This window comes from Streptopelia decaocto, assembly GCF_964273445.1.
Source record: "Streptopelia decaocto genome assembly, chromosome: 16".
NCBI classification, from domain to species: Eukaryota; Metazoa; Chordata; class Aves; order Columbiformes; family Columbidae; genus Streptopelia; species Streptopelia decaocto.
This window is the reverse complement of record NC_138671.1, coordinates 831,143-957,284: the sequence shown is the minus strand read 5'-3', so window position 1 is coordinate 957,284 and position 126,142 is coordinate 831,143. Positions and strand designations below refer to the sequence as shown.

General features: G+C 55.4%; 3 protein-coding genes across 5 annotated transcripts; 1 reads left to right on the top strand and 2 right to left on the bottom strand.

The window, feature by feature from the left end:
• Window positions 1–7,251: 7,251 nt before the first annotated feature.
• Window positions 7,252–11,617, bottom strand: CHMP6 (charged multivesicular body protein 6). Its single transcript, XM_082067219.1, has 8 exons — window positions 11,496–11,617; window positions 10,960–11,069; window positions 10,381–10,468; window positions 10,118–10,204; window positions 9,944–10,009; window positions 9,620–9,700; window positions 8,901–8,955; window positions 7,252–7,555 (listed from the first exon to the last, which is right to left on the bottom strand). The coding sequence occupies exons 1-8, from the start codon at window positions 11,556–11,558 to the stop codon at window positions 7,503–7,505; spliced, it is 603 nt and encodes a 200-aa protein (XP_081923345.1). The 5' UTR covers window positions 11,559–11,617; the 3' UTR covers window positions 7,252–7,502.
• Window positions 11,618–12,165: 548 nt separating this feature from the next.
• On the bottom strand, window positions 12,166–103,971 carry RPTOR (regulatory associated protein of MTOR complex 1). Of its 3 annotated transcripts, XM_082066828.1 has the most exons (35): window positions 103,305–103,971; window positions 95,982–96,084; window positions 93,393–93,475; window positions 85,718–85,876; window positions 82,046–82,192; window positions 80,820–80,995; window positions 76,288–76,347; window positions 71,749–71,849; window positions 70,761–70,905; window positions 64,461–64,536; window positions 64,262–64,363; window positions 60,602–60,685; window positions 59,185–59,295; window positions 56,104–56,178; window positions 55,542–55,607; window positions 54,783–54,974; window positions 53,855–53,995; window positions 51,882–51,999; window positions 50,669–50,809; window positions 50,090–50,248; window positions 44,489–44,607; window positions 40,897–41,000; window positions 39,785–39,965; window positions 38,335–38,445; window positions 32,308–32,413; window positions 32,119–32,233; window positions 31,530–31,654; window positions 30,046–30,150; window positions 26,379–26,426; window positions 20,430–20,536; window positions 19,122–19,249; window positions 18,962–19,048; window positions 16,491–16,607; window positions 15,858–15,987; window positions 12,166–14,450 (listed from the first exon to the last, which is right to left on the bottom strand). In XM_082066828.1, exons 1-35 carry the CDS (start codon window positions 103,464–103,466, stop codon window positions 14,382–14,384), a joined length of 4,053 nt encoding a protein of 1,350 aa, XP_081922954.1. In that variant the 5' UTR covers window positions 103,467–103,971; the 3' UTR covers window positions 12,166–14,381. The 3 variants fall into 3 exon arrangements, with proteins under 3 accessions (XP_081922954.1, XP_081922955.1, XP_081922956.1); XM_082066829.1 differs by lacking the exon at window positions 26,379–26,426; XM_082066830.1 differs by lacking the exons at window positions 80,820–80,995; window positions 82,046–82,192; window positions 85,718–85,876; ... (1 more) ...; window positions 95,982–96,084; window positions 103,305–103,971 and adding an exon at window positions 80,672–80,764.
• A 12,323-nt stretch (window positions 103,972–116,294) lies between these two features.
• On the top strand, window positions 116,295–119,972 carry NPTX1 (neuronal pentraxin 1). Its single transcript, XM_082066987.1, has 5 exons — window positions 116,295–116,756; window positions 116,985–117,192; window positions 117,590–117,834; window positions 117,925–118,104; window positions 118,239–119,972. Exons 1-5 carry the CDS (start codon window positions 116,307–116,309, stop codon window positions 118,458–118,460), a joined length of 1,305 nt encoding a protein of 434 aa, XP_081923113.1. The 5' UTR covers window positions 116,295–116,306; the 3' UTR covers window positions 118,461–119,972.
• Window positions 119,973–126,142: the final 6,170 nt, after the last annotated feature.

The following is a 126,142-nucleotide window of genomic DNA, read 5'->3' as shown; positions in this document are numbered from 1 at the left end:
CGGCATCCCCAGCCCTGGGCGCAGCCGTGCCCGGGCAGGGAGGCTGCAGGGAGGTGGCTGCAGGGCGGCATTGCTGCCCAGGGAGGGGCACGCGATGCTGCGCCGCATTGACAGGAGCTGCTGCATCGCAGCGCGTCGGGAAAGCCTCCTGTGACACAGGAGAGAGATCAAAAATAAAGGTGGGACATCGTCCCTCGTGCCTCTGAAGGTGACGTGTCACCAGCCGATACGGAGAGGAGGAAACAGGAACAGTGGCCCTGCTCCCACCACCCCCAGCACTTTGGCCACAGGTGGCTGAGCAGCCACCGGGAATGGGGCTGGGTGGCCACTGCTGGATCCGCGGCACCTGGCGAGCAGGCGGGAGGTGTCTGGGCACGGTGAGGAGCAGGGTGGCTCCACGGGCAGCTGGACCTGGACGAAGCAGCCGCCTCCATCTGCAGCTCACCTGCTGTCCAGCCCGGTCCCCCGCGGGGATGGGGACGGGGACAGAGCTGCCCCTTCCCGCACGGCCGCGGCTCGGGCTGGCGGCACCAGCGCCCCGCGCTGCCTTTCCCTCCTTTTCGATATGCACCGAGAGGACCGAGCCAACCGCCCTTCGGTGACCCTGCAAGCAGCCCGGCTCGGGGCAGGCACAGACCTGCAAGTGACAACTTGTTAATGACCTTACCAGGAAATTTCCGTCATTTTGGTGTCGGGCAGATGGCTTCCCCATCAGAGCCGTACCGCACCGCGGTGCAGCCGGCTGTGAGCCCTCTCCGTGCTGCCCCAGGAGTCATTTATTTCTAACACTATTTAAATGTGGGTTTTTTCAGACATCTGGGTGGTCACTGCGGAACCAGCCCAATGGGTTTGAGCAAAACCGACCCGGTCACAAGCGCAGGACGAGCTTTTCCACGTCCACCTTGCTCGGCTCGGACTCCTGCCTCCCTGGCTCGCTGCCGAGCCGGTGGGGCCCCGCAATGCCAGACTGTCCCCCACTTCATTGTGAGCACCTCATTAGCCTCCGCAGGAGCCGGGACAGCAAACCTAACACCTGGAGCTGTGTCCCGGAGCCACCCGCCCAAATACGGCTCCACTTTTCCCTCTGCAGCGCAGCCGTTGCTCACCGGGATGCCGGCAAGAGCGGCCGCGGTGCCTCGCAAGTACCTGTTGTCCTTCATACTGGTGAGCACTGGTCCCTGCACTGCCAGGGGCTCCATGGCCCTCGAGTGTGCAACGTCGAGTGTGCAACGTCAAGTGTGCAGCCTCAAGCGTGCCCCTCGCAGCGCGCTGCTCCCTGTGCCACCTCGAGGCACACGGGGGTTGACACCTTCTGTTTCATAGGGTCAGGACTTAAAAGTTGTCACAAAACTGGAGATTCCCTGTCTGCACCAGCAGCTCTCAGGCGGTTAAATCCCCTCGAGCACAAACAGCAAATCAAGTAAAGCCATTTATTGTGGATTAGCAAAGGATGAACAATTCAGGCTCTTATTTCACTGGGCAGGAGCTGGAGCCCTGAAATCCAGCGCAGAGTGTGCACGGCGGTGACTGCGATTTCCAGCTTTGTCAAGCGGGACTGACTGTGGTTCACAAAGCGGGTCAGGATTATTTCACAACGGGGGAAACTGAGGCACGGTGGAGAGGAGGAACTGGCTCCTGTTATCCCAAGCGGTTTGTCTCTAGTCCTGGTGGAAGCAGCAGCTGAACAAGACGCCCGCAGTGGCAGTTGCTGTTTCCAGGTGTTTGTACACCGGATTTGCTTTGCTGGCTGGTGTCTGGGCTGCTCCTCTGCCCGGGTCAAAGCCGGAGCCTTGCTGCGTGGCTGACGTAAAGCTGGCAGAGCGGCGGCGTGCCCAGAGCACAGCCCTGGTGTCTCCCGGCTGGGGGACAGGGACCTGCCAGCGTGTCCCCTGCAGACCCTGCGCCTTCCCGGCTCTGGTGGCTGCGGGGACCCGGCACCGCAGAGCTCCGGCTCTGCCGGGCGGGCACAGGGGGAGCCGGGATGACAGAGGAACCAGGAGTGGGTGGGAGAGCAATGCGGAGCAATGACGGGGCCTGGAGGATGGAGAGGGATGGGGGAGGCAGCGGGTGCCCCTCACCCCCCGTTGGCCCCAGCTCCTGCTTTCACGAGTGAGTAACACTGAGCTCCTGCTCGCCCCGGAGGTCTCTGGGGATACTGCTGAATAACAGGAATAGTTTATGTGATTTGCATAATTGGCATGATGGGATTTTTGCATCACGTTGCTGAACTCAGGGAAGCGAACGGGGCAGCACCGCCAGGCAATGCCGTGCAGGGGGCACCGGGCGCTTTGGGTGCTGCCTCCGCACCCCCAGCCCCCCAGCCCCCTCGAGCACGTTCACCTGCTCCAGCTGTGACGGCTCGGTCGGGCTGTCACCGCTCCAACCAGCCCCTGGGCTGCAGCACAAACGCTGGTTCTGGGGGTTGAAGCCCATGACACTGAATTCCGAATTCCCCCCCACTCCCCCCGTCCCGAGGCCGCGCAGCCCCCCGGCACCTCCAGCCCCTCCGCACGGGGGTTCGCGGGAGCGTCGGCGGCTCCTCCTCGTGCAGAGGCGCCGGCTCCGCTCGTTTTCTCCTCTTGCTAATTATCCGTGCACCGTGGGGCTGGGACCCGCTCCAGCCCTGGGCGCAGCGCGGCTGCCAGGCGGGTGACAGCCAAGGGCTGGGACCGGCCGTCCCTGCAGCCCCGTGGGGACACCCAGCACGTGTCCCCGGCTTCTCCTGCGGCTGGAGGAGCCACGTTCCGCTACGGGGAAATGGCAAAGTGGGCGACCCGGGGGCAGCCGCCGTTTCTTAGCGCTCCTCGCACCCTCCGGCAGCGGCTCTGCCCCCCAGAAGGTGACGTTCTGGTGGCAGAGCAGTCACTGCTGAAGCATTTCAGCCACCGCCAAGCACCGCCGTCCACCGCCAGCTCCCGGCGGGCACCCGGAGCCACCAAAGGTCACATTCCGCGGCCCGGCCGCGCAGCTCTCTAACAAGTCGGCTTTGTTCCCACCACTGCTCTAATTAGGAAATTGTGCTGATTTTTTTCCCCCCACAGTTGAACTATCAAAACTCGGGCTTGTTCTCTGCCAAAGCCTCGTCCATCTCTCTGCTGGTGACTCAGCGTGACACCGGGACACTCAGGACGCGCGCAGGGAACAGGAAGGAGCCGGTGGCTGGTCCCGGTGGTGCCGGGGGTGCAGTCGGGGGGTGCTGTTGCGAGGCTTCGAGTGCAAAACAAACCAGCCCCGGTGCCACCCCCGGCATGGGCAGCGCCTGCCCCTCGGGGGGCCGGGCACGGCGAGCTGGGGGCAGAGCGACCAAGAGGAGGAGCGGGAGGATGGTGGGACTCGCCGCAACCCTCTCTGGAGCAGCACCTGGCCCTGGGTGGCGTTTGCCGAGGAGGGTGGGGGACAGAGGAGCCACCAAGAGGCGCTGCCGGGGGCACAGAGCGGGGCTGGGGGGCAGCTCTGCCCCAGGGCTGCAGACCCCGTGTCCCCGTGTCCCCCGTGTGATGCTCCAGCCGTGACTGAGCTCGGCAGCGCCAAAAAGCAACTGGCCCCAGCTCGCTCGAGCGGCAGCGGGACCAGCGCCAAACACACCAGTTTGCTGGAGCTGGCGGTGTTTGGCTCACGGTTGGACTCGATGATCTTAAAGGTCTTTTCCAACCTCAGCAATCCCATCATCCTACAGAAGGCCGGCGAGTCAGCTGCCTCCGGGCTTTTCCTTTCTTTTCCATGGGCGTTTTGGGAAACATTTGAGGCCGCGGGGGGCGCAGCCCCATCGGGGGCGCAGCCGCGTCCCCCGCAGGCAGCGCTGCCATCCAGCTGTGTTGGCATAGAAACTGCCGCGGCTCTGCCACGGTCGCTGCGTTACACAATTCGATTAAACCCCGAGCGAAAGGGCCGCTGCCGGTTAACACGGAGGGGGGAGAAGCTCCCAGGATTCGGGGCCTTTGCCCCAGACCAACTTCCAGCAGCTCCCAGCGCATTGCGGGGGTGGGCGAAGGAGAAACAAAGCCCCAGCGAGCGAAGGGCGCTGATGCTCGGCTGCTCCGCTGCCTCCCGGACAACATTGAATAAGAGTCTATTTAAAGGCGACGCCGCTTGCGTAACGCAGCAGCAATTCCCGCTCCCGGTGCTGGTCCCGGGGCTGCTGGCAGGAGGAGGGTCCGTGAGGGGCCAGGGACGGTCTCTGCGGGGGCGGGCGGCGCCGTGTCCCTGCAGAGCTGCTCCGTCCCCGCCGGGCAGCAATCCGGCATTGCCACACCAGTCACGTTAAATGCCACGGCGGCTGGATCCGGCTGCGAAAATACCAGCGGGAGGAGTGACAAATCACCTGCTCCTGTGAACGTGAAGGGACTGAGATTCGCTGCATGTCACACGTGCCGTGTCTGCGACGGGCGCTTTGCCGTGGTGTCTGTGCGGTGGCCGGAGCCCCCCCGGTGCGGAGCGGGGGCCGTGCCAGGGCCGGGGGCACCCAGAGGCTCCGGCACTGCGTGGGGGTGGCAGAGGAACAGCGTGAGGTTGCTCATATTCTCCAGGGTTTAATTAGCAACAAGAAATGTTGCCTCAACGACTTTCTTCAAGGGAGGACGCTCCTCTCTTTAACTAAACATCTGGCCAAGTAAAACACAGCTGGGAGTGCTCTGCTCCGCGCACGCTGCGGGGTGCCAGCTCCCACCCGCCGGGCGGCTACGAGGGAGTGTTAATTAAACACGGTTGGACACGGCGCAGCTGCTGTCCCGGGGACACGGGAACCCCGGGCCGGGGCGGCTGAGAGACCCACAGGCGCCCCCCGGCTCCACCGGCACAGGAGGCCCAAAGCCAAAGCAACGGGGATGGCTCAGCCACCCCTGCTTTTCCTGCACCAAGACCCGTCTGAGCCGGGCGATGCTCACACAGGGGCTCTGTCGGCTCTTGGGCAGCCCAGCACGATGGGAGCAGAGACTCTCTTAACTACCCCAGCCCCCTGCACGGGCCGCCGCGCTGCGCCAGGCTCCGCTTTGGGGGTCACAGGCAAACCTTCCCCGGCCATCCGGGCAAACAGGATTGGTTTTCACTGCACACACAGCCTGCTCTGAAGTTTCCTGCCCACAGGTCTCCCAGGAGCGGGGGGTGAGAGGGGGAGGGAGGAGGAAAGCAGCTCCTGTTCATCCATCCGAAACACCTACTGTGAGAACACGGGGCTGGAAGAGGAATTGGTGGAACCCTTGGAAGTGGTTCATTGTTCCAGCGCGCAGCGAGGTCAGCACCGCGCCGGGCTCTTCCTCTCGAGGAGACGCAGCACAATCTGTTTGGTGCAGGAGAGGAAGCTGCTGGCAATCTGCTCCCAACTTTCCTGTTGGTGCAGTAAACGGCCTCTTTGCTGCGTGAACAAACGCAGGGAGCCGCGTTAACCCCTGCGGCACCACCCCCCCGCGCCCGCCGCCGCCCCCGGGAAGCACCGAGAACCAGGGCGCTGGGCCCCCGCCGGCCCGGGGGTTCGCTTGGGTCCCTCCCGCTGTCTGGTCACAAGAAGGGAACCCGAGCGCAGGGACCGGGCGCTGCCTCCTCGCCCCTCGAGCGGGGTTTGCACAAAGCGCTCCCAGGAAAGGTCCCGGCGAGGCCTCCCCGGAGAGCCCGGCGCTCACTGCTGCGAGTCCCACGTTGGAGAACACGAGAGCGGATCGGCGGGGCCCGGAGCCCACGGAGCAGCGCGGCGCACGGCGCGGGCGGCGGAGCGGCCGAGGCTCTCTCTGGCGGAACGCGGGCGCGTTGCAGGACAGCGGGACGGGAGCCCAGCGGAGCGGAACCTCGTCTGCGGAACCAGCGTCCCGGGCTGCGCAACGGGGTCAGCGGGGACCCGGGGCTGGGAACGCCCGGCGAGGGTTCGGCTGCTCCAGACGCTGCCAAAGTCACCAGGGCATTCAGCGTCGGCACAAGGGCACCGTACACCCACGCCACCCCCTCCAGAGAAAGTTACTTGTCTGCTAAAGCTGCACTGGTTAGTAAACACGGGTACAACTCTTGTGGGACCTGAAACATTAACGGGAGAGCGCAGTGGAACCAGCGCAGCCGCAGAGCAGCCCCGGGCTCGGCCCCAGCCCCGCGGGACGACCAGGACACCCGGCCCGGCTTTGGAGCAGCGCAAAGGGACACGGCACGGACAGCCCGACTGAAACCCAGAGCTGCTGCTGACCCACCGTCACCGGACAGCAGCAGAGGCTCTGGGGTTACTGCTGCTGCCCAGCACCAGATCACACAACCCCACGGGCCTAAAGCCACCAAAGGTCTCCGAGGACCCCCCGGGTCCTCCTGCTGTCGCAGAAACAGGGCTCACGGGTTGCAGCTTCAAGAACGTAATAAATCAAGATCTGCAGTGTCCTGAAGAGCATCTGCAAGCTGGCAAGTGAGCTTGTTTCCAAGAACAGCAAAATCTGCCCACCACCTGTCCGGCCAGGCAGCTTTCCAAAGCACTCAGCACCCGCGCCGGCCCGTGCGGCGCAGGAACCGCCTCCCCGCCCGCTACAGGGCGAGCAGAGGCTTGTGAGCCTGGATTTGAGAGGCTTCACACCTCTCATCTGGTGCAGAACCAGGCCCAGCCTGACCTTCCCTGTCTGCAGCCCCCGAGGAGACACCCGGCGGGAAGCAGAACCCACCGCAGCCCACCCGAGCGCTGGGGACGGCGCGGAGCCGGCACGGGACGGCTCAGAACGCACGCAGGAGACTCCCGCCGTAATTCCAGAGGCCCATCGGATCTCTGTCGCCCCAGGTCTCCCTCAGCGTTACCAGGGGCGAGCGGGCAGAGCAGGATCTGAACGGGAATCGCTCCCGCTCGCCCCGCTCTGCACCGCGCACGGGGGTCGGGCTCCTCCCGTCCGCAGACGCGGAGCCCAGCGTCGCCCGGAGCTGCGCTCAGACGCAACGAACAGCGCGAGCTGGATCTACACGCGCTGACAGAACCGTTTCCATCCCGCCACAGCTCGGGCCACCCGCGCTCCGCTCTTCGCACCCTTGGACACGGCCTGTCCGACTGACGCAGGGACAAGAGACACCGGCAGCTCTTCCACAACCACAACGAGCAGAGGACAAGCAAAGGGAGCAAGCACAGGCAGCGGGTGACCTGCAGGGCTCCTGGGGCAGCGGCACATTCTTGCCCAGCCCAAAGCCCGGGACAGTCGTTTCACCCGCGTGACGGCTCCGAGGACGAGACACCTGGGGATTCAGTCAGAGCAAAGGCAGATTCACCACCGAAATCAAACCGAAAGAAAGCATTTGCTTTGGAAGTCTGAGAGCTGTTGTTTAATCCCGAGACAGCGCTGCTGAGTGAGTTTAGAATTTAAGTTACAAAAAAGAAAGCACTAGAAAATAATCTTGATACAAGAGCAATAATCAGCTGAGGTTCCCCGCACCGCGCAGGTGCCGGCTCCGATCGCCCAGCGCAGCTGCGGCGCTGCCACGGCGCCGCTGCTCCCGGCACACGCCGGGACGGCAAACGGTCCTGCTGAGAGCCGCGGGGGAGGCCCCAGCAGCGGGAGTTAAGATGCTGCCACCAGTTCTGCCTTTGGCCTGTTCTTGACGGGGGACGCTTCTGTGGAAGAAAAAGAAACGTGTTACAGAAACAGAGAACACAGATCATCCCCAGGCATCTCCTGTGGAAGAACTGGGACTCATCATCCACTTCTCTGCAGAGGAACAAATGCTTGCACCACACCTGGAAAGCTACTAAACCAATGAAAGTTCCATTATAAATAATTCCACATAGCCATGTCTCCCTTTTTCACAGCACTTGAAGAATTACCCCGGTTTCAGACGCACCTGACGCAGCTTTAGCTGCCGCCAGCCCAGGGGCAGCGGCCTGGGCAGAGCAGCTTCTCCCGCAGCCCTTGGCCCCAGACGCGGCTCCAGAGGAGGCTCCGCCGCCGCGGGGCAGCTCCGCAGCTCTCGGGCCACCCTGCTGGAGGCACAGGCCTGACATCCGATCCCAGCTTACGAGTGAACAAGTGCTAAACTGAAACCCGGCCCCACAGCCCAGATTCCTGCTGGGCAGATTCCGCGCAGAGGGAACTGCTCTTACAGCTCCTGCTTTGCTCAAGCAGCCCGGTCCAGCCTCAGCGTTCGCCCCCCGGCACACAGGCCCTGCCCGGTGTGTGCTCCGGCACCGCCCGGTGCAGCTCCACCCCGCGCTCCATCTCCGAGGGCAGGTTCCACTGCGGCTCTCCAGCACAGACAGCGGGGGGTCGCTGTCCCAGCCCATGCCCAGCTGCGCAAACCCCGCAGCTCAGGCTGGGGGTCGCCCGGGAGCAAACCCGCACGTGGCACCGGTTGTGCGCAGCTCCCTCTCTGACAGCCCTGGGACGTGGAAGCCAGCGATCCTCCTCCAGCTGGCTCAGAGCTACTGTTGTTACTTGACGCCAGGTCACAAGAGCCACAAGTTGTCACAAGCCTCAGCTAAACCCGGTTTTGTGCAGCACGAACACTGACATCCGCGGTCCCAACGACTTGTGCTCCTGCGCGGCGGCAGGTTGGGATGACACGGAGGGACTGTTCGAGTGCCAGCAGCAAGTCCCGTCTGGGTGAAGCGCAGAGCCAAGGACCGAGCTCCTCGTGGAGCGTCACCGCGGGCCCTGCGCGGGGGTCCCAGGGCAGCTGGGGTCTCCCAGTGCGTCCAGAGTGTGACATGAGCAGCAGACGCGCCACAAGGGGACTCCTCACCAGCAACCACCAGATGCTCTGAGCAGAGACCGGAGCCGCGGCTCACAGTGCAGTGAAGGGTCAGGTTTGCCAGAGCTACGTGGGGAAAGGTCCCACAGCCCAGACCAGCGGGGCTGTAAACCAGAACGTTTCTGGTCCTTGACATTTGCTGGGACGACACAACAGGGTATTGTGGAACTGAGAAGCATGAGAAGCCAAAGCTGCACACAGAGCAAACGTACCTGGGGTCTTCTCCGGGAAAGGCTCTGAAGGAACTTCTGGAAGCTCCATCTGTTCCTGCAAGAACATTGAGGACGACACATGACACACAGCCCACGCGCCAGCCGGGGTCACAGAGCCCTGCACCGGCGCTTTGTGCACAGACTGGGAACCGAGAAGCAATTCACGAGGGTTACGGGCTTCAGCACTGCCCAGCAGAGAGCGCGGGCCTGCGCGAGGACTCGGTGAGACGCACAGGACCCTGCATTAGCTACGAGCCTCCTCACACCAGCGCTGGCGGCAGATCCTCCACCTCAGTCCGCTCTGGCTGCTCATTTCCCACAGCAGAGCCCCCAGGGCTCAGAACAGCACAGGGACCACAGAGATGGGGGGGACAGCGACCGACAGCGACTTGTGTCACCTGAGCACGGCCCAGGACCTTCCGGATCTTCATCCAGTGACGTGGAACAGACGCCCAGTAAGGACAGAGAGCAGCTGAGTGCAGCAGACAGCAAATAAAGCACAACCCCTAGCAGCATCCCATTCCAAATGACCCTGGTGCGGAGCAATTAGCTTCATCTTTGGTGACACAATAATTGGGCACCAATAGGTGTAACTGAGCTCTCTGGTAGAATATGAGAAGCTCTTGAGAGCGAACGAAAAGGTTCTTTCTCCCCTATTACAAGCAGCTTCCTCGAATTGTGGATAAAAAGTAATTACAAGAAAATCACACTAGTCCTACCTGAGTAATAGTGTTTAATTCTTCTAGAATGGCATCCTCATCCTCCTCAGTGAGGCTGCCGGCCAGTAACTCATCTATTTGCTGGAAAGAGAGGAAGGACATTTTCCAGTGAATAACAGTGCAGCAGAAGCAGCTCCGGGGCTCGTGCGCGGCGCACGCGCAAGGGACAGCACCGCAGGCCCGTGAAGGCAGCAAAGCCACCTTTTCTGTGGGAAACTGGGATTTAACTCCCAGTCGGCCTCTGAGATGAGTCTGGGAACCGCGCACACACCAGCGCGTACGACGGGCTGCGTCTCTCACAACCGCTCGCACACACGTACGTACCCTCTGGTACTCCACGGCATCCTGGGTCTCACCTATTATTCTTTCTACTTCTTCTATTGACATAACCTGAAGAAAAGAGCCAAAAATCCCCCCATGAGCGAGGCCTGTGGAGACGCTGCTGCCAACAGCCGGGGCTCTGCGCCGCCCGGGCTCCGCTGCCCCGGCCACACGCACCTGGTGCATTTTGTTCAGACATTCGTTGCCTATTTTCAGCCCCTCGATGACTTTCATCTCAATCTGGGTGAATTCAATGTCCTGGACCTGAAACAGAAAGGAAAACGGGAAACACCATGGGCTGCAATATTCCCATCGTGTGCCGGATACGGACTGTCCAGAAGCCCCGAGAAGCTGCGCGGGGACATCGGGAGGCTCCGGTCACCAGCGGGAACCCCCGGACCAGACTCGCCCCGAGCGCGCAGCAGCCGCTTCTCACTCACCATCCGCTCCAGGTTGCTGATTTGGTTTTCCGTTTTATCCAGAAGTTGCTCTTGGTAACGCTTCTTCTTCAGCAGGAGCATGGCTTTTCTGCGGAAAACAGGAGGAGCGAAACTCAGCACAGGGAAAGCAAAAAAAGCCTGAAATAAATCACATCAAAGCCGTATTTGTTTGGTGCTTTTTCGAAAAGATAAAAAAACCCACGTGCGAACTAAGTGACATCTCTGAACTGCTGCTGTGGAGAATAAGGATGAACGAATGAGTCACACGTTCACCATCTCGTACCTGAAAACGCAGGTATATCCGTGTGGGTTGGGAGTCTGCTGGGCCAGCGGTGCCACACAAAGCCCACCCACGACAGGCTGATGACACCCACACAAAACGGGGCCCCGGCACCCGTGGTGCCACCGACACAACGTGGGGCAGAAACCACCGCTTTTCAAGGCCCTGATTTACCACCGGCCCTGAACGGCTCTCTGGGCTTCAGGCATAAAACTTGAAGCGAGAATCCGTGACCACGTCCCAGCCCACGGACCCGGCCCGCGGCGCCCCCTGCCCGGCCCGGGACCCCCCCCGCTCACTCTCTCTTCCCGTCCCGCAGCAGCTCCCGGGCCAGCGCTCGCTCCCGCTCCAGGTTCAGGCTGATCCGCTTCTGGTACTGCCGGAGCTTGTCCCGCTGCTGCTTCAGTTGCTGGTGGAGAGACGGGACGGACAGAGAGACGGACGGACGGACGGAGAGACGGGACGGACGGACGGAGAGACGGGACGGACGGACGGAGAGACGGGACGGACGGACGGAGAGACGGGACGGACAGACGGAGAGGCGGACGGACGGACGGAGAGGCGGACGGACGGACAGAGAGGCGGACGGACGGACGGACAGCTGTCAGCAGCCGGGCCCGGGCAGCGCGGACCGTTCCCGTTCCCACCCCGCGCTCTCCCCCCGTGTCACCGGCGGCACCGACACCGGGGCCGCTGCAGACACACGGTCGCCTCGGCCTCTCCCCTCCCCGGCGCCGGGGCGGGCGGGCACAGCGGCCCCGGGGAAACGCGCCGGCGCTGCCCGAGCTGGGCCCGCCCCCCCCGCGGCCCCGTCCCGGCTCCCCGCCGCGCTCACCAGCACCGCCCTGTCCTGCTCCGTGACGCGGCTCCGCCGCTTCCGCCCGAACAGGTTCCCCATGGCCCCGCCGCCACCGCTCCTGCCCCGGGCGGCGCGGCCGCCACGCCCCGGCCACGCCCCCCGCGACGGCGGCCGCGCAGGGCCCGGCCCCGCAGAACGCGAAGGCGAGCGCGGTGCAGCGGCGAGCGGGAACCACTGGGGGGCGCTGTGGGACCGGACGGAGAACGAGGGATATAGGGGATGGGGACTATAGGGGATGGGGGGATATAGGGGACGGGGGGATATAGGGGACGGGGGGTTATAGGGGACGGGGGAATATAAGGGACGAGGGGATATAGGGGATGGGGGGCCATAGGGGATGGGGGCCATAGGGGTGAGGATGGGGCGCTGTAGGGGCTGGGGTGCTCCAGGGCCGTGGGTGGTGAGGAATGGAGAGCGCAGCCCCCACCGGCCCCTGCAGGGACCCGTCCCCGTGGCCCCCAGGTCTCTGCTCAGCCCCGGTGCCCACAGCCTGTGCCAGCGTCCCCTGCCCAGGGGTCCCGGTGACACTGGCCGCTGCTCCATGGGGAAATGCCCCAAACCACAGGGCTCGTACCCCTGAGATGTGCCCTGGTGCCCCCTCCCCACGTCTGCCCCAGGAAACGAGCCTCGCACCGGGAAGTGTTTCTGCATTTATTTTTTATTAACCATTTATTTGTTTGTAATTGTTTTACTCTCACATTACAATCCTGTGGATTTTTTAATATATTTTTTTTAATTTTATTTTTGTAAAATAAATAGAGATAAGTGAACTTTTAGGTAGGATGCTCTCCAGATCCTTGGTTAAACTCCATGATTGAATCTCTGCACCAGACCTGTGGAAATACAGCCCGCACACGCTCACAGGAAAGCTCAACAGGTCGAGTCAGTTAAAAACCCCTCGTGGCAGCAGCTGCCCCACACGCCCGCCACCGCGCCAGCTACTCCCTGTTCTTTAAACGAATACACTGATAGAAGTTAAAAATCTATTGTCTGTGTTGTGTTTTTTTAAGCTGTGTATGTTAATCGGTTACATACAGATCCCAAACTCGGCTCCGCGCGGCCGGGCGGAGGGGACACGAACCGCCGGCACCGGCACCCGCGCGGCCCGGGGGCAGCCGGGAAGAGGCACAGCTCTGTTACACCATCATTCGACTTTTGGCAGCTCAAAAGTGGATTTGTAGGTAGTTTTTCTTAAGTTTAAAGCCTTTGATTCATCGTCCAGTGAAGTGGCCCTTGGCCTCCCGGCGGCAGGGGACGGGGACGGCGCTCAGGGTGAGGACACGGCGCCCGGCGCTGGCAGCTGCTCCGCCACCGCGGTCCCAGGTCGCTCATCGGCACTGCTGTGCGGACGGGCGGGGGGCACTTGGCACTGGGTGTCCTTGCAGCCTGGGACGGCCACCGGGCCAAACCGCGACGGCCACCGCGCCAAACCGCGATGGCCACCGGGCCACCTCCACACGCCCAGCGTGGCCCAGCTGCCTCAACACATCAGGAAACAGGACAAGGCGGTGTCCAAGGCGCAGTGCCGGGCCGGCCGCGCTCCGCAGGGTTTGCCGGGCGCCTGCAGACCCCCCGGCAGCCGCTGGGAGGAAAACCGGCGACCCCCGGACTCAGCAGCTCAGGCTTTGGCGCCGCAGTGATTTTTGCAGAGTGCAAGTTCTGTTCTTAGCAGTTAAACCGCAGCCACCACTTGAAGGAAATGTGTCCTGTGGCTTTGCCTGCCCCGTCCCCACACTCACCCCCAGAGCCACCACAGATTTCCAGGGACAGAAACATTAATTATTCGGGGTGGAAGGCGGAGCAGGCTCTCCCCGAGGGCTGGGACAACGCTGCTCTGCTCCAAGCAGCAGGACCTGCCACCTTCCCCGTGCAGTGATTCTCTTGTGCTCAGACCACGTGTGGTTCCATGCCCAGTTGTGCAGGGACGGACGGACGAGCCACGGCCACACAGCGCAGCGAGTGTGCAAATCCTGCCGACCGTCACCTTGCTGAGCGTCAGCCCACGGCGGCGCCACGGCCCGTGCCGACCGCGAGCTCCTGCGCTGCCCGCGTGTCTGTGAGCTCCCCACGGGCAGAGGGACGGTGACCACAGCAGCAACAGTGACCGAGACACCCCCGAGCTCCTCACCGCGCGTGTGCTCGGGGGGACAGTGGTTACGTGGGTGACTTGCTCCAGGCGCTGGGATGTCAGAGATGTCCCTTCTCCCTCTTCTTCCTCCACGTGCAGCCTCGCGGTCGGGTGGCATCCTGCCCTGCTCCCATCGCCTCCTCAAGCCCTTTCCTCGGGATTCCTGCCTCTCCTGCCCCGGTTCCGCTGGAGAGGACGCTGCGGGGGTCCAGGCTCACGCGGAGGAGACGCCAGGAGCACGGGCGCCGTGTGGCGGGACAGCGCGCGGGCGTCGCCGCGGGCACAGGGCGGCAGCCGGAGGGTCCCGTGTCCGGCTGAGCGCTCGGAGCTGCAGGCGAGTCCTGACTCTGGTCCCACAGCCACCGACGCTCCAGCAAAACAAAGGAACAAAGACTAAACCAGAACACCCTTTCCAAGGGGATCGCCTCATCCAGGTCTTCCATGCTGAGGAGCCGTGTTTCTAACAGAGAAGCCAACCACTGGAAACAAAAATAAAACATTCCTTTTCTGTAGCTTTTAGAGGATATAGCTGGAATTAAAAAAAAAAAAAAAGAAAAAAGGAGATTGTCTCTCTTCCCCTTGTCAACATCATCAGTAGCTGAGTCAGAAAAAAATGTTCAAGTTATGGTTTGCAGCAGCAGCCAACGCTAAACATTCAAGTCGATAATTTCACTATGTACAGGTGGGTGAGACGCGGCCCTGCCGCTGGGCTCGCTCCGGCGCCGCTCCGGCCGCTATCTGACCCGCTTCTCCACCGAGTACACCGAGATGTAGTAGTCGTTGCTGCCCACGGCCAGGTGAGGCTGCGGAAAGAGCACACGGGGACAATCGCACACGTCAGGCGGAGGGAAACGTCCGCGTCCCCAGCACAACGCCCAGATGCTCCCGAGCTCTTACGTGCCCCTGCCAGCGCGGCTCTGACGGCAGCTCTGCCAGCGCCCACGGCGTCCCGGCGAGTTATGTGCCCATTCCAGCCACACGGATAAATTATGGCGACCGTTACTTGCCAACCGCTAACATAATTTTTCTAAATGGCTGCAAATCTGGTAGTTAGGAGCAGCTGCCTGGGCTGAAAACGAGCGTTTCCTGTGCTGAGAGGCCCAGGAGCGATCCCCGCACAGAGACCCGCGCTGGCCAGGCCTGGTTTGCTTGGCTAAAGAGCAAAACCTTTCCAAAGATCAGCCGCTTCGTCCTCCACCCCCGATCTGCAGGGCGGCCAAATCGGGTGTTTGCACAGTGGCGTCTGGAGGCCGCGGGGACGCCGAGCGCCCCGGTGCCGCTGCCCCCGGGGACACGCACCCCCCCTCCCGCTGCCCCCGGGGACACGCACCCCCCGTCCCGCTGCCCCCGGGGACGCGCAGCCCCCTCCCGCTGCCCCCGGGGACACGCACCCCCCCTCCCGCTGCACCCGGCGCCCGGCCCTTCCCATCACGTATCGAACATGTGTTCTGATCTGCAGGCTTCTAAAATAACTCCCTGTCCAAACGCCTTCTTCAACCTCCTCCTGGTTTTCCTATCCACTCACGTTGTTTTCTTAGGCTTTCAATCTCCTTTATTTATTCTCATCTCTGGGTGAGCACAAGTCCATAATGCAGATGGGCACCTATGTCCTAATTAAGTAGCAACCGGATTCTCTCTCTAACGACCACTGCAGAGTCACCTCAGCTGTGACATACTCTGAAATTTCCTTTTCACTCTGATTCATCCTGGGCTTTATCAGCTTATGCCTCTAACCTTCGCAGTTCTCCATTTTCTGACGCGCAGTTTCTCTGCCGCGTTAGGTCTTACGTAAGGCGGTGAAGAAGCCGCCCCGGAGCGGGAGGTGAGCCCGCCGCCCCAGGAGAGGAATAAACAAGCACCAAGTCTGGCGGGCAGGAGGTGAGAGGCTGCTCCAGCTCCAGCCGAACTCCCCCAGAGCGGCGGAGCCGGGCCGCGCTGCCGCCGGAGCGCTGCGCGCACACGGCGCTTCAGCCTGAGCCGGCAGCACAAAGGGCTGAGCCGCCGGCCACCCGCACGCTGTCACCCAGCGGCTCTGGTGGCGCTGCCAGCCTGGGCGTCTGGGGCAGCCACGAGGACACGACCGAGAGGCACCTCGAGCATCCTCAGGAGCTGGGACTGGGGCTGCACCTCCCTCTGCACCTTTCCCACTTCCAACACGCACATTAACTGAGAAACACAAACTGCAAAATCCCAAAAGAGAGAATACAGACCCAGTGAGGATGGAAAGCCAGGCAGCTGATGGCTCCAACTCTCTGTCCCATGAAACCATCGTAGTATTTGATATTGTTGATCAGCTCCCCGTTCCCATTGTAGATGGCGGTGAACTGATTCATCGAGCCACTGGAGGGGAATAAAGAGAACATGGTGTCACTGGGAATGCTGCGGAGACAACAGTATTGCTGCCTGTAGCCCCCGCTCAGCCGTGTCGATGGAGCTGCCCATCAGAGCACTGGAATGACCGAGTTCAGCGGGGCGCAGACCAGCGGGGCTGGGACCACCCTCCCCGTCGCGCTGCAGGATGAGACAGGAACCAGCCGGGGCACACACACCGAGAGCACAGCCCTGTAACCCCCGGGATACGGGGCTCAGAGCCCCAAACACACGCTAACGTGGAAGAGGGATGTGACGCAGGAGCGTGTGACCGTACAGCACCACTCCCGGTCACTGGTGTTGCACTAATGCGTGCAAGGGAGAAAACACCCGAGCTGCAAACGCAGGAAAGAAGCTGCACTGTGTGTGGTGAGGTTTAAACAAAACCAGCAGAACCCCAGGAACGGTGTCTGCACAGACAAACCATCCGCTCTGTCCACTCCAGGGACGCGGGAGATGGAACCAGAACTCACCAAGCGAAGAGGTTGGCTTGTGGGTGAATGTCAAGGGCCGTCAGCCCTTTGACTATCTGCAGGACCTTCATGGACTCGGGCATCCGGGGGTCGAAGAACCGCACGTCTCCGTTGACACTGCCAACACACGAGTTCCAGAGCGTCAGCGGCGCCAGAGCAGGGCCCGCAGCCCACGGGACGGAGCCGCGCGCTCTGAGCTGAGCGCTTCCGCACAGCGGGGACAGGAGACGCGCCCTCGCCGCCTCCATCAGTGCGGCCGAGTCCCCACCGATGTCCCTTGCACCTGGTACAGCCACACAACGCCACGTGCTGCGCAAACCGCTCTGCGCCGCCGCAGGACCGAGCCGCTATTGCTTTATCGCTCACAGCTCATCGCTAAGTGCCTTTGCTGTCGTGTCATCCTCAATACACCCGGCTGCACGTCACACCCAAATTCCTTCTCCTTTTCACAGTAGGAAATTGTATTAGAAAACTCAAACCAGATGGGATCTGCTGGTCCCATCCGTTCTGCCCCGTGTCTGGACACGGATGCACAAGCCCTCACTGCACAAAGCGCTCGCTGGAGCAGGCGAACGAGCCCGCTAACGCGCAGGCCACCGTCAGCCCATTAACGACTGATCTGCAAAGAGACGGGGAAGCAACAGTGGCAACGGCGAGACGCTGCGATTAGAGATCGAGCGCCCTCCCAACACCAGTGACTGGACAGCAGCATCCTGCCCGTCAGAAGGTGGGGAGGGGGCAGCGCTGCCCACGGCCCCGGGTTCTGCTGCACGTCTGCTCTTCTGAACCCCTGGGAAGGGACGGGGCGACTGGTGCACAGACAGACAAACAGAAAAGTCTCTTGTGGAAAGTAAATCCAACGACAACTAACCCGACCTTACTCCACTGGCAGCAGGAGCAAGGCGTGGGTACCACCCTTCGGAAGCGGTATTTGTTTCCCAAGTCACCGATGGCCGTACAACTGCGAGTCGCCCACAGAGTGAAGAACAACAACAGCATTAAGAAGCACGTTGCCTTTGCTTTCTTTACCTCTGGAATTCCTAACACTGATCAAAACGCTGCTATACAGGATCACTCATATCATTATAAGAAGTTGCAACTCCAGCTGTCACATAATTAAATTCAAGACAAATTAAATTTGATGTTGATTTAGATCCTAAAAACTACATGGAAACATTCTTTGAGGGAGATCAAATATACAGTAAATTCACTTAAAGCTTTGAACCTTAATAAGACTCAAAATTGGTTCTGAATGTACTGGAAGATGAGGCAAGAGCCTTAAAACAGAAGTGACGTTCTGTGATGAGGGACCACATGGGAAACACACCCCAGGTGAACAACAACGGCAACACCAAGCCAGCGACAGCCAAGCTGCCAAACCAGACATTCGGAAGGTCCAGGGAACCCTGGGCCCGCTCAGCGTCACCAGCCCTGCTACAACCCTGGTCCAGAGACAAGTCCTGCTGAGCTCCAGAGGGCTCCTGCACAGCAGCACAATCCTCGGGGCTTCTCAGCAATAGTTACACCGAGGCCTCGCTACGCCCTGGCATCTGTTGCTCTGGGATCTCGCTGTCAGCTGAAGGAGAGAGCGCTGGGAGAAACGGAGCAAGGCGGCTCGTCCCAACGAACCGAGTCCCTTTGGGATGAGAGCAGACCTGTCTTTTCAAGTTCAACACTTCTCACAGAAAGCCCCAGGAGCCGGGCAGAGGGGCGCAGGCCTGACCCGACGCTGCCGACGGGGATTACCGGAGAGAGATTAAAAACTCTCATACGTGAGCTCGGCAAATCTGGCAGCTGCCTCGCATAATCCCCTTTCTGAAAATCTTCATACATTTTTGCTGGCCGACCCCCCACCTCGGGAATGTTCTGAATCTCAGAAAATTATGCTTTGTTTTTGTTTTGTAATCAAGAAAAAGAGCCTCTTTGTGCGCAAACAGCGGCTTTGTGACAACAAATTATATTCTGCTGTTCTTTAATGGCCAAATAAGTATATGCTGCTCTCCCTCCACCGTATTTACCAGGCAGCAGAAATGGATTTATGTGCAGAAAATTGCCAGACAGCAAAGTAATCCTGCACAGCAATATGCCCAACAGATGCAACAGCAACCTTTCCTCTCGCGTTCCCTCTCCAATGACCCTGCGGAGACGCCGGCAATAAAGAACAACCACAAGATTTACTGTCTCTAGCTCGGCTCCTGGTTCACTCGGTTCCTCCCTCACACGCCTCGTGATGGTGATTTCAGCAAATCCGCCTCCCTGGCGACTCTCAGGCCTCACTAACAGGCTTCCCGGCAAAGCTCCACCGCCTGCTCTGCCTCCTCTCCACCAAGCTTGGCGCAGCGGTTAATTACAGAAGCAAACAGCGAGCTAAAGAGCTTCACTCTCTTAGCATTTGAACACCAGAGGCAGAATTTAGAGAGAAAAACAAACTGTTTAAGAGACACCAGCTCAAAGGGGAAAATATCTGTTACCTGACACTCATGATGTTGCCCTCGGGGTGTTTCTGCAGGTAGGCCTTCACCACCCAGGCCGTGTGCTCCCGGTACGTCATCACCCGGCTGAGGAACAACAGAGGGACGGTTGGAAGGGCAGGAGGGGGGAAGGGGAGACGGCAGCGGGCCGGGGAGTTACCATTCGCTCAGAGCCATCCTCCGGTCGAACACGCGGATGGAGCCGTCGCCCAGCCCCGCCACAATCAGCGAGCGGTGGGAGTCGCAGGACAGGCTGGTGACGCAGCTGTCAGCGCCGGTGGGGATGTCCTGGGGACAAAGCACACAGCAACCCAGCTGGGACCAGGGGACAAAGCACACAGCAACCCGCCGGGACCAGGGGACAAAGCACACAGCAACCCAGCCGGGACCAGGGGACAAAGCACACGGCAACCCAGCTGGGACCAGGGGACAAAGCACACGGCAACCCACCCGGGACCAGGGGACAAAGCACACAGCAAACCAGCTGGGACCGGGGGACAAAGCACACGGCAACCCGCCGGGACCAGCACGTGTCTCCAGGTCACCGCAGCCACGGTCCGAAACCGGACGCACCCCGTGTCCTCCTGCTCTTCCTCTGCCCACCTCTCCAAACTCACACGAGGTTTCCGCCGGTCACTAGGACACGGCGGCGGGGGAGGTTTAGCATCAGGCTCTCTGGACGTGACCAGAAACACGGGGTGGGGACCTGGGGACACTGTGTCTGAGCCACTAGTCCCACAGTTCAACCCAAAGAGCCCGGCCCAGAGGAGCAGTTCCAGCAAAACCAGCTTTTGCAAACCATTCAGCTTTACAAACCCAATGGGAGGCAAAGTCTGTTTTGGGAAGGAGGAGTTAAAACTATTCTCTACTAAGAACATCTAATTAGTTAAAAGAAAAGGCCAGGGTGCTGGGTTCTGCTGCTCCCGAGCCACCGAGTGAGGAAGGTTCCATCACTTGAATTTCAACACAACCAAATTTTGCAATTAAGGAATAAACAACATGCTTTTAGATACTTTCAGTGCAATCATTAATCATCACCATTTAAAAGATTTTCACCTCCTAGATTTTGCTGTTCCCTGATTTACATAGAAAAAATAATATGTGAAAGTAATTAAGATTAAGATAGGCTTAATTATCCTGCATTGCAGGGTCAAAGTGTCGCAATTAACATTCATTCAGGGGTAATTAATTTCTAGAAGCTTTGAAAACCAGTCTTGCTCTTTCCTCCAGCACGGTGACTCCTCTCACAGACCAGCTGCCTCTCCTTGTAATTCCTGAGAAGCGTTTATTTGATTACAATTGACATGGAGACCTGCAGCATGGAGGGGGCTGGACTCTGCTCTAAAGGAACAGGCAACAGGACGAGAGGAAACGGCCCCAGGTTGTGCCAGGGGAGGCTGAGCTGGGCACTGGAACACGGGACGTGGTCAGGGAGGAGAAGGTGAAGGGACAAACACGCAGATGTTACCTGGACTTTCATTTCCCGATCTGTGTCCCAGATGCGGATTATCCTCACGTCTCCCGATGTCATCAGGAGCCCGGTTTCTTGTTCCCAGTCAACCACCATTCCTGCTCCTGAGATAAAACACAGGCAGGACGTGCGAATTAATCTCCGCATCGGCACAGGCAGAACTGCACTAATTAGAACACCGGCTTTCATGACCCCATGTTACAGAAATTATCGTCACTAGAGGAAATTTAAAATGACACACACACACATTCATACGTTCTACAAATGGGATCAAATCAGCTGGTCCTGGATTCGAGTCCAAACTCTGTCTTTGAGCCCTGGGCTGGCTTATGTGCTCCGCAAAGCCGGGGTCGGACGCTGCTCCGCACGGCACCGCAGCCCCAGGGACTCTGCTGAGCTACCGGGGGCTGCTGGGGAGGCTTAATAAATCATCCACCCCTTTATGAGAACAGCGGGCTGAGTGATGATTGACGTAGACGACACTGGGACATCTCACACAGCAAGACCCTCTGGGTTACTGCGGCTCCTCATCCTAACAGCGTGTGGCTAAAGGAGAGGGTTCTAAACATGGACTAACAAAGTCAGTGCTGCAAGACACTGAATTCAACAGCCTGGCAGGAGCACAGACAAGGAGAGGAACGTTCTGCAGTACACCAGCTCAAGTACAGTTACGAGAGCTTTTGCTCCTCACCTTTGAGGGCACAGACATTGCGAGGTGAAGCTTAGAAAAACATCCCATCTGTGCTGGAAGAGAATTAGAAGGGATGTTCTATCCCCAAACACTCGACACGGGCACCTGCTTAGAGACAGGCTGGCGAGGGCCTGCACTCCTGAATGGGGCCGGTACAGCGACTTCCAGAGGCAAGTGTCAGGATGTCACCAAGCTGAGTGTCCCGAGCACCGAGCACACCGGCACCAGCACAAACCGGCCACTGGGACTCGGGAAACAGCTGGCGGTGAAACCCCCGATTCAGCAGGGAAAGCGCTGAGGAACAATTCTTGTGCATTTAATTAGCAGGGACCTCCCAGTACCCGTGTGCCGCCCCCGCAGCGCTGCAGCGCCGTGCCTAGAGCAGAGAGCTCCGCACAGACTCTCTTGTGCTTTTCATGCTGCAAAGGCTGAGCAAGCCCAAATCTACGGGTTTTCCAGGGAGACTATTATTCGCATATCAAAACACAAGCCAGCGCTACCCCAGGGAAGCAGCCGAGCTGCTCGTGCCGGTTCCCCTGCCCGGCCGGGCTGTCCATGGGCAGCTCCATCGTCCTGCCAGCGCGGCCCAGGACGGCTCTGCAGCACCCGGGGCTGCGGGCTCTGCTCCCGGCCACGCTCCGGCATTTCTGCTCCGCAACTTGCTCTTGCAGCAGGTACAAATGTGCTTTTGTCTCAATTTACTGCAAGGAATTTAAACCTACCCTGACATGTGCTTTGTCACCAAAGGGCCAAAAGCACCTTTTACCAGACCAAACACCTTTACAAGGCAGAGAGGAAACAACAGAGGCATCCTATAAACACCCACTTTTCTTCAAAGATGACGAATTGATCTTGTTTTGCACAGATCCTGGTACAATTTTTTGCTCATCTCTTCCTAAGCACCTCATCCAAGCCGTTTCCTGGTCCTGCTGCATACCGCTGAGGAGATTACTGGCGTTTATTGACAGTCCATCATCTTACTGGAGGAAATTCAGCCTCTCGGCTACGTGGAGAGCTCGTATCTTTATCTTGCGAGTCAAACTGATTGTTCTTCCCAAGCGCCCGGCAGCTCGAAGGGCTGTGACAGCCCCGAGGAGAACGCGCAGGCAGTGATCCCGAGGATAAACGTCACCCAAGTGTTTCCATTTGTCACCTTGCTCACGGCCTGTGTGACAAGATGAACCCGGCAGGCTGAGATGGATGTCACCGTTACCGTCAATGAAGGAGTTAAGCTGGCAAGGTGCTCTCAGGCAGTTTGAAAGCTCCCAATTTTGAAGACAATTGTTTTCCTCAGGCTGATGGCAGCACGAGTCCCCAGGCTGTTGCGGTCCCAGGGGGTTTCCGTGGAGGGGCAGAGCTGAGCGCAGTGACGCGGGGTTTGGGTTGTCTCGGTGTGTCCATCGGGAATTCAAGCCCTGAGGATACCCAGCGATGCCACCTCAAGGGCCAGGGCAAGTTCCGCTGCGGGCAGAGGCTCCCGAGGGTCTCCCTGGTGAGACATGGTGCAGGGGTCTCCAGGAGAGAGGCCGAGGTTCGGCCGCAGCAGCAGCCAGAGCGGGGCTGGGGAGGGAGGTGACGGTGCTCGGGGCTCCAAACAGCCACTGCAGCTCCTGCATTTCCTATACAGCTTGAAGAGCCCGTGGAAGCGATAACCTCTGCTCTCTGGAAGAGGCAAGAGCAGCATTTTGATCATCTCGTAACAAGGGATCTTCCTTTTCTTTCGCCAGGCTTCCTGCTCTCCCAACAAAGCATGCAATAGCACGTTTGCTGCCCCTGAGCGCAGCACGGGGCGCGGAGCGGGCGGCCACGCAGCGGCAGGAGCGGCACGGCGATGGACACGCCGCAGCCGGGGTGAGCTCCTGGCACCTTGCGCTGGAGACGGGTCCCACTGCCACCCCGGCAAAGGGGTGAAGGAACAGGGGACCCCGGGGTGCGCCTGGAAACGCTAAACCACAACTCAAAAGTGTCTGAAAGGAGAAAAGCCTTTGCACATAAATTTAAGTTGTTTCCAAGCGTGCAGCAGGGACGGCTCCCCTGCCGGTGAGATGTTCGCTCAGAGAGGACACTCGCAGTACGAGATCAGACATAAATAGCTGAACTATTTCTACATGTGAGCAAATGTTTTCATGGTGGAAACGATACAGTATTGGCTCATGTTCCTGTCAAATTCCTAGTGCTTTGGGATGAGAAGCAAGCATGGGAGCTCATCCTAACTACCATTTCCTTTTTAATTAACAGAGGCCCTTCTGCAGGATGTTCCGACTGAGACTGCAGCTCACCTGCGGGGCTCTGGCTCGTGGGGTTGGCAACCGCCACGCTGCTCGGGCTCATTCTGCCAGGACGGCACCGCGGCCACAGCCCGGGCTGCGCCACCGGCCCATCCCCATCCCCATCCCCATCTCCAGCCCCATCTCCATCTCCATCTCCATCTCCATCCCCATCCCCATCTCCAGCCCCATCTCCAGCCCCATCTCCATCTCCAGCCCCCTCTCCATCTCCAGCCCCCTCTCCATCTCCAGCCCCCTCTCCATCTCCAGCCCCCTCTCCATCTCCATCTCCATCCCCATCCCCATCCCCATCTCCATCTCCATCCCCAGCCCCATCTCCATCCCCATCCCCATCCCCATCCCCATCCCCAGCCCCATCCCCATCTCCATCTCCAGCTCCATCTCCAGTTCCATCCCCAGCCCCATCTCCATCCCCAGCCCCATCCCCAGCCCCTCCTCACAGACACCTGAACAGGGGACACGGTGACACCAACACACTGGCTGGTGCCGGCCAGCGGTGACACCCAGCAACACGCGTCTTTAACGCATCATTAGTTAGGATTGCAGTTTTCCCATAAAGAATTCTATGGAAGAGCAACACATCTTCCACCGCTCAGAAGAAGAAACTTCTCAAGGTTTGTGTCCAGCGTTTTGTCTGGTTTTGGGTCTGTCAGCACAAGCACTTGCGGTTCTGTGCGAGGTGAGATCACACGTGAGGGAACACGCGCCAACGCCGCTCTTGAAGCTGTAACTTTCTATGGCTTGTTCCCTCCGGATTCTCCCTGAGCAACAGATATTTGTCTTGATGGGATAGCTCCTTGTATAAATTCCAATAAATAACCCCAGTGCTGAAAGCAGCTGCATTTGGAGTGTCTGCACTTATTTTTATCGTGATTGGAACATGGCCAACCTGTACTCGGCATTTCAATGAAGTCAGGAATACCTACAAAGAACACAATATAAAAGCGCCTTGGATTCCGACTGATGATTTTTTAATCGCGGGCTCCCCTGGCTGAGCGATGAAGCACATCCCTGCTTTAATTTCCAGGAGGCAGAGGGAGGGTTGTGTAACCTCACTCATCACTCATTTCCACAACGTTCCTTCAGAAAGTGCCGCTCTCACGCCGAGGACTGCGCACAGCAAGGCGGGAGGGTGGACGTGCCGCCGCGAATGCAATTAACAGAACACAAACCCCTGGAGCTGCAACTCTTCAATGGTTTCATTGCCATAAAAAAATCTGACCAGAAATAAGGTGCTTCTCCCAAACTTCTTATTCCTAAGGGACAAAACACCAGTCCCGGGGAGATGCGGGGAGAGCCGCTCCGCTCTCCTCTCCCGCGTGTTCTCCAGCACAAGCTCTGTTGGGGTTTGCTGGGTTCCTGAGCTCTGTCTGGGGTCTGCTGGGTTCCTGGGCTCCATTTGGCGGTTCCTGGGCTCCGTTTGGGGGTTGCTGGGTTCCTGGGCTCCGTTTGGGGGTTGCTGGGTTCCTGGGCTCCGTTTGGGGGTTGCTGGGTTCCTGGGCTCCGTTTGGGGGTTGCTGGGTTCCTGGGCTCCGTTTGCAGGTCGGAGCCTCCCTGCCCAGGCTCCTCGCGGCTCAGGGCTCTGCAGCTCCCATGGAACGGCCCTTCTGGAAGCTGCTCTTATTCCCAAGGTGGTTCTGAGGTTTCTGTCCATGGTCTCCCCAGGGGCTGTTGGTGAGGACGGGCCCTGCTCCTGGGAAAAGCTCCTCGCGGAAGCCGAGGCGATGAGAACAGATCTTCCGCGGTTCAGTGACAAAACGAGCACATTTTATCTAAATATTGCTGATGTATTTTTCTGTCAAGCAAACAGCCAATCTCACACATTTTTAAAGCTTTTCACAGTGGGAGAGAAGGAATCCTTTTGCTGCGATTTTTGCCAGAAAACACTGGCGAGGGCTTTTTATTGATTCCCAGTTACTCGTGTGCTCGGGACAGCGTGCGATTGCGCGGCACCAGCAGTACTGATTATTGACTATTGATCCAGCACGGGATGGTTGGTGTTCCCTTGAACTGACCGTGTGTCTGAGCAGGGAATTCCCCCCAGCCAAGTCTTGCTCACTTCAGCCTTCCTGTTGGCCAGGGGATTCTGGAGTGAAACGCGGAGCCAGGCAGCAGCTCAGCAGCTTCGCTCATTTCTGTCCCAGCGCTCTGCCTCTGAACACTAATGAGAGATTTGCAAAGACCTCAAGCTACAGAGCTCTGAATCACACGCCACTGCAATCACCAGCTTCTTAATCATTACAGACACACTCAGCTCTTATCAGTCAGCAAATATTCATAACTGATGAGCGACCCCGGATGAGAACGTCACCGGCAGCGCCGCGGCCGCGCGCAGAGCAGCCGTGCCCCGGCACAGTGGCCATGCCTGGCACAGCAGCCGTGCCCCGGCGCAGCGGCCACCTGCTCCCGGGCAGGCTCCGCGCAGTCCCGGCTGCGGGGACGGAGGCCGGGGAGCTCATCCACCTTCCTGCCACGTGAAAGAACAAAATGTGTAACGTTTCTTAGGCACAGCCTTGCCCAAAGTCCACGATTCTAGGCCTCCCGGGAAAGATTCGTCAGCTTCTCCTTTCCACATGCTGTTGACAGCAAAAGCGTATCACAAATAAACCCCAGCCAAATCCACATCAGCCTAGCGGGGGTTCACGTTCAGAACCTGCCAGTCAAACCCTCTTTTCTAGGGATGCTTTGGAATTTTCCTGGAAAGGAGAGACGGGTGCATCCCCAGAGCTGCTCTCCCTGCGGAGCCTCCGGGCTCAACACACAGTCGCCCCTTTCCCAGCGAGCGCAGACACACGGCGCGAGGAACGGGGCAGGGAGGAGCAGCAAAGCTTCCGGGAACCACGAGGACCCAGCAGTCACTCAAACAATGCCGAAAACCAGCCAACCAACCAGCCGACCAACCCGGAGGCCGACGCGGAGCTCCTTCCCCCCCGGCTGATCGTAGGTAAGAGGAAAGAGAGCACTCACCTCCCTGCTTACTTCTGTCAAGATAGATTGAAACCCTTCGGGCCAGACCTGTGAGAAGACAGGGATTAAGGGCTTGATGCTTAAGCGTAAGTTGGTCAGGCAGAGCAAAAATAAACATTAAAAAAGGATTAGAAATAGCAACTCAAATTAAAGGCACGAACACAAAAGAGAAGCAGGAGCCCCGGGAGCAGCACACGGCTCCACCCAGAGCGCAGGCGCCGGCTGAACTGCGGCGTTCCCGGGAAGCCATCGGCGGTGGCACTCGTGTGTGACAGGAGTGTTCTGGCTGACAGCAGCACAGATTTGACATTTCTTCTCGAACAAGGAGACCATCCTCTGCATGATCTGCTCCCTGTTCTGAAGTGACAGACAGGAATCCAAATGACGGATGGCAGCTGTACAAACCCAGCCAAGCGCAGACCGCGAGGCCTCTGCCCGCAGGTCTGGGCTCCGCGCAGCGAGTGCCGCGGTCCGGGGCTGCTCCGCCCCACGCCGACAGCACCCACAGCGCAAACTGTCCACGGGTGCTCATTTGAACACGGGAAGTCAGCCTCCGACAGACGCGTTCCCAGCTGCTGCGAAGCCCCGGGCAGAAAGAGAGGACGGCAGCACACAGGGTAGCGAGAGGCTCCTTGGGCGACCCTGGAAAATCCTGTCCAAGGAGCTGCAGGTGTTGAGGAGGGAGCTGGCTGAGCCCCGCGGCGCTTTGGGAGCGATGCGCTGCTTCTCCTGGGCTGGTTACACTTCTGTGTTTTCCCCAATTCCAGAACTGTGCTGCTTCCCAGGGCAGAGCCGCTCTGACCAGGGGTTGTGGCTTGTTTGGCACAAAGAAACAACACAAAGCATGGCAGATCCGTTCAGAAGCACGAGTGTGGCCACTGGGTACCAGAGCCAGCCCGAGATCCACGCGGCCCGGCCACGCACACCCAGCGCTCCAACCCGGCTGCGGTGCGGACACGGGCGCCGGTCCCTGTGGACCCTGGCGGCTCACACCGTGCCCCCCACAGCCCCTGGGCCATTAACCGCCGGCGTTTTGCCTTTTCCCATCCCGCTCCATCTCCCATGCTGGGGACTCCCAGTTCCTGCCTTACACTAGAGCCCCTGGTACCAATGGTTCTTTAAACACCCCAATTTTGACTGAAAGACACATCGTGAGTGCAGATCTAAACAAGATCAAAATCAACAGATCTTACACTGGAAAAAAGAGGGGGCCCATATGGTAGTTTGCCAGTGTTTGAATTAAGATTCACACACCCTGAGCCTCAAGTGAGCACGATGAAGGGGCCGAAGCTGCTCCTGCGCGGGCGCAGCCCCGCACGGGTGTTCACTGACCCGCTCTGGCAGCTCGTTTCTCCCCTCGGGCTGCACAACACACACGAGTCCGTCCCGCAGCGTGAGCTGGAGTCCTGTCCTCGCTCTGCTCTGCTCTGCTCGCCCTCCAGGCAGCCCCGAGCGGCTCCTTGTTGACCTCCCGTTACTCTGACAGCCCGGGGATGCTCTTCAAGCTTCCAAAGGACGTAGTCAGGTACCGCACACTCCTCTCTCCTTTGATAAGCAGGAAAACTGCCTAGAAAAGTCAGTATTCTGGTTGCTGTCCAGGAGACTACTAAATTCAGAGTTTAGTGTGACATGGCGGAAACGGGTGGGAGAGGAGAGGAGGAAATCAATAGCAGGATCCAGCAAACTCCAGCGAAACTCCTGAGCTCTGCAGCTTCACGATGCATCTTCAGTTTAACGAGCCAGTGCTGGCCCACAACTCCAGTCCTGGCAGCAAGAGAGACCGTTCTCGAGCGCCTCATCTCCAGGGGGACCTGATCCACATAGCTCTTTTGAAGTGACTACATTTATTTCTCTCTCCACAAAGGAATGTGTCCTTCTCTTTTTCTGAAGCTAATCCTATTGCTCCAAGGGTGGAAGGCAAAGAAAACAGGACTCAGACTTCCTAAGGGCATAAGGGAAAGGGCAAAAAACCATAATATTAAAGAGAACAGACTGAAAAGTTTCAGCACTCGTGTTTTGGCAAGTGTAACCATTCAGCTGTTTCAGCTCTTGCCTCAGCTCTTGGCCTGTTCTGCAATGTCAAACGCCGACGCCAGCGATCTCCGCTGCACAGGGGCCTGTGCAGAGCCAGGCACGGCCAGCAGACGCGGTGCCGGGGAAGGTGCCCGTGGAACGCGCGGCAGGACGACGGAAGGAGCCCGGGCGCTGCCAGCGTCCTCCAGGCCACGCTGGCGACGCAGCCACGGCCGCTGGCCACTTGTCCGTCACCAGCACCAAGGAAGCCGGATCCCAAATCCAGGGACAGTGAACACCAACCAGCACCCTCCAGGAAAGCTGGTGTTGACGAGAAAGAAATGCAGACCAAGCGAATAAGGCTGCGAAGGGCACCTTGAGAGGACGCCTGGGCACCTTCCACCTCAGGAGCCCCAGGCCTTTCACCACGGCGCGTGTTCCCGCTGCTCTCCTCCTGCTTTTACTGGCAGCTCTGCAAAGGGCTGGTCTTGACCACGGCAATTTTCACAGTATGCTGCAAACTTCCAGCAGCTTATAATCAGTTTTGTGGCCATGGCGCAGCGAGGCACCGAGCCTGAAGCCACCTCAAACACGGGTCCTTTTCCTAAAACACCAGAGATGAACCAGGAGGCGTTGAGGGAAACATAACAGATGTGAGCTCAACAAGGCAGCACTGGTGAAATCCAATGAATAGCTAAAAGAGCTGTGTCAGGCTCCTGTGATGAACCGCCCGGCTCCGAAATGAGAACTGTCAGATCTTAAGGTCACGGTGAATGATGACGGTCGTCTCATCTGACCTGCGCCGCGAGCGCCGGGAGCCTCGCCCAGCAGCTCCCGCAATGCCACCAGTGCTGATTGAACCGCCGCACCACAGACGATCCTGCAGCCTTGATTAAAAATACTCAAGTGACAGAGAACCTCCATTACACCATGAGGACATTACCGGGCCTTGGAAGGATGAAATGTTCACCTCCTCTAATGTCCTTAACCAGGCTCCAGGGTCACTCAGGCCGCTCTCCGGTTCCGCGCTGTGTGGCTGGATGCCAGCGCTCCTTTCCACAGCTCTCTCTATCCAGCTTTTCTAATACCCCAGGCAGGTCAGTCTCTAACTGTGCTCTCCTTCTGCACGCGGCAGATTTAGATCGCGTATTCTCTTGCCACCTCCTGACCCACAATAAACAGCGAAGAATAATTGCCCATATTGGAGCTGAGTCTACAGAGGTCCCAGGAGCACCGTGCAGAGCCCGAGCAGCCCCTCCGAAGGGAAGAGGCAACGCAGAGCCCTGGCCCGGCGAAGGGAAGGAGGGTCAGCAGGGCCGGGCAGCGCCCGGGGCCACCCGTGTTCCGCAGCTCTCTCCCGGAACATGGGCGAGAGGAGCGATGGGTGGGGAGCCTGCAATGACAAGGACTCTGTGCCCTCCGTCCCCAGCAAGAGCCGGCTCTGGGCGCTCTGCAGCGTGCGAGGCTGCTCTTGGGCTTTTGTTGCTTTGTTTGGTGAGAACTGGAAAAGGAATTCCTCACCAAGGCCATTCCAGAAGGAACTGTGGAACAAGGGTTTTACTGATGGCCGAGGTTGAGAAACCCATTTTACTCTCCCCATCACGAGTTATTTTCACAAGCGCCCACCCTGCAGCGCGGCGCAGCGGGGACCCACCTCGCGTGGTCGGCAGCATGTCCGACAGCCCCTGCCACGCCGTCACCATCTCCGGGTTCTTCTCCAGGTCTGCAAAGTTCTTCCACACTCGGATGGCACCATCGTCTTGGGGAGCACAGAAAGAGAGAACACAACGCAACGTCACTGCTGCTGGACTTGTGCACAACCGAGGGGAAGAGAAGCAGAACTGCACTCATACAAACTCCAAAACTGAGAGTGTCACCTGAACTTAAGCTTTTTTATTAGAGTTGTTTTTCCTCTCTAATCTTACCTCCATAAAAACTAAAGCATTGTTCTACTGGGAACTGTTTGCAAGAGCTTTTCTCCTTCCCTTGAATAACACCTGACATTAGATGTCGCTCCACTTCTTCTACCCATTCATTTTCCCTGGGATTCGTCTCTGTCCTCCTTGCTGTTGGTGCCAAGAGCCACAAAAGTACCCTACTAAATACAAAATACAACCCCGCAGAAGCAGCTGAATCAAAGCCCAGCCTATCAGCAGCAAATCTTTCAAGAACATCCTGTATTTTTTCAATTTGTTCCCCATCTGTGGAACTTTTGTGCTAAGAATCAATACACTGAAAGGAAAATGTCCTGAAGGCCCTCTCAGCTCCTCTCCCACCTCTCTTAATTATACCCAACCTGTACATTTCAGCACCAAGTTTGAAAAGCTGTTGAAAACACTTGGACTGACAGGTTTAGAATGGTTCCTTGGGAGAGAAGCAGATCTTGCTCACAGCTTTACAAACCGATGAATGGGAAAGAGCTCTTCATGCTACATGATGCAACAGGGCGTTCTAGAGAACTGCTGCCCTGGGCGAGACACGCGGGCTGCAGAGAAACTCAGCTGTGCGAGGAGCTGGGGGCTCAGGTGAGCCCTGCCCGCTCCAGACTTCCCGGAGAAGTGACAGAACCTGCTCTCTTCTCCTTTGTTTGCAGCACAATTGCCCTTTCAGCTCTGGACAGGTATTGTACGGAGGAGGTTACCACGAACTTGCAACGACAGATAAAAATTCAGAACGATGTAACAGAGCTGTGATTGGAAATAGTTTCATGAGTGTTTGATTTGTCAGTCATTTGAAAACCTTTGCAGCACTTACTTAAGCAGTTAAGCTATTTTGGCACTGCCAGAAACAAGTCTCAGCTTTGACGTGGCGATGTTTTGAGAAAAAACTTCTTCTCGGTGAGGGTGACAGAGCACTGGAACAGGCTGCCCAGGGGGGTTGTGGAGTCTCCTTCTCTGGAGACATTCAAAACCCGCCTGGACATGTTCCTGTGCGACCTCACCTGGGCGTTCCTGCTCCAGCAGGGGGATTGGACTGGCTGATCTTTTGAGGTCCCTTCCAATCCCAAACATACTGTGATACTGTGATGTCCCCAGGCTGGGCGCAGGGCAGGGACAGCGCGGGCGGCGCCGGAGCCCAGCGCCGCTGCATGGGCTGCAATCCTGTCAGAGCCCTCGCGGGGGAACATCCGCTCCGTACCTGTGGCGGTGAGCAGCAGGGAGCAGTCCTGCCCGTTCAGGTACTCCATCGCCGTGATCCTGGTGTACCGAGGGTTCCCATTGTGGAAATAGTCCAGCTTTTCCCCTTTCTCCCAGTCCCAAAAACTGCGGGAGGAAAAAATACCATGTTAGTCCCTGGTTCTCTGCGCAAGCTATGAAAGAGACCTACACATCACAGCGAAAGGAAAAATTATATACACTGGATACCAATTCAATTTGTTTTTCTCCTTTGGTACTCGGCATCATTTTATTAATAATGTACGTCAACCTTGTGCAGAAGAAATAGGATAAAAGCCCAACCGTAAGTCGCTGTTAGAAATGTCAGGATGCACTTGCAGCCCTTGGATCCAGCACCTCCCGCAGGAAAGGCCGCGGTGCAGCGCTCAGGGCTGCGGCCCCGGGCTCGGGGGCTCTGCCCCACCCCTGACACGGGGCAGGACGGAGGGCGGCGGAGGGAGCGGGAAAGGAGCGATGTACTGCAGCGCTGCCCTGCGACGCTGCTCGTGCTCCGAGGGTCACTCTGAACCTCCCCGCACGTGCTGCGCGTCGGGGACCACGCAGACCCTCACCAGATGCTGTCCTTGTCGGCCACGGCTATGCAGGGCGTGAACGGGTGGAACTTCACCACGGAGGGGACGCCCGGGTTCCTGTTGAGGAAGATCTGATCATCCAGCCGGGAAATACCTGCGGGTGTTGGACAGGTGAGCGTCCTGCCCGGGCGCGGGGCCGCGCGGCTGCGGGGCGCGGGGGCCGCTCACCCTTCTGGATGATCTTCTGCGCCTGCTTCCTGACGCGGGCGTTGCGCAGGAACCGCCACTCTCTCTCCTTGCGGATCTGGCTCTCCAGGTCGTGCTCTTCTGGGATCTGTCAGGTATCAACATATGCACAACATGAAACAACAGTAACCGTCAAAAATCCAGAATTACCCTTGCGACACACACACAGACACACACACATCAGGATGAGCTATAAATTCTTTAGTAAATGGAGGAGCTCATGGGACCTTATGTTATTAAATACTTGAGCATCTTTCTGACCTAAATCTTCCCCATCATCTGTAATCTCTGCCTCTTTCCTTTTGCTGCCCCGTATTTTGTTTTAGTCACCGGCATTTCTCTGAAGGGATGGACACGGGGTTTCTGCAGAGCTGTGCACGTCCAGCTCCCCCGTCGCTGTTCTCACGGGCCGGGTGAGGAACCCCCCTGCTGCAGCCCCTCACCGCAGCTCCTGGCCCCCAGCGACACGGGTCCGACTCTGTGCAATACAGATTACTCTGCTTAGCACTTTTCAGCTGAAAAGCTTCACGTAGTAATCCCAAGATTAAAGAGAGAACACAGACACAAAGCTCAGAACACACTGAAATCTTTCTTTTGTTGCTAATAGATGACCGCAGGCCAAAAAAGGCATTACTTGATTTTCAGGTCCCTGAGATGCTCGAGTTACCAACACCACATTTCCCAGTAACAGCGGCCGTTTCAGTTTCCTGTCCCAGAACTGGCTGCCAGAAAACGATGCTCCCGTGTCACGGTGGTTTGGTTACCAACCTCACCCGAAACCGGAGGGAGGCCCTGGAGCAGACACGGCCGCTCCGATCTGCTTTATTGTATTTATTCCCAGCCCACAGCCGCAGGTTCCGGCATCGGACCCCGGCTGGGCACCCGGCGGGTCGGGGTCGCTCCAGCTCCTGCCGACGGAGTCACCAGCGTGCGGGGCAGAGGAACGAACTCACAGCTCTCACCCCAAACCACTCCAAGACTTACATATCACGTGTCTTCTATTTAACGCTTAACAAATTATCTGAGACTAGTAACGCCGCTCTAGAAACGCCCCTGGGATCAATGGAGGGGCTGCGCTCCAGGACACTCGCTGGCTGCTCCAGCGAGGAAACGATGGCTCTTCCAAAATGAAAGATACAAGACAAAGTCCTTTTGCTCCCTCCCCATTCCCTACAAACACTTTTCCCCTGAGGAAGAAAGTACTTGATTCACATACTGTCTCCAAAACGCACCGTACCTGGGAAAACAACGATTACTGAGCTGAATTTCTGGTCCTTTAAAATAAATAATAAAAATAAGAAAGCCAACCCTCCACCTTTCCTCCGGGCAAAAAAAGCAGCACTACGATTTCAATTTCCCAAGAATACAACATCTATTAGAAAGGCAATGACAAATGACCAGTAACGTAAAGCAATAAACAAACCTAAGATAAAATACATCAAAGGAGGTTTGAGAGCGGAGAGACGACACCTACACCTTAAGGATAATGCACCTTCTCTGGGAATAAATTAAAGACAGACCTAAAGGGCCAAGGGCAGAGAAGGGACTGGACGGGCACCCGGTGCGAGGGGCTGCAGCACGGAATGCTCTGACCAGAGGGAGACCGGGGCTGCTGTGTCCTGCGTGTCCTGCGTGTCCTGCGTGTCCTGCATGTCCTGTGAGTGCTGTGTGTCCTGTGTGCCACCCGCAACAGGAGGGCAGGCGGCAACAGGGGCAGAGCAAGAAACCAAGAGTGAGGGATGGGCAGTGCCGGCTCCAGAAACCAAGAGTGAGGGATGGGCAGTGCCGGCTCCAGAAACCAGGACAGAACTATGGGCAGCACCAGCTCCAGCTTCCCGTGTGCTCTGGGGCAGCCTCTGCTTCCACAGTCATGCGTTCATCACCTTCATCTTCCTCCTTGCCCTCTGCCGATGTGAACAAAAGGCAGCCCCGGGTGCTGGCCGGAGGACGGCCGTGCTGAAGGGTGACATCCGTGTATCGTCTCCTGATGCAAATCCAGCTCCCTGCAGCAGAACACTAAGGGCATATGTTGAAGTCTTGGCTCTGGTACAGTTGACTCAAGCAACCGCGCTCCCGGTGCCAAGGGCTCTGCAGACGGGGATGTCATCGCCGTGGAATCCAGGAGGGAAGCTCCTGCGAAGATGCTTCCGCCAGGATCTGCGTGTGTCCGATCGCTTCCCGGGGCCAGCTGGGATCACAGCTGAAAACGCCCAAAATATCCTCGCTGAGCACCAGGTACCTTCTCGAGGGCCCCACTGCGGGTCCAGGCGCTGGGCTCACCATCCCCGGGTTATCGTTAGGCTGACTGAAGCTGGTTGGGATTTGGTGAACAGGGAGGTTAAAAAGAGAAAGTAATGGGGCCTGAGCCCGTAGAGAAAGAAACCTGCACGATTCTGCAATACTGTGGGAGGGCCACGGAGCTTTGAGAGAAGAAAAACGGCAAGAATAATGCAGAACAACCCCTGTGGGTCCTTCCAAAGTGTTAGCAGAGAGTAAACATCGATTCCCTTAATGAAATAAACTCCGTTGAGCTCAACTTACCCTTAAAAAGTGTTGCAAATAACTGTAACCTAGCAGAGATGCTCTGCACTAGTTAGGTATGACACAGGCAATCAGTGTACTTTGTCTAAACAGGCCGGGTTTTGACAAGAAAGCAGAGCGCTGCAGTCGCAGAGCCCAGTGTCCCCTGGTGACGGCCAGCGCAGCCATCGCGGGGCGTCGCGGCCCCACCGGCACTGCCGGCTGCGCCGAGCGGCGCTGAACCAAAGGCAGCGGCTCACCAGGAAGGGCTTTCCGCTGTAACTCTCACCGTCCAGGCCGCTGCGCAGCCCCGGCGCGTCCCGCCAGCCCCGGCAGCGCCCGCGCTGCTCCCGGGCAGAGCCTGCGCTGCTCCCCGGCACAGCCCGCGCTGCTCCCGGGCAGAGCCCGCGCTGCTCCCGGGCAGCGGGGACGGGTTCCAGCACCCAGCGCAGCTCCCGCTGCAGCCGTTGGCCACCAGAGCTCGCAGGAAGAGGAAAGGACGTTTGGGAGCTCAGAGCTGGGGCAGGTATCTGTTTTTCCTGGCAGAGTGAGAATTCACAACGCGGTGGTTTTTTCCTCTGTTCATTTGATTAGATAATCAATAAATCACATTTGGTATGATGGCTTGAAACTGAGCCAGTGATTTACGCTGGAAATTAATCCCTCAATCTTCCCAGTGAAAGCATTCTCAGAGCATGGTCTGTGAAGCAAAGCTAAATTCATAAATTAAATATGACTAAGATGCACTCACAGTCATTTTATGTTTATTCATTACAGGAACAGTTGTCTTGTCTTTCCCTGTTTATGATGGTGGGCAGCATCTCCAAATGAAGTATTGGAATTAAACATCAATGTCATCTTTTCCCCCTGTTCTCAGCAGACTCTACTCCGTGCCGGCTCCGCGAGGCTGCAGCTCCCCAGGCAGGGCCGCCTGCTCCTCGCTGTGCGGAGCAGCGGCTCCAGGATCCTGCAGCGGCTCAGCCAGCACGCGGGTCCTGCACGGCCAGTCCTGCCCGGTTACACAACAGCGACCGAGCGACGGCAGAGCCCGGCCGGCACACGCACCTCCGCGCTCACCACCCACACGCAGATTCCTGCCGGCGCAGCACGGCGTGCACGGTTTTCTGCAGAAACCCTCTACGTGGCCTTTTCAAGCTGCTGTACAGACATAATGGGGAAATCAATTCTCTTCCTCGTTTTAGTACAAAACACAGTTTTGCTTTGCTCAATTTTTACCTGAAACGCTGCTGTTGAGGACAGTCTGTGCTCAGGAAACTTGAGCCCAGCCAGTGAGTATTTCCAAACAAGAACACTCAGGACACTACGAAAAGCACCACGGGTGTCACAGGTGGTCACACGCCGCCAGCAGCTGTGCCTGGGGGCGCTGCGGACGGGTCCTGCACACGCGGTGTCTGTGGGGCTGCACACACGGTGTCTGTGGGGCTGCAGATGGTTCCTGCACACGCGGGGTCCGTGGGGCTGCACACGCGGGGTCCGTGGGGGCTGCACACGCGGTGTCCGTGGGGGCTGCACACGCGGTGTCCGTGGGGCTGCACACGCGGTGTCCGTGGGGCTGCACACGCGGGGTCTGTGGGGCTGCACACGCGGTGTCCGTGGGGCTGCACACGCGGGGTCTGTGGGGCTGCACACGCGGTGTCCGTGGGGCTGCACACGCGGGGTCTGTGGGGCTGCACACGCGGTGTCCGTGGGGCTGCACACGCGGGGTCTGTGGGGCTGCACACGCGGTGTCCGTGGGGCTGCAGCAGCTCCATCCTCACCATGAGATGCCCCCACCCTGGGGCTCACGGCGGTGCAGGGGAGCCCCAGTTTCCATGACTCCCCCTCCCTGGTCTCTATGGATTAGTACGGGAATGCTCCACATTTTTTCTTTCCTCCCCTTCAGTCATTTTCTCTGGTTTATGCACATGAAGTACCGAACACCCCCTCCAGATCTCCCCATCCACCCCCGGAACTGCCTTCGCCCGGCTGTCTACTGTGATTTATTTTATTAATAAAGACACCCCTCTTCCCCGGAGCAGCTTTCCTTAGAAAGCAGACAAATGTTTTTAATAAGAACTAAGAGAGGGAACAGCACCCTGCTCCTCCTGTTGTACTCGCTTCTGCACTTGAATCAAGACACCAAAACTCATCTTGGTGCGAGAAAAGCCTGGTTTAAAGCTTGAGCAAGCAACCAAGCCCCACAGGCCCAATGCCCATCCTAATGAGTTATTCTGCTAATGACACGGAGGAAAGTGAATGTCACCGCAGCTGAGGAGGTGTCAGCAATGGCTTCACCTCTGGATTCTCTGTGGGAACCAAAGCTGCACAGAACGGGCCATGGAACAGTTTCTGTGATGTCCTTAAACGTGGGGACAACTACCTCACCTCACCACCCAACAGTTCAACGGGCGTTAGGACCGGAAGGAGAGGTGACGGACGGTTCAGCGGCAACTTTTGGACGAGACAGCAGATAAAACGCACAATTTCTTCACTGGTCGGGCAATGGCATTAATACAGACTGCGTTATTATTCACAGAAATCGCAACACTGCCAAGAAATGAAGCTGAAAGTTCTGTTACGGTTTGGCTGCCTGACTCCCAAGGTGCCTTTTCGTGTTTGCTTATAATAAGGTGAGATTTACTGCTTGTTTTTATTTCATACTCAAAACTGAAACCTGATCTTTGGCTAAAAGATTCTGGGAACTGAAGAGTTTCTGCTTCCAGCCACTGCGAATCTGCCCATCTCCGGAGAGCTCTGCCTTGGTTTTTCCTAGAACAAGGCTCTAGTCTGGCTCTCGCTTCACATCAAGCCAACGGAGTTACCAGAACACACTCACTGCTAAAGCCATCCCAGTGGAGATCCACCATTACCACCCTCCTTCTTCGCCATAATAGAACTCCTGCTTCCTAAACTTTAAAAACCAACGACGATGCCTTCAAAGGTTCCCCAGGCGCCCGTGCGGGCGTTCAGTCACTGCCGCCTGTTCCCGTTCCAGTTAAAGGTGCCTACACGGGGTGCCCGAACACGCAGCGCGGCCCACGCTGGAGCACAGAGCCAAGCGGGCTCCATCCTCGCTCCCAGCCTGGTGCCATTTACAGACAAGCACAACATTTACAACGAAACAACCCTGCAATGCAACCTGCAAACGTGCAAAACTGGCGGGTCCAGATCAACTCCAGACCTCTCCTCATTTTCACAGTGTTTCTCGATCACGCCCCATGGGTGCAGGGCTGTTGCTCTGGGCTCTTTCCCTAGTGACACTCCACTGTCACCAACTCTCCTGCTCTGCCTGTTTTTCCTCCTCCTGACTTCACAAGCGCAGCGGTTGTGCAGCTCCCCAGAGCAGCATGATGGAAACAACTCCATTCGTTTCCCTTCCCCGACTGAAGGAAAAAGAGCAGGGCAAGGCAGGGGCTGCGCTCGGGCACCGGCGCGTGTCAGGAGCTGCAGCACCCGACTGGAGAGCACGCAGAGACACCCACGTGTTACCTTCATGACCGGCTGAGCAAAATACTTGGCGCTCCATTCACAGAACCCCGTCTGCACTGTGGCCGAAATGAAACTCTTGTGTCCAACGGCATCGTCGGCGTCGTCCGCGGTCTGTCCAGAAAGAGAAGAGGATGTTAACTCACGTCCCCTCCCATTCACACGGACAAGGTGCAAACACAGAAATACCAGATTGCCTTCAGCACATCCCCGGGCACAGAAAAGCTCAATCACAGTGCCCGGGATGTGAAACCTTTACATCCAGCTTTAAGATCACTGTCCTTGCATCGACTCATTTGAAATGCGCAGATTGCCCCACGGGCACAGCGCAGACACCACCGCGCGGTGCCTGAGTCAGGGCTGAAGCGTCAGTCCCGGGATGAGTCTCCTCATGGTCTCCCGGGCTCCTGGCAGGAGAAACGGCGGAGCAGCGCAGATGACTGAGCACAAGGCGTGGCCGGACGCAGCTCCGCACCAGGGGCAGCGTGGATGGGGCATCTGTGACGAGGCTCAGGACGTCCAGAAAGAAAACGGGCAGACTGCTCCATTCAACCAGTTTGCTCTGCTTTTTCAGAAACGTGACCCAGGCCGGTGCTGCCGTCCCCACGAGAAGTGCGGGTGTTCCCGCTACGGCTTCAACACTTTGGCTGTTGTGGTTTGGTTATTTTCTTTGTAACCCGCTGTGACTCATCTGCAGTGACATGCAGGAGCCCCCGTGCGTGTCAGCCCTGCCCCGCTGCTCCCCCGGCCCCACACTGGCCCCTCACGCTTCTGCAAATGGAAAACGCCCGGTATCTGGTGACTGGCTTCAGAATGCTAAAATGTACGCAAATCTTTTGTTGGCTTCACGCTGGAAAGAGGAGTCACTGCTGCTCCTCCAGGGTCCTCCAGCCCTTAACTGATGAACGTGCTGCCAGCAGCGAGACCCACAACGAGCTCCGGTCTCCCCGGGAACAGCCCGGGCTCGCGTCCCCGTGTGCGCAGCGCAGAGGGGACGGCGGGAGCGGGTACGGGCTGCCGGAACGGTGAATATTCTGGCGCAGAGGCACCTACCAGCCTCTCGAGCAAAATGCCGGTTTGTAGGTTAAAAGAAGAGGAATCTGCCCCTTTTCCCCCTCGGTCCCTGCTCTGCTGAGGGTGGAGAAAAAGCACCTGAGGGTCACGGATCTGACTCCGCGTTATCACTCAGGCAGACAAATGTTTATGAAAGGATGAACAACCAACTCTGATTAAACACTTCTTAGTAGCAGAAGTGAAAAATGCCCCATCCAAAGCTATAAAACAACATTTATCCTGAAGAAAAAAATTAATCAATTTTTAATTTTACCAGCTAGAGGAAGCCAATGTGGAGTTAACAGCAGCCAGAAGCAAACCAGAGAGAACGCAGAAATAAACCGCACAGAACAGAATGTGTAGCAAACCCCAGTCAGATCCGAAGGGCAAGTCTCGTTACCTGTTCTGGCCCTTTGTCAAACATCTTCCTGGTCCTGGGGAACTGGTGGGAGTGGGGGGTGTACTGGACGGCCGCGCCGCCCGCGTTGGCCGCCCGCGCCGCCACGTCCCGGCCCACCGCCTGCTTGCTCACGTCGTTCGTCAGGCTGGAGCTGCTCGTACTGGTGGTTGGAGGGGACCCTCTGGAGATCGGAAAAGAGGGGAAGGATTTAGGTGTCGCTGGAGATGAGGCTCTCGCACGTGAATTTCTTATAACATTTACATTTCACTGCTGTGCTTCCTCTGCTAAAACAAACGAATACAATCGCCCATCCCTCCAAAAGATGCACAAAGCCCCAAGAGAGTGACCCCTGACTGCGCCAACTCCAGATCCAGGATAAGAAAACTCACATTTTGAGAACCCGCATGTCCAAGAGACCCACGGCCACAGGTGACGGTGTCCGACCTGCGGCACACGGACCAGCCACGGCGTTTCAACGGGGACGGCAAGTCCCGCCAGCCCACACAAAAGCATTTTCATTTACATCTATACTGAGGTTTATCTAATTGCACAGTTACATTATACTATCGGAAAACATTAAAACAGCATCACTGTGCAGTTCCGGGCCCTCCGCTCCAGCTCTGACCCTTTACTGGTGCACACTGATGACGGGACCGCTGGATCCGTGTGGTGTTTGCTCTTGGAGAGCAGGTTTTGGGAAATGATCCAATTTTCAACTCCTAGCTTCGCCCACACCGTTATCTCAACTTCCCTGCAGTTCAGGCATCGCTCGTGGGTCACCAGGTAACCCTGGCTTCTGGCTTCTAGCAGCTGAACCGCAGACCAGACTTGACCCGGCAATCTGCACAGCACACAGAGCATCCGTACAGCAGCAACACGGAGCTCTGCCTTTCAACTCATCTTTAGATAATTAGTGTGGCTTGTGACTCTTTGTCCTCAGAAGAATCACAGGAACAATCTCCAGACCTTTCCCCAGAGCTTTTGCTTCCGAACGCCCCACCAGAGCTACACCGCGGAGCTACCGAGACGGCGGCGCGTTCAGCCGCCGGTGCAGGCGCCGGGGAGCGGGAGCCCCAGCGCCAGGCAGAGGGGCCGGCAGCGCCGGAGCTCACCCGACTTGGTGGATGTGCATGCCCTTGTTGGTGGGGCTGGCGGGGGCCGACTGGGTCAGCGAGGACGTGTCGAGGATGCGCTGGGGACGAGCGTTCACCGTGGCCTGGAGAGAAAACACAGCGGAGTCCTGAACAGCGAAGAGCGCGACGCACCAGCCGCCGCTGGTTATTATCTAATACAAACCCACACCTGGGGTTAAATGAGCTTAAGCGCTCTGTTAGTGTGTGTGGGTGTTTAAAAATGTGTATGAAAAAAAGCCCCTGTGTAGCTCCCAACACAAAAGATGATTTTGCTACTTTTTCAGTCAGCAAACACTCACCGGAAAGTGCCCTTTGGGTACTCAGAGGCTCTGGCTGCCCGGAGCCTTTGCCCTGTGTGTTCTGAGCGCAGTGAGCACGGTGCCGTGGGGCAGAGCTCTGCTGGGCTCCGTGGGGCAGGGCTCTGCTGGGCCCCGTGGGGCAGGGCTCTGCTGGGCTCCGTGGGGCAGGGCTCTGCTGGGCCCCGTGGGGCAGGGCTCTGCTGGGCCCCGTGGGGCAGGGTTCTGCTGGACCCCGTGGGGCAGGGTTCTGCTGGGCCCCGTGGGGCAGGGCTCTGCTGGGCTCCGTGGGGCAGGGCTCTGCTGGGCCCCGTGGGGCAGGGTTCTGCTGGGGCCCCGTGGGGCAGGGTTTGCTGCTCTGCCCCTCAAGTCGCCTCTTTTCAGGAGGGGAGACGGTAACTCATAATTTTGCAAATTGACTCCAGGTTAAAAAGCCAAGAGCACAGTGTCGGAATTACTTGCTCGTGCAGGGAAAAGCCTGTACTGAGGAGTGATGTGGGGAACAACTCCTGGGATAATCCGGCCTCAACCTGCCATTAAAAACGGCTGGACGAAGCAACCTGGCAGGAAGCAAACCTTCCTTAATGAAAAGCGCTTTCAAAAAGTCTTAAAAGGCCAACATTGCTTACCGGCAAAAAGCATGTTTTGGACTTTTAATGAGATGAGGCTGGGAATGAGAGCTGCACCATTCCGATCTGCACCATAAATACAAATTACAACCCAGCTGCAATCTGCGCCAGACCAGCAACGTCTCACCAGCCCACGGAATAAAACAAACCGGCGTATTTCCCATGCAGGAAGCCTGCACGTCTGTGCAACCTACTCACCGGCTGCTCGCAAAGACATCACCCTATTTACAGACCAGATCTATATTCATGGCTCCGGTAAGAAACCTGAACAGGCCCGGTCTCATTTGAATGCACGCAGCGCCTTGCAAGTAACTATTTCCCAAATGCAGACTCGTACACGGAACGTTGGCACCGCCACGGCAGCCCAGGCCTGGCCCGGGTCTGACCACGGGGGTTCAAGCACTCGGCTCCGAGCGCCAGGGCAGCCGAGCAGCGCGACTGACAGCCCCGCTGCAACCGTGGGCAGGAGCACGCGGAGCCAGGGACGGGACGCCGGGCTCCCGAAGGCCACGGTGGCCGCCACCACCGCACAACGAGCCCGGGGTTCATCTGGCCAGGCCTCTCAGCCCAGGAGCCCAACAGGAACAGGCACCGTCGTACAAACCGCAGCAGCTTGTTCGCTTGTGTCAATACAAGAGACCCTCCCATGTCCAAGTTCCAAAATGAAGCCTCATGTTCCCTGAATTTTGTATTCATTAGAACAAAAGGATCAAACTCCAGAATACCAAAGCGCTTTACTTCACCTGAAGCTGTATTTTTGTTTAAGCAAGAAAATGAACTTTGGTTTTTCTTCAATGGTAAAATTCAAATAACAAAACGGAAGCTGCGCTGTTTGCGGGTACTTGGGAGGCCAAAGGGCCCCTGGGCAGCACCCGGGCTGCTCCTCTCACACCCGGCAAAGCGTCACCAGCACCAGGAAAGGCCTCAGACACCATTAGCAGAGATGTGATTGTTACCGATTTGCATTGCTCATCAGACAACTCCTACAATGCGCCTGAGCCCCCGGCAGCAGAGACTTGAGCCCGGGCTGTAAACCCCGGCAGCACGGCCCCCGGTGGGAGCTCCGTCCCTAATGAAACGAACAACGGGCAGATCGTAACCCAGCATGTGAAGCCTTCCCTCCATTTTGGGGGCTGTTCACAGCAGGGGGTTTGTTTAACACAAACAGCCCGTTTAGAAGCCACCTAAGCCAGGTGCCACTGGCCAAAGCGAAGCCCACGGCCCTGAACCCGCTGTATGCGCAGCTGCCCAAGCTACCGGACAAACTGCACTTTTAAATACCTTCCTTATGGATCCTGTGGTCAAGGCAAAGAAGAACCAATAAGCTTTGTTCACTGAAGCATCCCCAGATAAAAATCTTTTAAAATGAGAATGTTTTTTTGTGATTTTGCGAGCCCGTCTGCAGAGCCATTGCCGCGGCAAGGCCGGGCAGAGCGGGACGCCCAGCCCTGCGCTTTGGACTCCGCTCAGCACCGCGACATCGGGGTCCAAACTCAGAATCAACACAGAATTTACACCAAACGAGTCACAACGTTCACTACAGATATCACAACACAACAATCACAATTGCGCCCCCTTTAATCTCATGGTAGGAGGATCGTTCCATTTTGCAAAGAGCCTTCCAAAGCAAAAACTGAAATAGTTTGGTGCGTGGAGAGCAGAGAGGGAAAGCTGTCACCTCTTCTTTTCACCTCAGTTTGGCGTCTCCAGCCTGACAGCAATTTGTTGTACAGCTTAATCATGAGGGAAGGCTGACCCCATTGCTCCCGCTGTCACAAGGATTCTCTGTCCCAGCCTCCAATTTGCCACTCACTGACACGCACACTCAACACAGACAGGAGAGTTCAAATAGGCAACCATTTTCTCAACCGAAAATCGGATTGAAAAGCAAGAGATCTCTAAGGCATTAAGATGGTGGTGCACAATGCTGGCATCTCTTACTGCAACCTGCGCTGAGAAGCCTGAGTGTGAAGATTCAGGATTATTCCCCGGCAATGACCAGTAAGAGAGGCCGCCTGGCATTGCGATGGCTCATGGGCTTGATGCGGAGCAACCAGAAGCGGGGGGGAAGGTGCCCGCGGCTCCCGGCAGGGACAGGGGATGCCTGGGTCCTGGTGCTGGGGCAGGTGAGGGTGCTCCGGCTGCCGGGCGACGCGGCCCCAGCGGTGACGCAGCCGCGGCGCCGGGATGCGATGGGATGAGATGGTGCTGCGGGGCCTGGGTGCCGGGGCTGCATGCTGACTCACATGTACTAGTTCACCTGGGTTGGAGAGCCGTTGTGGCTTCAGTCTGCAGGCCAGTCCCGCTTGCATTATCTAAATCGGTTTGCAAACGGATAATTTAATGAAGTATCTTTAAGGTTTCTCCCAGGGACTTCTAAATAAGACCTAAGGTCCAAGGTCTGTGCCTAATTCATATCCTACAACAACCCCAGGCCCTCCCCCATTTCTTTATTTGAGTTCCCATGAGTGTTTATCATTTTGAAACGTTAAAAGCTCCTGCTGCAATAGATCCAGTTTGAATTTGGACCACTTACCAGAGCCCGGCAATGGATCTATCCAGTTCAGTCTACCCACGCTCTGCCCAAGCACGAAGGAATCAACACAGAAAAGCCTCGGGGACACAGATGACCCCAGAGGGACGTACCTTGTAGGCAATACTGTTGAGGACTTTCATAGCCAGGTCCGAGACATCCGGGTAGGGGTCGGCAGCGAGGTGTAGGAGCACCCTCCAAATTTGGGTATAAACACTGTTGAAACTCACACCTAAAATAAGAAAAAGCAAAAGAAAAGCCAGCCCTGCAGCACATGACGATCCCTCAGACGCTGTGATCTTATGTGAGAACACTCAGCAGAACTCCAAACGCCGCAATGACATCGAAGGGAACAACAAGAGAAGAGCTCAAGAACGCCCTGTGTGGGCATTGTGTCTCCAGGTTGTCTTTGTGAACCCTGCAAGTGCTCGAAAAATGAAAGTGGGACAATGAGAAAGAAATTAAAGGCTGCCTATATAACTCCAGTCAAGTGCTGGTCTTCTGGGCTCCTGAAGCACATCATCTGGAAGGGCAGATAACAGTGTCTGTGCAGTTCCTGGGCTAAAACACTATAAAACCAGCTACTAGCTTATATTTTTATGGTTATTTTTATTGCTGTTTTAAGTATTAATACTTAGCTTGAATGGCCAGGACTTTACATTTTCTACAGCTTTACCAAACGTGTAATATTAAAACTGAAGCTTTAGGACCTGCACCGTTGAGGAGCAGCAAGTCCACCTCAGCACTTCCTATTGACATTCGTATCAGTTTCTCAATTGCCAGTTTGTTATTTAACGCCTTCCGTTTGGTGTTTCAGCAGAAGGGACGGACAGATCCAAAGCACAAATCAAATGAACGAGCATTTGCAACAACCGACAAAATTCTGTGAACGGTTTATTGTGCTGCTTTCAGGCCAATCTTTGTTATTTGTTCTCCCAGCGCTCAGCACGTCTGACGGTCCTGACGCCTCACCTGGAGCTGAGCCGCTTGGACAGATCAAGTGGCTGCACCAACAAAAAAAGACACTAAAATAGGGATTTTGGATGAGTCACAATCAATGGCAAATGACAGATCAAGCTGTTCCTGCATTTCCTTTTGTGCTTCTGGAGGCCCCTGGATCTGAAGGGCTGCGTTAGGGGGAAAGGGCTCCCTGGTCACCAAACGCGACACAAATGCGCAGCACTCGGGGTCCCGAGCGTGGGACACGGGGGACTGGGGAGAGAACCGAGCCCGATGCCGCGGATCCGAGCCCAGGGTTGGCCCGTGGTCACCGCCGGCACAGCCACTGTCCTCTGCAGAGCTTCTCATATCCATGTTTGGATCAAGAGCACGTGCACACAGCACAGCCAGTCTCTGCCCCAGCCGGCCGGGCTGGCGCCACGATGCTGTCCGTCTCCAGGCTTTGTTTCTGCAATCGCCGTGTTATGCTGGAAGCTTTTATTCCCAGAGAAAGAGAAAGGAGAGGAGGAAGGAGAAAGAGCAAGAGAGGGAGAGACAAAGTGCTACGAGCTGCGAGAGGAACCGGACGCGCGGGGGCTGGGGCAGGGGGGGCCGCGGCCCGGGCTCCGTCCAGCTCCGCTCCTGAGCAGCGCTCACACAGAATTGGAACCACTCCATTGCTTTTGAAGCCCTCGAAAGACAGTAAAAGGAAAGGGGAAGGCAGAGCGAAAGGCCAGCCATCAGTTTCTCCAGCGTCTCTGATAACCACCTCGCTCATGATGCAGCCACGAAGAAGAACCCAACAACGCTTTTTATACACCTAAGCTTCATGAAAAAAAACCAACCCAAGTTTAAACCAGAAGCGTGCCAGTGCAATTCCTCATGCAGCCTTTGAAAAGAACAGCGGGAATCTCTACAAAGGCATCTTGGGCTCGGAGTGGGTCCTTCCTCCTGCATCCCCCAGCGCCGTGTTCCTCGCGGCACCGGCTCCTGGCGGGCACACCAACGCGCTCCCGGTGGCACCGGAGCCCGGGGCACCGGCACAACGGAGGCAGCACACGCGGCAGGAGGAGCGGCAGCTCCATTTCATGTCACGGAATAAAATGCAAGAACTATCCACGAGATGCAAACAAAGAGCCGAGCAACGGGGACGGGGTGTTAATCTAAGCAGACAGCTCTGTAATTAGTCAGACTGATTCAAAGCCAGTTAAATGGACCTTGCAGTATAGATTTACGTTTACAAAATGACTCCTCTCCGCTAAGAATGTCAAAAATGAATTGCCTGCCTCTACTGATGGCTTTGATTTTCTTTGCATACGTGCAAGTCCCAGCTCAACGGAGCCGCCGGGACCCGCGGGAAGGGCCGTGCACCCAGCTCACCGACCACAGCAGCGGCAGAACCACGGCGGCTGCAAAAATGCATGCTGGTGTTTTCACTTATTGTTTGTGCTTTGCCAGCTCTGACGGGATTCCCTCTGCCCCGGAACAGTCCCTGCTGGGATGTCCAGCCTGGGGCTCCAGAAGAAGGTTCCGGCCGCTCTCAGCCAGCGGAGCAGCAGAACACGAGCTGGCGCTGCCCCCGTCCCACCCGGGGGAGCGGCGCACGGAGCGCCGCGCTGGAGCAGACCCAGCGGCGCCCGGGACGCGGCACCCGCTGCCCATCAGCACTGCTCCCACCTGCTTTGTCACTGTGTCCTGCAAGCATCTCCTCTTCCCACGAGTGACACAGGAGGTACTGGCAGAGCCACTGGGATGAAGGAACAGCTGAAAGCCCGAGTGCTCTCTGAACCCGACACGACAAACGCAGACGGCAGCGTGTCTGCTCCAAGACAGCGAGCGGGTGTCTCCTGCCCAGCCCTGCGGCGCGCGGGCCGGTCTGTGCGCGGGGCCGCACAAAGGGCTCCGCACGCTCCCAGCCCTGGCGGCCGCTCACACAGCAAAGCTGGAGCTGCTTCATGTTCCAACAGGAACCAGAAGCAGCTCATTGGGAGAGTCTGTTCCCCGAGAGCAGGTGCCCTGGCCCGGGGCAGCCCCTGCGCCGAGCTGCCGTTCCAAAAACCACTCGCATCCCTGTATTTTGCTAATGTGCAAGTTACTATTTATAAATCCTGCTGGTTGATTTGTTACTCCTCATTGTGCCTGCGCATCTAAATACACTGCTTAGCGTCCCAGCACTCACTCTCACTTGCTGCGGTTCCCTGTCATCTCCGCTCTCCTCGCTGCAGCAGCCCCTGCCGGGTCACTTCAAGGCCGCTCTTAGGACGGACCCTCTGACATGGAGAACAGTTTTCTGCCCGGGCTCTCCTGCTGCAGAACTGTTCTCCAGCATTTCAGCACTCCAACATTTTTTTTCCTCCTTCTTTAATCATTCCTTAACATAATCTCGCCACTGATGCTCTCTGTAGGACAAAGACTTGAATCATGCCGTTTGGATATGAATAATCAGCCTCAAGGTACGCAACCCCCCATCTTCATTCTTTCCCTTTTCCTACCTTAAAACTAAACTAAACCAAACATTTCCCGGCCACCAAGATGAATGCCGAGTTGTGTGGAAAAAGCATTTGGGGAGGGCACTGCGTGGGGGCACCGGGCGCTGGCCGAGGAGCTGGCTGTAAAATGGCACAGGACTGGAGAGGTTTCCTCCTGTCTGTGGGAAGAAATACGTTGTAGGATGCCGAATGTCAGTGAAGTGGATGGACTGATCCAGAATAATCCCTCTAGCACCATGTTCCTGAAATTGCAAGAGAGGAAGAAAGCCCTGAACATCAGCGAATCAACCCAGGGAGTGCAGAGTACAGAACACGGAATTAAACTGCGCTTGCCAATTTCTACTCGTGTTATTACAGACCAGATTTCTGCTTTGTTACAGCCTACCCGTGTGCCCAAAGCAGCTTTTTTACAGCTCTGCCTGTCTCAAATACTTGGCAGCGTCATTCCTGCAGAGCCAAACCACCGTTAATTCTTCCGAAAGAGAGAGCAGAGCAAAACGCTTCTTCGTGGACACGTCTGTGACCCGGGTGGGCTCCCGGGTGCCTCCCCTCGCCCGTTTACAGCCGGAGGTGGGTGCACAGCAGCACCTGAAGGAAAGGGGTTAACGTGAGCGGCTGCGCTGCCGGCGCAGTGGAACCTTTCCTTGGGGAGCGCAGAGAGCAGGCTGCGGGACGCAATCCTTCAGCAGGAATGAGAAAAGCCCGGCTTTGAGCAGGCAAACGCTGGAGGTAATGGGATTCTGTGTGAGTTATGAATTTTAAACACTTCTATAAGCTCGGTCGTTTCCAGCTGGATATGAGCTCTTCCGACTGAATAGGAATGAGGGCGGCTCTGGAGAACTGCTCGTTCTGTTCTGCAGGTCTCCCTCGCTCATCTGCAGATCGTTCACCTGTGCGGTGGAGCTCTGGTGGGACACACAGCAGCCGCCACACGCACCACCGGGCACCAGGGAAACGAGGGGAACTCGAGTTCTAGCTCAAAATGGAGAGAGACTGCCTAACATTCCTGGCATGCTTTACAAGAGCCAATTTCATTATCTACAATCCAAAGCAAATGAACTGATAAAGTTTCTAATGAAGACGCGGTTTTAAACTGCCACAGGGGCTCAGGAGTTACCACCCCAGAACACAGCAGCCCAGGAAAGCCCAGTCACCGTCACCTCTCCCACCAAACACAGGGCAGAGCACAGCGCTTGCTCAGCCAGGACAGGCCTGTCACCCCGGGGACAGTTACACCGCTCTTTTGGCACTGACTTTTGGAGGCCAGAAGCATGCAGGCACATTCAGTGATCACAAAGACAATCCAGAGCCTTCCCGCAGCATTTCTGCGCCACGCGCTGCCCCCCTGCAAGGAGCCGTGTCCCTCTGCCTGTCTGCGCCACCGCCCCAATGGCCTCGACTGTTTGAAAAACCGCTGCTAATTCAAAGCAATGCTATTGCAGCAATTGGACGTGACTGAGAAAACTACTTGAGAAACAACTGACTTGAACCAGCTCAGTATAAACATTCCAGTTTTGCTCTATAAAAGAAATGCAAATAATCCATTACACACAAATGAGTCATGTGCTGCATAAATACAAGTTAAACTGCCTTTCCTCCTGGGCTCCAGCACTTCGCCCTGCGGAGTTCTGGGCATCACCCAGAGAGCCAGGCAGGAACGGGAGTGTGGGAGGTGTCGGAGTCCGTGCCGCTCCTGCCGCTGCGGGGAGACACCGGAGCGGGGGCTGGAGGCGCCGGGATCAGCCCTGGCACCCCTGCACAGGAGCACGGTTCTGTGAAATACTCGGCCTTTTTGCTTTTAAGACACAGCTTGGGATTTCTTATGTCCTATTTTAACAACGTACATATAAACCTGTGTAAGAAATGAGCTAGGGAAGGCTTGCTTGGCTGAGTAACACTATGAAGTGGTTGTGCTGTACAGAAACACAAGCGCATGAGAAACAAGCAGGGGAAGGCGCTGGTGCGGGTGAGTCCTCGCTGCCACCCTCCAGCCAACGGAACTGCAGCGGATGGGAAACTCCTGCATGCGCTACGTTTTTGTGCTCACATTCCTACGGGACCGCTGCCCGTCGCAGTGAGGCGTCCAGCGCTCCCCCAGTCCCCATGGAGCAGGGGGGACTGTGCTCCACGGAGCCCAACCAGGCGCGCCAGCAGCATTGCCAGCGGGACGGGCAGCTTGGCTGCACTGAGATCCAGCAGGAGCTAAGATCCAGACCTCCCACAAAAGCTGGTGCAGGCGTGTGAGAACGGGGACAGCGAAGGCAGGGTAAGAGAGTCTTTGCTCACCTATCAGCGAGTTCAGAGAAGAGTACGAGCTGACTCGCCTCATCTTGTCGATGGTCTCGAAGGACAGGATGTACTCCTCGTTCTCGGGGCTGCCCAGGGTGCTGCTGGCGCTGCTGCTCGTGCTGAGGTTCCCCGGAGAAAACGCCACGGAGCTGCCGGCTGCCAAAGGAAAAGGGGCAGGCGCTCAAACAACAGCTGGTGAGAGAACCATTTTCACCCAGGCACCGCAGCCCTTTTCTGAACCCTGCAACGCTCCGTGACGGTGCTGGCAAACCCACAACGTCCCCTCTTAAACACCGAATGTTTAAATACAGCGTAAGCGTCAAGAGGTCAGAAATGATCCAGTTAAAAATCTGTGTATGTCAGGAAGTTGGAAGGCACCTTTTTGGTCCCCAAACACTCAGAAAAATCAATAGTAACGGCCAGAAAATGGAAACTAATTATGAGGGGCTTCTCATGTAAGCACTTGGAGCTGGGAGCTGGACGAGCGGGGCTGAAGTGGCGGTTTCAGCTCCCGGTGTCCAGCACGTCGCATTTCCCAGCCTGCAAGAGAAATCACAGAATTGTGCAGTCTCTTACATTCCTCGTTCAGGCTGAGGTTCTGCAGGGACTTGTTGAGGTTCCTGGCTGTGGTGACGGCGCGGATGTTCCCGTAGGAGCTGACGGAGCGCAGCCGCGGTGTGCACGGACCGTCTCGCACCGGTGTCAAACTGCCACCCTCTGTGGACACACAGTTTAGCAATTAGAGATGTAACCAAAGCGATCGTGGCCTTCTGGTTATTTCCCAGCAAATCTCTAACTAAAATACTGCCAACATGACCAGAATTCAGTCATTGCCCCTTAGGCTAAACCAGAATGAGGTCTGACACGACCCCCTGTGCACATCACCAGCGCGGACAGGGCCACGTCCCATGTCCCAGCTTCACAACAGCTGCTTCACTCCACCGCAGAGGTGGCTGCGTTATGGTGGTGAGGCCAATGCATCCAGTGCATCCTACTTATAAATACTTCAGGACTCTTTTGGATAAAGCACTATATAAACTGCAGGTAATATTTATTTCCTGCAGCACAAAGGACAAATGCAGATAAACTTGTTTTCCAATATGATTTAGTTATTCAGACAATAGAGGGATGAAACCACTCATTGCAGAGACAGCACATGCTGTTGTCTCCACGTTTCCATTGCAACAGTCCCATTATCCTTCAAGGTTTCCAACGTACTTAACATCTAAAGAAAACGTGAGGTTAGCAACAATTTCACCAGGACTTTTCATTCCTCACATAGAGCAACAGACACAACAAAAGGGATGGGACGGCTACACGGAGCATCGGGTTCTCCACGGCTGCTCGTCCGGTGCTGCTGGGCAGCAGAGCGGGGCTGGTTCACCGCTGCGCGCTGAGGCCCCGCAGCAGGTAACGCAGCACTGAGGCTTCACGTATCATTTTAGGGGAAAAACAAAGGCTGGTAAGCCTGTGTACTGCGCGATGAACGTACTGCAGTGTGGATCTGATGGGAATCCCTTGGATTTGGCAGGGTGACCATTCTCTACAGCTTGCCGGGGAGTTACGGCTGTTCCAGGCCGGGGCTCGGCAGGACGCGTTTCTCCAGTGCAATATATTATAGTGCTGAACAGGCATTAGAGCTCCATACGTCACCCGGCCTTGTAGCCACGGTGCTGTTTGATAAATCACCACCGGCAAGAATTTCATTGCGTTGGGCCAACTCCTCAAACACAAGTTCCAAGCGCTCTCAGGCCGTACATCTCCTGCCCACGCAGACACCATCACCCACCTGTGGCAGCTGGGGAAGGGAGCGGGTAATTCTTCTCTTCTTCCATGAACTGCAAGGCGACGGTGCAGAAATTGCTCTCGTACTGAACCACCAGGTGACTCAGAGCCACCACCAGCTCCTGCGGAAACAGCACAAGAAACAGCATTTCATGGTCAGAAACAAGAGATCAAAGGGAAACACAGGACAACAGGGTCATTATTGTTATATGACTGGGTGGCCACCCAGACCAATCATTTTTCCTTCACTTCTCCGGGGTGAACTGCGGAAAGCCTGAGCAGTCTGCTTCAAATCTAACTCTTCACAAGTCCCCATCCCTGCCCGGCTGCCACTGCTCTGCCCAGCATTGCCAAACCGGCGCGGTGTGGCAGACGGCACCGAACCGGCGAGCAGCCCCGGCTCCTTCGGCTCTGCGCGCAGCCCGGCCTGTGGGACACGTGTCCCCGCGGCCACCAGCTGTGCCCAGCGCCGGTGTCCTCGCCCCCGCACAGCCCCGCTCCGCGCTGCTCGCGGACGCTCGTGGCCAAAGCTCTTGTCCTGCAGCTGCTCCGGGCTGACAGGGACGGAACCCAACAAGAGGCCCCTGGGGACACGGCTCAGCTCTGCCACGGACGTCCCCGCTGCCTGGGTCCTGCGCTGAACGCGCGCTCTGCTCTGAGAACCGAGCCGCCCACCCGCGCGGACCAGCGCTCCGGCCACCCTCGCAGCTGCAGCTGGGAGCCCCGGTCACCGGGGGGGCTGGGGAGTGTGGGGAAGGTGAAGCTGAATCAGCGGGGTGGGGTGGGGGAACTCGGCCCCCCCGTTCGGTTCCGCCTGCTGGAGCTCTTGGAACCAGCAAACGGGAGAGGGGGAGCGCTGGCTCCCGCTGCTGCGCGCTGTTCAGGGGGCTGATCTCCAAAAGAGACATTTATGAATCTCAAAGAGCATACAGTATGACATGTGTTTCTCTCCTGAATTAAACTGATGAAATGCTGGAGCGAGACAACAAAAATTAATCCTCACAATGCTGGTGACAACTGCCAGGGTATTGATGTTCCAGCTGAGTAAACACAGGCATTAGGACACCTAAGTCCACCCACCAAGAACAATCCAGAATGTCAAAAACTACTCAATGCACCACCGATGTACAATGGCACACCAGAAACTGTAATTCTCCAAAACCTGAAGAATTACTTTGCCTGTCCTCCATCCTTGTGGTTTCTAAAAGCAGCAGAGCTCTCGAGTTCCCCGCACAGCACTTGCTCCCTCTCCTCCTGCTCCTGCTCCCCAGGGCTGCCACACTCCGCATCTCCGGCAGCACGTTGCTGCCGCATTTAAAACCGAGATCCTGTCATGTCAAATTCTGCAATCAGAACAATAAACAACAACATCAGTGGAAGAGCAGCCCAGCAAGAACCCTCGGTGGTTTGTGCACCTGAAGAGGACTCCAGTGTAACTGCTGCCCTTCCTTAGCCCTGCCTTTACACGCTCTTTACATTAAAAAAAACCAACAAACCAACAACAAAAAACCCACCCCAGGGTATAAAAATTCCCACAAAATCCTGAGATTGTTACTCCTATTTCAGACATTTGCTTAGTGGAATACACAAGCTAAATCAGAGGTCCAGTGTTAAACAGCTGAAACATTTGGATCTGAACAACAATCTTGCCAACACCTGGACGCGATGACACGCAACACTGTGTAATTCCTGTCAACAGGCTCCTTGTATTGCAGAGTAAATGAAATGTTGGAACACGTGTATTGAAACAGCACAAGTGGCTAAAGCAGCGTCCCCAGCTCAGCCCCGGCCGGCGCCGTTTGTGCCGCTGTCCCCACACGTGCACGGTGCCCCCACGTGCACCGTGCCCCCACGTGCACGGTGCCCCCAGCAGGACCTGGGGCTGCACGACTCCAGCATGGGGCAGCTGCTGTGGATGAGTGGAGTTCTCCGCAAGGTCTGTTAGAACAGAGCTCGCCAGCGCGGTCCCGGCCGTACCTTGCGCACCATGGGGCTGCCGTCGTTGATGAGCTGCGCCAGCATCATGGCCACGTTGTGGTCGATGGTGGTGGAGTGGTCGGTCCGCTCAGCTGAGTTGCCCACAAATGTTCCCAGAGCAAAGACCGCAGCACAGCGAACCTGCGAGACACAAACAGCCTTTATTACTTTCCTCTCGTTTCCAGCCCGAAGTTTGCCAGTGGGATTGTTTTATTGCCCACAAATGGCACATCTGGAAGCCTGGGTTAGTGTGTGAGGTAAATAGTGAGGGCTAAATGAAAGCCCATGGAGAGTAAAAACCAAAACAGATTCAGCAAGGCACTGACTTCTAAGTATGCACATAGACAGGAGTATATTTAATTTCCTAGAATACTTGGTGATCTTCCCACGGGTGATTTTTCCAGTTGATGTTGCCCAGAATATTAATGAAGAGGAATAAGGCAGGCCGGGAGCTCCTGCTGGGCTGTGCACGTCTGCAACCAGCGTGCGGCACCGCTGCCCTCAGCGACGCGCTCACGGACCGGGGGGACGGCGGAGACAAGACGAGGACAGACAGCAGCTCCAACCAGGGGGAGCTCTGCCAGGTCCCAAACAGAACAGAGGGATCTGCCCGGGTGATCTGACACAAGTACCGGGAGGGGAACAGTTTTCATCCTTGGACAAAAAGACTACAGTTTTTTTGCAACACGCAGTGAGTTTTGGGGCCACATTTATAACAAGCTTCTGCCGTGTCAGTAAGCAAAACCCACAGAGTTTCCTGACTCCAGCGCCACAATTCCAGGGCTTCCAGGCTGTCCCAGCTCAGCCTGACTTTGAACCAGACACGGCTGTAAAGCTCCTGAAGGCCCTGGCTTTGTGAGTGTTTCTGCAGCCCTCTGCCAGAAACCTGACCATTCAACCGGCGTTCACTTCAAGCGCTGGGTTTTACCTCTGGGATGGGATCCGAGAGGAGGCTGTAGAGCTTCTCGTGAGCGCTGTCCCTCACCCCGCACCACCTGGCTGAGTCAAAGTTCTGCCAAATCCGCCCCAAGCAAATGGCCACCCACTGACGCAGGAGAGGATGCGGATCGTTCAGCTGCTCCAGGCAAATGGCAATCAGGTTTCCTTGAAGGCAGGCTTCCTAAAACACAAATCGATGCCATTTAATTTGGATGACAGCTTCCCAGCTCATCATCGAAAGAGAAGATTATTTCTGAAATAGACAGGAAATCAAGAGAAAATAATTATTCAGTGGTTATATACTGACTTCGGTACAAAATGCCATTTGGAAGCAGCATGAAGGGAAGGTCAACTACACGCTGCCACAGCTAGTTAAATAGCTGAGCATTGGAAATGGTTCCTGTGAGGTAAAAAGCCTGGTTTTGTTCATTGGCAACACCCGCCGTCAGAGCCCCAAGGTTCATGGCTCGTTCCACAAGCCCTCCCAAGAACCCGATCGCAGCCGTGCAGTCTCCAGGCCGGTCCTGGGCAGCGGCTCCTCCCGCCCGTCAGTGCTGCCCAGGGCGGCTGCGCAGCACCTGGCACAGCTCCAGCTCCATTCTGCTCTAATCCACACAAGAATAACGCACAGCGATCCTCCGCTTCGGTTTCCCAGTCCAGGGCTGTGCTTAACACGAGCCAGGGCGCCCCCAGCACAGCGACCGCACGACGCAGAGAGAAGGAGAGAAGAAAAGGTGCTGGGACTCACCTGCCCAGTGTTGTAGTTGTTAACAATTACAGCCAGGATGAAAGCCGTCATTGTCCTGTGTTCAGCCTTAAAACAAGACACAACTAATTGTTATCTAGAAAACAGGTCAGAGAACAGCTATATCTCATGCTTTCTGAAACGTGAGATTATTCTAAGTGCAGTTTGTATCACATTAAATGAACAAGAGAGGGAAAAGAAGGGCAGAATTTTCTCGTCACCCAGCCCTGTTGCTGGTTCACCTGAGACAGGTCACAGGCTGTGAGGATCCCGCAGCCCAGCTCTGGCGCTGCGCTGCGGAGGGACACGAGCCCCTGGTCTGCAGAGGGGACTCTGCCCTGGCCCCCTCCCATCGCCCCCACCCAGCAACCTGCGCTTCCCTGGCTCTCAACGAGTCTGCAAACCCACGGGCGCTCTGGCTGCCCTGTGACCCAGCTCACGGCGGGGAGCGCTGGGGGGACCTGGGACGGTCCCGTTAGCACCAACTGCATCTCAACACCCCCGGTCAGCCAAGACACGCTGAGCAAACGCTACAAGAGTCTGAATAAAGATGACTCGTCCTTACCGGCATATAGGGATCTGCCAAAACGGAGAGGAAATACTTGTGACCATTGTCCTTCACAAGATCAGCCTGGCATGACTGGAAAACGAGACAGAGACAGATCAAAACACAGTGAGCACAATAACACAAAACCATCTTTTCCTCTAATCATGCATTAATATTTCACGTCTTCATAATTTTTCTCAAATCCCGTTTTCATTTGAGAAGCCAAACAACGCGTGAGGCTCCACCAGGGACCCGCCAGCAGGAGCCCAGCACAGAGACAGGGACCAAAATGGGACCAAGGAGCCCCCACCACCCCACCAAAGACAGGGAGCCAAAATGGGACCCCCTGCTCAGGAGAAGAGTTAAACCGGACGTCTCTGTCTCACAATAAACCTTCACCACCACTTAAAAGCCACCGAAGGCAAAACCAGGGACCCGCACCATTGCCAGGAATCTGCAAGGAGGAGTTATTCATTCCTCATATATTCATTCTTCATACATTCATTCTTCACGTTCTGTCCAACCCCTGCCTAGGACTGGATTTCAACAAGAAGATTTCAAGCCATCTACGTAAACAAGACTAGTTGCTGTATTATTTGGTCAGGTGCTAATGTGCATTAGGTCTCTACAGCAGTAACATCATCTCCTGCTGCACAAGCAACTCCCCCGGCTTTAAAAGCCCGTAAGGAGATCCCTGGGGCAGGATCAGCAGCGAGTACATGGCAAGCAGCACATTTGCACTAACACACCAGCTCCAGCTTCAGGTTGACACATTAGGGTCAAACCAAAAGAATACCTACTACAAAAGTGAACATTTAAGGGAGGAAATAGCGCCTTGGCAATCTGCTTCCCTGTCCCTGTAGTTCTATTTCACGCTTCACACCAGAGACAGGATCATGTACTTTTTATCAGGCATAGAAGGTGAAGGAGGGAACTGATTGTTGAGAGGGGCTGGCAAGACAGAGATGCAAGAGAATATTTCATTGCTGAAGGGAGTGAAGACGCTGGAGCCCCAGGAGCAGAGGGAAGGGCTGGATGGGTGCCAGGCTGCAGCTACAAGAGGCTTTCCCGACCTGTGTGAACCGCACCCAGCCGGGCGTCCCACCCCGAGCTGCAGCGTGGATCCATTCCGCTCCCTCCCGACCCGCTCTGCTCCCCCAAACCCGCTCTGCTGCCAGGGCCACGCTGCGCGCACCGCGCTGCCCCAGCACCCGCGCTGCAGGGAGGGAACAGCACCAGCACAGCACCAGCACAGCGCCAGCACAGCACCAGCACAGCGCCAGCGTCGCCTCCGGGAGCACACTGGTGCGTAACAACACAACAGGACCAAAGGAGCTGCAGGCTGGTGTGGCAGCTCAGAACTCACATCAAGTACCAAGTTCCCAGCGCTGGGGAGGGCCCGGAGCACAGATCCTGTCTCTCAACACAACCTCCATGCTGGGTGATGGTCCCTTAACCCACCCCGGTTCCCGGCTCCCTGCAGCTCTGCCGCGGGTCGGGGTCCCCGCGCTGCTCCGCCAGCCTGCGCCCCCTTCACCAGCATCCTCAGGAACACCCAACATCTGCACTGACCAGAGCAGGAGGAACGGTGCTCACACCCCTGCTAACAAGGGACACATCTGGAAAGCAGGAATACTGTTGATGTCACCCCAAAGGAACAGAAGCGTTGTAGCATTCACACGCACAGTACTGGTCAATGTGCAGGATTTTTGGCCCTGCTTACATTCCTGATTACAGGAATTCAAATCCAAGTATGTGAGATTTAGAAGGTGCTGTTTACCAAACATCATAAATGTGGCATGTGGAGAATTCTCGGCCTCAGCCGTGTTGCAGGTTACGCAGCCACGTCTGCGCAGCAGCACGTAACACAGGCTGCTCCTACACATCCTATACCTGCCAGACACCTACAGTGGGCAACCGATCCAGCCCTGGCTAGAAATACTCCAGCGGGCTCCAGGCAGAGCTGGCCAAAGGCCTCGTGAATATCCTACAAACCCCACCTGATCAGACATGGAGCTAGAGCAGATTAATCTCAACATTCCAGTGTTGATTGAGGACACACACAATTCTGTCGGAGTGCGATGTTTCCGTAGTGCTGTTAACACAACCTGTAGCTGTTCTGACAAAGCCCGAGCAGCGTGGCAGCCCCGCGGAGCAGGGGGAGCAGGACGGGCTCCGGCGGCACGGCCAGCGCGGGAGGGTCCGTCACCGCGGGAGGGTCCGTCACCGCCCCAGCGCCCGGGGCTGAGGCGCCAGCCAGGAACGCACCCGAACAGCCTCTGCCTGAGCCGCTCCAAGATGAACAGTTTTCATTTTCTTTGCTTTCCAAAATCCTCTTAGGATATTAATGAAAATATATTTATAAAACTAAACCTGACAATGCTAGATCAACAGTGAAGAAAAATTCCAACAAATCCAATATTATTTTTCATACCGAAATGGAAGAGATATAACAAAAATGAACCCTCAAATTGGCAAGAACCAACTTCTACAAGCAGCTCAGACCATTTTGTATCAGCTTATAATCATGTCTGCAATTAACTGTGTGCACTACTCCTAATAATTTTACGTTTCTCAACTAATTGCACCCACAAAACACCGAGTCATATATATGACTATATACATTTATCTACAACTACTTATTCGCTTAATTATTTATTGAAAAACCTACAAACTAGAGCTCTGGTTTAAAAATCAGGCCTTCGTTTTTAAAACTTATCCCAAAAGGTGCCCAAATATTGTAGAGAAGACCAGAATCATGGACCCACAAGGGGAGCAGCTTCTCTTCTGGGGGTTCAACACTCCCATGGCAACAATCGACGCGTGAGCACGTGCGCTGGACCTGGAGCAGGACCTGGGAGTTCAGCTCACCAAAAATGACTTTTGCTTGATTTCTAGAAAAATTCCACGTCTGGAGAGTCCCCAGAGCCCGTTCTGAGAACCGACAGCGCGGGTCGTGAACAGACAACACAGCATCTTTTTGAAGTACCTCAGGAGAAGGTCTCAGTTCTAAAGCAACTGGATAAAGCAAACGGGTGGGGGATAAAAAAGGCACCTTGTTGAAAACCCAATGCAGCAGCCAAGCTGATGAGTACTCACGCTGTCCACCGCCAGAATTTTGGCCCAGATGAAGACAAGGAGCGGCCTCAGCTCGCGAGCTGAACTCTGAAGCAGCTTCAGCACGTAGGGGAAGATGCCGACGGAGAGCGCCTGGGGAGGGAAGAGCAACCGGCTGAGCAACCACGCACAGCAAACCGGGCAGGAAACAGCTCCATACATTTCTAGTGAAGAGGGGATCTCTGTGCATTTGTCTATTGCTCATTTTAATCTTGGATGTCACCAGATATTTTCAGACTCATTTGGTCCACGGAGACTCAGAGTTAATCTGGCAGAAGTTGCTGCTCGTCACAGCCTGTGCTATTTTACGCTTCACGATCCGCTGCGCTCTCCTCAGACGGGGCCATTTGCTCTCACAGGTAAACATATTGCAAAAGCTCAATAATTACAGCCTTCCCCCTGGAAACTAAACGGGCCTCTCACCTGGCAGCGGCTCTTCCCCAAGGCTCCCGTGGGGTCCCTCTGCGCTCGCAGCAGGGCAGGGACACGGGAGCCTCGGAGAGGCCCCCGCGATTGCAGGTTCCTTCCCACAGCACAGCGGAAGGGACACGGACCGGGGGACGTACAGGTGACCCCCCCCCAGGAGCTGGCAGTGGCCCAGCGTCCCCGTGACACGGCCGAGGGGCTTCTACAGCACGAACCGGCCAGCGCCGGGGGGCGGCGGCCGAGCTGCTGTGCGCTCGGACCCCACGGAAGGGGCTCCGAGTCCCTGTAACGCACACGTCGCTCCTCCCGGCGGGGCCGCGGGGCCCTGGCGCTGTGCGGGAGAGACTTGGCTGAGATGGAGAAGGAACGTAACGAAAACCACTAAGAAGTCCCATCACAGAGCTATTCCACGACCAGCTGGGGGTTCATCTTCACCACTTTTATCAACAAACAGCTCCATGTGTGAGAGCAGTTTAAACCACTCCTCTGTTTAATCGGTATTTATCATCCGCGCTGCACTAGCACTGTCTGAAACGCAGAAGGCAGCTGCTGCCTTCTCAGAAGAGCTTATAAAATCTAGAGAGCAAATAGATGAAGAGAAGATGGTGCAGCCACTAATCTGAAAGAGCAGAGGGCAAATACGTGTGCGATTTTTCTGTTATTTATCTTACATGACAAACCTTGGTATCTGTCCCAGATATTTCCTCCGGTTTTGTCCCTTACTGTATTTTACACTATTCTCAAGGAACTCCTCTTTGCTGTAATGCAAACAAACAGCTATTCGGCCTTTTTGATTAATACAAACAACTTTTCTTTTAGGGACGCTTGCTCCATTTCACACACATGAGCACACAAAATGCTGGTCGTTTGTCAAATCTGTGGAACATCGTCCTGCCATAAATCACCATTTGTATTTATCGCCCATAGTGAGAGCAATGGCGCTTTTCCAAGACGATGAGCAGCATCCACGCACCAAGCTCACCGCCCAGGGCCCCAGGTCCAGAAACCTCCCCAGCAGATCCAGAGCTCGCAGCCGATGGACCTGGCTCAGCAGCACCTGCGGAGGAGAGAGCAGCGGTCAGTCCTAAACCAGCCCAAATCCCCGCGGCCGCGGAGCAAACGCGAGAGCACTCGGCGTTGTTACGTGACTTTGAGCAAACTGACGGTCCGAACGATAAAGCAGGAAAACAAACGCTGACTGCTGAAAACCTTCAGGCCCAGTTCTGCCCTCCCGGAGCACACGCGTTCCCCTCGGAACACGGCCATCCCCGTCCCGGCATCGCTGCCCTTGTCCTCACTGCCGCTCCTGTGCAGCGCGGCTCTGCCCCGCGGATCCGTCGCACACATCCCCGCGATCCGTCGCACGCATCCCCGCGATCCGTCGCACGCATCCCCGCGGCACCGGCCGCCCTCCCCGGCGCAGCAGGAACGTGATGGGGGCGGCAGGAGCGACTCGCGGGGAGGAAAAGGCCCAGCCTCCCGTTCCTCAAAACAGCTCAGAAGCACAAAAAGAGGCTTTGCTTTCCTTGGCAAATCGATGTAAGAGACTTAAGAGGGAAGCAAAAGGTCACATTAGTCGTTAATAAAAATCTCATTAAAACAGAGTCTGACAACGATAATGAGGTGGTAGTTTACTGGCTTATACCTACCCTGGTGTGAAATATTAACAGACAGACTTTCAGTTCTTAATCTCCTTAACAGATGTAAGATATTGAAATGCAACGTTTAATCCTCACTTTAAATTGAGTAACATCCCTCAGCCCGGGTCTGCAGGAAGGAGACTCGTTGATTTAGCTCTGCAATTCCATCCCCTCCTCAGTGTTCTTCTACACTGCATATTCAAATTAAATTATTTTTCATGTTTAATATTGAAGAATAAATTACTTGGCTCGTGTCTCCTACGATGGACAACGGATCCTAGACACTAAGGCTGTGCAGAGAAAGTCCAGCTGACAAAGACAGGAGCACGTGTGAACTCCTCTAATCGCTTCACCCCGAACACCAGAGCTCAGGAGGCGTCACAAGAGAAAGGATTTTGGTCATCCTGCCCCAGTTGGCACCAGCCTGTTCCAGAAACCGACTCCAGAACTTGGCACGATTAGCAGTGTGCTTCCGAGCCGCCCAGCGCGGGAACAGCAGGGGCAGCTGGTGGGGATTAGAGCAGAGAGACAGCGGGAGGGGACAGCGCGTGGGGCCGCACACACGGCACAGGGCACAGCGCTGGCACCCCCGACGCAGGGAACACGGCCACAGCCACACGGCCCGTCGGAGCTGGGAGAAACGCACGTCATCGAAAAGGATTTCCAGGTAAAGATGTAAATCCACATCTCAACACGGCTAGCATCCCACAAGGACCTTTAACCAAATCGTATCTTATTTTAAAAGCTCTGTTTCGCTATTTTCAAAACCAAAAAAAGGCTGTCAAGTCTCCCTCAGCTTTTCTATTCCCACTTCCAATCCGCTTTGCACAATAACCTGAAACCAAAACTGACATGAACTCTAGAGACTTGGATGAGGGTGTGGGGGGTCTCCGCACCATTTAGGAACTTGGAGCGATTGGCTGGCACTGCAGCCCTGTGCGGGGCACACACGGCACCGCGCCGCCCAGCAGCCAGGGGAGATACCACTGCCACGCAGGCAACACAGGGATGAGCCGGGACACCAGAGGAGAATAGAGGAGTAACAGCCCGTGTCTCAGCAGGAACCGCCTGAGAACTGGAGCCAGGGGCCGGCAGCAGGACGTGCTGCTCGTGGCCATGGGCTGGGCGGCCCAGGGCAGGAGGCACCTGCACCGGACCGAGCGGCTGCTGCGGCTGCTCCGGGCTGCTGTGGAACTGCTCTGGGCACCGGGACCGAGCGGCTGCTGCGGCTGCTCCGGGCTGGTGTGGAACTGCTCTGGGCACCGGGACCGAGCGGCTGCTGCGGGCTGGTGTGGAACTGCTCTGGGCACCGGGACCGAGCGGCTGCTGCGGCTGCTCTGGGCACCGGGAGCCACCTCTGCCTGACCCGCCCCATGCACAGCGACACTTCCACATGGAAGTGGCTTCTCAGCATCAATCAAAGGCCATTTACACCAGACCATTGCTCTGGCCTTGACAAAGCCACGCACTGCACAGCTGGCGTCGTGGCCCTGCCGCTCAAACACCTTCTTTCACCAGGGACACGTCCCAAATGGGAAAACAGAACCAGCCTTTGCCAGGCACAGCAGCCTCGTCCAAGCTCCCAAGGAGTCACCGCAAAAAGACACTCAAAGGCACCCGAAATGCGCTGCCTTCCCTCCCTTAATCAGCCGGCCTCTGACTCCAAGTACCTCAAACCTGTTCACAAGCAATCTTACTCCGCTATACAACTAATGTGCTTCAGGTATAAGAATAATTACATTGTCCTAGCTCATTTTTGCTCCAGGAGGGAAAGCAGGTTCCTCTGCCAGGTGACCTCTCCCTTCCACTGCAAGGTGACACTGCTGCAGAGTGTTCTGCTGCCAAGGAATCCAGCGGGAAGCAGCGACGTGGCGCTGGAGCGGGAGCCTGACAGAGACAAACCTGCGTCTGTTCATCAACTCATGTCTCAAGGCCTGGGAGTCTCAGGGAAATGAAGATTTGGTCTTAGGAAGATTGATGGTGCTGTCAGTCCCACACCAAGCGGTGGCTAACAGGGAAGGTGAGCCTGCTCACATTCCGTGAAAGAAATCACACGTCCTTGTATAAGTGACCGGAACCACGTTCCTTTAAACAGAAAGACTAAATTCTGCTGCCTGGTGGAGACCACGGCTACCTCGACAAGGGTTTCTGATTCTGGGGATGCAGACTCCTGGGGAGGAGAGGGCAAGAGCAGATGGCAACTGAAATACGCACTGTGCCACAAACCAGAACTGGAAACGAAGTGTTATGTTTCTCCTGGATTTACTTCTCCTTTAAACATATGAACTTTGCCTAGTCTAAGCAGATGTCTGCTGGAACTCTACACTCCTTCCAGGCATGGTCTTCAGAGACCTGTTTCTATGTTCTTGCAGCAAAATTTCAGCATCACATTTAAGGGAACACTTCCCAGGCTGTACCAGACAGAAAAAGAAGCCATTTCCAAACTATTCCACTGCAGTAATGCCCAATTTCTGAAGGCAGAGAGAAGACAAAGTGTCTGCCTGACAGAGCTGGCAGATAAGAGAAGATGCTAAAGGAGAAAACACCAAAGATCTGCTACTCTGTGAAAACGCTGCTACTCCAGAGCAAAAGAGGAGGCAGCAGAGCCTGATCCTGGTGCAGCTGCAAAAGGACGAGAGAGGGAAGCTTTGCTCAGAGGACAGAGGAGCCATGGGGGAAGAGAAGCTCTTTGTCTTCGTCTGCACAGGCCTGGGAAACGCAGGACGAGCTGGATCGAATCCCCAGGGTGACCGGCGTCCCCGGGCCAGCTGGCGGGCGGCAGCACGGGGGGCAGCGCGGGGGCCATGGCGCGGGGGGCACAGCGCGGGGGGCAGCGTGGGGGGCGCAGCGCGGGGGGCGCAGCGCGGGGGCAGCGGGGGGGGCACAGCGCGGGGGGCAGCGCGGGGGGCAGCGCGGGGGGGGCACAGCGGGGGGGGCACAGCGGGGGGGGCACAGCGGGGGGGGCACAGCGGGGGGCACGGCGCGGCTCTCACCTGCAGCACGATGGGCAGCTGCTCCGGGGGGTTGCGGTTCTCCACGCCCATGGTCAGCCAGACCTGGAACGCCGTCAGCTGCTCCGCGAAGAACGGGCTGTGCTGGGGGAGCGACAACACGACACGGGGCGGTCAACGACACAACAAAGACAGTAACTAGTTTGGGCACCTCTAGACTTGCAGTTTCTATCCAACTTACCCTAAAGGCCGTTCCTTCCTCGATAATTGTAGGTAACTGGGAAAGGCAAATATCCACCGCCAGGTCCCACGCTTGCCTAGGGAAAAAGGGGAAAGAAGTCATGACAAGTTACCCGTAAGTCACATCAAGGTAAATTTAAATTCTGATCACACAAATAACTGGACAAAGCAGTGTTGTCTGACTGTTACACTTACCTACTGTACCATTTGACGGCTAAACTATTGCTACCTACAATATTTCAGTGTTACAGGCATAACGGCACATAAACTACAGGCAGTGGCCAAGGCACCTGTTGTGGCTGATTCAGACGCTGACAGTCGCTCTGAACCACTCACAGCCTGAACGAGGACCCAACTGAAACACGGGCATTTGGTCTCTGAAGTTCCTAAAACGCCCCTAAAAGAGTGAAGTAGGTACTTTTAACCCCAGGAATCATTATCCCTGTCTATCCACGGACATCCCATTTCAGCAGATGAATTTCTGCACTCCTCTTTCAGCAGACACTAATTGACTCTCCAGACGCAGCTGCTCTTCCATGCCTTGTGGCCACCACGTGCTCACATCGATATGTTAAGCAATGTTTCTTCTCCCAGGAACACTGGCAGACGTAAGGCCATAGGTGATAATCAATACAGCGTATTTTAGTTACCTGCTCTAATAAGTTCTTAAATCACCTTGTTTTGAGTCAAACAAGCCTTCCGTTAGAACAACTGCTGAGCACAATCCATCCCATTAGCACAACTGGCAGCTGTTCTCAACCTGAACCAGCCTCTCCAATTAGACGGACAAATAAACGGCAGGGCGCTTGTGCTTCTCCGTGATCCAAGCGCTGCAGCTTGTCCGAGCTGCCCCGCGCCCTGTCCCGCTGTTCCCAGCCCCCACCCGCCCCTGGACAATCCGCTGCCAATAGAATTAAGAGGTAATCAAGAGATAATCGAAGCACAGGCAACAAATGCTTCCCATGTGCCCAATAAAGACCCGTGTTGGAGACAAAATGTTTACACAGAGCTGATGAGAGAGATCTGTTCTTGGTTGAGGCAAAGTCAATTAGTACGGATACAAAGATAATTTTACTTTGAGCAAAGAAGGAGTATTTCTGACTTTCGGGTTTCTTGCAGGGATGGGCGATACCACCTAAAGAATTTCTCTCAGGCATTAGAAAATGTGGCTGTTAGTGCCTTTGAGATGAGTTTTACGACATGAGAAGAACATTCGGAGATGAGGGATCGGAGCCCGGGCTGCCCGTGGACACGGAGCCGCCGAGCTCCACAACCTCACTGCAGGCGACAAGCACAAAGACTCTATAGAAACGTCCAAAGGGGCCCCACAAGGTCAAATCTCAAATGTTTCACATGTTATCAGAAAGAACAAACAAACATTTAAAAAGATATTTTAGTATACTAAAACAAAATCTCTCTTTATGCTTCTAAAAACAGGCCATTAAATATCAATGTAACCACACAGCCCATGTCGCTCCATCTCTTAAAAGAGTAACCACCACCATGAAATCTCAACGCTGCTTCTCCTCACAATCCAGAGCTGCCGGTTCCCATCGGCTGCGTGCGAGAGACGATGGGTTCAAACCAACCTGCCCAGCAGCCACAACGCGGCTGTGCCCCGAGGCACACCCCCACACCCCCCAAACCTCACCACACCTCTCTACACCTCGGCAAACCTCACCACACCTCCCCAAACCTCACCACACCTCACCACACCTCACCACACCTCCCCACACCTCCCCACACCTCCCCACACCTCTCCACACCTCTCCACACCTCTCCACACCTCCCCAAACCTCACCACACCTCTCCACACCTCCCCAAACCTCACCACACCTCTCCACACCTCTCCACACCTCTCCACACCTCCCCAAACCTCACCACACCTCTCTACACCTCCCCAAACCTCACCACACCTCAGCAACCCCCCCACACCTCCCCACACCTCCCCACACCTCCCCAAACCTCATCACACCTCACCACACCTCTCCACACCTCTCCACACCTCCCCACACCTCCCCACACCTCCCCAAACCTCCTCACACCTCCCCAAACCTCCCCAAACCTCCTCACACCTCCCCACACCTCCCCAAACCTCCCCACGCCTCCCCCTTTCCAACCACACACCTGGGAGACTCATTCCTGAGCTGCCCCACACCCGCCCCGCTGTGCTGCTGATAGATGAGGCACTAAACGGGCAACACACTAATTAAAAGATCGAAAACAAGCCACAGAGGAATGGCGAAGGACCAACAGCGCGGAGCGTGCGAACGGAGCAGGAGGGGAAAATACCTGTTACAGTCATGGGGAAAACAGCGGCTGCTGGTGGGGAGCAGGAGCAGTGATTGACTGGTTTAATGTGCCAAAGGGAACGGGAAAGGTGGGCCAGTCCCCATCCACGTGCCCTCCAGACTGTCATTGTGTTGCTATATTATGGGTTTCTTTTCAGCTGGAATTTCCAGCTTGTTTTATTTGCAGTATGTTCTGACTTTCTTTCAAGTAGAATTTCATGGTCGGTGTATACACTACTGCAGTATTTCTATTATGGACAAATCATAGCTCTTCCAAAGCATAATTAAGGTACTTCATTTTTAATATATGACCTATGTTAGGAAATATTTCCAAACACATTACTGGGTCTTTTTGAAGGCCGTGAATATAAGTTGTTGCCGAGAGCAGCAATATAAAATGCCTAATCCATCCGGGCAGAGCTGGGGATGCTGACAGGACATCACGGCTCCTGCGCAGCACACGCACGGCTCTGCGGGCTGAGCGCACAGCCAGCGCGCCTGCACACCCGTACCAACGCCTGTACCACAGTCCACCTGCACACCCGCACCAACGCCTGTACCACAGTCCACCTGCACACCCGCACCAACGCCTGTACCACAGTGCACCTGCACACCCGCACCAACGCCTGTACCACAGTCCACCTGCACACCCGCACCAACGCCTGTACCACAGTGCACCTGCACACCCGCACCAACGCCTGTACCACAGTCCACCTGCACACCCGCACCAACGCCTGTACCACAGTGCACCTGCACACCCGTACCAACGCCTGTACCACAGTCCACCTGCACACCCGCACCAACGCCTGTACCACAGTCCACCTGCACACCCGCACCAACGCCTGTACCACAGTCCACCTGCACACCCGCACCAACGCCTGTACCACAGTCCACCTGCACACCCGCACCAACGCCTGTACCACAGTGCACCTGCACACCCGTACCAACGCCTGTACCACAGTCCACCTGCACACCCGCACCAACGCCTGTACCACAGTCCACCTGCACACCCGCACCAACGCCTGTACCACAGTCCACCTGCACACCCGCACCAACGCCTGTACCACAGTCCACCTGCACACCCGCACCAACGCCTGTACCACAGTCCACCTGCACACCCGCACCAACGCCTGTACCACAGTCCACCTGCACACCCGCACCAACGCCTGTACCACAGTCCACCTGCACACCCGCACCAACGCCTGTACCACAGTCCACCTGCACACCCGCACCAACGCCTGTACCACAGTGCACCTGCACACCCGTACCAACGCCTGTACCACAGTCCACCTGCACACCCGTACCAACACCTGTACCACAGTCCACCTGCACACCCGCACCAACGCCTGTACCACAGTCCACCTGCACACCCGCACCAACGCCTGTACCACAGTCCACCTGCACACCCGCACCAACGCCTGTACCACAGTCCACCTGCACACCCGCACCAACGCCTGTACCACAGTCCACCTGCACACCCGCACCAACGCCTGTACCACAGTCCACCTGCACACCCGCACCAACGCCTGTACCACAGTGCACCTGCACACCCGTACCAACGCCTGTACCACAGTGCACCTGCACACCCGTACCAACGCCTGTACCACAGTCCACCTGCACACCCGTACCAACACCTGTACCACAGTCCACCTGCACACCCGCACCAACGCCTGTACCACAGTCCACCTGCACACCCGCACCAACGCCTGTACCACAGTCCACCTGCACACCCGCACCAACGCCTGTACCACAGTCCACCTGCACACCCGTACCAACGCCTGTACCACAGTCCACCTGCACACCCGCACCAACGCCTGTACCACAGTCCACCTGCACACCCGCACCAACGCCTGTACCACAGTCCACCTGCACACCCGTACCAACACCTGTACCACAGCAGTGGGAGGCACCGCACAAACCGCCGGGGCCCAGCAGGGCCACACCTGAGCAGGTAAACCGGGAAAAGCCAATAACAGTAAGAAAGACACAAGGAAGGAATGAAGTGCCATGTCAGAGCCCACAGCCAGGGCAGGCCCAGCGCCCGGTTCCTAGGATGGGAAATCAGCGGAAATCGAAACATTGACAGACTGGGGGTCAAATCTGCCCTCAAAAAATAAGTTTTCCCTTTTCCTCAACTGTTCGAAAGAAGAGTCAACAGAACGGGAAGCGGTGGGTCCCAAACGAACTGCCAGACGGAATTCAACACTGTCGGACACGCTGGGTATGAACATCTGTGCAAAGTGCCATTGGAACAGCCCCCCGCAGAAAGCTGCTGTACCCCCCGCGCCGCAGCAGCCGCAGGTTCAACGTGACCATCACACCGCGCTGCTCAAGTTCCCGATCCTCCCCACGCCCCTCTGGCCACCTCCTGCCCGCAGCACATCACCCGCTGCGGCTGCACAGTAAATGGGTTTGGAGGCTTCAGACCAGGCATCCAATAGAAAATTCCTGAATGACAGGTAAACGCAGGTGATTATTTTTAGAAAATATTTAAGCGAGTCCTAAATTAGTTTCTAAATCTGTCCTCACTAAAAGTTCATAATAATGAACTGAGCCGCCTCTGATGAAAGTGGAATTTTCCCCTTTGCCAGATTTGCCTCAAACTGCACATTTTTTGGAGGACGCTGAATAAAGTGTGTCAAGGGACTCTGTGCTCACTTGCCGTCTACTGTGTCAGCGTTTGGGATTCTGTGGGGGACCTTCTTGGAGGAATTTCACCTGGTAAAGCCTAAAGAGCAGCAACGGGGCCATTGTCCTGTCCTGTCACATACCTGTCACATACCTTCGCAAAGGTATTTCCAGCACCACTTCGCACCAGAACTACCCACAAGGAAAGAAGAGAAGGTGTTTCTAGACCCCACCGTGCTGCCCAGCAGGACTATGACGCAGAACAGGCCCCACGGCTCCCCGCTCGGGTTCCGCGGTTCAGCACGGGGATGGCAACAGCCGCTCCCAGCCACAGGCCCAGGGGAAACCAGAAATACAGGCCAGTAACACACCGGCGGTGAGAATGAACTATCATCCCGTAAGGAACCGGAAATAGAGATTTTTAATTTGCTGGCAATAAGCAAGCTATAAATAACTCAAGAAATTTACTGGTTTAACTTCACCATTTCCACAAAATCGTGTTCCACTGCAGCCGCAGGCCCACGGCCCCGGCTCTGCCGCCTCTTGCCACAACAGCAGCCGAGAGGCACCTCGGCTACGCGGGGGCGTTTCGACCCTTCACGTACAGACGTCCCTGTCCCTCACGTGCCGTAACGGCAAAACAACTCACCCAACCGCTCTGCTCCGAAGCTGCTGAGAGCGTGGGGTGTCGCGTCCCACGCAGGGCGCTCGGCGGGGCCGCGTCCCACGCACGGCGCTCGGCGGGGCCGCCCCATCGCCCAAACCCCGCTCACCAAAGGCATTTGGCAAACGCAGATCAAGCCCGCACGGCTGTCGGTTTACGGCCCTTCCAGCGAGTCACCCAGCTCTCATTTCCCCTCCAGGATCTACATGAGCCTGACTGTACCAGCTCCTACTCTGCCAAATTTTGTACTGATCTATTCTTAATCACACTGTATGAAAAATCTGAAAGCAAGTATTTTTGTTATTACTTTTATGATTATTTTTATTATTATTATCCACGGGACATTGGTTTGATAGTGTAAAACCATGTCTGAGAGCTTTTCGATAACTGAGCCACCTCCATTTCCATTAATCACCTTAAAAGCAACAGTAAAAGCAGATGAACTCTACAGCAAAACATTTCTTCTACTTCAACAACGCAAGCTGAGGATTTTCCCTGGGGCCTCGGCTCTCCCCCCCCCACAGCCACAGGACATGGGCTTTACCCGCTGACAACGAAGGCAGCAGATGCCCAACTGCTTTTCTATCTGGAGTGCAAGATTACACGGCTGAACTGAAGCCTCTGTGTTTCAGATTTACGCTCTAACTCTGCGTGCGCAGGGAGGAAACGCACCCGGAGCCGTCTCGGCTGTGGCGCCCGGGCTGCGCGCAGGACTCACCACATGGCGTGCATGTAGGTGGGCGGCAGGCGGGGGCTGCTGACCGGGGTGCAGTTGTACGACCTCATGATCCTCTCGGCCAGGAGGAAGTTGCGGAACAAACTGGCCACCAGCAGGTCCTGCCTGAACAGCTTCTGGAAAAGGTCTGCAAGAGACGCGCGGGTTACCAGAGGCGCGGTGTGGCGGCTCGAGCACTTCAGGTAATGGGCAAAACCACTTAAAACACTAAAATAGGTTCATATTTTATTTCGGTAACAAGGAATCTACAACAGTTTTGCAGTGACGTGACAGCTATTAAATGGATATCTGCCCTCCGAGTTCCCTTAAAACATCACATTTACTCTCCATTAACAGCACTAAATACTTTCCACCTCTGGTTGGTTTTTGCCTTTTCTGGATAAAATGCTCTTGTTGGTGTTTCAATTAAACTCGGCCTCCCTAAGCTTTTGGAAATGACTGAGGTGAAAAGGACCTGTGTGTACTATTTAATCGAGAGCCACACACCTGTGAGCTGGTAGTTTGATGTGCTTGTGAGAAGCCAAAGTGAACCCTAAAAGGCAGCGAATGTGCTGTTGTCTAGAGAGGCAAAGAGGAGTTTGTGCCGTACCGAGCATCAGAGGGCACAGCTGGGAACCGCTGCCGGGCCCGGGCAGCCCGGCTCCAGCGCTAATTCAGAGCTGGGATGGAGCTGCGGGAAACACGCTGTCCTACCAGCAAGGTTGCTCTTTGCAAATACAGTAAGAAATGAAATTATTCGAGCTAAAGCACCAGAAAAACCCTTTCAGGTTTCTAACGTTCAGGTTGTTTAAATGCTTCTGGTAAAAAGAGCACATTTCAAAAATTCACCTAGTCTTAAGACCCAGCCTGCTCTGTTCTGCCAGGATCAGGCTTTCATTTTCTCCCTACTCCAGGGTCCCACTTCTCCCCCCACCCCCCTCCCTGAACAAGCCGTGCGCGCTGTGCCGAACCCCCTCCCGGCAGCTCCCACCTCTGGGCAGCACGTTCCAGGCGATGGTGTCCGTGATGGCCGTGAAGATCCAGTTCAGCTCGCCCAGGGGCGTCCTCCTGTCATTCAGGCGCCCGGGAATCCTACAGGTGGCGAAAAGAAACAAGTACATTTCCTCTCAAAACCGTATCTTTTGAAATACACCCCCCCGCTCAGTCAAGGCTCACAAAAGACCAAACTTCCAGAACCTTATTTGTTAACCGAGAATTAATGTTGCTAGACACGCTTTCCTTATGCAAGATCCATTATGCTCAAATTTGCTTGTGAGATGAATTGTCAGATAAAGGACAATAAACAAGGAATTGTTCACGGGTAGCTGAGCTACAGGAAAACATCTGGGAAGGTGCCAGAGATGTTGATTTCTGAGGTGCAATGGAAATGTCTTTTCCTTCAAAAGTGCCACCCTGCTTCACTTCATCCCCTGCTCGCTTCCTGCTGAAATGTTTAAGAATAAATACCATTTGTTTTTATTGCATGGATCTTTACCATGAGAAAGTCACATGGGGCACGTCTTGTACAACGAGCGGCCAAATGGTATAAATGTCAAGACAAACGACACGACGCTCTGTGGCAACTTATCCTTCTGATATCTCGCAGTACTATTTCCAGGCAGGGTCAGATAACCATATTCTCTTGTACAAATACAGTTTCTAAACCAGCGAGGAATTAACATCTTATGAAAAGTTCCTGTGTGTTGTGATGCGCACGTGCGAGCGGCGTTTGTGGGGACCCCGGGCGGGCGGAGGGGACACGAGGCCACCCCACTGCTCCCGAGAGACCCCACAGCAATATCTGCACTGCAGAACAGCTGCGCAGCAACGCGGCGGCGCTTCAGACCCAGAGCCGCGTTGCCTGGAACCCACGTGCCCCGCGCTGCGACCCCTCGCAGGCCCAGCGCCGAGCTCCAGTCACTCCATCACCAAAGCCAGTTTGCAGTGGAAATAGAGAAAGGGTGTTTCACAGCAGGGTTCGAATCCTTACACCGGATGGGAAGTTCTGCGCACAGCTCATGCCGAATTCTCTTCTGTTAACCGCAGGCTGGGTCGATCCGTATCTTACCGATGGCGCTGGGCAGGCACGCCAGGCTGGCATCCACGGCGGCTGCTGGCAGCCCAGCCCCAGAAACAACTAGTGACTCGAACATCTGCTTTCCTGGGGAACAAGGTGTGCTCCTCGCTTTTGTGTTTAACCAAAAACATCTAGAGCTTCTTTTCATCTCTGTTTGGGCGCATGTGTGCAGAGCCAGCACGGCACAGGTCCGGGACGGGCTTCCAGGAGCGATATCGCTGCCGTCCAGCGTCACGTTCTGCCGGGACCCGCAGCGGGAGCCGGGGCAGCCAGGACGGCGCAGAGCGGCTCCGGAGAAACCGCGTTTGACGGGGGGCAACGGGAGGACCCAGGGCGGGCTGCTGGGCCGCTGTAACCCACGTCTCCAGGTCTCCGCTGCTCCCACCACCTGCCGACGGGCGCCGTCCCGAGAGCGACCAGCGCAGCCTCCTGTGAGAAGCGAGGACTGCGACGAGTCGGGGTCGCTGAGGAGCTCGTGCGAGGTGGAACCATCCATGTCCTTGTCAGAAATGCAGCAAAGGCCCATGAATCACTTTAATGACAGGGGAAGCATTTACTTCAGAGGATGCCAGGTTTTCCCTTCAGATGGGCTCCGGCATTACCCCTGCTTTCAGAATACAATATATATAACACTGGGATACGCAATATCATACTTAGACTCCAGAAGATGCTTTGGCACTGGTGTTTACCTGCAAACATCTGTAATAACCTTAGTATGGGGAAGTAAAATAAGTGTACTTGACTTTTCAGCCTTTCAGGGGAAAAAAGGGAGCGAGTGCAGCACAGAACGTGGGGAGATCGCTCTGAAATGTGCCCTGGGCTGAGCTGCTCAGCCGGTCAGCACCGGCCCCAGCCCCACACAACAGGAGCCATCCAGCCGTGTCGTGACTGCGCTCCGGGAACCTCGGAAAACTACTCGAGAATGACAAAACTTTGGAGTTTCTTAAATGATTTGTTGGAGAGAGCTGTAAAGCTTCGTACACTCGTGCTCGATCCTGTCGTGTCTCTGTGTAAAGATGCAAAAGAAGCGTTGCCATGAAAACCGTCCTCTTGAGCACGATCTCCACTCCTGTTGGCAACGGGCTCTGCCCACGCCAGAGCCTGATACCCTGTACCAACGCGGGAACTCAAATACTCCATTTCAATACACGCGCCTTCCCCAGCCAGCCCCAGCCTTCCTGCCCCCGCCCGCGCCCGCCGGCACCGCAACCTCCACCTGCCGGCGCCGGGCGATGGATCCTGCCGCCGGCTCCCACCGCGAAACAACAACGTTACAGCACCGACCCGCTGCGCCCCATTTACCGTCCTGAAGGCGGCTGATTAGCCAAGTTCCGAGGGCATGCACCAAAGGTATTTGTTATATTACCCGATAATTTCAGCGTTTTCTCCAATTACATTCTTTTTGCTGTGTGATATCTTGGGATTTTATTTTTCCTGCTTGAAATTGGCTCCTGCTGAGCCGTTACTCATCAATAATCAATAGACATCAAAACATGAATAATGTCCAGTCTGTGACGTTCGACAATACTTAAAGTGGAAACAAAATTAATTTTAGTCTCCGATCTGTTATTTCTGGTGCTTTAGAGGAACGGTTTGGCTGGGGAGCGGCAGCGGGCGCTGGGCTGCGCTCCCGCCGGTGTTGTCCAAGTGGTCAGCGAAGCCAATTCTTGAGCCACCTGGCTCAGACCTTCCCTGACCCTCACCACATGTTCTTTGATTCAATAATATGTTAATTGCAATTAACACCATGCAGTCGTTGCTCCAGAACACATTTATCTAGTGATATCACACTGACCACGAGCCCACGGGTTCCGGGGGAATTTCTGCTCCCTTTGCTGTCCCACAGCCACAGAGGCTCCAACCAACGGCACCCGTGCCCCAGGCAGCTCCAGCGCGGAACACCGACCGGCGACGCTCCTGCCGAGCCCGCGCAGCCCCCAGCGCGGCGGGGGCGCCGAGGACCATCCCCGGCCTCAGCGGAATGCAAAACAGGCCACTCAACACGCAGCGATTTACTACAGCAAAAACCAAACAAGAAATTGCAGCTGATGCAATCTCACCCTCACTGCGTCTGCTGAACAGAGCGTTTGGCAGCACTCGCAGCGAGTGATTGCTGCTCTTCGCTACGCCACGCAGGAGCTTACTGAAAACCAAGCAAGTATCATAATACGTTTATATTAAGAATTCACGCTTATTATCTGGGCTCCCGTCCTCCTAACGCCTTTTAAGATGCTCCTCGATTCCACAGTTTTCATCTTGGACAAAAGATGATAACTGGACCCTGGGCTGTGTCAGAAGAGTTCTAAGTAATCTCAGCAGCAGTATTTCTAGAGTCAACGTGTGTCAGAAATGGAATGAATGGTGTTTAATTAAGCACTCACAGCCAGTTTGCGTGTGTGTAGCAACGTTCCAAGAATAAGGCACTGAAAGCCACCCGCAGGGAGCACAGAACCCCTGCATCCCAAGCACCTCCTGCCCCGTCTGAGGACGCGCTGCCTTTTGACAGCAGCAACAACAAATCCCCAAAGCCAGCAAAGGCTACGCTGGACAACTGTCATTATTTCCAAGTCTACCTTGTTTGTAGTAACCGAAGTACAAATCAAAGCGCAGTTGCCTTGGTTCAGCAGTTTGCCTCAGCTGCCTGAGAACCAGTAATTACGCTCAAATATTGCTTGGATAACACGTTTCAAGGGTGTTCGGGCTGAAACACAACAACACTATCAGACAAAGACAGCAGGACAGCACAGCCATGAAGTGACAAAGTGTTTCTGATTCAGTGCTGTTCTGTTCACTGGTTGGCTTTGGTGACGTGGTGACGAGCGCGTCTCCTCTGCCAACGCTCCCGTGGCCAAAGCCCACGCGGAAACAGCCACGTGCACGGCGCCAGGGCTGGACCGCAGAACACGACCCGTGTCTGCACAGGCCGCCCCCGGCTGGGCTGGGATGGCAGCGGGAGCGGTGAGAGCCCCGGGGCTCCGGACCCCCGAGCAGCAGAGCCCCGCGCAGCCGGGACCCCCATGGGGCAGCCGGGACCCCGATGGGGCAGCCGGGACCCCGATGGGGCAGAGACCCATGCAGCCGGGACCCCGATGGGGCAGCCGGGACCCCAATGGGGCAGCCGGGACCCCAACGGGGCAGAGCCCCACGCAGCCAGGACCCCAGTGGGGCAGCCAGGACCCCGACAGGGCAGCCGGGACCCCAACGGGGCAGCCGGGACCCCAATGGGGCAGCCGGGACCCCAATGGGGCAGCCGGGACCCCCGCGGCACCGCTCCCAGCAACCCCGCACTTCATTTCCCAAACACGCGGTGCAACCAGAAATGCCAAACGCTGTAGGTGCGCGCTCTGCGAGCAGCTTTCCAGAGAAATCTCCTCGCAGACAAACATGAGAAATGCCAGAAATAATGAGGAAATTAAGACCAACAGGAAAAAGAAATCATGAAATTTGGCTTACTTCTCTATTAAATCCAGCGTGACTCCTGGCACCAGTCTGACACTCTTCTGCATACAGAACCTGTGGAGAAGAGAATAAAAATAAAACATACTAATTGAATATTTAATGACAAGGTTCTGTGGAAAGAATATGGAGGGAGGTTTCTTTATTACAGTGTGTCTGCTTTTAAAATGGTGTTTGGGTATAAAACTTTGCCACAGCATAATAAGAATGAAACGAGGCCCTCAATATTCGTCACGCTCATGATTATGCGGCGATTTCCATCGTGAGGTGTCAAAACCGGGGTATTGCAGCTGTCAGCGTGACGAGTTTCCCAGCGCGGAGCGGGGAAAAGGGCTGGCGGGCAGCGCGGCCCCGGGGGAGCGCGGGGGCTGCGCTGCTGGAGGAGCGATGAGCGCGCTCCCCGGAGAGCCAGGGAACCGGAGGATGCGTCGAGTTCAAACACCACAGGCACTTCATTAAAAAAAGTGCTGACTCCATTTCCCCAGCATTACAAACACCGGCACTCGGGGAGCCGGCCCTGGACAGCGCGGGGTCCTGCTGGCAGCACCGCTCGCTGCGCCTCAGAAACCCCGGAGCCGACAGAGCTCGGGAACCCGCTCTCTACTGTTTCATGAAGAATTTACCCACCAGTGTAACACAAGTTGCTGTTTTGTGCCAGAGCACGGAGGGTGGTAGCGGGGGGTCGGTGGTACTGGCAGGTCAGTGGTACCGGGGGCTCGGTGGTAGTGGGAGGTCGGTGGTACCGGGGCTCAGCTGCCCAGCACACCCGCCTCCCGCGTCCAGTGTCACCCAGAGCCCCCCCTGCCACCAGAGCCACCTTTATAGGACAGAACAGCTGAACAAGCCGTGCAGAGCCCACATCTGAAATGCCGAGGACCCTCCGGTTCTCTTGTGGCCTCCCCCGCCGGCAGGACATCTGCTCCTGCCCTTACAGGGACGGGCTCGGGAAAGCCGAGTGGTCCCCAGGCTGCTTTTCTGATGCGTGCACCATCCACCATAAAAAAACCTCACAGAGCCATCTGCAAACACTGCAGAGGGAGCCCCAAACAACCTGGTAAAATATAAAAGCCTTACGGCGGTGCTTTCCAGAACAGCGCAGGGAAACCCCCTCACCCGAGCCGCGGGCGGGACCCAGCCTGGCACAACCAGGTCACTGCAACCAGGCTGGCGCCCCCCGGGATGCCAAAGGCTCTGTAACTCCTCTCTCACCGCCTCCATGCTCCGGCAGCTCTCAGAGGACACAGCAGAGCCCGCGCAACCTGTGCTGTCACACGTTTGCTCTCTACAAATAAAACCAGAGTCCCAAGGACCACCATGTCATGCAGTACTCTGGATTTACTTCAGAAGCCTCTCGTCCCAGCCATGATTTAACCTCACTCAGCGATACTTCACAGGCTCCCGGATTAACAGGACGGTGCTCCACGCTGGTGCAAGACACAATGTAAAATAAGGGTGAGCATCTTAACCCTGGAAAGAGGCCAAGAACGGACGCACAGGCTCTGCCGGGCAGCAGAGGCCGCTTGCCACAGGGCAAACAGCCCCCCAGCCTCCGTTTGCGGGGACTCTCCTGAGCACGAAGCCTTTGCGGGACGTTCGCCAGGCCGGGGCAAAGCGGCAGCGTTTACGGCTCCTGCGTACACGGGCCCGTTGCGGTGCTGCTTCCAAAGCACCCACCGCTGCCCCGAGCGCGCCGAAAGAGGTTAGTTCATTAAAACCCAATTACCCAGTAGCAGACCATCTGCATTTCCTCTCGAGCAACCACTGGCTGCCAAGAAAATGTACCCGTAAACAAAATGTTCCTCATCCTGTGTCTGCAGCCCCTTCATCACTCCAAACGCTCCAAACGCGACGGCTCAAGAGATGGTTGGTGTCATCACCACAAACGTCAGGCGAAACGCGTTAGAGCTGCCTGTAAACACACCAATCAATGCCAGAGAATAACAAAAGAAACCAGAAATACACATAATGCTCAGCTGGAGTCTGCTCAGATACCGCAGGAATGTGTTGAAACTCCATTTAGTTTATCTAAATAAATTTGGGACAGAAGATCAGCTCCGTTAACCCCTCAAAACCTCCAGCAGAAATGCAAAATAAAACACATTAGAAAAAAGCACCTACACTTGAAATGTTTGCTTTAATTGACCTATAGCTGTCACAGATCAAACTCTTTTCTCCAAGTTTGCTGCATTTGGGTTCTGATGTACCAACGGCATCTCCGACACTCCCAAGTGAGACTGGACATGGCACTTAGTGTCATGATCTAGTAAATGGACTAGAGTTGGACCAAGGGTTGGACTCGATGATCTCTGAGGTCTTTTCCAACCCAGTTGATTCTGTGATTCTGTGATTCTGTGAAGTCTGAGGAGCTCCCAAGGCTCTTGTTTCCTTTTGGTTGGGGGTTTTCCAGCACTTCTCGGGAGCTCTGTGACTCCTCTGAGTGGACTCCAGGGTTCAACCCAAAGGGTCTTCACGACAGCGTGGCCAAGGCCAGTGTCCTGCTGGGTGAGACTGTGAAAGAGCAGCTGCAGCCTGGGGGGGGGACTGGATGATCGTCTGAGGTCCCTTCCAACCCCTGACATTCTGTGATCCTGTGATTAGGGACTGATGAACACACGAGCATGCGATGCACTACTGATCACACCTTCCAGCAGCTGCTTTTCGCTTTGGACAGCACGAGAGCCACAGATCTGGGTAAAACTGCACCAAACGTGTACTCGTTTCTGCCTGTTTCTGCAATAGCTGCAGCCACCTTCCGATCAGCGCCTATCAGTCAAGATTAACCGTCACTACGGCTTATCTCTAAGCTGGCCTCATATACAGCTATATATAGTCACGCACATCAGGAGCGGTCACTGCACAGACGGTGGCCGGTCTGCAGTCAGGCAGGTCCACGGGCGGCTCGGGGCCGGCGGCACCGGCGGCTCCGGCGGCTCCGCGCCCGCGCTCCCCGACCGCGGTGCTGCCCGGCAGCCATCGCTCTGCCCTGCAATGACACCCAAGTGGATGCAGCTGCAGCTCCATTTGATAAGTGATTTCATCCATCAGTTGTTTACTTAAAATACAGAGCGCAAAATGGGATGTATAGAAATGTATTCATCAAACTTTTATTTGCCCATAAATTCCGTCTATGAAACCTCATTAACCAGTCAGTCTAGAATCGCAAAAATGTTATATTTCAAAACCAATCCTGCAAGGCTCTGGATCAGCTTTGGTAAAAGGGCCATGCTGAAGCAAAAGAGAAGTTTTAAAGGCCCGGGCTGATATATTGATCTCTGGCGCACGGGCTGCTCTGGGACAGCGGGACGCAGGGCGCCCCAGCAGCCGGGCTGGAGCAGCAGCGAGTAACGCTCTAAAACGAGCGCTGATTACTTACAGGACTTGCACGGATAAAGATACAACCTCAATAATGGCAATCAATAGAGAATATAAAAGGAGCATAATCTCCATCAGACAATAGAGGAGAAATATTTTGTGTGCAGTAAGCAACACACATCACCATTGGATTAGACGCAGTAGGAAACACTTTACTGTCCAGGGGTTTGCGTGGCGTCTATTGCACCGACCCCAAGAACAGCCGAGGTTCAGCTCCAAATCCTCCCCGAGCTGCGTTTTCCCCAACGTGTTTGCTGTCAAACACGAACGAGACGAGTCTGAGAATACCTGGTGCTATGGTGGGTGGAGCCGCGCCAGCACCTGCCCGATAACCCCCCGCGTCCCCACGGAGATGGAGCAACGGGAAACTCCCCAACAGATCAGGACATCAAAAAAGCCCCTTTCTCGGTATATAGAAAACGTGCATTTAACGCTGTTGTGTAAGCAGTTTATACGTTTGGAGGGGACTCCCAAAGCAAAGCAGCCCCGCTCAGGGCGCCGGCGCTGCCGGGGCTGGTGCAGCACACACGGAGCAGCGGGTCCTGAGAACCGCCCGGCAGCGGTGCAGCTCAGCGTGCCACAAACCCGCAACACCCACCGCACCCGCGCAGACAAACCCCGGTGCCGGCAGATCCCCCGTCCGCGCGACCCTCCCCGCTCCGGGTCCCCGTCCCGCTCCTGGAACACACAGCCTGGCTGCGCAGCCTGTGGAGCCGCCTGCCCAGTTAACTCGCACGTCAGTCCGTAACATCTTCCTTTGGTTCATCGCTCAGATTCTTTCACTACGGCATTATTTAACGCTGCTGCATTATTTACAGCAACCGCAATATTTGGAATATGATTTGTACAAAGGACAATTTACAAAAAGTTATATTGCACTATGTACTGTTTCTGCTCTCTGAAGAAGCAGATATTTAATTCCCAGAACAGTAAATCCCTTAATCTGAGCAAACCCAGATATCGAGCTGGAATCTAAAACGTAATAAGTAGAAGATAACAATATTTTCACCTTTCTAGCTCTGATTAATAAAACGCCATCCCAAATGCATAGTTCAGATCCTGCAATCCAACACCGCGGAACAACGTTAGGATGGACGAAGCGTGTGGACGAGCGAGTCTGTGGCACCAGGGGAGCTCAGCACCGCGCACACACTCACCAGCGCAGCGCGATCTTGATGGGCGTGGTGAGGCAGGAGGTGAAGAGGTCGGCGGGCAGGTCGGGGATCATGGGCAGCAGCTCGCTGGCCTCGCAGGCCGCCAGCTGGATGCAGTTCTTCATGGAGGGCGGCAGCGGCATCTGCGCCAGCGGGTGGTTCGGGTTGATGGCGGCCACCTGCGGACAGCAGGGCAGTTACTGGCCTGGGGTCGGGCACGGTCGCCTCACAGCACTTCGACAACCAACAACGGAGAGCTGTTGAACTTTGACAGTTCAACAGAACTTGCAGACATGCCGAACTCTGGCAGCACCACCCATAGCTTTACCTCATGTATGACTAACAATACTCCGGTTTTAATCAATGCTTTAGTAAAAGGGTTTGAGGTCCCTACATGTATTCCTCTGGATGGAAAAAACAAAGTAATTTCTGCTCTAAACAGCGAGTGTTACACTGAAAACCAGCTCTAAAGTGAGGTCTTTGCAGCACAAGAACTAGAGCTGTTCTAACGAGACACCATTTGCCAAGACTCAATTAGTTTATATTTAATGGGGTATTATCACCTCTTTAAAATCCTCAGAACCGAGAGAGATGTCAGTGCAGACGCTGTGCTGCTGTTACCAGTTCTAGTAACCTGGGTTTAGCAGTTTCATGTTCTTCCCAAGCCACAGACTTTGGGAATTGCTCATCTTCACCAGGTGTGGCACTACCACTGCTCAGGAGAGGAACCAGGGAATAATCCCCATGTCCCAAGCTATCGGACTGGTTTATTGCAGCAGAATGGAACATGCACCTGCCAAAGAGTCACCACAAAAGCATCTCCAAAAATGGAATTTAGAATGAAAGGCACTAGAGCCAGGGATGCTGTTAATGTTTGCTTGAAGGTTCTATTTGTGACAGTCTGCTGCCTGATGCATTCATATTCCTTCCTTGAAGCTGTTGGCTTGTTTGGGCTCTGGGAAGGGGGGATTGTTGTTGTTATTGTTTTATACATAACCAGATCCTAGACTTTTGCATCTAAAATAAATATGTCTAGTTCACCTCAGCAGAAAAGACCATTAGGGCCCAAATTGATTCTATTAACATTACCATTTAATTAGCTCTTCTATTAAAAATTATTCCAAGTTTAATAGGATAGCAAACTGAACCAGAAAGCCTGGGGTGGCAAAATCATCTGCAGATGGATTTGCCTCCCTCGCCGCGGCGAGCCCAGCGCGCCCTGCGCCCACCTCCAGCTCCTGCTCCCGCTGCAGCGCAAACTGCTTGAACGACTTGACGATCAGGCCGGCGTTGGAGCAGTCGTACACGAAGATGGACGGGCTGCCCATCCAGGTCTGCAGGTCGTAGATGGACAGAGGAATATACTGAGTATAGTTCTAGAAGGAAACAAAAGCACTCGGGTTACAAAGAGGCAGAGAAGCAGCAGAACTTTCATTGGTGAGACAGTGAAACAGACACAACAAAACTCCCATTCTGAAATCACTAAATAAAGCCTCGGTTGAACACTGGGCATATTAATCCAGCCAAATATCAACAGCTACTAAGAACGAGGACTACGAACCCGATTCCAACATAAGTGACAAGTAGATTCTATCGGGCACTCTTTGAAATTCTAAACTCTGGTATGTCCTGACAACCCCACCCAGCACTTAACGGTCCAATTTGATCTCAAATTTCTGCAGCGCTGATGAAGGATGTAAACCAGCTGTCTTTAATTTAACATCAAACACCTTAAACTGAAAATTCCATCAATAAATCAAGACTGATAATTAAGCCTGTGTAGCCCATCAGCAGCTGCCTCATCTTACTTTAACGAGATGCTTCATAATTTTATTAGAGTCTTTAGCTTCTCCGCAACTTCCAGAATTATCCAATAAAAATCAAACCCACCCAAGCCCGCCTCCACCAAAGTAAAGAACCAACAGCTCGGTTTCTGTACATATGGAGTATTTTTTCCTTGTCTTCCCCCTTAACCCCCCTAAATAATTGGAGGCAAGAGACTCCTAAAATACAAGGAGGATCGAACCTGAGACATTTAAAATGAGCTGTGAAGGGCAACACCCTGAACTCAGGCAGAGCTGACCATGTGAACTAAAGCTGATTTCTGCCCTGGGCACCCACAGAGGCCCCAGCAAACAGCAGGAGCCGAGCTCCAGCAAACAGCAGGAGCCGAGCTCCAGCACCGCCTGGCAGCTCCAGCGCCACTGAGACACACATAACCAACGGCACTTCATGGGCACGCATTGTTTTAACATTATAATGTATACTGCTACAGTTGAGATTGGATTATAGCTCTGATTAATACTGTGGTATTTCAAACCCAAGAATTTAATGTTCCAGCTTTACTGTGGGGTGACATATAACTTACAAAGTTTGCTAATGATATGTAAATGAGATAGTTTGGAGAGAAAAGGAGTGTTAAATGATGGGTTTCTAGCCTGCTGGCTCAGGGTGAGGTTTGGAGCTCCCGTGCTGCTGTGCCGGGGCTGGGGCACAGCGGGTGCTCAGCACTCACTGTGACTGGGGGCGCAGCGGGCTCTGCCCCAGCAGCGCAGCCCCCGGCGTCCCTCCACCAGCGTCCCTCTGCCAGTGTCCCTCTGCCAGTGTCCCTCTGCCAGTGTCCCTCCGCCAGCGTCCCTTTGCCAGTGTCCCTCCGCCAGCGTCCCTTTGCCAGCGTCCCTCTGCCAGTGTCCCTCTGCCAGTGTCCCTCCGCCAGCATCCCTTTGCCAGTGTCCCTCTGCCAGTGCCCCTCTCCAGCGTCCCTGTGCCAGCGCTGGCGGGAGCGACGCGACACACAGCGACACCAGAGACGGACCAGAGCCGACTGCACAGCCAGGGGCTTCATCAACGCAAAAATATTAAAAAAAAACAACAACAAAAAGCCCTATTCAGATTTTACAGAGAAGTTGCCCGAAATGTCAGAATAAAACATCTCTGCAGTCAGGGGTTTTTGATTTTTACCTTTCTGAAACCACTGCTGGGATTTTGGTAGCAAGTGAAACTAGAAAAAGAACATTGCTCCTTATTTATTAATACAACAGCACGCACAATAAATACACAAAAAGCACGTTACTGCACCTTCAACATCTGGCAGAACGGCCACCCCCACAGCAACCCCCATGGCCACCTCCATGGCCACCTCCACGGCCACCTCCATGGCCACCCCACGGCCACCTGCATGGCCACCTGCATGGCCACCTCCACGGCCACCTCCACGGCCACCCCACGGCCACCCCCGCGCACGGCAGCTCTGCCCCCTGGGCTCCCACAGGCTGGCCCAGCAGAGCCCAGCTCAGGCTGAGTGAGACATAAATCGCTTCCAAAGGACTTAACAGGAACACGATGGTGATGCACATCTTGTGTTTCATGTTCTCCTGTTAGCAGCAGAATTTGCTCCTGACAATGCACACATTTCATGGCTTTTTGTACAACAGCGAGACAGAACAGACCCAGGAAAAGGACGTTTTCAACATAATTGCTCCTTCCAAAGCACGGTATATTTTCTCTTTCCGTCTCGTACCAAAACCGAAGCAATGCCCACGGGTGTGCTCCACAGAGATGTCTCTGAGCCTGCAAAGCCTCCTGAGCAGGTTGCTGCGTTCAGCTGCTGCGCAGGGATCGCTGAGCCGCATGGAGTCCCAGGCCAGGACACGCAGGAACACGTCAGTCCATCCCCTGCCCCTTGTCAACTGATTCCATCACTACATCAGCAGATAGTTCTCAGAGAGCAGATAATAAAATGTAGCAGGAAGCATTCTCCTTCTATTTCCATTTTAAACATCAGTTCAGACAGAGCACCAACTGTGCAAGGGCTAAATTAAATTTAAAATACCAACCCTTGAGAAATGAAGGGGAAGATATTAATGGTCTGATACTATGTGAACTTTCTCCAGCATAATTACAGTGTGCTCCTACAGCACTGCATCTCCGGGCTGCCTCTGACCGCCCGGCACGTGGTGGAAGGTTTATTAATAAATGACGTCCCCTCTGCCGTCGCCCATGTCACCCTGTAACCGCTGCACACCGGCTTGACGGGAGGAAAGATAGAAGGGAAAGGAAAAATGAGCATCTCCAGCCCAGGAACAAAGGCCCAGGGAGACGCCTGGGCAGACCCTGGCGATTCACCTGAACCACAACGGCCCCGCAGCTCCGGCCAACCTGCCCCACGGGTCCCGCGGACACGGGGAGGATGCTGAGCCGGCCCCACGGGAACGCAGGACAATACACATGCACCAGAATAAAGTGACGCCCTCCTGTACTTTCTCCCCCACCTTCTATCCTGCTCTTTCAAATTACCACTGAATGCTCGTTCAGTTATAGAAATAATACATGTGAAGTGTGAGAAAAGAAGCTCAATAAGCTCCCAAAATAAAATAGGAGCATATCTATGATAATGAATGCAAGTCCTATGTCAGATGAACGTACTTTCAGCTACAAGCACAATGTCCCAGTTTCCTAAGACTCCATTTTAATTCAGTTACCTGTAAAAGAGACTAAACGGCTGAACTACAGGGAAAGCAAAGTACATGTGGGTCACACGGAATCACTGGAGGGCTGCACTGGGAGTCCCTGGAAGGCTGCACTGGGAGTCCCTGGAAGGCTGCACTGGGAATCCCTGGAAGGCTGCACTGGGAGTCCCTGGAAGGCTGCACGGGGAGTCCCTGGAAGGCTGCACTGGGAATCCCTGGAAGGCTGCACTGGGAGTCCCTGGAAGGCTGCACGGGGAGTCCCTGGAAGGCTGCTGCATGGCCAAGCGCTAAGCACTATGGCCAAGCAGGGAACCAAACCGATTTTACACCAAACGCATTTTCAGCCTGAGAATTCAGCTGTTCTTCAGCAAACCTTTCAGGTACACACACGGCACGGAGAGGGAGCCGCTGGGCACCGCTGCGCAGACGCACCTTGTTGAAGACCCAGATCTCGCCGTTCACCGTGGGCCTGGGGACGCCGTGCCCGTTGTAGTGGAACAGCACCCGCTCCTCCTTGGCGTTGCGGCGCAGGGACGTGCACAGCTTCTTCACCTCGTCCACCGTAGGGTCGAGGCTCTGCTTGTACCTGGCCTAGTAACATGAAACATAACATATTCATTTCAAGCGTAAAAACAAATCTGTTTAAGATGCAGGCAGCTACTTCAGACAGAAGTATGTATATAAACTGGTTATGTTGGAAAAAGAAAACACTAAACATTTCCTGCCGAGCTGAATAAACAAAATCTGTCTGCTGTGGTGTGTGGGCTGGCACACGGTGCCGACGCGGGGCTGGCTGGACCGGCCCGCCCAGGATCACCAGCACTCCAGTGCCTTGGGAAGGTCAAATACATTGTCAATGTTCGCCAGCCTCAAAAATAACCCTGCGCAATCCTCTAATCCTCCAGTTCCTGCCCTGTACATCTCCAACTGAACAGAGTTCCCTTGTAAAGACAGACGCTGTAAAATCAGATACTCCGTAAACCCCAAATCTCAGACTGAAATGCATCAAAGTGCCTTTTTTTGAAGCAAGGCCAAATAACAACAAAACGTCTTTCGACTGTCCTTTGACCGATAAAAGCCTGTTTATTCCTCTGCTCCAGAACTGCAGAGAGACCGGGAACCCAGAATCACAATGGCTTAAAAAAATTAGAGCCAATGTATGGAAACAAAGAACCCAGTTTGAGAGCAGGACAATTGTACACATCCCTCTACAAAAACCTGCTACTGAGAGCCTGTTTATAAACTCAATAAAAGTCTCAGAGGTTTGGGCTTTTCAGCTTTTCTTCTATGACAGCCAGAGATAATAAAGTCTTAAAATACTACAGCAAAAGAGGATGAAGCACTTAATTTAATATAAAAATGTTTTGCTTATCTGTGAAGCTTGAAAAATAGACACCATGCTGCTCGATTAACATTCAGCATCCCAAGCCAAGAGGCAAGACGGGTACAATGAATGGCATCATTTACATGATCGCAACCACAGAGCAAAGCAAGCGGAAGGAGAAAAAACCATTAAGCGAGAAGCGGTGACGTGCCAGACTCGTCGTGCTGGCAGCGAAGAGCAGCGGCGCCACGCAGCGCGGGTCCGGCCCTCCCGCTCCCGTCGGGTTCTTATCGAGGTGCTGATCTGCACAAACGTGCCCCCTAAATCACACTGCCTGCCGGCACCTTCACACGCACCGCGACCAGCGCGGCTGCTGAGCCCTCCGCTCCTTTCCTTCCAAAGGAGAGCGCGCTCATTGGAACGCTCCTCACGTCCCTGCAGCATAAATATTAAATACAGCTCACAATTAATGGAGGTGAATGCATACGCTAAAACCAGAGCCTGTAGATCTAAAGATCCAAACTGTAAACTTCTTATTTGCGCGTTGAGAAACACGAGGCTGAGAAGAATGGAAAGCAGAGGAGCTGTAAATGAGCGCAGCTGGAGCTCCCCGCCAGCGCAGGGCTCCCACACGCGCTCGCTGCACATCGCTCCGCGCGGGCGACACCAAACACGTACCCGAGGAACAAACCGCACCAGGCGCTGGCTTTGCTTTTTCCCCTAAAAGGTGCCGTCAAGACCCAGAACGGGAAAATAAAACAGTTTGGGGCTAATTACCAAGTGCATTAGCTAGATGGTTTTGCTCTGGTCATTAACGAGGATTCTCTGAAGGTGTGATCTATCAAACTGTATCACTTCCTTACTCGAGACAAGAGCGACACTCTGGCTCTATCTGGTTTGCGAACTTGAAAATATTAATTACAGTGAAGATGGATATTTAAGTTTAAATGCTAAACTAAGCCACAAGGAAGACACTCGCAAGTCTTGGGCCAATCCTCTGCGGATATTTGGTTGTACCACGCTCTGATGCTTGTCCAGAAAGAAGCTCCGGCTGTTCCACACCCGGGTCTGCAGAGAGTCCTTGGCCAGCGCTGCCTGGCCGAAGAGCGGGTCGGTGATGGAGCTGCACCTCTGATCGCCAGGGATCCACCCGCTCCAGGTATTTTTAAACAGGTCACACACAGGCCGGGCGATAATTACAGAAAAACGTTAATCAGATCTGAGCAGGCAGAGCTGCTTATCTCGTTCAAGAAGCCTGTCTAACATCAGGTCTGTCTTCACATCTCCAGCCAAACCGCCGCGAGGAGCACAGCGCTCAGGTGCAAACCCGCTGGAGCACACGGAGCTCGCTGTCTGCTCCCTGCGGCCTCACCAATGAACACCACACAAACCAGGAGTTCACCCTGTGAATGGATCTGACTGCCAGGAGACGGCGGAAAGCAAAGTGGAGAAGGCACGGTCACCGAACCATCCCCTTCAAACAGCGTTCCAGCTGCCACGATGTTCGTTGCTGTTGGTGCTTGTTGTTACATGCTCCTACATCTGCAGAGCAGGGAGACCAATACAAGTTTTCCTATTGTGCATTTTCCCCTTTGGAATTCTACAATGTTTCTTTTGCAGGATCAATTAGTATTTGCTGTTGTTTTAAAAGAAAAACCCTACAGAAATAAAGGAAAAGTATGACTCACAGAGAGAGCAATAATTAGGTCATGTGTTCAATTAGTTTTCATGCTTAACTAGTTACTCTTTAGGAAATGCTCAACCTTTGATGTGCGGCAGGCAACTTACCAATTAATTAGGCAGAAGGAAGCAAGGCAAGGAATGAAACCTCAGAGCCCAGAGATCGCTAATGAGGGAAACAACAGCATCAACAACAGAAAACATGCACTAAAAGGTAGAGGTTTAAATTATCTGTTTCAAGCATCTCGGCTGTACTTCCTTTGAAATGAAGAGAGAAGCGCTGGGAAGCGGAGCAGAGGGAGGGAGCAGCCGCGCCGGGGGAAGCGCAGCAGACCTGCCAAAAACCTCCCACCTCCCCGCACCGGAGGAGAGAGACGTCTCCTCGGAGCCCGCGGCTCGGTGACGTGAGCTGCAAACGCAGCGTACGAGACCGGATCAGAGAAAAAAGGAAACTCCTTGATTGGAAAACCTGCATAGTTAAGCACAATGGGACATACACACTGTGGGAATCTCCATCTGGCACCAACAGCTTGGGAAAAAGGTAATAGATATATAGTGACAGCTCATCGAGCGACACTGATGGGCGGCACACGCCGAGGAGCAGGCACAGCTACCGGGGCTGGTACCGGCTCCCGAAGCCGCCGCCGCCAACCATCGCTGCGGCCGCTCCTCCAGCATCGCCAGCCTCCGAACTCAGGGGTGGCCGCTCCTCCAGCATCGCCAGCCTCCGAACTCAGGGGTGGCTGCTCCTCCAGCATCGCCACCCTCTGAACTCAGGGGCGGCCGCTCCTCCAGCATCGCCACCCTCTGAACTCAGGGGTGGCTGCTCCTCCAGCATCGCCACCCTCTGAACTCAGGGGTGGCTGCTCCTCCAGCATCGCCACCCTCTGAACTCAGGGGTGGCCGCTCCTCCACCATCGCCACCCTCTGAAACGGCCACAACCACGTACGTTAAACGGGCTGGGAAGACCGAAAACATGCCGAGATGTGCCAGCCTAAGGCGCTCAGATCGTGACGGCCTGTCTCTTGTGAAGTGACACTAAAGCAGGTAAGGAAGCATCCAAAAGAGAACTGCATGCGGAACAGCAGGAAAGCTGCTGTGTGACAAGTGTCCCCACATCACCGCACCGTCCTCGTGACTGGGGCTGCTGCGGGTGCAGACTTTCTCAAAGGCCAAAATTGGCTTTCGAGGCACCCTTCCCAAAGGCTTTTGAAGAGTTTGTACAACCTCATCTTACAGATTCCCCCAGCCCTTGCCCTGGCTGGGATTTTCATCCCCCTCCATAGTTCTCCTTCACTCAGTTTAAAGAAAGAAACTGGACAAAGGCCACAACTAACAAAAAAATAGAAAAAAAAAATCTATCATCTCATGCAAATTTAATAAGTATATTTCATACCAGATCCTGAATTATGTAAACTGTACATCACTCAACCTACAGTTCTGCCTTGGGCTACACAGCCCCGTTCTCAAAGACACGTATGAGGAATGGAAACGACATTGGCCAGGGAGGGTAAAGGCAAGAATGGAATGTCCATTGCGGGCAAGGGAGACGGGAGGAAGAAAACGCCTGGGACCTTCCAGGAACGACACCAGCAACCCAGCGCAGCTCCTCAGGCTCTGCACTGCACAGGGGCCGTGCACATGGGGTCACTGGGGCTTTTCAGCACTGCACCCAGCAGCGGGCAGTGTGTGCCACTGCCAGCACTGCACCCAGCAGCGGGCAGTGTGTACTGCAGCACTGCACCCAGCAGCGGGCAGTGTGTGCTGTCAGCGCTGCACCCAGCAGCGGGGCAGTGTGTACTGCAGCACTGCACCCAGCAGCGGGCAGTGTGTGCTGTCAGCGCTGCACCCAGCAGCGGGCAGTGTATGCTGCCAGCACTGCACCCAGCAGCGGGCAGTGTGTGCCACTGCCAGCACTGCACCCAGCAGCGGGCAGTGTGTACTGCAGCACTGCACCCAGCAGCGGGCAGTGTGTGCTGTCAGCGCTGCACCCAGCAGCGGGCAGTGTGTGCCACTGCCAGCACTGCACCCAGCAGCGGGGCAGTGTATGCTGCCAGCACTGCACCCAGGCCAGGCTTTGGCTTTTCCCCCTACATAGGCCAGGCTTTGGCTTTCCCCCCCTACACAGGCCAGGCTTTGGCTTTTCCCCTCTACAAAGGCCAGGCTTTGGCTTTTCCACCCTACATAGGCCAGGCTTTACAGGTCCTGTGCTGGAACTCTCACTACCTTTCCCTCCTTTCATTCTCAGCTGCTTAACCGGCCCCTTTTATCCCTGTCACTGAGCCTGCTTTCCAGATTACCCTCAGCTTTAACCCCTTCCACACCCACTGAAACTCAAACCCCATGGTCCTCGGTAACCTCAGAGAAGAGCTGTCTGCTTTTTTCTTTCCACCTTTTCACGAGCACCTACATCATCTGTGCCCCAAACCGCAAGAACTCGCACTTGTTCAAAGTTCCTTCCAAAGACAGATAAACCTACAGCTTTGTCATCCCTGCCCTCTCCCCCAGTACAATTTTCATTTGAGAATTGCAATGAAATGACTGGATATTGTTTAACTGCAGTATTGTGCAGATGAAACAGCGGCTGAGGTGGTTTTTACTCCCGCAGCACACAAATTTATGTAGCTACACAACAATAAAGCAAAGTCTTAAATTTAATCTGAACAAATACTTCGAGCAATGGCAAGCTGATAAATTATTTAGAAAAGGACTCAATAAGAGCTGCAAGGAAATATTCATCAGCTGTGCAGCCTGGGAGCTGCCAAAACAAAGAATTTCTATGCTTCCCGCTTTCAAGGCTTTCGCACCCGAACGGGCAGGTGTCGGAGCGCTGTCCCGCAGCTCCCAGCACCGAGGGCTGCATTGGAGCTGCTGTCACGGGCGGCTCCCAGCGGCTCCCACTGCCGGGATCCAGCCCCAGCACCGCCCGGGCATCCTCACGGCGCCACGGCCCCAATATCGGCTGTTTCAGGACATTCTAATGATTTGGTCTCTTTTTCAGACTGCCTTGTTTTGCCAAATCGTCCCCCATCAATTCTTCAACTATTCCAAAACACTGAGAAACGGACAAAACTCGATGTATTAGTATTTATATGAAAGGGCTGGGAAATTCAATAATGTTCCTATTGTTTTATTGCAGATGGCACATCAACTTCTCTTTATTACTGCAGAAAACTCAGGAGCCCTGTGGAGTGCAATAAACCGGTACGTGCTCAGCTTCGCAATGTTTGCAAGGGCCGTGATTTACCGGGAGGAACGCGGCACCTCGCACGCAAACCGCTGAGCGGGTGACGGCCCGAGCGCGGGGCGCCCGCCGCTCCCCTGGCTCCGTGCTCACACACCTGCTGCTGGAGACGGACTCAAGGGTCCTTTCCACCCCTGCACCACCAGGGTTTATTCTCCTCTTTGATTTCAGACACTATTTGAATTTTCTGCCAAATTCTTGGGCTGCTAGAGAGAGATTAAAAAACCTGTCAACGTACCAAGAAGAAAAACGCAAAAGTAAATTCTCTTGTGTTAAATGTATACTATATATACACTTTGAGAGAAGTCCTTCCTATATAAATATACTTAGAAAACACTTCAGAAAAAAACATACCCACAGGTTTGCTACTGTAAACTTTTCACCACTAAAAGCAGAGAGTTTCCTTCAGGTAAGACATTCAGCTTTTACTGAACAATAACCTGAATTCTAGTCAATCAACCCTGAAGAAGGGGGCAGGGAAGGACCCCCGGCTCCCTGCAGAACAGGGCGTCCGGAGACCCCAACAAACCCTCGGCAGCAGCAACCTACCTTTATTGGTTTATAACCCACAAAGAAACAAGGAAACTAATGTAACCCACCGCAGCTTGAATAGAAGGACTGGTTAAAAACGCCTAAGGGCGCTGCTAACACAAAAACCTCCTCAAGCAGTCACCCTATCCAGAGGACAGGAAAACACCGGTAACCTCCCATCACAGACCATACTCTCAGGCTATACAGCAACTGACATCACAGAGACACCTGCTAAGTTTAGACTTTAAATAAGATAGAGAGCAATGTCAGAAATAGGACATATAGTCCTGATGCTGACAAAAATGCACATCAGTATTATTATTACTGAAGACAATCTAAAAGGAAGAGGAGACAACAGCTCCTTAAAAATCTGAAGACAGGTTAGTACGCACACCACATCAAAAAGAAAAAAACATAAAGCAAATCTCTGGGTAGATTCATTGAGGGAAGTTCCCATTTCTGTTTGGGTTACACACTACATGCCTATAATGATAAATTTATGATTTAGTAGTCAATAGTGCAGGTACTTTGAAGAGGAGTGTCTGACCCAAGCTGCTCGAGCACACAGATAAGGACACGAACGCACGGGGAACATCTCCAGCAAAGAGGATTCTCCAGTCTGGTCTCTGCATCGGTCTGAAAACACCGCAGACTCCAGACTTCACTGCTTAGGTCTTTCTGTAGTTTATTTCCTGAGACACATGGAACTATGGACACTGAAATTCACAAAACACCTCGCAGTGTGAATGAGATGATACAAACCAGGAACTAAATGGTAACTTGGGTGTTTGTTTGTTTCAGGCTTTGTCACTACTGCTCCAAACACATTTCAAAACACACACACACACACACACACACACACACACACACACTACACTTCAGCTAGAATGGCAGTTACCAAAGCTCTGAAATGATGTTTTACAACAAAACCAAAAGCCTTCCTCAGCTACTAACTGCACAACATGCCTTTGTTCCAAAGGATAAACCCGCACTGGTGAGCGCCGGGACACGCGGCTGGAACCAGCTGAGCCCAACCACATTGGTACAGCAGAAGAAACTATAAACTCAGCGTGAAAAGCTTCAGAACATCTCAAAAATACAGTAATGTCGGAGGAATGTAAATTAAAAAAAGAAACCCAGTAGGACTTATGCCTTGAAGCAACCAGCCGAGCCCACAGCGCGCGCTGCCAAGGGGACGCCGGCTGGGACGCCGCCCAGTCTGACCAGTGCAGGGGCTGGGTGGCGCTGGTGGGGGGAGGGAGCGAGCACGGCCGAGCCACAGCACGTCCAGGGGCCGGAGCGGCCGCGGGGGACGCGCAACACCTACCCGCGGCTGCCAGTTCTCGTACTGCTTCTGCAGGTTGGCACCGATGGTCTCCAGAGCTTTCTGAGGGCCCATGGACAGCGGATCTAGGAAACACAACACAGATGAGGAGTCTGGAACACAATTGAACAACGTGCATTTCAGCCTCGAGCTCCTCCACGTCCCGTGCCTGTGACATCCAGATGAACAAGCTGGGAGACCCAGCTCTGCCCCACGGCAGGACCCACGGCAGGACCCACGGCAGGACCCACGGCAGGACCCACGGCTCTGCCCCACGGCAGGACCCACGGCTCTGCCCCACGGCTCTGCCCCACGGCTCTGCCCCATGGCTCTGCAGAAGAAAACACCCAAAGGCTCCAGACGTGCCCCTGCAGAGCCTGCTGGCACCAGAGATCCTTTACTGGGGGTTCAGTGCAGGTTCCTTCCATGCATTCCATTTCAAATTCACAGACATCACATTCTTCATGGAACTTACTTGGCTGCAATAGCCCCAAATTATACCCAAATTCTTCTTCAGGTAGAAATTAAAATACCATAAAGACAGTCAAATTGGGAAGATTTATCTCACTAGGGTAATAAATAAGATTTTGTTTTTAAAGACAGGAGAAGCATAACATTTTTTTCTTTTAATATTGAAAAAAGGTTTCTATAGTAAATAATGAAAATTTAAATGAGTTAAATATTTGATGATAAACATTTTTCTTTATGAATTCAAAATCCTGCTTCATTTGCTTCCAACGCTTACTGCTGCAGAGACCATACACCATTTGTAATTGGTAAGAAGTTAATTTTATCACCAGATAATTACCACCATCCATACATACCAATACACACTGCCTCACAACATCTTCTGCCACTCGATATGCCATTGCCTACTGCTCCAATTGAAGAGCGGACACAAAAAAATAGCATAACCACACCAGGTTTGTTTTTTGAGTCCTTCAAAAGGACCAAACTGAACTTCAGAAAGAGGAATTAAAAACACTTCCTGTGCACTTTGACGCAGAGGAACGCAGTTTGTGGCCTCCGGAGTGCCTTCAGAGTAATTAGCGTTATTAACAATACGCTTTAGACAATAATAAAGCACACGGGTGCCATTCCAAGAGCCAAACATCGGAAACGAGTTATTTCCCGAGCACAGGTCCCGGCAGGTGCTGTGTGACCTGTGCCGGGTCTGGGCAGCGGGGTCCCCGCGGGGCGGCAGCGGGTCCCCGCGGGGAGGCAGCGGGGTCCCCGTGGGGCGGCAGCGGGTCCCCGCGGGGCGGCAGCGGGGTCCCCGCGGGGCGGCAGCGGGGTCCCTGTGGGGTGGCAGCGGGTCCCCGCGGGGCGGCAGCGGGGTCCCCGCGGGGAGGCAGCGGGGTCCCCGTGGGGCGGCAGCGGGGTCCCCGCGGGGCGGCAGCGATGCCCTGCAGTGCCCGCATTGCTCCCGCGCAGCTGCGCGCGCCCCGAGTGCCGCAGGACACCCCCGACCTGCTCCTGAGACTGTTGGGGGGAAGAATTAGAAACAGGGGGTATTTTTGCAATTACCTTTTACAGAAATTCCAAGTTGGCTAGAAATGGAAATGAGTACTTGGGTGTATATACGCACTAAAAATTTAATTAAAAAACTGCATTCAGAATTCTCTTTGTTGATGATAATCACTAATAACTTTATTTTAATGACTCTGCAATGCTCCTCATTCTCTTTGCTCTCCACTCGTGTAGCCATGAGAAATGAGAGCTGTTCTCTCCACTGAATACATGTATTCGTTAGCGCTTGCTCATGGCTTTTTAACTGCTTTAAAGTCATCAGCATTTTTACATTAAAAAATGCGATGCTATGATTCATAAAGCAGGTAAGGTAAGGATAGAAATGAGACGTTCTGAAGGTTTTCAGATAAATTCCGTGTGTGCGATGATTCACCTGCATCTGCAGCCCCAGTGTAGGATCACGGTGCTCTGCATGTCACTTGCTGAACACTGAACATTTTCAATCTCTAGATAAAACCCAAATCTCTCTTAGAAAACCTTCTTACACACAGAATTTCCTTCTAATATTTCTTCAGATTTGTCTCATCTTGATAATTGGACTTGATCTCCAAAACCAAGGGAACTTCTAATTCCTTAACAAAAAACTAGGCATTGAGGCCAACCCTGCACCGAAGCAGCAAGTTCACATGCTGGAATTATTTCCAAGACATCCTTGGGCATAACTCCAGCTCTTCTGAACTGGTGATCCAACTAGAACAGCCACAGAGCTGTGAAGTCCATGCACTTTACAGACGTCCTGCTCCACGGCACATTAAACCTCTGCAGATCACAGCACTCTAATATGTTACTCCTTGGAGATTTCCTTAGATATTTATAAACCTACAACAATTAAAAGCAAGCTAAAGAGCTGATTAACAGCTTGTTTTTCTGCATGTCACCTCATTTTAGAACAAAGCAGGAGCCGAGCTACGGCAGCAGTTACTGCGGACGCTGCGGGGGCTCACACGCCAGGGAGATCGACGCCCGTCTCCTTCGGCTCTGGTTTGGGCCCAGGAACACGCAGCCTGGGGCCACCTGAACAACACAGCAGCTGAGACCCAGCCCGGGCAGGTCAGCACTCACCGATCCAGCACTCCAGCCGGGCACAGGGAGTTGTCTTCACCACATCAGGAGGGTCCACGCCGACATTGAGGCACAGAACTAAGGCAACGCTCACAGTCTTCATCTGCAAAGAGGGACAAGAAGATGCCGACTTAGTGCGGAAACAACAGCAATTCTCTCTTGTGCTGGAATTTTAGCACTACTATAACTTTTGAAGCGTTTCAAAGCAGCTCTGCTACCCGCTCTTTACCAGGGACTATTTTAAGCAAGGCATGACTGATTACATTTTTGTCTCTTCTTTTTTTTTTAAATAGAACAGTCCTTAGACTTTAGGTTACTATTTTTATTATTATTTCCAGAGCCCATTCTTCTTTCATAGGGCATGAAAATGGATATCACTGGACTTCTGCTACTCAAATTGGTCACCGTCAAACTGAAATACATTATTAAAACACAAGAATATGATATTCAGGGTCCCTGATCAATATTAGAATATAGTCTGTCCTCTCTAATATTGAAACTAAAAGCATTGCAAGGAAGAAATACCCAAGTGACCAACCCAAGCATTACGAAATGTTGAGTCCATTTTTCCCCTTCGCATGTCAGTTATCTTGGCTGTTCTTATTCAGGACAAACATTAGGCCAGATTTCCAGACTGAGAAATGCTCGTACCCATCTCTCTTGGGACTCTTCATTGGCCAGCAAGCTCAGTTCCGCCCGCTTGTTCAGTAAATGCCTTCCCTTCCTACGACCTTTTTTTGGACATTTTTCTCCATATACACGTACAGAGATTTAGTAAAAGCCTCTCAGCCAAAAGCCCCAACCAGCTTGGAGTCCCACAGACACCTCCAACCCAGGGTTTGGAGCCGTTCCATTGAACATCACACAGTTCCCCAAACCCTGAGCAGTAACAGCAGCATTTAGCAACAGGAAACATTGTTCTCCCTTTGGAGTTTCAGTTGCAGATCATTCTGCAACACCCCGAAAATCAGGTTTTCTCTTCCCCAAGCCCCGTGGGAGGTTCACACGCCGCCCCACGGCCCCTCACGCGGGCACCTCCCAGCAAGCCAGTCCTGGGGTGACGCGAGGAGATGGGAACAAACCCCAGCTCCCTGGGACCTCCCGCCTCAGGCTCCCAGCTGAGAGGTGACAAGTGGCGATGTGGCCGGGAGCTCTAGCAGCACGGGCACCATTCCCACAACGCTGAGGAACACCAGCTTGCAAATCCGCTGCTGAAAACATCAAACAGGCAGACAAACCCCGACCTTCCTGATCCACCACATCGCACAGCGGCGCACAAAACAGGAAAGGTTTCTGCAGGGAGCGACCCAGCACACATCACACACGTACACGACCCGTCTGTAGCCGCTGAGCAGGAACGCAGGCCCTGCTGCACACGTGGGGTCTGACGCGCTGCCCCTTGAGCCGTCACCTCCACCACCGAGCTCGAAGTTGGTACCGTTCTACACTCACTCTGCACCACACTGAGTGAGATGGATGAGAATCAGGTGCTGCTCTGCTTTTTAATCTATCTTTCCTTTAGTGGGTCAAATACCTGAAGAAGAGCGATGTGCCAGTCCTCTCCAGTTCACCTGGAACATCTGCAAGCTAAAACATCTCAAAATGAAGAGCTTTCAGTTCCAAGGAAGATTTTTTATAGGAAGTTTAAGACAAATAAATTGTTATGAAAAAAATAATCTCAGTGTGCTTCTCCACAGCGATAAAAATAGTAGAATGCAAAGAAATGCTTCAAGTTACCATGAATAATTCAAGGTCTCTGCAGGCAGCCTTCAGCCATCTGCAGCCCCACAGGTCGGGCCCTGCTGGGCCGCTGTGGCAGCACACACTCCACTCCCCATCGACTCCTCCTCCGTGTCTGTTTGCTTTTTCTGACCCCTGTGTTCCCCACTAATACTATGGATTTTCTTCGGAGGTTTCTGATGTCCAACATGTTCGTTTAGGCGGTGAATGCAGGTCCTACACAAAGCCCAAGAGCAGCCAGTAACACGAAACAGCTCCTGTAACACAGGCTTTACCTGTCGGCTCCAGTACGTCCTGTCTCAGCCCTGCTTGTGCCCGTGGAGCCATCGCTGCTGTCACTCGGTATCCAACATACACAGACACGTTTCTGTGCACGTGTCCTCGGGCTGAGCGACACCAGAACTGACGGGAGCCACCGGGAGTGCCCAGAACCCCCTCCAGACACAAACCACTCAGCCCAGGAGGCCGATTCACTCTGTCATGGCAAAGCATCAAAACCTTGCTTTTAAACCTCTGCTTAGATGCATACAACCAAAATGGTCTTTTCTTGTCCCTGCCACTCATTTCTTAAAAATAATGAAAAACAATAGAAAGCGAGTATTTTACTTGCATGGTCTTTGCTTTCGTTATACAACATGCAAAAGGAATCAACAAGGGACATTTTCTAGCTGTCATTCCTCGCCTGCTCCGTGACGGCGGGTTTCCTCGCCCTCAGCACAGCTCTGCGTCTGCTTTGCATTCTGTGCAGGCTCCTTCCACCGCTCCAGCACGTTCCACTCCTGTCTGGCACCGTCTTTAACAAGGTGCTCATCTTCGCACGCACTGACTTACCGCAGCTTCAGATCTTCCTTACAAACTATTATTTCAAATCACTCCTAGACGACACTTTTAGATCTTTAACAAGTCAATGATATACGCTACACAATGTATATTTGATCAGGAATCACACTGTCCCATTTAAGCGGAATCCCTGAGCCACAGCCAACTGCAGTAAATTAAAATAACTTCTTAAAATAGGAAGTTTCCTGAGCTTACGGGAACAAGTAGGAGGTAACGATAAGGACAAGATCAAGTCTGTAATCTCAACTGAAGTACCAGGAACACAAAAATGAAGATGTTTGGCTGTGTTTGAGAGCCATATGGTACAGAACACCGTCCCCCTGCGTAGATCACCCTGTCACAACACAGCAAGAAAAGCAAATAAATAGAAACACAGAAGTAAGGCTCCTGCTGAGGGTGTCACTGGTAGCACCGCTGGGACAAAGAGATGAAAAAGAACTCTTGAGGCCCTGAGCCCATCTGCCCCCCACTGCATGCCACATCACAGCTCTGTACTAAAGGATGCGCTAACACACATATGGATTTGTTGAGTGTTTCATCAGCTAATTTACTGAGAGAGGCATCTGCAGTACATTCTTCATAGAAGAACAGAAGAGCAGGACACACACCCTGGGTTTATCAAATGGACTTGGAAATGCAGTTAAAGCTCAGTCACCAGCCTCCCTGTGCTCCCCAGGCCGTGCCAGCAGAACAGTCACCGTTAGACATGACCGGGTGGATCGAGAACAGTCACCGCTGGACACGGCCGGGTGGATCGAGAACAGTCACCGCTGGACACGGCCGGGTGGATCGAGAACAGTCACCGCTGGGGGGGCCGGAGGGTAATTAGCTACCACAACATATATGTTGATTTTAAGTAGCAATAATTGCCTGACTCCTCTCCAAATACCATATGCTGGGTAGTGCAGCTACACCAGTCTCCAAGACACAAAACTGAAGCACGTTACGTATAAACAAGTATTCTCTCATTGCATTTTTCTGAATGGAGAAGCGCAGATACAGTCTCTTCTGTCATTCCAATTGCTGATGGTGAAGTCTCTCCCCACTCTAAAATTATCTTTGCACGTGACAAAGTTGTCAGCTCCTTTCCCACACATTACACTGCATTTCTAGCACTTATTACTCATATTGCAAATGTAATTACAATGAAGCACTCTCAGGAAGTTATTTAAAGGAATTAGACTCCCGGACATTTCTGGATATTAAGCTATTAAAATTTTAGATTTACGAAAACAATTTTCTTTCCCACCTAACTGGCAGAAGTAGAAATTCACAAATCCACAAACATACAGTTGTGCATTTACTCCCTATGTTCAATCACCACAAAATAATTACTTATTATCTTGCAAAAGGTCCTCACGACAATATTACAAAAACTCAGATCCTGATACGCTCAGTCTAAGACATTACTAAACTAAAGGAGTTATCCTAACGCTGCACCTAGGCTAACTAAGCATACAAGAAAAAGCCTGATGCCCTCGAGAGCACAACACTCCCTGCCCACAGGACTGTGCTGCCACCGGCCTGGTCTGATCAGCGCCAACACAACCGCCGTGTTCGAGACACACGGACTGCACCACCAGGAACCACCGAGCAACAGCCACGTGACAGCTGCAAGTGAGAACATCGATAGGATGAGAGCCTGACCACACTGAAGATTTCAGTGTTTCCTACGGGTAGGTAAAGCTGAGACATTTTCTCTGAAAATCCGTGACTAGTTGTACTCTTCAGAGCTGTCAGAGTCTCCTCTGCTTAGACCCACAACCTGTGTCAACAGCGGTGGATACAGCACAAGTTCCCAACTCTACACAGTCAACACACAACCATTTTATCCAAAGGGATCTTTGTTCTGGGCATGAGCAGATCCAAATCTCTACCATGGATGACAGTGCTCATCGCTCCCAGCAGGGTGCGGGCGGGAGAAGCTGGGTTTGGTTTGTTCCGGTGTTCACGAAGCAGCAGGCAGCCCATGGCAGACCTGCCTGGGCAGACTCCGCCATCCCAGCCGCCCTGGAGCTCACCTGGATTTCAGGGAGACATTGACATCACTACCAGTTCTCGGGGCTGCAGCATCGCAGCGAAGAGCTGCTCTTCCCACGAGTCCATCCCCACACAAACCAGCTGAGAGCCCAGACTGCTTCCTGGCTTGGGAGGGTCCCAAGACAAGCAGAGCTGACAGTCCAGGATGAAACAGAAACCAACCGTTTAAGATGGAGCAGAAACCTTCCTCGTTCTGACACAGCCAGTGCCAAGGGCACGATGGGCACGCACGGGCACCACTGCCCTGCACTCGGCCCTGTGCCACGCAGGGAAACTCTGCCTGAACGACGCGCATCTGTGTGCGGCCCTGCTTTAATCTGCATTTCCATAGAAACCTAATCGTGTATTCCTCGTCTCATAAAAACAGGATTTAATTCTCACTCAGCAAGTTAGGAGGCAGCAGGAAAAAATGCTAAGCCGTTACAACCAGCTTTGTTGCTCTCTGCTTATTTTAGAAATCAATATAAATACAGCACATCTTAATTTAAATATTCTGAATTTAGTAGCAACTTGTCAGTAAAACCTGGTGTATTTGAAATCATTTCATTTAAATCAAGTTTCATGATTTGATTGCTACTAAGGCTGTGAGATTTAATTCAATACAAAAAGCATAATTCCAGCCCTCCTGTGTTAAAAATATTCTTTAAATAAATAATAGATCAAAGCAGTGTCACTTTGATGGCATCTGTAGTCCACGGCAGCGGGAGAAGGAGGATTAAATGTTTTCAGAGCAGCCCTTCTGGATGAAAGGGGAGGCGGGGGCAAGGGAACGCTCAGTTATTTTCTCTAGATTTACCACTCATTACTTTTCTTATTTGATTCTTCCCTTTTATTAGAGTTCTGCCTTCTAAAGAACCTTCAAGCTCATATAAACTCTGGGCTTTTTAAAGCAACGAAACAAGGTGGAAAAAGGAGTCAGTCCATTCCCAAGCCTTTAGTGCATCATTTCCCACAGCCATAGTAAAGCTCGGATCACTCCCTGGGACTGCTCAAGATGATGAACAAGGGCAAAATCTGCCACTGCCTTTGCCTTTTCATGATTCACGGGGGAAAAATGTCACAGGACCAAACAGAAACTGTTAGATTTGCTCTTATTTTCTCTGTGTACAAAATAAGACTCACTATGTTGGAGAAGGGCTCGGGGCCCGGTTTCGCTGAGCTCACGCACGGCCAGTCCCACCCTGTTCCCCGCAGCACAGGGGACGCTGAGGAGCAGAAACTGCAGCTCCACGGGGGTGAGGCTGTCAGAACCCCATCACCACCGCTCTCTTCTTCACCAAGATCGTGTTCTTTGGCTGTAACACGTGTGTGAAACATTTCACACCAAATACAACGACAGCGATCACTGCCACTTCACTCGTGCTTATGCTGCACAACCTATTGATTATCTTGATCAACTCAATGTCATACCCAATTTAGAAAAAGCCAACTTTGCAGATCAGGAACTAAGGGAACAGGAAGGCAGCGGGATCACTAAAATAGACAAGCAAGCTCATCACACCTCCACAGTCTACTAGAGAAAAATCCTTCTTTGCCAAAACCCTTTAAAGACAACAAGACACACCACAAAACTTTGTGTTCTGGGGCTCACATAAATTACATCAAAAAAGCTCAATTCAATCCATTAACGATCTGCCGAGTCTAATTCTCAGTACATGATTCTGCTCAGTCACATGATTAGGGGACTGGACTAGATGATTTTTTGAGGTCCCTTCCATTCCCTAACATTCTGTGATTGCAGCCTTCCCCAGAACTTCTGAGAACTAGAACCATTTAGGTGCACACCCCCTCGGAACATTTAGCCACAGGTACAGCATCCTCCTGCCTGCCCATAACACCTCTGGAAAGAAATTACAGGATGGAGTTTCAACAACAGTTCCCAACTTATTCCATAGCATTGCAAGAACATAACAGAAATTTGGTCCCAAAATCACCCTCAGACATACTCATAAACACAAAGTTACAGGCAAAACAACTTGGAGATGTAAGGACTCCCTGGAACCCAAAGCAGATGTCAAGAACAGAATGAGCGGAGCTGGCGATCCATGGCATTTCTTAGGTGATTTGTTTGTTTGCTTATAAATATTTAAGTTGGGACATAGACACAACACAGGATTCAGGATCCTCTAGCAGAGATCTTCCTTTGACACACTGGCTTTGTTTAACACACAACATATGTTCAAACACAACAGAAGTGCCTTGATTTAATACAATAAGTACTTCATGTACTATTTTCTGCCTCAAAAAAATCACATAATCTCAGTTTTGCCACACTCAAAGAACGCCTTAATTTTATATGCCACATAACAGGCTGGTGGCAAGCTTCAAAACCACAAAGCTTCCGTCCTGCTCCACCACCAGATAACTGTAATGACTACGTACACTGTCCTTTGTGCTTGCATCACTAACCTATGATCCAGAGAGCTCTTGAACACTTCATTATTTGCACTGTCTATCCTGAAAGGCACCAAGCACTCAAATTTCACTTAAAGATCCCAAATTAGGGAGCTACTCATGAGCCTGGAATTAGTACTTTTGACCCATTTGCATGTTTGCTTTCCCTAGTACCATAAAACAGATACACAAACTAAAGGCAAGTTAGACCATGGGATCAAATACCCAGCGCTTCATCTGAGCCTGCCTGAAGCGCAGCAGTCCCCCGAGCACTTCTGCCTGTTCACCGCCTGTGCCCATCCTGCTTACCCGGTCCTTCATCCTCCAGCTCTGAGCCAAAGACTTGGAGCCCTCGATCTTCTCGCAGTGCCTCTTCTTCATGAAGGCCAGAGGCAGGTTCCAGTCCATCAGGTCGGACTCATCCTCCTCCCCAAGCCCCAGAAGAGGCGACTGCAGCATCTCAGACTCCATCGGAGGGGCAGTGCGAGGCAACAAGTGAGCAGCGATTTCCACCCCGCAGGCAGCGGGGGCCGAGGGTCCCTCCGGGCGGCTGGGGGAGGACGGGAGGACGGGGCAAGGGCAGCGGCGGCTCCGCTCCCAGGGCGCGGGTCAAGACGAGCCCGGGGCGGGCAGCCCCTTCCAGCTGGCGCCTCTCCTCCGCCGCCGCCGCAGGCAGCAGCCCCGGCCGGGCTGCGAGGAAGGCGGCGCCTCCCGGCCCCGCCGCGGGCCGAGCTGCCGCCGGGCCCGGGCCCCGGGCCTCACTCGCGCCTCAGCCCCGCGGGCCCTGCACTCGCTGCGGCGGGAGCCGCGCCCGGCCCATGGCGGCTCCCAGCTCCCTCGCACACGGGCGGGCCGAGGGCGGCTCGGCGAGCTGCGGAGCGGGCGGCAGGCGGGAGGAGAACGGGCGACTCGTCCCGCAGCGCCGGAGAGCCCGAGTCCCCTCACCACCACAGCACGGAGGCGGCCATCTTCCCCGGCCCACAATGCACCGCGCTACGGGCCGCCGCGTGGGACAAGCCGGGCCGCCGCGGGCCAGCCGCGGTTGCCATGGTTACCGCGCGGCCTGTCCCGGGCCTGGACCCCGGGAGCCTCCCCGGAGCGCCCCGGGAGCCGCGGGTTTAAAACGCGGGCAGCAGCGGGGTGAAGGTTCCCCGCTTGCCTGGCCCTTCCCCTGCCGTGTGCGGCCCCAAGATGTCGGCAGCGGCAGCCCCGCCAGCGTGTCCCCATGGGCCGCTCCACCGGGGCCTCGTTTCCCCCAGGAATTTTCCCTCCTGCAGCGGTGAAGGGACGAGTTCATTGATTATCTCCAGGGTGCGGAAAAATGAATACACAAAATCACCCTGACTTGTGTTTCCATCACGTAGAGCAGCACAAGGCTGGCGGCACATCCCGCGCCTTCCAGCCCTACAGGCGTGTGACCGTCTGTACCGGGGGAAAAGCGCAGGGAAGTGGTGAAACCGGACAACGGACACCAGCAAAATTATGTCCGATTCACGTTCGCTCCGTGTATAAGGAAATGCAGAAGTAGTATTTCAAGAATATATCTTCTTTGCTATGAAATAAACTGATAGGTTAATTAATATCAAATATTGCTCCTAATGAAGTTCCTCAGAGTGTTTGCTCGTAGCAGTAATGAAGTCCAACTGCATTCGTGTTTGTATTTCAAGGCAGAAATCAAAGAATACATGTATAATTTGCTTTATAGAACCATATTCATTTTCATTAATATCTTCAGTGTGTTTGCATTTGTGGAATATTTTAAATGCAAAGACCTTTCTCTACAATAAATTGGAAAATAATGTTTCTTGGAGGCTCTGGGGTGGCCAACGTTTGCTTTTGCTGCTTTGATTTACTGACTGCAATGATTCATTGCTTCACGGGTGCTTTATGCTGATGGCTGATCATAACTACATGATTGTTATTGAAATGAATTGCCGCGGCATAGAAAGCACTTACGGCTGTGTTTCTGCTAACCTTTAATGAATTCCTCGTACCAACGGCAGCTCCGCAAAATGGGAGCAACGATCCCAGCGCACCTGGAGGAATTACACGGGAGCACCTGGGGCGGCTAATCCAGCGTGGCGGGCGCACAGATGGGCCAGGCTCTGGGCAGCGCCGGGCGCTAATCCCGGCTCCCCCGGCTTTAGGGAGCGTGTGCCGGAGCCGGCGGCTGCCCCGCCGGAACGTGCTGCCCCGCGGCCCGGCCGCCCGCGAAAATACCACTGAAGGACACAGCTGGCGGAGGGCACGGCCGCCCAGCAGCTGTCTGCTAAATACATGTTATATTTTAATGCATGATGAAAAGGGCGTAACATTTAGTTTTAGCAAATCCGTGACTGGGAGTTTGTGAACTGACCAGAGCCAGTAAATACCAAATGAAAAAAAAAAATTATCTGCATTTTATCAGGTCTGTGAATAAGCCTCGCAAACAGCCTTTTCTAAAGGACACGCACTGCAGGTCAGCGGGGATCAGCCTCCATTTGAATTCCTAATATTGCAAGTTTTGATGGAAAGCAAAATGAATTGATTTGTTCAAAAATAGCATTGCCAAGCACTTGGCCCTGATGGCATCTGCTCTCTGACAATGAACATCTTCAGGCTGGTGGTCGTGGACTCTCTGATCACTTGCAGCTATATGGTTTAACCAGAACAACGCGCCTTATTTCCGTCTCCATAGGAAAAGAACCAAAGGGAAACATAAATAATGTTCCATTTATATCTCCATAAAAATTAGTTGATAGAAGCGATGCCATTACCTGAGCTTCTTTCATTTCACTCCGTAGTTCTGTGTCAGGTCCTGGTGTCTCTCATGGCAGAGGAAATATCCTGCAGCTTTTACTCCGAGTATCTCTCAATGTCACTAGGCCAGGACAAGCCCCCGCCACCCGAGCACAGAACGTGGGCTGCGCCTGTGCTGCTCCTGCGGGCTTGTGGGGGCTTTCGTAATGTCCTCATTGATTGATTTATTATGTTTAGTTCGTGTTTCTACAGGCTCTTAAGACCTCCAGTGATGGAGACTACGTAAGTTGAGCCCAGTTTGTCAAATGTATTCTCGATTAAAGTGACATTGGAAACCGCTTGTTCCTAGGGACTCTGGGCAGTGGATACACCAGGTCACGTAAGGCGCATTGAATTATGTCCTAAAACACCAAATCACAGCATCCCAGGCTGGTTGGGGTCGCAGGGACCTCTGCAGATCCCCAGCCCCACCTGCTCACGCAGGGTCACAGAGCAGAGCACACAGGTCGGTCCAGGCGGGTTTGAATGTCTCAGAGGAGACTCCACATGCGCTCTGGGCAGCCTGGGCCAGGCTCCGGCACCTCCCTGCAAAGGTAAATCCTCAAATGCCGAGGATTATCTTCCAGAAACACACTTGGACACATTTTTCCACCTGTCACTCTGTTTAATGAAAAATTCTCCTATCTCATTCTCTCTCAGTGTCCTTTGTTTTGCCTTATTCAGCCAGCTAATTCTAATTCCACTCTTGGGCAGGAAGAAAGGAAGGTATGGGAAGAAGTATGTTATTCATAAATATCAAGAGAGATTTTATCTTTAATTTTCATTGGTGAAATTCGCAGGTCACCGAGCGGGTCGCGGTCAGATGCAGAGGTCAGTGCCCTTTCCAAGCTCTGCGCTCACGCGTGGAACACGGACCTGCCCCGCGCAGCCTCTCTGCCAAGCGCTATTGTCTGGCCATGGCCAGAGTTTTAAGCATTTAGGGGCAAACAACAAGGTTTGTTTTAACACTTCACCCACAGGGGCTTTATATCCTAAAGATAGTAGGTAAAATATTTATTAGGAAGAATATCTATTTTTAACTAAGTATGATTTCAGTTCTATTATTTATGCATGTGCAGCACATTGGCTTCCGCGCTTGTGTCCTACGGTAAATGTGAATTGAAGACTTGAGGCTGGAAACGGGAACTGGAGCTCGGGAAGGGACCGGGAGGCAGGTGAGAAGGGGGTGCTGGGTGTTATGTGCCAAATCCGATATACATCAAAAAATGGTTCACAAAACTGACTCTCCCTCTTGTAAGAATCTCAGTGACCTCCCTGTGAGCAAGGGAAGGCTGGGTCTGTTCCCAGCGCTGCCACACTCCTCCCAACTCGCTGCCTTCAGACACACAGGGGTGGGGAAGCACCGAGGAGCCGCGGCTGGAGCGCCGAACTGCCAGCTTGGGTCTAGCAGGGCGTCAAAGGGGCTCGAGTACAGAACACCACCTGTGAGGAGCTGCTGCTGCTGCTTTCCAAGCCATTTACACACAGCACAGGGACTGAGGCAGCAGCCAGGAGGGACAGAAGAGCTGAGGCTTTCCCCAGCCTGGACCAGAACAAGCTTGAGAAGACTGAGAGAACATGGATCAAACCTGAAGCAGAGGAAAGCACCACAGCACTGCTGAGGCTTCCTCCAACCCATTTTGCTTCCAGGGAGGGGGACATACATCCACAGGGATGCAGCCCCACATCCATAGAGATGCAGCCCCACATCCGTAGAGATGCAGCCCCAGATCCAGAGGGATGCACCCCCACATCCATAGAGATGCAGCCCCACATCCGTAGAGATGCAGCCCCACATCCGTAGGGATGCACCCCCACATCCATAGAGATGCAGCCTCACATCCGTAGGGATGCAGCCCCACATCCCTGCCCAACATGGGCTGCAAGGCTGTGTCTGAGTCAGGAGCGCTGCGCTAGGAATATGACAGGAATTGTTCTGCTCTTCTCATGTTGAAAAGGCCACACCAAATACTAGGTCAGAAATCTCTCCTTGCCCTTTAGTAGCAGAAATGCTTTGCCACCAGAGGAATTTTTTGTGAGCAATGAAAAGGAGAGAGAAAGAAGAGGTGATGCAGCCGTTCAAACCAGAAAATGTGGGAGTTCTGTCTTTTCTCTTTGCTACCGCTGAACTATAAAAGCATTTCTTGACAAATCAGTAGCTGTAGAGCTTAGTTAATGGGTGTATTAGACATTCTTGGATACAAGGCAGTAAAGAAGTTAGAAGTAATTTAGACTGTGAAGCAACAGCTGCATTTCACCCCAAAGGTGGCTTTAGTTCACTGACAAATGTAAAGATTTCTGTGTTCCACTTTCACAGGGGAGACTTAAATGACCACACTGAAGCCTGACGAAAATTGGTTGCTTAATGGAAATGTTTTTCTCATAAAGCCCGAGTGAAGCTGCACTCAGTACGTTTGGGGATACCATAGATTAGATGGTTTGTAGAACCCGTTAATAGAGTTCTCAAAGCACTGCGCTATCCATCTCAGTGAAGGGCATTACATAAGTGTAAGCTCATTTGTTATCGTTATCTCCCTTTGTCTCTTCGCAATCAGGATAATTTGCTGGGTTATCAGGCTACATGTGTTTAAAACCACGATAGATGTCACCTCAGCAGATATTCACTGCTTTCCTCATTATAAAGAGCAGCAATGTTTCCTTAAACGCTCTGTAGCTGTTATAGACCAGTATCAGCTCTGACTCAGCGACAAAACCACCCCGGTACACTGGAAATAGAAGCCGGTGAACTCCGCTGGCTCTTCCCGAGCCTGTCAGAACCATTCAGACAAAACGTCCTGTTTTCTGGCGCATCTTTTGGCAATTGCCTTGCCAAGTTACCTTCCCACGGAGGGCAGGCAGGACTCGGCATCCCCGTTAACCGCAGCTGCACTGGCTAAGGAGAAGAAATTCAGCATTTTACTGGGACGTCTCATACTGTCTCCTTTTGGGGCTTGGGAACGTGAAAGCTATTTCACAGAGCCGCCTTTGGAAATGCTGGCGCGGTGATGCAGACATTGCTGCCCAACCAGAACCGCTGCGGTTTTCTCTTGTGATGGGCAATAAAAGGCAACAACCAGAGACCTGGATCCAGCCAAAGTAAAGACCCTGAATGGAAGAGTACAAAAAGCCTCTTCCTAACCTAGGGAACGCAATCGCCCGTGGAATCAGCGTTCCTCTAGTTGTGCTCTGACGGTTCCCATGAAATACATCAGCCGAAATCTTTGCCCCATGCCTGGGATATTTCAAACTCAAATTCCTAATAGAAAGTGACACAGTTGTCAATATCTGTTTCCCAGGCCTTGGTGGGATTCATGGCTGATAAAAAGCTGCCGAAATTCTAGCAGGTTTCTGAGAATTGTGTGACTAGTCTGATCCTAATGAACGGAAGTGAGATGAACACACACACAAACTTCTCTTTCTGTCACTTGCACTGGGGAGCATCCACACAGCTGGAACGTAAAGCCTTTTCTACATGGTCAAATAAGCACTACATAAATATAAAGTGTGAATTTATAGCACACTAATGACTGCCCATTAAAGCGCTGATGGAACAGTGAGGATGTGGCAAGCCTGGGCAGCTTACTGCACTTCCAGAGCCACGCCAAGAGCTCTGTCCTTGGCAGCGCTGCAGCATTTTCTGATGCACAGCTTAATTTATTTTGCATTTCCCATGCAGAAAAGCCTGAAGAAGTACCAGCGTAAGGCAATCAGCCCCACGGACCACATGCTGACAACACGGTTATTATGCACCAGTAAAGCGGGGCAGCGCTGCTGCTCTCCAGTGCGGATGGCATTGCAGCCCTAGCAGTGCAAGACGCTGTAACAAAGAACAGACGTGCACCGCTCCGCTGCGGAGGAGCGCAGAGCTTTGCAGGTCCAGGTTTCACCTCGCAGAGAGACAGCATTTTGGGGCTCCCCTGCACCCCTGTGCTGGCAGAAGGGTCCGGGAGCCGCCGGGGCTCTGCTGCCCCTCACGTCTGCAGCTCCAGCCAAGAGGCTCCAGCTGCACCTACTGCCTGGAAGCAGCTTCTCCAGCATTCCGGCTACATTTACTGTCTGCAGCTTCTTAAGCCTCAGATCTGGCAATGGAATCAATAACGTGGCCAGCCCTAACGGCATCCTTGCCAGCAAAGGATCTCCAGTGCCATAAGAGCCCCTTTTCCCTACATTGTCCTGCTGTCCATCCATCCCCCTGCACACCTGTCCTGCTGTCCATCTATCCATCCTCCTGCACACTCGTCCTGCTGTCCATCCATCCTCCTGCACACCTGTCCTGCTGTCCATCTATCCATCCTCCTGCACACTCGTCCTGCTGTCCATCCATCCTCCTGCACACCTGTCCTGCTGTCCATCTATCCATCCTCCTGCACACCCGTCCTGCTGTCCATCCATCCTCCTGCACACCCGTCCTGCTGTCCATCCATCCTCCTGCACACCTGTCCTGCTGTCCATCTATCCATCCCCCTGCACACCCGTCCTGCTGTCCATCCATCCATCCTCCTGCACACCCGTCCTGCTGTCCATCTATCCATCCTCCTGCACACCCGTCCTGCTGTCCATCTATCCCCATGCACACCTGTCCTGCTGTCCATCCATCCCCCTGCACACCTGTCCTGCTGTCCATCCATCCATCCATCCCCCTGCACACCTGTCCTGCTGTCCATCTATCCATCCCCCTGCACACCTGTCCTGCTGTCCATCCATCCATCCATCCCCCTGCACACCTGTCCTGCTGTCCATCCATCCCCCTGCACACCCGTCCTGCCGTCCATCCATCCCCCTGCTCCTGCCATCCCTCCATCCCCCTGCACACCCGTCCTGCCGTCCATCCATCCCCCTGCACACCCGTCCTGCCGTCCATCCATCCCCCTGCACACCCGTCCTGCCGTACATCCCTCCACCCCCCTGCAGCTCCATCCCCGAGGTGCACAGAGGCATCCCCAGCCTCCCAGACATTAACATCACAGAGCAGAGAGCGTGGGAGAAAGGGAGCAAGAGACTGTGCAAAATAATAAATAATCATGGAAGAAACTAGGGCGCCAGCGGTGCCGCTGGTTTTGATGTTTCCCTCTCCTCCTGCCCTGCCTTTTCCCGCACGGAAAGGCAGCGCTGCAAGGTGGGAAGAAGCCCCAGAGCAACAGGGACACAGGGCTGTCTCTAGTCAGAAGCGCCAGCAGGATTACAGATAAATATTGAAGCTATCAAAGCAGCTTAAGGGATTTAGGAACCCACTCCCCATTATTATCCTCTCCGGGGGGAGGGGAAGCAATCCTTTGCAAAGAGCTACAGCAAACACCAGCACGGTGCTGACTCCTGAACCCCCCCGCGGGCTGCACGTTTCCCCTCCTTTGTCGGAGGGGGAAAGAAAATACAAATGTGGGGTTTATAAGAGCGAGCATCCCGGTTTGCGGCTGCGGGCGCTCGGGGGGCCGCTCTGCGTGAGCACACGGCCGCGCTGCGCCCCCACGGCGCCCGGAGCAGGTAGAGCCCAGGAAGCTGCAAAGTGACTTGAGGGATGGTCTGGAAGGAAAAGCTGTTGGTCCTGATGTGTGTGTGCACAGAAAGGGGTGGAAATTACTGTACAAATCAATTCGGAAACTGAGAGGCGGATGTGGGATGTTTTAAACCTGCCTCCATTCAATTCTGCTGCTGAAGCGTCACAACAAAACTTCATTAACAAAACATGATACCGGGCCCTATTCCCCCTCCCGTTTCCCAGGACAACTTCTCTGTCTGGAAGGAGGTTTTTAATTTGTACCAGCACCAGACACTGGTGAAGGATGTCTGAGAGCTCTGCAGAAGCATGAGCATCCTCTCCCCAGGGACGCGCTGCCTCCCCAGGCGCCTGCACACGCTGCAGAATGGATCCTGGCCTGTCTCGGATCTCACGTTTTCGCGGTGCAGAAGTTCCCCCCGAGCAGGAACCAGCTCGGTGCCCGCGGCTGGAGCGGCGCGCAGGGAGAGCGGGTCCGGCCGTCACCGCGCTGGTGTGCGGCCGCTCACCGACACAGCTCGGAGCTCAGCCCTGCACCCCAAGGACAGCACCGCGCAGCTGGCAGGGCCCGGCAGGATGTCCTGGAGCCAGACCCGGCCCGGGCCCCCGGCGCCTCTGGCAGGGGGGGCACCGCGCACCCAGCCCCCCCACAGCGCTCCTGCCATCCCGGCTAATGCACCATCCGTCCTCGAGCAGCCAAAACGCTTTCTCTGCTACACTTTGAAGGGGATGCTGCAGTTTTACACCTCAAATTAAATTTTTAATGAAACTTCATAACTGTTGTACCCAAATGTAATGTAATATTGATAGGAACTGTGCATTCAGCTAGCATGAGATTGCCCTAGAAAGCTTTTTAGGATGTTATGCAATATATAGCTAAATTAATTATTTGTAATGAAAGGATGTGTGTCCCTATAGCATCACAGACCTACTAATACAAAGAACACACTCCTCATTCCCGCTGGATGTGAATGTCAGGCAATTTAGAAGGAAACCGACTTTTGAGATGGGAACAATGAAAGAAAGGGAAGGAAAGAAAGGAGACACTGAATGTGTATGAGAGAGAGAGGGAGAGGAAGAGAGGGAGAGATCTGCAAAGAAAGACTGCAGCAAAATGCAGCAAATGTCTGAACTCCAGTGCAAAGTGTTTGTCTGTTCCAGAAGGGAATACTCCACCTCACACACTGTTGTTTGTACCAGCTACACACCATGCTCAAGCTGTTCTAATGACAGCTGTAGGTTTTAGAAGGTGTAAAAAAAAATCCAAGATTTAGCATATGCACTGTTCTGCAAACTTAACCACGGCGCAGCTCGGAGGTGCTGCTGGCTTTGTACGTCCTGTCTGGCTGCACAGGGAGAAGGGTTTGCAGAGGGTCCTGCTCTGGGCACGGGCTCTGCACAGGCAGCGCTGCCCCGTGGGACCAGGGACCGCTCCCTGCTCTAGTCCCCCGAGAACAAGCCCTCCTATTAAAAATAAAAGAAAATAAACCATGAAAGAGCCTCATCGCACTGCCACGTCCGGCTCCGAGCGCGCTGGGGAAGGGGCCGCGCGGGCAGGGCTGGAGCGGCCGAGCCCTGTGGGGCGCGATGGGCACAGCCAGCAGCTCCACCACGCACCACACGGGCGCACAAACAAAAGGAGCTGGGTTTCTCGCTCGGTGAAGTCTACCCATCACTATTTCCCATTGCAAAGCTGTCTCCATCCCATAATGGATCATATTGTTCCCACTCCGCAGAGGAGACTTAACTGCGGAATCAGCATTACCCCACAGGAGATGCTTTATGTACAGCAGGCTGCACAAACAGGAGAGAAAGCTTCCACTCCACTCCCCAGGGCTCCAGCTCCTGGGATTAAAGAGATTTGTCCACTTTAAAAAATGTCCTTTATGCGTTAGTAACTGCGCTGTTCTCGCGCTGAGGTCGGCTTTGCACAGATGGGACGTTTGCACAGCCCGCTCGGGCCCGGACCCCGCGCAGAGGGCAGGGAGCCGGGCTGCTGGCTCCGGGGCACCGGGACTGTCCGAATGCGGCTCATCCATCACGAACACAAATGTGCCTGCTGGCTCCTGTTCAGAACTAAATCATCTCCAAGGGTCCTTGATAGCTGTGCTCAGCTCTTTTCAGCTACAGAGCCATAAATCACCGCCAGCTCTCTGATTTACAGAGGGCGCTTCGGAAGAGGCAAGAGAAGAGTTAAAAATAATCGGGACTCCATTATTCCATTATACCCAAACAGCTCCTAAATCTGCAAAAGCAATAACGGATCCTACTGCATGATTCAGTGATTCTGGGAAAGATGAAATCTTGATCACATTTTCCAGTTCTTTCTTTGCATTAGGAGACAAGGGGGTTATTGTGCTTATCTATTGTAGTGCAGCTTTGTTGTTTCTTCCTATCTAGGTATTTATACGGTCTCCATCACCATAGTATCGGAGTGTTTATTTTATTGAACCTGTCACTTTGGACTCATCTCAACATAATGTTCTGTGGATGACAAAAGATTCCTGGTTAAATTGGTTCAGTGACATGAACAGCTTTGTCAACACCATGCAGATGTTAACAGAAGTGGGGACTGATCCAGCTGCCTCTCAGACCAGTTTCACTCTGGTGTAATTGTCTTGCCTGCAGTAACATTATTTTTGGTTTGCGTCCCTGCCTGTGGCAGAATCAGACCTGCAGTCTTTTCAGTCTTTCCCATAGCAATCCTTTTTCTCAAAAGATACAAACCCAAACAAAACCAAGACCAAAAGCAAACGAGCGCGGAAGGGAGCCGGTGTGCCCAGTGGAACATCTGCAGCCCGTCCCCCTCTTCAACGCCTCTCTGCTCCGTTCCTGCTGCACTGAAAGGCTGCACAGCACTGAGAACAAACAGGAAGAGAAGTAGCAAGGGTGGCAAAGCCAGAGGCGAAGAACCTTGTGGAAATGCCGATTTTTCCCCAGAGTCTCCTGCAGCAGAGCACCCGAGAGCAGAGCTGAGCTCCTCACGGGTCCGGGGCTTCCGAGCTGCTGTGCGGAGACAGGGGCAGCAGCAAAAAATAGAGTCTCTGCAGTCCCCACGAGCACCGGGCCAGGTGTGACGGGAAACAGCAACAGCAGCACTACAGGCTCCCAGGGAAGGAGCTACAGAAGCACTGGCACACCTCCGTACCTCTGGCCACGCTAATCCCAGCACCGCCCCGGCTCCCCTGAGCTGGGCAGCCAAGGCCAGACCCAGCGCGGCAGGGAACCGGGGGTTCGCCGGCCTTGCCAGCCTTTTTCTGCTGTGCACGGTGACAACCCCAGGCCCCTGGGCTTGGCCGTGAAATGCTGTTTTACCTGTCACCGCACTGCTGGATGAGGAAAGGGGCTGCCATGCCTTTGAGAGGGAAACACTCTATGCCAAGGTCGTGTGTCATAGCTCTTGGGGCTGAACACCTGCAAGAGCAAAGGCATCAGACTGAGTCACACAGCCACAGGTCTTGCTGGGAGCAGCTTGGTGCGTTCCAGCTCCCGCAGAGAGCTCGTCAGCCCTGCGGCACAGGGACATCGGAGGGGAGGGACCCTGGGGTCGCAGCGCTTCATCTTCTGCAGACCCACAGCCTCAAAGCTTTTGTATTTTACCGACCCACTTCACTAATCAAAATTAATTGCTTCATATTGCACAGGATAACTTGGCATTATGTAAATACTCCAGCCATATGGGCTGCTGCAGTGCAGCTTGGACGGAGCAGGCGGCGAACCGAGCCGAGAGGAGCAAATTCACCTGTGGTACTGTCAGAAGCACATTTACCCGAGCAGTCCGCAAGCTAAACCTCTCAGCAGCTTAGCTCTTCCCTAACACACAACAGCACGGAGAGAGGGTGAGGACGAAACCGTGAGGCGGGAGAGCTGCGGGGAGCTGGGGCTGCAGCGCTGGCCAGGCCTGCTGGGGCTCGGGGACAATGCACGGGAAGGCTCCGCGGAACGAGTGCAGGGAGAAGCCAACTCGCCTCCCCGGGACTGAAGAGGAATCAGCCTTGGCTGAAGTGCTGAGAAGCCGCAGTTCTGATGGCCGTGAACTATTTCCACCTAGGACAGATCCAAATATTACCTGGAGATTTTTTTTCTTGATTAAAAAGGAAGAAGAAAAGCAGCAGTCGCTCTCCTGTGCCCGCAGCGGGGCTGTGCAGCACCATCGCTGGCTGCACGTTATTCCTGAGGACACGCAGGGCTCGCTGGGCCCCCCCGTGCTCCAGGCCCCCTCGGGCCGGCAGCCCCGCACCGACTGCCGGCGACCTGCTGGGGCTGAGGGCATCGCGCTGCCCCGCGGCCGCCCGCCCTCCCCACGGAGCGGCCCGGGGATGCCCGGGGGGGAGCAGGAGCCGCTCTGCCGACCTGCCGGGAACAGCCCTGGGCGGTGCGAGCAAACGGCAGCGAGCCCGCCCCCCCGCCGGGGCACGGCCAGCCCGGGGGCCCCTCCGGCTGCTACCGGCAGCCCCCGCCGCTGCGGGGCGGCCCCGAACGGCACACGGGTCCCCACGGACCCACGGAGAGCGCGGGGGGAGTGGGGAGGCGTCCGTCCATGCACGGCGCTGCGCGCACACGCACACACCGGGACCCCCGCACACACCGCGCGCAGCCCCTGCAGCTGCCCCCCCGGCTGTAGCGCCCTCCGCACACCCTTCCCCGCTGCACGATCGCTTCTGCACACACACGCGCCGCGGCCGCGCGCTCCCACGCCCCCCCGCACACACCCGGGCACACGCACGCACAGATTCACACCCACTCACACGCGTTCACACCCGCACACCCACTCACACGCATTCACGCCCGTACACCCACATTTACACCCACTCACACCCATTCACACACACATTCCCACCCACTCACGCACACGCATTCGCATTCACACACACACACACTCACGCTCCCCCCGCCCCGGGAGCGCTCCCCCCGTCTCGCGGCCGGGATTCCACGCGCCGTGACGTCAGGGCGCGCGGCCCCGCCCGGGCGCTATAAGAGGGGCCGCGTGCCGCAGTGGGCCCGGCGGAGCGGAGCGGCCCCAGCCCGGCAGCGCAGCCATGGCCGGGCCCCCCGGCACCCTCCTCCTCCTCAGCCTCCTGCCGCTGCTCTGCCTGCGCGGCCGCGGGCAGGGCTTCGGGCAGACGCGCTTCATCTGCACCTCGGTGCCGCTGGACGGGGACATGTGCGCTGCCACCGCGCCGGGGACGGGCTCCGCCGAGGAGCTGAAGAGCACGGTGCTGCAGCTGCGGGAAACGGTGCTGCAGCAAAAGGAAACCATCATGAACCAGAAGGAGACCATCCGGGAGCTGACGGCCAAGCTGGGCCGGTGCGAGAGCCAGAGCGTGCTGGAGGGGCTGCCCGGCGAGCCCAAGGGCGGCGGGGCCGGCAGGAAGGGCGGGTTCTCCAAGAACACCATGGGGGACCTGTCGCGGACACCCGCGGCCGAGACCCTCAGCCAGCTCGGACAGACGCTGCAGTCCCTGAAGACCAGGCTGGAGAACCTGGAGGTACGCGCTGCGTCCCGCCCGCGGGGCAGGGCGAGAGCCGCGCCGGGAGCCGCTGCCCGGAGCCGCTGCCCGGAGCCGCTGCCCGGAGCCGCTGCCCGGAGCCGCTGCCCGGAGCCGCTGCCCGGAGCCGCTGCCCGGAGCCGCTGCCCGGAGCCGCGCCGGGAGCCGCTGCCCGGAGCGGAGCGGAGCGCGCTGCTAACAGCCCGCTCCTGTGCTCGCCCCTTGCAGCAGTTCAGCAGGATGAACTCCTCCAGCCAGACCAACAACCTGAAGGACATCCTGCAGAACAAAATCGACGACCTGGAGAAGCAGGTGCTGTCCCGGGTGAACAGCCTGGAGGAGGGAAAGTTCAACCCCAAGAACGAGTCCGAGGAGCGCGGCAAGATCGAGAGCACCCTCACATCGCTGCACCAGCGCATCAGCGACCTGGAGAAAGGTACCGGCCGCTCCCCAGCCCCGCGGGACACCCCGCCAGCCGCGGCCCCGGTCCCCCCCGCCGCCTGCGCCCGCTCGCCGGGGACCGAGCGCTGCCGGGGGGACGCTGAGCCGATCCGTCCCAGTGGCCGCGGGCGGCTCTGCCGAGCCCGTCCCATTTCCCAGCCCTGGAGCGGTCCCAGTCTCCCGGCTTTAGCAGCCGGTGCCCGCGGTAGGAGCCGGGGATGCTCCGGGCGCTGTTGTGCGCCGGGGATTAGGGAGCCGTGCGGTGCCGGAGGGATTTGCTCCTCGCTGCTGTCTCAAGGCCCGTTACATAACGGGGGAGGTGGGGAGACAGAGAACCCCCAAAGCGGCAGAGAGGGGGTCCAGCTGGACCCCACTGCACCTCCGTCCCGCAGGCCAGAAGGACAACCGGCCCCCGGACAGGTTCCAGCTCACCTTCCCGCTGCGCACCAACTACATGTACGCCAAGGTGAAGAAGAGCCTGCCCGAGATGTACGCCTTCAGCATCTGCATGTGGATCAAGTCCAACGCCTCCCCCGGCATGGGCACCCCCTTTTCCTATGCCGTGCCCGGGCAGGCTAACGAGCTGGTGCTCATTGAGTGGGGCAACAACCCCATGGAGATCCTCATCAACGACAAGGTACAGCCCTGGGGAGCAGGGAGGGTGCTGGGTGGGGGGACCGACTCGGGGGGACCCCCATGCCCACCACCCTGACCCCACCACCTGCAGGTGGCCAAACTGCCCTTTGTCATCAATGACGGCAAGTGGCACCACATCTGTGTCACCTGGACCACGCGGGATGGTGTGTGGGAAGCCTACCAGGACGGCACGCAGACCGGCAACGGCGAGAACCTGGCGCCTTACCACCCCATCAAGCCCCAGGGCGTCCTGGTCCTGGGCCAGGAGCAGGTAAGAGCTGGGGGTGTCCCCGCTCTGCTGGGTGCACCTGGGGGATGGATGGGGCCGGGTGCTCCGGGGGCGGATGGGGCAGCCCAGCTGCACGTCCCCTGTGACATCTGCCATTGTACGCGGCTCCTCCGCAGGACACGCTGGGCGGCGGGTTCGACGCCACGCAGGCCTTCGTGGGGGAGCTGGCGCACTTCAACGTGTGGGACAGGAAGCTGAGCCCCGGGGAGGTGTACGGGCTGGCCACCTGCAGCGCCAAGGCGCTCTCGGGAAACGTCATCGCCTGGGCGGAGGCCAACATCGACATCTACGGCGGGGCCACCAAATGGACTTTCGAGGCCTGTCGCCAGCTCAACTAGAGCCACGGACAAGCCAGAGAAACCTCCTCATTGGGTTTTTTCCTTTTTTTTTTTCCCCCCCCTTCTCCTTTTTTTTGCGCAAAACTAACGGTGAACGAAGCCACCCGTCTCGTCTCGAGGAGCGGGGATACCCCAGCAGTGGGACCACCCGTCTCCGCAGCCCCGCGACCCTCCGGTTTCTGTCTTGCCAACGTCCTTCAACGCCTGCGTGCCTTGGCCTGGCGCGGCTGCGCCCCATCCTGCCCCCCGCTTCGCCACCTCCGCTGTCCCCGGGCACCGGCGCCCGCAAAGGCTGCGGGACCCGGACCAGAGCCCCCCGGGGCTCCTCTCCCTGCAGCCTGAACCCCCCAGGAGGGTGGTGTCCCCAGAGCCGGGTTGCAGTGTCCCCCTCCTGGGAGCCGGGGGTGCAGCAGCACCCAGGGCTCTGGGGAGGGGTGACCCCCCCACTCCTCTCCCCGGGGTAAGGGACCCCGCTGCCCATTCCCAGCACCACAGCCATAGCCCGGGCTGCGGCGGGCGCCGGGCGGGACCCCCGACCTGCCGCACTCAGGTACGTCCCCCCAGCCCCGCCGCCGCAGCCCCCGGGGCCTCCTACGCGCCGTAGCTGGTGAAAACAATAGCCTTTACACCCCTGGAAGTTTAGCTACCACTGGAAAGTCTGAAGCCTTTCTGCTTTTGATAATACACTATGTTGTTTCTCTTACTGTAAAGGGAAGTTTATTACCATTAAAAAAAAAAAAGGTATTTTTATGAAGATTAAAAAAATAGAATTAAGCTGTGCTCCCTGAGAAAAAAAAAAAAAGTACTTTATGATTCTGCAGGAAAAAAAAGATAAAGAAGCGTATTTTGAAATAATAGATGCATTTTGTATGGGTTCCTTTTCTAAACTCCTGGTTTGTACTACAGATCGCAGAAACCACCTGCCAGCCCCCCCTGTCCCCCGGGGCTGCCCTGGGTGGCCGTGGGGACGGGCAGAGAATTCGCACGGGGCTCCGGAGCCCCCCGCCCCACTCCAAGGACGCGGCAGAGACGCGCGGCGGAGGGGCCGGCGGGGGCCCCGGCGCCCGGGCAGGAGCACAGAGCCGGCCCGGGACACGCACCCCTGGTCGAGACCCCCTCCCACAAACTGTGGCTCAGGGCAGCGTATTTTAAACTGTGCTCTTTTTAAAACAAAACAAAACACGGTGGGCTAATTTACGTTCCTCCGAAGAACCTGTTCGCATCAGCAAAGTGACAAGCACAACCCGCTGAGAAGAACAGAACCACTGGAAAGGTTTCACCTATGGTCCCAGGTGCGTCGGATTTGCCAAAAAGAAAAAAAGTGATGTCAACACAATGTATATAGTGTATAGTAGGGGAGAGAATAAGTGTATCTTAATTTGTCATTATTTTGCTAACCAAAGCTGTACATTTTTCCTATTACTTGCTCTCTGTCTCCTCTGGGTTTTGAATGGGTTACAATGTACTACGCATCCCGTCCGCATCGGCAGTTCTGAAAATGCACTGTTTCTACTGATACTCATGCTTTTTCCATTTTATTGCTGAGATTACATGAATTGTTGACTTTATTTTTACACAATAAAGAGTGGAGAAAGACAGCGGGTGCTCTCAGTGTGTGCTCCCCGAGCAGCGGCGCTGGGGCCGATCTGTCCCTGCAGCGCAGGAATCTCTGCCCAGGTCCCCGACCACGGCCGCTCCCGCCGGGCTCTCTCCTCCTCTGCCATTACACCGCATCTTTTCCCGATTTATGCAACACCATCATACACATTGATGTTTTGGCTGTTTTTCCCTCAGCCGCAGGCTGGCAGCCCGGCCCCCTGCGGCTGCCCCCGCCGGGCTGGCACTGCTGGGGACGGTGACACCCGGTGCTCGTCGCTCTGCCGCGGGCGTTCCCAGCGCGGGCAGGAGCTGCTCGTGGGGTTCTGCTCGTCCCTCGAGGAGCCGGGCTGGGCTCCGAGCACGACTCCTGGAAGCCATCGCCCCAGAGGGCACAGCCGAGCACAGGGGTGACACCAGGGCGCTTGGCAGAGCCCCCCAGGCACCGGGACTGTGCACCGGGCTGCGCTGCTCCTGCCGCGGTACAAACTCCCACTCGTTACACAGCTGCCACAGAGCAAACTTGCCAGATAAATTGCTTTTAGCATCCAAGATACAAGCAGGAAAACCACTATTTACTCCTTATAACCAGCCAGAACCAATCCTACCCCCACATGTAACTCTCCCATCCCATCCCATCCCATCCCATCCCATCCCACCGCAGCTGGGCACAGGAGCTGTACGGGTCCATTTCAGCGCTGCTGCCCTGGGGCCATGCGGCACTTGGGGACGCGGTGACGCAGCCCGGAGGGACGGAGCTGGGGAGCTCAGCAGAGCCCTCGCTGCCGCCGCTCGTGGGGCTGCCAGGGCCACGGCGAGGGGCCCGCAGCCTGCCCGGAGTCCTCCCAAGCACCATCTACAGCTCTGCCAACAGCATCCCTGACCCGTGACCTGCCATCTGCCAGGGAACCAGCACAGGGGATGCTCAGCACTGGGGATCCCCCTGGGGCAAGAGGTCAAGTGATACCTCAGAACCATTTTAAGGCAATTTACTGAGCCCCAAAGGGACAGACAGTGTCACATGTCACCCATCGGTCACTCTTGCGGGTGACAAGAGGGAAGGCACAGCCGGGCAGCCTCGTGGGTGGCAGAACGGGAGCACCGTGGGCACAGGAGCCAACGCGGGGACGTGAGGCTGGGGACATGGAGGGGTGTGAAGTGAACGGTGCAACCAAGACTCTCCCCCTCCCCGACTCCCCAGATCCCCCAGGTGTAGAAGGCATTTAGATCATCTCCCGACAGCCTTGAAAAGCATCAAGATTGCAGAACTCCAGCAGAACCCCCCACGCCGTTCCCCCAGAGCTCAGCCCTGGCCGCACAGACACCATCCCCTTCCCCCCACCCCGAACAGCAGCTGCTCCAGGACGGGCTCCTCGGTTCGCGCCACCGGGAGCAGCCCACGGCTCGGCAAGGGGATGCTGTTCTTACCCAGGGAACGGGTGGCAGCTCCCGTGTTGTTCTCAGCCCCCGCCAGCCCCCCCAGCTCCGAGCGGGGCCCTGCCCGTGGGGACAGGGACACGGGTCCTCAGCTCCATCCCAGGCACCCAGGTAACGCTCCAGAGCCCCCGCGCTGCCGCGGGAGAGCGAAGCGGCACCCTCAGCCGGAGCCCTGTGCCGTCCCACCATTCAAACTGCAAGGGAAAATTACACTAATAGATTATTTTTCTTTTTTCTGCTGGTAGCTGGAAAACATCGCTGCGATTAAAGCGGGGCTGCCAAGGGGTGACAGTGGGGCTGCCACAGGGGTGACAGCGAGTGGCACGTGAGTGATGGTTGAGGGGGCTGGAGCTGGAGGAGCTGAGATTTGTGTACCCAGAGAGGGGCAACAGACCCCACGGCTCCTCACTCCCAGGCCCCCCAGGGCGGTGTGGGAGCCCTCGGGCTGTCTCTCAGCCCCACATGGACATTGGGACACCCCCCCACACGCCTGCCCTTGTGCCCACAGCTGCGCCAGGCAGTGAGCAGAGGGCAGAGCAGCCCCAGGGCCACCCCCGCCTGTCCCTGCCTGTCCCTGCCTGTCCCTGCCCGTCCCTGCCCAGCACACAGCAGCAGCTCCAGGCGCGCGACCTGCATGTCCCAGCGCTGCTGCCACTGCAGTGACGCCGGGGATGCAGCGACAGACGGAGGGAGGGACGAGGATCCTGCAAGAGCAGCTGAGCAGCGCAGACCCGTCAATCCCACGCACCAATCCTGACACCTCACCCCGCAGCCGGAATCTGCTGCCGCGGGCTGAACGCTGGTCAGTGGCACCAGCTCTGCGCTGGTGACACTGGTGACAGCCCGCCCGGCGTCCCCTGCCAGCGCAGGGATAAGGGAGAGCGTTACCGCACCGGCGCTGAGTGCACTAAATCCAGGAGGCTTTCAGAGCAGCGGAGCAGATGGAGATCTTGGGCTGCGTGAGGACAGGCCCCGCGACTTGGGAGATGGCTCAGAAATACTGACGGGGGCGAGGGAGAGTTCTTAAGGCCAGGATGCAGCTGGGATTTACAGCTCTGATCCGACTCCTCGCTGGCGACTCACACGGCAGAGAAACCACTCTCACACGCGGGTGCTTGGCGCCCGCTGCCCACCCGTGTCTCCCCGGGCACAGCTCAGCCCCACCAGGGGCTTCCAGGAGCTGAGAGGAGGTGATGGGCCAGAGGAAAAACTGAATCGTCTGCATTTTATAGCAAAACACCCACGAAAACCAGAGCGCCAGCATGTCCGAGACGGCCTCTCCTGCATCCCTGCCCTGCGCGGGAGGACCCCAGGGCACACACAGGCAGCACTGGGTCCAGAAACATCCTGGAGCATCATTATTATGCAGCACCCAAGGTGTGCTAGGCACTTAATAACATGCAGTTAGATTAATTAGTAGCGAGTGTGTCATGCCGTATGCCTGGCCCGCGCCAGGAGCACATGGCTCCCTGAGACCTGGATTAAAAATGCATGAGCCACGGAGCGGGGGGCCGGTGAGCGGAGCCCCCGGGAGCAGCGAGGGGGGCTCGGCCCCCAGCCGGGGCTCGGCTGCCAGGGCAACAACAGAACTGTAACACACGCCTACAGAAACGCTCTTTGTCTTCATTTCACAAAACTTGGGGGTGACGGGCGGGGGAGGAAGGGAGGCGCACAGGCTGGAGCATCGTCCTCCCCCCGCACAGCTCCTGATGGGCTTTGGAGCGCAGCATCATCTCTCCCCATGCCAGGAGCCTCGCGGTGCTGGGGGCTCAGGCAGCCGCTCCGCAGCTCCAACCCGCGTGTAAACACCCCGAGCAGCGAGCCGGGAGCTGAGCCGGTGCTGAGCACGGCTGCGGCTGCTCTCGGAGCTCCCTGCCGTGCCAGGGCTGCCGAGCGCCGCCCGGGCTCCCCCAGGGACGCGGCTCGAGCGAGAGGCTCGCAGGCTGCACGGGAGGCACGGGAGGACGGAGAGCACGGGCAGCAAATCCTGCGCTCCAGGGCAGCAAACAGCGTGTTTCAGGGCAGCAGGAGGGCTGGGAGCATTTCTCGACTTGGGGAGGGGAGGCATCAATCCCCTCTGCAGCAACAGGGCAGGAGGAGCAGGGACGGAGCCGCAGGGCACCCGGGGCTGCGGGTGCCAAGGCCGAGCTGCTGCGGGAGCGCAGGGACCAGCTGGGCCGCCACGGGCGGCTGGACACGACGCCGGGCACAACGACAAGGCCGACAGAGCATTCCGGACACAGGCGTGAGTCACGGCTGTGACTGAGTGTCCCTCCAACTCCGCTCCGGAGCCTTCCCTGGCAGAGCATCCCCTCCCCACGGATCCGCACCAGCTCTGCCTGGGCAGCGAGGAAGGGGCTTCCTGCAGCCTGTCCCCCCAGGAACCCACCCAGAGCCGGGAAGCCCCCCCAGAGCCGGGAAGCCCCCCCAGAGCCGGCCACGGCCCCAGCGAAGCGGGGCCGAGCTGCCCGTGGGCAGGCACGGAGCACAGCCCCAGCCCGTGAGATCTGGTTAGCACAGCCAGACAAGCCTCTGGCCAGACAGCAGCTTTTTCCAAGACCTTGCAGAGGCTGTTCCTACAGCAGAAGTAATGAATCTGTAACATGAAAAATCTCCCCTAAGACAGCAGCTCTGAGATCCCTGAGCCGCAGCTCCCGGCACAGCCGCGGCAGCTCTGAGCTCAGCCAGGCTGCAGAACCTCCCCGAGGTCTCCGAACGCCCGGGCCCTGAGCTCCTGCTGGTCCCTGCGCTGCCACGGCCGGCACAACCCCCGCGGGACCTCGCACCAGCACCCCGGGGCGACATCCACCCGGATCACCCTGGATCCTCCGAGCTGCTGCCCCTCGTGCTGCCGGCGGCAGGACAGCGCTGCTCCCCAGGGGTCCCGCAAACATCCCCCGTCACACAGGACGTTTGGCCACGCGTGTCACAACCCCAGCAGTGCCACAGCCCGCAGGGCTGGCACAGCGCACAGCCGCAGCGGCTGCGCGTACCCGCTTTCAACGGCACTTTGCATCTCTCAGTGGAACGTTCCAGAGCAAAGTTTGCTTTCCGCAGCCCACAGCTCCCTCTGAAGCGACGCGTCCCCGAGCGGGGCTGGCACCGCTGTCCCCCCGCAGCGGGAGAGCCCACCCCAGCAGGGACAGGGAGAGCTGGGAGCGCAGGGCTGTCCCCGCTCGCCTTCTCAGACTATTTGTGCAACCTTCTCCCGGGCTCCTCCTCCTGCCATTTTCCAGCTGCTGCCGAATGCCACCTTGACAGAGCTGAGCTGATTTCCTCCATCCTGTCCCTCCATCCCTCCCCGATGGTGATAGAGGGGCTGGGATCTCAGCTGGGACCCTCAGACTCCACCGAGGAGTTTCTGGGACGTTACTGTGGGAGGGACCGCAGCCCCATCGCAGGGGTGCGGAGGGGAAGAGCAACCAATTCCCACCAGAGCGTCCCTGACCAAGCACCGTTCTGCCACAGGAGAGGCTGCCAGCCTGGAGAGGAAGGAAGAATGTGTCTTCCCAAGCTGATTAAAAATAGATGCAGCATCTTGCTAATTATGCTGTGTAATTAGCATTTGTTTTCTGCTTAGCAGAAATCTGCAGGGAAGGAAGCTGACCTGGACCCCAATATCTTGTTTGCCCCAGCTCAAGCACAGGAGGCTCATCCCGTGGGGGATGCGGTGGGGTCACAGCCCACCCTGCGCTGCCCCAGCACCCCCAGCCCTGGGCGCTGCGAGTCCCCTGTGCCGGGGCAGCGCAGGGTGGGGGACCCCGTGCCCCCCATTTAGCTCCCTCCCAAACCCATCTGCACCCAGGCTGCCAGCAACAGATGACAAGATCCACAGCGCTGCTGGAAATTAGGTCAGCGATCGCCTGCAGCAGATCTGAACATTTTTCATCCCGGCGAGGCTCTTATGCAAGTCAGAGATGCCACAGGGCAGCCCCGCCGCCCCCGGCCCGGCTGGCGGGGAGCAAAGGAGGGTGCCAAGGTCTGGATCATGCCAGGGTCCCCCTGCCGGGGGCGATGCGGGAGGGCTGGGGATCCGTCACGCCGCTGACTCAGTGCCCGTGGAAGCCGGGGACCAGCAGCCTCCCCCTCCCGGACACCCCCACACCCGCCTGCCCAGCCCCTCATCCCCGAACCCCGACACGGGGAACCCTGGGGGACCCAGCTCTGCTGATTTCCTCCCTCCCAAGAGGGGAGCAGGACCCCGACGGTCCATCCGAGCGCAGAGCGAGCGCCCAGCCCCAGCTCACAGCAGCGTTTTCTCTCCAGCCCCCCCAACACCCTCCTACGCTCAGAGCCCCGGTTGTTTGATGTTAGATTTGGGCTGGGTTGTGCTCCACTATTGGCGACGCTTTCTGCTCCTTCCCCCTCCCTCCCCACATCATTCAAATGTTGCTGCACTTAATCCTGACCAGCCCCGCGGAGGCTCCCAGGCTGTGGAGGAGCCCCCAGCTCCAGCCCTCCCGCTCCCGGCGCTGCAGCCGCCCGGTCCAGCACAGTCCAGTGGATCCCGGGGATGGAGGCAGGAGAACAACAAACAGTGCGGCGGGGGGGAGTGATTTTCAGCAAATTAAATGCATCCACCTTCAGCGGGAAGGAGCGAGGACGCGGAGAGGGCTCCCCAGCCCCGCTGCTCACCCCGGGCTGCAGGG

Excerpts from the sequence above, each read along its gene's own strand:
- NPTX1 (XM_082066987.1), top strand. The coding sequence starts at position 116,307 with ATGGCCGGGCCCCCCGGCACCCTCCTCCTCCTCAGCCTCCTGCCGCTG. Across the intron at positions 117,193-117,589 it reads CATCAGCGACCTGGAGAAAG|GCCAGAAGGACAACCGGCCC; the intron begins GTACCGGCCGCT and ends TCCGTCCCGCAG. Across the intron at positions 117,835-117,924 it reads AGATCCTCATCAACGACAAG|GTGGCCAAACTGCCCTTTGT; the intron begins GTACAGCCCTGG and ends CACCACCTGCAG.
- CHMP6 (XM_082067219.1), bottom strand. The coding sequence starts at position 11,558 with ATGGGGAACCTGTTCGGGCGGAAGCGGCGGAGCCGCGTCACGGAGCAG. Across the intron at positions 8,956-9,619 it reads AATTAAACACTATTACTCAG|GAACAGATGGAGCTTCCAGA; the intron begins GTAGGACTAGTG and ends ATGTTCTTGCAG. Across the intron at positions 7,556-8,900 it reads TTTCCCGGAGAAGACCCCAG|AAGCGTCCCCCGTCAAGAAC; the intron begins GTACGTTTGCTC and ends TTTCTTCCACAG.
- RPTOR (XM_082066828.1), bottom strand. The coding sequence starts at position 103,466 with ATGGAGTCTGAGATGCTGCAGTCGCCTCTTCTGGGGCTTGGGGAGGAG. Across the intron at positions 60,686-64,261 it reads AGCTGCCCATCGTGCTGCAG|GTGCTGCTGAGCCAGGTCCA; the intron begins GTGAGAGCCGCG and ends TCTCCTCCGCAG. Across the intron at positions 19,250-20,429 it reads ATCGGGAAATGAAAGTCCAG|GACATCCCCACCGGCGCTGA; the intron begins GTAACATCTGCG and ends CTTTGTCCCCAG.